Source organism: Sinohyriopsis cumingii, chromosome 15, assembly GCF_028554795.1.
Source record: "Sinohyriopsis cumingii isolate HCF-2022 chromosome 15, ASM2855479v2, whole genome shotgun sequence".
NCBI classification, from domain to species: Eukaryota; Metazoa; Mollusca; class Bivalvia; order Unionida; family Unionidae; genus Sinohyriopsis; species Sinohyriopsis cumingii.
In genome coordinates, this window is record NC_142975.1 from 79,439,201 (window position 1) to 79,583,379 (window position 144,179).

Genomic DNA, 144,179 nt, shown 5'->3' on the forward strand with positions numbered 1-144,179 from the left:
TATATATATATATATATATATATATATATATATATATATATATATATATATATATATATATATATATATATATATATATATGTATATATATATATGTATATATATATATGTATATATATATATATGTATATATATATATATATATATATATATATATATATATATATATATATATGTATATATATATATGTATATATATATATATATATATATATATATATATATATATATATATATATATATATATATATATATATGTATATATATATATATGTATATATATATATATGTATATATATATATATATATATATATATATATATATATATATATATATATATATATATATATATATATATATATATATATATATACACACACACACAGTCGGCTCCACTTAAATGCACATCTCTTAACTGCATCGATCGCTTAAGTGCATAGCGAATATATGGTCCCGTTTTTCTTCATTAATATGCAATAATAATCAATATCGGATAAATGTGTATCTGTTAAATGCATATATTGTGTAATTGCATACAATGTTCTGGTCTCAACCATTGACGCCACTTAATTGCATAAACATGGTCCAGATATCTAAAGTGGAGGCCAAGGCTGTATACATCTAAACTGCTATCCCAAACATCGTAGAAAATTGTAGACTGGTGGCCCAGCCAACTTCTGCGCTCATCAGCTAATGCGTTATTAATGCCGGTCACTGGCTTTTGAGCTAGAAATTATTGCCAGCTGCCAGCGACCAGATGACCACCTGATGAGTCATTAGTCACAATAATCTCATTGGTTAGCACAAATTCCTAGGTGGCTGGCGGCCTAGACGTACCCCCGCATCGGATCAACTTTCTTGTACACCTCCTGAAGAAAGCAATGTAAATTCAAACCATTGACCAAACTAAAAGGTTAAGCGCACATGTAAGACGGATCGTGTGGAAGTGATAAAGAAGTTAGATAATAAATTCGTCGATTGCACAGGTGTTTGGTGTTAATCAAAGTGCGATATCGAGAATTCATAACGATAAGGAAAAGATTCTTGAAGAGTGACATAGTAACAGCAGTCCTAACAGAAAGTGTCAAAGGGCAGGAAAAGCGGAAGATGTCGAGGAAGCCCTGTTGCGATGGTTCACCCAGGCGAGGAGTCGACAGGTGCCTATCAGCGGCCCACTGTTGCTAGAAAAAGCCGATGGACTAGTACAGGGCTTAGGCATTGCGGATTTTAAGGCAAAAAATGGCTGGCTAGAGAGATGGAAAGATCGCAATTCTATAAAGTTCAAGCATGGGGAGAAGCAAGAAGCTGATGATTTCGCTGCTGAACGATGGATAACTGACTTTCTGCCCGACTTGATCAAAGATTATGAACCAGCTGACATTTTTAATGCTGATGAGACTGGGCTTTATTGGAAAGCTATCCCAGATGGAACACTTTCATTTGAAGGTGCTGATGTATCCGGGGATAAAGTTGCGAAATATTGGGTGGCTCTGCTGCTTGCAGCTAACATGCATGGGAGCGAAAAACTAGAGCCACTAGTGATCGGCAAAAGTAAAAGTTCGCGTTCTTTTAAGAACATTAAGACATTGCCGGTGAGATACGACAGGGGGCATATGACAAGATTGGCTTAAGAAAATCGATAAACAGATGCGAAACTATTATTTATACCTTCTAACGCTACATCATTGATTGAACAGATGGAGCAAGGCATCATTGCTAACTTCAAGAAGCAATGCCAATGACTAGTGCTGCGTCAAGTTGTTTACATCATCGATAATGGAAGTGAAGGGCGTGCTGCAGAACTGCCGAAAAAAATGAGTTTAGTGGATGCCTGGCATCTAGCGAGAGGCGTGAAACCGAATTTCAGGAGGAACCATCACCAACTTTTATCGACGTACAAGTTTTGTTACAAACACAAGGTCCATTGAAGCTGTTACCGATGACGACAACACTGAGGTTTTCATCCCACCCACTATGGTATTTGATGATTACAATCGCCATTTTGCGATGGATGAACACCTGCATACTTAGGAAGAAAAAACAGATGCAGATATATGTTCAAACGTCAAGCAAGAAGAAAAGGATTCATTTCACGAGGTTGTGGATGAGTCCACCAACGATTTGCCTGTCCCGCCGCCAAACTTTGCTACTGTCATTAATAGTCTGGAGACCATTATAGCGTTTCTGGAAGCCAATGGGTGCGAATCGTATAACAGATTTCATAACTTGTAGACTATTGTAGACCAGATTGGCCTCCAATTCTGTGTGAAAAAAAAATCAATTACGGACGTTTTTACCAAGTAACTTGCAAACATTTGGCCGCGACTTTAATGTCTTTCTTTTTGCCTAGACATTACTTTACAGTGACAACTACAGAAAGAGCAAGACAATACATTATGATCACCATTTTGTTAACATATTCAGTAAGTTAAGTCCAAAATATGCTACTTTCTCATGATGTAAACAGTTCTCACATTGAGGTACAAAACACAGTTACCTCCCTCTCCAAAAAGCAATACATACAACACAAAGTGATATATGGAAAAAGGAAGGAAATATAATGAAGTACTACATAAAAACTATTTAAATATCCACGAAGAAACAGAAAAGTATAATAGATGTGGCTGACTTCACCAACATTTTTTAGACTGTATTCCTTAACGGGGCAGGGACCAGTTTTTATATACAAAGTTAATGCAGGAATCAGCAAACTAGTATAAAAAATGATTAAAATGAATACATTAGTGAGTTAGAAAAAGTCCATATTTTTGGATACCCATATTAAATCAAAGCATAAAAAATAATATCCACTTGACCAAAGAAGTCAATTGCAGTTCCAACCAGAAGACGTTTATGCACCCAAAGTACCAAAATCCTACCTGCAATTTTCATGTTCGATGGTCATGTTTGACAGCATGTGATGTTCAAAGTGCAAACACAAGCCCTTTTCCTAGATGACAAGTCTGCAAAACAGTGTGTACTAAAAGGACTGATGCAACTGAAAATAGTTGTCATCCAATCCGTTTATGAGATATTCCGCTTGCTCCAAACCCATGTGTTTACTGCTATGGGAGGCTAGCTATTCTTACTAGAGGACTATTGGTATTTCACTATCAACATACTGCAGAGCAACCATGTAAGATGTTCATACCTAACATCAAGGTCAAGAACAACACACAAGCCCGATATACCTAGTTCACAAATATAGTCAAAGCTTTAAACAGTAAACAATAATAGCTGAGAAAGACACAACATAGCCTTAAGTTTAAAAAATTGCCAGGGGACAATTTACGAAACTGGACCCTGCCACCTTAAGAATTTGGCTGAAAATGGTTTATGTCAAACGTTATGTACATATCACAAATTTAGACATTATCTAGTAAATTGGCATAAAGGTAACCATTTTGTGCGCAAAACTAAAAATGGTATTACGCTTTTAACAAAAAAAGACTAATTTGCGGCAAAAAGCACTGCACTATTTACATTGTGAGTTATGACTTATTGCATTGCTTGAAAGATTGCAAATTATTTACAACCTACAATGCTTTTGGTCTTTGTTTACCACCATAGCATCAGGACAGAATCAAAATTCCTTTACAATGTTTCATCAATGTGAAGAAGAGATTTGGAAGTTATAAATTTAAAGTGGGAATGACAGAAATGTTATGTTAGGTGTCAGTGACAGAAGTGAAAAGTTTCTACAAACTCTTCTTGCATACTTAAATAAATCACACATTTATGTAAATAATGTGCTTTAGAAGTACTTTTAGACTGATATGAAACAAGCAGTTCCTAACCTTTCAGTATTATTCTGGAGAAGCTAATAGCATCAATCATGTTGTGTGGGTGGATGTTTTGGGGGGTGGGTAATCACAACAATCGATCTAGCTAATCTGGAGAGATCAAAGCTTAACCAATTAACATTAGACCATGCTGTAATATTGATATACTGATGTGTGGGACCCTGTTAACCTTAGCAAGTGATATATCAAATAAATTTATTGATACATAGCCACATAAATTGACCACACATACAATTACTCAATACAATGTAACAGAGAAATTTCCTCTCAGACACCAATTCACTTACAACTGACTTTAATGATTTCTGGATTTTACAAAATCATAGTGAATAATAAGATAAGGTAAATAACAAAAATTTACAGCGAAAATGTTAATTAAGGTAAAAAGCATTTTATCTTCTACACGTTAATAAGCACGTACCATAAAACAACTCCTGCGGAAGATATATCTATCCGTCAATGTCACTCTCTTGTGCACTTAGGTCAGAATGAGTATCTGGATGAGATTCAAGCTATTGTTCCTTTCAGAATGACTAACTGATTTATCCTGATCTTTCACCATTACAACTGAGACCTGGAAAAAGAAAATAAACAAGTGACATTGATGTACTTTTAATATTCAGTGTCAACATAAGAATTGTAGAGGAGAAACTGTATGTGGATTGTCAAATGCATGAAACTGACACTTAATTGTAAGCTTTTCCCCCTTTGTTAACTGAACCTAGAAATTTCAAGATCTATACATAACGTTCAAAAATTTCCTATCATCACCCAAGTGTGAGATTTGAATCTCTTATGTCAACTTCACAGTGGGGTCATGAAGCTAGCAATTATGTCGGTGTGCTAAAACTTTCATTCTTCTCACGAAAATATAGCCAGCAATATGCCATATGTATCACTATTTTTAAGACAGTTCCACTGGTGACATTCAACATTCACAACAGTATATTTATGTATGATTCCTTTGAAGTCTATTTGCTCCTACGGAGTTAAATTGCTTTTAAGAATGCACGTTGACATGTTATGCAATTGGTTCTGTGTGTCTGTATTGAAATGTTAACAATGTTCATACAAATAGGGATGAAAACGTTGACAGCTACCGAAAGAGCAAGACAATACATTATGGTCACCATTTTGTTCCCATATTTAGTAAGTTAAGTCCAAAATATGCTACTTTGTCATGATGTAAACAGTTCTCACATTTAGATATATTTAAAAAGGAAGGAAATATAATGAAGCTAATGCATTCAAATTTCAAAATATACACGAAGAAAGAGAAAAGTATAATAGATGTGGCTGACTGTCCCAAACTATTTAACAGTTTTTCTTAAAGGGCGCATGGTCCAGATTGGATGCATAAATTTAATGCCGCAGTCAGCAACCTAGTATAAAAGTCATATCAAATCAAAAACACAAGTGATGTGAAAAAGGTACATATTTTTGGATACCTATATTAAAACAAAGCATAAGAATAGTATCCACTTGACCAAAGGAGTCAATGGCAGGCCAAAGCAGAAGAGGTTGATGCACCCGAACCCCAAATTTCTACCAGCAATTTTCATGTCCGAAGGTCATTTTGTACACCATGTGATGCTGCACAGTAAAAATATAGGAGGACCGAAAATACGTTTGGTATATGCTAATAATTGTTTGGATCAGCGGTAAGTGTTGGATTGCTTTGCGTATTGTAAATTAATGAAGCTTAGCCGTTGCCTAAATGATACCTTTCAGAAAGTAGCGATGTGGTTATTTCCACATCAAAAGAGCCAAAAGTCAAGGATAACACCTAACCTCTTACCAATGACAGCCGAAACTAGCCGATGAAGGCACATTTTTTTCCAAACGTACGTTATTATGGGCTCGGGTTACTACCCCCTCCCCCACGGAATATACCCAATCTTTCTACAAACATAGCATTTGCAAGGTACAATGTTATATACAGATTTGAATTACAATATTGAAAGATAAGTATATTTTATTTTTGCACACTTACGTAGCCGACGATATTATTAAGGATCAAAGCGAGTACTGGTTTATTGGTAAATAAGCAATTAGACAATGTTTTTTCTTTGTATGCTGGCATGCCGACCGTGATTCTACCTCCGCAATTGTCGCGATAGCTTGGAATAAGGATACCAAGTGGTATGATAAAAGCGGCTGTGATACCATTACCCACTTACGAAGCATAGAAGTTTGCAACTGTGACTCAGCTCAAGCTATCCGCGTGAGAACGTGGAAGTACCATATGTCATTTCATCGGACTTTGAATATTTGAACGATCCTGTTGAAGCCGCGGATCTTTCAAATGCAGCAGAACTTGCTGAACAACTGTCATGCGGATTTTGCTACACTAATATGATCATGACCCGCGATGATATAAGCGAGGTTTCCGTAGAAACTCATTGCTGCATCTGTGAAAGCTCTTTTCCGTCCACCAATGAAAAAGTTCGAGATCACTGTCACATCACTGGCGCGTACAAATGAGCCGAACACAGCACATGCAACATACAGCTGCGAATGTACCAAACAAGAATAAGAATTATAGTTGTGCTACATAGAACATGCACTGGTACCATGGACACTTAATCATGCAACGAATTTCATCAGCGTTGATTGTACAAAATAAGTGTCATTTTCAGCAACATGGAGAAATACAGGACGTTCCGGCTGGGCATTTGAAATTAACTTATTAGCTCAAGTTTCTGAAATCCAGAAGTGACATCTTGGCAACAATCTTGGAAGAGACAATAATTGTACAATGACTCGTCCAAGTTTTCTGAACCTCATTTGCCACCGACTGAGGCCCTTAGTTCATCATTGTCACTAGAATCTATTTGGTTGTGAAAATCTTGGCGACTATCAGAATCTGTATCTTTTCTGTAATGTGTTGCAGCTCGCGGATGTTTGTGAGACTCATCGCGATACAGCCCCGATGTGATAAGCTCGACCCTGCACATTGCTGTTGATAACCGGAGGAGACATGGAATGTACTTTTATTAAAAACCAAGATTGAATTAAACTGTTCATTGGCACCAATCAACATATCAAAATCCGAGAAGGGATTTCTACGTTACGTTCGCATTAACAACATATGTGTGAACTGTTACGTTTCCTTCAAAAATAGTTATATCACTTAAATGGAAGTAAAAAATATGTATCCATCGACGATGCTGAAACCAATTCACATAGGTAAATTTTACGATGCACATGACTGCCAATGACGTGTAAGCTGCAATATGAAGAGATCGCTTGTGAATGATTTTGACACCAGAGAGTATACGAACGACCATCTGCTGTTCAGAAACAACGTCAAGAAAGTCATGGGGAAATTTGGGGAGGAATACGGGGGCGAACCCGTGGAGGAATGCGTAGTACTGATACCTAAAATATACTTGATTGTTGTTCGATCGCAGAGCGGAATCGCCGGCAAAATATTGAGAAGGCAAAAGGAGTTACCATGATCGTAGTTGCAAAATATCCCAATCATAACATGTATGCAGAGTATCTTCTGCAAGGATATAAATTCGCACACGTGGCAAATCTTATTTAGATGAAAGAGACATTCCATGCTTGGAGGGCAGTTAAATCTTGTGGAAGCTTGTTCGAGTCGACCTGTTCGGTCCCGAGGAGAAAGAAGATAAACTGTGACTCTTGATAGCAGATCCGGCCTTCCAGTCCCGCAAAATCTTTGAGTATAGCCGTGTTATGATCTACTTAGCCAACAAAACAAACTCAAGCTCATCCAGCCCATTTACCAAGACCAGACTGTTCTAGACATCTTAAACATTTGATATACAATTTCTATTGCAACCAGGTGAAGGTGGAATACTGGACCAACATTGTGGGCCTGTACAGCGATAATCTGCTGTTATAGGTGAAAGCAGAGGAAATCTATCGCGACACTGCAGCTGAAGCCTATCTATGAGCAATTACTCATAGGACCATCCTCTTTGAACCGACGCTAAACAAGAACATTGACGGCAAGTTCGAAGACGAACACAGCGGTATCCCGATCACTGAGTTCGTTTGCCTACCAGCTATATTCATGAAAAGAAAGAGTTCCGTCAAACAAGGACATTTGTACTCAGCATGAGTCACGAACTCAGCATGAGTCACGAAACCGTGGTACACCATCCGATAAAAACCATCGTAGTAATAATTCCATGCATTAACGTCGCTGTACTTTTGCGCCTGCCTCGGATGGGCCACACTTGTAATATACGTCACAGCTATATAATCTGCAGGGACATCACTATCCTGCAGTGATCGTATCTCTACAATTTGTTCGCTAGATAAATATTTACTCACAAAAGACATGGCACATATCCAAACTAGAGACCTCCTGTACTCAACGAACTTCTCGCATGGTGACGATTCGTCTGGGCGGGTACAGAGGTATCTTCAGGAGGTATAAGATTAAGTTGGCCATGGATTGCCTATATGTACTTAGTAACCTTATCGGTACTCGCCATTTAGTGTGTGGGAGAATACAGATATTGAACTCAGGTCATCAGAAATATAAAAGGATTTTTTTTACGCTAGTCTGGGTTGAAGTTATGGATAGTTCCTAATCGCTGTTAGATGCGCCCTTACCCATCAGTCGCAATTTCGGCTCTTAGACCTGATATTGTTTCATTGATATTTCGGATAAAGAATATACGCTGTGTACACAAAAATTCTAAATTCACAAGGAATATGAAATTTACGATTGGTTAGCTAGATACTAATTACAATATGTGGTTTACACACAGCTGATATTAGGGAATAGCCCGATTTAGATAACTGGACAGAATGTGATCAATAGGGTTCTCCAGCTGGCCTTCTCCTCCTTTTCTGTCAGGGTCATGCATAAGAAACGTCGAGTGGTAACGCTGTCTCTCAGCTGACGAACAAAAACATCCCAATGGTACGTGCTTGCACACAGCTTGGGTATTGTTAGGTGATGTATTTCTATTTTCCAACCAGCTTCCAATTACGAAGTATACTGAGCATACATTGAAGCGTACATGAGTTTGTTTATTTTCCCTTCTGATGATAAAATGAGAAATGTGCGATACAGACATTAAACAGTCGTAAAACGCAAATACACAAGAATTTAGTGATTGACTGACTGATTGTTTGAATCATGCCACACATCGTCAGCAACTTCCATGCCACCCTTTACTAGCATATGAGTAAGCGATACCATAGATGAGTATTCATTGAGTAAGACAGTACAAAATCCAAAGGATAACGGAGAGAAAGACTAGCATCGCCTTGAAAATGGCACAAATCTGGTACAAGAAGTTCAGTAAGAGGATATTATTAGGGAAAAGGAAGAATGGAAGCAGAAGAAGAGAGACGAAGAGGAGGATAAAGAGTGACAAAGAGGAGAATAAACGATACCAAAATATCTTCGATGGAAATAGCAACAGCACCCACAACAACAAAAAGGTAAAGAGACAGTGTGTGATATGGAAACAGAGAATCTATATTTTGCTTCACAAGTGAGGCGTCAGTGTGTCATAGTCAGTTATATTGCACGATGCGGTCGCATTAGAATTAGACAATAATCTCTTATGACCACCAACAAAACAAAGCGGTGTTTTTCAAAGCCACCAAATGTATTGAAAAGATAAACCATTCAATCATTACAAATGTTGCATATTTATTTATGTCTTTATTTTCCCCGAAAAACTGAAATTTAAAAGAGCCTTTCCCCATGAAATGTGTGTTCAAGGGTATAGAGTGTTTGTGGACATTGTGTGTATGTATTAACAATCACCCTTGTCTAATGTTAAACCAAGTGGCATAAAAATCGGAGAATGGCTACTTTTTTTGTCCGCGTGATTTCTGTTCAATCTGTCTTCTGTGTTTGTGATATATTATGTGTAGGTATGGTATAATTCACGTCCGTGTTTAAAGCTTTGCTTACATTCATCCTGTGTAGAAAAAGAATTCAAGAATATTGTGATGTGGGAAAGTTAATAGAAACCATATGTTTATTGGAGAGAGCTGAGCACCTCCAGGATCCAGTGAAAAATTGGAGTGCTACCCCCACCAACAATACTGAAAGCCAAAGACGATCTCGTTCAGAATCTCAAACGAGTTTTTGAGAAAGGTAATTGAAAAGTGTTGGAGAGTGACAATTCCAGGGCCTATAACGTTAGGAAGATCCAGGAAAAACCTCAGAAAATTGGGAAATAAAGGCTGCATCCCAGATTAGGAAGAGAAGGACTGGTTGAAGAAGGCCATCTAGCCTAGTTTTAGGCTAGTGGTTTTCACCAAGACTAGAGGGCTGCAAAGATGCAGTATGTAGTGCCCGACTCAGAAGGGGTCACTAATAGAGTGGCAGCAAAACCCAACTATTCTTTTATAGGCCACCCATGTCTCTTTAAAAGAGCAAAACTAATAAATTGCCAAACACTTACGTGTTTCTATGTCAGTGTATGTTTTGTATATGTCTTTATTTACGACTGAAACGTAAAATCACTTAGTCCTTCTCTCTTATGCGTAAGAGTATGTATGTGTGAGGGTATGTATAGGTAGCTCATGTCATTAACAGTACTACCCTTACGTGATAGTTTAGCATGTTTGTTGAAGAATGTTTGCATATTTCATCCCTCTTCGTTTACATATTATCTCGCTGGTGTGTATATTATGTTTGTGTGTTTGTAAGCAAAACTTGTGTGTAATCACGCATACAGTTTTCGTTGATAGTAGGGTTGCGCATCTGCATAGTAATCAAAACGCGGTTGCTGTACTTTATATGGTGTATTAGATGTTGTCTACAACATTTAACATTGCCATTCCTGTTTGTCCCTATAAACTTTCAGCCCTTTGTCCCTATCAAACTTCGACTGTTCCTTTTCCCTTATTAATGTTCTGTTGGTACTCATAAACGCTTCTGCCCATAATATCATCCCAATGCTAAACCTATGGACAACAAATGTTACAATGCACCCCAAATGTTACACGTATGGACAATTTTAACAAATGATTTCTCGTTTGTCCCGCGAAAGGCATGTCTATGTAAATCTGTTGTGTAATGTTAATTCATACATGTTCCCCAGTATCCATATGTAACTGCTCAAACATTATATGTTTTAAATATAAAAGCTAGCACATGATTCATAACAAATATAATATATCACTTAAACCTCTAATAGCTTCCTTTCCATGACCGAATTTCTCCTTAGAACGTTTTTGTAGGTTGTATACTTTTCTAATTTGTACCTATATGATGTTTCTTTCTTAAATGTTTCCAAGTTTAGTACATTATTACGAAGATGTAATTTTAATATGTAGTTCGTTCCAATATGTAAAACTGATGTTAATATTTCATTAGATTTTTTTTGTTTAGTCCTAATAATTAGTTCAAGCGAAGATATTGTACTCAGCTCCAATAGGTTTAAAAATTGAAAGTGATTGCAGATAGGTATTTGAATGTTAAATGTTCCATTGAATGTTAAATGTTCCATCACTTCATGAGAATGCTAGCAATCTTTCTTGGATGATACGTTTGATTCTATCAACCTTTAGGAGAAATATGATTGGTAGCAATTTATGTCATTAAATATCTTAAATGGTTCAAAATGCTCGTTAGGGTAAACACCCTTTCTCAGCAACTTGTTATCACCGAGAACGTGTCATCACTGAGACCTTGTAATCACAAACATTATTAACCAGTTAATATAGACAATGCCTAAAAACTGTCGTCCAGCCTAATCGTCTCTTTTCCACCCTTTTATCAGATAGCGACAACATAATCCTTATGTTAAGATATATATTTTTCTTAAAATGTCGGTATTATCGATACATTCTTAGCGTGATTATTATTCATTAGAGATTTTCATTAATATATGTGAATTGTAGCATTTAATATTTCGTTAATATTCCACTTCTAGACAATATTTATCCTCTCTTTTCCAACTCTAGGTCATTTCTAGTATTTTGACACTGTGACATTATTCGATTTGAAGTTGATATGTACTGAAGGTTAATTTTGTTTTTGCTATGTGTGGAACATCAAGCTAATATAAACTAGTGAATCAAAATGCAGCTAACATCATAGCTATATTGGGTTTACAAATTCGAGAAAGGACACCCCTACCCGCCTGCAATCAGTTTGTCTGGCCATCGTACCATTGGGTCTCTGGGATGGAATCAAATGTAAAATGTATATAAATGTCTATTACATTTTAAAATATTTCGCTACCAAATTCATACATGTGATCGCAGCAGGTGGATGCATAAAAAATGAAGCCGACATAGTCTTTTGCATATTTAATTTTGCAGATTTGTAAATGTGTACGTCATTCACTTTTGTCAAGACAAATTTAATATATATTTTATTTGAAGAAATATATGGTTAATGACTTTAGGTACAAATGTCAAAAACAATATTCATTTTTAAAATTTGTTTATCCATATTGCTGGCAGAATGTGTGCTCAGTTAAGTTGGGCAGCGTGTCTACATTGTTTAAGTGAAAAACAGAGAAAAGCCACCGAATTTATATCAGTTTATCCTATTATCCTAGTGTATCTCACGGTCGTGCAAACGTTATTTTTTAAATAAATGTTCAACACTGATTTAGAAATGTTTTAGGTATGTCCTGATCGGTCAGCAATTTGTTTCAACTATGAAGATGGCTGACGACTGCTGTGATGTGAGGAGCGAAATACATTTTGGTTCGCCAATTGCTGACCATGGCCGAAAACAGATGTCTTTGAGTACTAGACTTCTTGATTCATAGAATTTTACTATCGTTCTTTGATAAATGGAATCCAATATTATTGCTGTTATATTCTAATCCTCAATGTATTCTGTAACCAGAGAGTAATCGCTAGGGACTGAAAATAAATATTTGTTCCATCATGATTAGAAAAGCACGTGACAAAGCGTTTTCTTTTGCTTTTTCCAGCCACTGGATCACGAAGATTTCGGGAGAAACGTAGACCTTCCGGTTCGTCATGGGATAAATGCCAGCCATGGAGAGGTATATAATTGTGATGTTAGATGGGTGTCATATATTCCTCTGAGGTTCGAGTAACTAAAGCATTTGTCCACTTGTGTCTATTTTACTTTTGATAATGAATATATTTCCTGTGAATGGTGTATATAGTGTGTAAGTAAAATAGATAATAGTTTTAGAGGAATAAGAAGTAGTGATTCCTAAATACGGTTTTGGGGCAATTTGTTCAATGGGACTCTAACACATATAAACAACCAGTAATTATTTATCACCTAATTTACAAATGATTTTTCCGAAGACTTGTTCGCATGTCTAAGCTTGGTGTTTGATGACACCTTTAATTGTGGACAATCTGGTCTAACTTCTCGTAGTATGTTTGATATACATACATACATACATATATGCATACATACATACATACATACATACATACATACATACATACATACATACATACATACATACATACATACATATATATGTTTAAGGATTGTACCTGTTGATGTGACATTAAGCAATTTATATGGAAACAAAACTTTATGACATTTCATTTTCAGGTACATGATATTGTTGAACCTGGGTCGTTGAATTTTGGTAAAACAGAACTCATAGTTGAGGGGACTTATTCCCATGTTGACATAACGCTGGGAATTAGATGCCCTTTTCAAAATTTTATTGGAAACACGGTCCCCATTCGTCTACCTGGCCGGCCTCATTTTCAGGAACATGGATTTGACGAATTAGAGTCGATGAATTTCGGAGGGACAGATCCCATTGCTGAGGGGGCTTGATACCATGGTTACGCTAGTCAGTTGTATATACAATCTTTTAATGGAAACGCAGTTCACATTCGACCCTCCAGAGAACCACTAAAGGCGGAACTACAATTGGCAGTGAAAAAATTGACAATAAGATTTTCACTATAACATAAACTATTTCTGCTACTACTAGTTAATTTTCATTCAAAAGTTTAACTAGTAAATTTATTTCCAATTTGCTAATGTTTCATGCAAAATTTGAATTTGGTCTCAAGTAAATGTCATTTTAAATGTTTTCTAAATGCTACAGACTCTTTTACTGAAACTAAATTCTGTCTTAGTGAGTCATACTGTCTTGACATATTGTTATGCATATCTATACTGTATGCTTAACTTCTGTCCATGGTTGTAAATTGTACTTAGAAATAATGGTCATAACATGGTGTTTACATATCTCACTTTGTCCATGATGGTAAGCTGAAAAAAAACATGTTGATATAATTTTATAGTTGATAACATTCTAGAAACAGACTTGTTCGCGTAACAAGAGTTCAAGGTCAGCGTTGTTTATAGTTAGACTAGGTTTTCTACTGGAAATCTTCACATTATATTACGTTTTAGGTCAATCAAAAATGTGTATACTTTGGAATTTGAAAAGCAGGTGCTTCCACCATTTTTGTACACCCATGTATTGTAGGAAGGCTGAATTCCATTCAATTGTTCACAATTATTTCATGTTGTATGTTTTCATCTTTGGATTTATCCAAGTCATTATTTTGGTATCACCTATCTTCCGAAGTCGAAAAATATTGTAAGAAATGTTGGCAATCCTGTTCAATGAGCTAGTTTTCTGGGAGTTGAAATGAATTGTATCGGTGATGGCTCTGTTTTCCTTGTGATTGAAAAGGGCTTAGTTTTAGATAGCTGACACCGTTTCAACTTGTCTTCCAGGTTTAACTCTGTGTGGCTCTTGCAGCGTTTGGGAAGTAACCTTAAGGAGTCTAAACTGAAGCTTATCCTGTGGCAAATCATTTTAATATAGACGAAGACGTTGACCAAAATTCAAACCTTTGAGATGTTTTTGAGATGCACTCATCAATTTAAAAGTAAACAATACATCATGTAGCGAAATAATATAGAGTGAGAGCTTATAATTGCAGTGAAAACATTATTCACAACACAATATGAAAGGGATTTGATAAGTTGTGCAAATGCTGTAGAATTTGACTAATCAAACATAAAATCTATTAGATCTGATGACAAAATACAGGGTGAAGAGTTATAAACAAGATTGGACCGGAAACATAATGAACATAATGAAAGTATATATATATATATATATATATATATATATATATATATATATATATATATATATATATATATATATATATACATATATATATATATCCGGTATATATTAAAGTGAATAAATTTAAACGCAGTTACGAGCTGCACACTGCACACATTAAGCATTTTTCTTTTTTCACCTAGATTCCATTGTTTTAGAACTTGTACATCCTGATTTACGTTATATTACTTTTACTTAGGAAATGTTTGGATGAACTTTTTTTTAATTCCTTACGTTTTGTGGCAAAACGAAACTGAAATACATTGTAACTCACTAAGGCTCTAATGCGTTGTATTGTTTCACATCGTTCACGTAAATGATCTCATTTCATTGTAATGCCCATCAATGCATCCTTAATATGTTTTAGTACATGTAGTATGATGTTTTCGGTTTTTCACAGTCTCCCATCGAATGTACGTAGTCGTTTCATCTTTATTATTTGATTTCGGTCCTCCGTTTGTATCTACGTCCACAGCCTAACGCCTATTATTTTGATAAACAAAAGTTATTAATCACAATTGTCCCTTCATTTGTAAACAAACTAAGCCTATATTTACATTAATGATCACATATTTGAATTAACATTTATGTAATTTCCATTACTTTTGATCCTGATAAAAATCTTGTAAACCTAGCTTGTACACTTTTTACCATATATCTGATCTTTTAAATTGTTAGCTAAAATTTGAATCAATTTCATTTTTTGAATGATATTTCTTTTGATTTTTCAACAATGTAATATATTTTCCTGATATGAAATTGTCTACATTGTAGTCGCCTTGGAACGATTTTTATCATTTTGTTCTTTCCTTGCAAAGATTTGGGACGAAGTTTCTTTTTCACCGTAGAATTGATAACTAAATCAAATTCACATATCTTCCATGATGAACTCTCTCAATGAACCTGTTTTTTTTGTTGTTTTTTTAAATTTGTCAAATTGTACAAAGTAGCTAACTGCACAAAAGTCAATGTTTTCCGTGTCTTAATACATCTATCTATTCTTTATGACCCGGATATTTATTCCGATGTCATAATGTCGCTGGTTAATTTACTGTTAATTGATTTATCATATCCATTCAGTTTCATTAGTTCCCAATGATTCTTCAATTTTATGAATATTTTAGATTGTCTATCGCTGGTAGTTAGGTATTTCAAAGGTATTCGTTGTCAGGTAACCAAAGCTGTGGACACGCAGGTAGATCAACATGTTGATATATTTTCCTATATTTTTGTACCAACCCTAGTCATGTCTATTGATCTTTTGATGAGTATTAATTATTTTATCAATTAACTTTGATAAAACGTCCATCCATTTTCTGACTTAATTTTAAGGTATCGCAAACTCTGTGTTTATTAACTTTAAGCTAATTCTGTGGCAGCCAGCCTTTATTGCATCATATGGTTGTCCCTAACAGGATATTTCATATGTTCTCTCTGATTTCTTCGTGAGATTTGCCGACATGTGAAGAATGTCACTTGCATTAAATAGAAAGCAGCATTTAAGACAAAGCAGAATGTTTATGGATTTTTTTTCTTCGCTTTTGTGGAGTGTCACAAAGCAAACAATGTGATCCATCCGGTTACTTGCACAAAATTCAGAGCGATTTGGTCCATATACAGTTAGTTTTGTACAAAATGCGATATAATCTGTTTCGGTTCTTTTTCTATTGTGTCTAAGCTTGATTAGATGATTTGCATTTGCCGAAAAATTGCCAGGATTTGATCTAAGTGGGAAAGCCCACGTCTTGTCACAAAAAAAAAAAAAAACTGGGGAAGGGGAGTAGAACAAGAAGGGGGTGAGGATGAAACGGCTATTGATCAGTACTTCCCTAACACTTCAATATCCATCTCTCTTACTGGACCACTCTGTTAGAACCCTATTTAAGTAAAATCCTTGGAACGATGTCGCCTATAGTTGTGTAAGTATTAATATGTTGATCGTTTGTGAACTTAAAATGTTCCTTACCTGAGTATGACTCTTTTTCTGTGCTGAGAAACCCGTTTCACTGTCTGCTCTCAGACAGGGGCATATAATAGCTAGCTAAGCCAGATGGAACAAGTTTGAAAAGTGTTCTTAATTGTTGTTATGTATTAGCAAACGTATTGTCTTTTGGGATACTTCTGCTCCAAAATAAGATGTTTTTTTCTAATAAAATCTTCGATTCTTTAAACTAGTGCTTCACTGACTACTATTCCAGATTTATTGTTCCATAATGGTCAATTACGATTTTAACGGAATAGCATACTTCTTCAGACAGAAATATTTGATGAAATAAATATCTTTACTTTTTAATGTCAGTTTAAGACTTTAATGACCAAATTTATCTTAACCATTATACTATGGCTATATTTGGTTTTGTAGCACAAAATCCTATAATGCAAAATAGTGACGAAAAGAGAAACGAAAATTACACTCTACTTTTAATTTGTCTTTATTTGTAATTCGGCTGATTAGTTTGCCTTTTCTACATTTAATTTCAAAACACCGCTGGAATTAGGGATTCACCGGCATGCCGTCTGGGATTTATTTGTGTGCCATTCCAGCATGTACATAGGACTCGTATTTAGCACAATTTTCGAATTCACAATCACTCGCTATTTCTCCATCAACACTTTCACAGCTCCTAAAATCTGACATGCTTCATAACCTTAAAAAAATAAATGACCGTCATCATTATCGTCGGTCAGTATTTACCGAACGATATCATCATCTAAAGATGAACCGCGTTGGGAAGCAACCATTTTGGGTTTTCTAGGTAGACCGTATTTTAAAGGCGCATTTGTAGAACTACCTTGATGCCAGGTTCAAATTAGAAAATAATACCTTTTTAAGAACCAACGATTCATGTCAAGCGAAAGAAATCAGAGGTGTAAATATTCACACAAAAAAGACGTCGCGACAAGCGCTAAGATACCTATACCTGTGTGACTTATGTCGCGAAGTGCACTTTAAGGGTGGACGGCTTAATAAAAGTTGAGTACTGCGCAGAGAACATTTTTATATGTGCGACTTTAAACTTATTTGTGGAACTTCTCACAACATTTTGCGCTATTCAAACAATCTCGCACCCTTGCAATATCTCTGCATTTGTAACTAATGTACGGAATGGCATCAAAATCAAGAAAAACGAGTTAGATGTATTAGGAATTTAAGTAGTGTTGTAATGTCGTTATTACTCTAAGTTCCCTGGTGTAAATAATGATATAACAAAGGTAATATGGTTTAAAAACAAGGTTGGAAGTACATATACTATGTTGGAATTAATATATTCACCGGCGAACAGTGAGTTTACATTAACGTTATATATGTGAAGCAAGTATATTATCCAAAATATGTGGAAATCTAGTAATATCATTAAATAAATGGCAAAAGTGAGTTATTAAAAACTGTGGTAAAATCACAGTTGTAAGAAGTTTATCAATATCAAGGATAAATCATTTACTTCATTCTATACAGTCGCTTTCACAAATAATCTAATTGAAATTAGTATATATTGTACAGAATATGAATATTTTTAAAAAATGTCTCTTAAAAACACAATGACCAAATATTCACAAATAATGTTTCAGATAAAGATTCCATTCGTCAATGTCACAACATTTGCAATTTTGTTTAAAAGTGGTCTAATTATATATTAATAAGTGTTCTTTATTTTGGAGAATTGCAGGAAATTATATGTCTTCGTTTTGAGGGAATGAGACATAGTTTAGAGGTTTGGACTAACTTTGTGCCTTTGATCGCTAATAATTGTACTAATAAACACAATCATCCCAATATATATAAAGAAATACGCTGTTGGGTAAATTCGCAAGTGCAAGTTTGGTAACTGGTTTGTAAATAGAAAAAACAAAACTTTTCTTTTATGAAATGGATGCCTCAAAAGTACCTGTTTCTGTGGATTGAGCTGATTGTAATGAAATGTTTAATTAGTATATCACGTGAAATTGTTTTGACGTTGTATTAGGAAATAATGTTTGTTCCCTTTCTCAACGAAAGATAATTTCTTCACAATATTTTTTCTTACTCTGCATACTGTTAAAATTGTATAATTAATTTATGAATTTAAATATAAAGATTGGACCGTTGCTTTCGATAAAGGAAAATCCATGTAATTGTTAAGTAAGTTTCATCCTTCATTGTGCAATGCATACTTTCTTCCTCTTTCTACCTATCCCTCTCGTTTGAAAGAAAATTCCTGAAAACTTAGTCCATGAAATGTCTTTTGTAACAAAGCGAAACGAAGGTATCAACTCTAGTATATATGTATGTGCTTAGGACAAGAGCAATTGAAACATAAAAACCAAAGGGCAGAAAAGAAACTTACATAGATTGATTTTCAATCACAGTCTATTTCATCATAGTTTGTATTAAAAAAATAGTTTTTTAGGGTCTTTATTTAGTTTGTCCAGGTAAGAAATGAAGTTAAGCATATAAATAATAAAGTCGTATTGATTGCATGGGTCATTTTATTTATCTTTTTATTCGTATATTGCATTACGTCTGTCATTCCTAACTTGAATTACCATTATCCTTTCGTACGTTTTACCACGTAAATAGGCTGGATTATTTATGAGTTCATACAGATATATTATTTTCAGTTCTACAGTCATCTATAAAAGAATCTAAATGTGCACAAACATAATCCGATAAGGTTGCTGTCCATTGTTATGATAATTGACATCTGATAATGGCAAAACCGCTCTATTGGGGATTATTCGATCACTGAACGCACACCTGTTCGACTAGAATATCGTCTGTACAAAGAGTTAAAATTATATATATATATATATATATATATATATATATATATATATATATATATATATATATATATATATATATATATATATACATGCATACACACATGCGTGTGTGTGTGTGTGCAATAAAAATGTTGACGTTATATGAGATATGAGATTCTGTCAGAATGAAAATGTTGGAAAATTGCAAAATTAAGATTGTGTTCTATGTAGAAATGTCAGAACTTTCGTTGAAAGATGGAAATATTTAGACGTATGGATAGATTGCAGAGTCTAGAAAAGCACCATCGCTACAAGTAATTTGATTACACGACTCCTTTATGAGTAGTTTAAGAAGCGAGCAGCATTTAGTCTTTGAGATGCTTTATTTATTGCAAAGGAAGGATATTTACTCGAGTTGCCAATAGGATGAAATCATCCCGAAGAACAGTAACGCATTATCCAAGGATTAAAGCGCTTTTAATCACAGGAGTTTGATGTTTCGTCAACAAAAGCTACAAGAATGTGAGAAAACATGAAACAGTCGTATGTATTTTATTTGTTTTCTGATGGTGTCATGAGGGTTATTTAATATGTTACCTAGTGAAAGTTTATGTTCTCTCTCTCTCTCTTTCTCTCTCTCTCTGTCTCACACACACACACACACACATACATACATACACACACAGACACACACACACACGGTCACAATCCCTAAATTAAATTTATATCCCCAAGATATATCCCCAAGATTGCAACTATTTGTATCTTCCAATTATCTATCCTGTTACTTTTGTTTCCTTTGTTTCCCTTTTTCATGAATTGAAATGCGATATACCTCATGTTTTAAACACAATTTTTCAGCTTATCTAGTTTTTAAACCAAATTATTTGCATTGGCCTAGACACATAAAGAGTTTCAAGGGTCGGGGACATTGAATCACCTTTTTACAATATTTGGAAAAAAATATTTATATGGAAGTAAATAAACAAAAGAGTTATAAGGTTATATGTCGTTTTGATTTCTTCAGGAGAGAGAAAGAGAGCGAGAGAGAGAGAGATAGAGAGAGAAAGAGAGAGAGAGAGAGAGAGAGAAAGAGAGAGAGAGAGAGAGAAAGAGAAAGAGAGATATGCTCTTTGGTTCATTTTGAAAATATGTTCGTATTATTTTTTAGAGAACAAAATTGGTCCAAGCTTTCAATATGAAAGAAAGTGTGCCAGAAAGATTAGATTACCTTCATGCACAAGTTCATAACGGTTGTATATGATATCTCTACAGACAACTTGATCTCCTTTAACATATTTATATATGTAATCCAATTCTTCAGAACGATTTAGCCTTTATAAAGGTTAAGTGAGCTATTTAACGAAATAACCGCTGCAAAATATATGCTTAAGATATATTTGGAAATGGGGATCATAATAGCTCCACTTATAAATGTAATTCTTTGCATTCTTTAAGACAAAATTTGTACGTCAGTATTCGTTTGCCTATTATATATAGTACACAGTACCTCCGCTTTAGATAAATTATTATGTTGTACGTGAGCACATTTTTTAGTAATCAAAGAGACATAGTCTACCCCAAAACGTCTAAACTATTTTTGATTTCCTAAACAAATGGCATATGGATTCAAAAACTACCCATAAAATGAGATCGTATTACTGTCTATTATAACAATTTTAAATAAAAATATATTTGCAGCGATAATTCCTTGTAAAATATATATATATATATATATATATATATATATATATATATATATATATATATATATATATATGAATGAAACTGTTAAGGAATATTTTGTTATTCTGTATACAAGTATGAACATTTTTTGTCAATCATGTAATTTATTGGACTAAATCGGTCTTCTACTTCTAACTTGAAGGAACAATATCCATATTGTTTAACTTTGCTAAGATTCTAATGCTTCTTGACAAGCTATTGGAAGTTTGAAAAATAGTTTCTGTAAGTTATCTAAATTTCGAATTTTAACATGTCAGTTTCAATTTATAGAATATATTTATCTTTCTGTATTTACACAAATGCTCATACTTTTCATGTGAAAGTTCATTTTGAACTGATGTTTGTGGCACATTATCCTTTGTTAACAACATAGGCGTCATTTTGCTAATATAAATTCTTCTTTCATATATGTATAAATCATTTGCAAACTTTCCTCATTTATCAGCCAATTACGCAATTTAACGGATCATAATTGTTTTTCTCCTGTATTCCATCAACTCTTCATTTTTTCTGTTTAATGCATTGAATTAACTAATGTAAAATTGTTGTCTTTTAATATGCTCTGTTTCAAAAATGTGTCATAATAAATAGCTTTAAACCTTATTTCTAATAATAATTTATAATTTATAAATCTAGAATTAATCATTAGTCACTAGTGGTATATTGAGCATTCATCATGTGAATCTCAAGTAGGTTTTCAGCATGTCGCTCTAAAAGATCATGATCTATTTGTTTGATTAAGATTCAAGAATGTCTTTTTCTTCTTTGTCATTTTGGAGTTCCAATTTAATAATCACCATATTGTGATCTGTTATGTACCCAGAGTCCTAAAGAACCGCTATTACATGTTTTGATATAAAAGTTTAACATTGTTTGTTTAAATGGGCTGCTTTTCTCCATGCATGCACGTGGGCTTCCTTATTTAATTTCGTCAAACATATCAAATGTATGACATAGATCCAGAACTTTCACTCTTGCCTTGGATTATTAATATTAAAAGAATTATAAATGCATTTATAGTGGAATTCTTGATAAGATCAAAATGATATCTCCATTGTGTGGATTAGTGTAATCGTCAATTAAGTCTGCTTAATCGTTGTTTGGGTTATATTTATTATCAGAAAGCTTGCGCGATCCAAATGTCTAAAATTATCTTTCTTGCCCTATTATGACCATTATATATATATATATATATATATATATATATATATATATATATATATATATATATATATATATATATATATATATATATATATATATATATGAATTCGTACTTATTATTTCGCAAATTAGTGATATCTCTAACGCTTGTTGTATACGAACTTAACATTAACATTCATATATATATATATGTTTATATATATGCATACATACATACATGCACACACACACACACACACACATACATACATACATATATATATATATATATATATATATATATATAATATATATATATATATATATATATATATATATATATATATATACATTTGCGTGCAGGTATGTATGTATGTATGTATGTATGCACAGGAATATACTTGTACGTAGGTGCTATATGGAGTATTTCCCTTATTCCATGTAACTTGAAAATTGAAAGGATGTGTATGACTTTTAGCTATTTCTTCTTTTTCATTAGATTTATGCTTTGTATTTTTAGGGGTTTAAATATGGAGGATTACAGGTATGAATAGAGACAAGATGGCCCATTTAAACAAGAAAGGATAAATTTGTATAGCGAAACATATATTAGCGGCTGTAAAGGGTCCTTGCTATAGAACAGATCACACTATGGCATTTATTACATCTGATGATTCGTATTTAAGTTTGTATAGAAGGCCACTTTTGAAACTTTCCTATTATCTAGTACTACTCTACATCTTTCCCTTAGCTTTTGAAACACAACACCTGCACATGTTAGACCAGGCTTTTGTCATGTAGTTTCATCCGCAGTGATGACCCCTTGAATTAGCAGCCCGGGAGGTCTATGTACATTTTCCAAGACACATATTTGATTTGGAATTTGGAAAAATATATTACGTCTACATAGGGATATGAATGTTAATGTTAAGTTCGTATACAACAAGCGTTAGAGAGAGAGAGATAGAGAGAGAAAGAGAGAGAGAGAGAGAGAGAGAAAGAGAGAGAGAGAGAGAGAAAGAGAAAGAGAGATAGAGATTATATGCTCTTTGGTTCATTTTGAAAATATGTTCGTATTATTTTTTAGAGAACAAAATTGGTCCAAGCTTTCAACATGAAAGAAAGTGTGCCAGAAAGATTAGATTACCTTCATGCACAAGTTCATAACGGTTGTATATGATATCTCTACAGACAACTTGATCTCCTTTAACATATGAATCTAACGTCAAATCCTTAATAATACTGCTTATGATGCTGATGTAGTTCCTCTTTCTTATTTATTCATTATTACAATGATTTTTCTCTCCAAGTTTGAAGAATAGGTGTATTTTCTCCTTTTTCGAAGATAAGGGACATTTCCTTTTTCGTGATTATTATTTTCAATCATGGCCTATTGACCGGGTTTCTTAAAATATGTGTTTCTGTCACCAAATCGTCCAAGATTTTTCATCATATTCAGCACTGCTTCCTTTCCAAAAATAGTTGATTATGATATGTTTAGGTACTTGTTGTTTTTTTACACACGTTTATAAGTGTTGCATAGCGTGTCGTTACACATGTTTTATATCGTTTTAGACAAACTCCAGAGAAATCAGAAACAAACATATTGATATGAACAACTTGCTTTCTACCTCAAAGACCCAAGTGTCAAGTTGTCATCAGAGATTTATATATCACAACTAAGCCCTAACGATAAATTTATCAATGTTATGCATCTATTTTATAACAAAAAACGGAGAGTATGTCGAACAGAATGGATATGCAAACTGTATATTATGAGGTAAATATTCTTTTGGGTGTAGGGCATATATATGTTTTTTACCTATCGATAGCCCAACAGTCCTTTTAAATGCATTTTCATATAATGTTTTGCTACCTTGCGTTTTGGGGTTGTATAGCAGTTTTTTGTACCCAGAATTGGATCTCCTCATAACGGTGTAACTAGAATGTAAAATGTCGAGAGAGCGTATTATTTGTCCTATCAGTATGCCGATTATCACAACAAACCGGAGTCACTGGGATTTTGGCAACTTGATATGAAGGCATATGCCTTGTCTTTTATGGACTTTAACAACCGTTAAACTGTTTCACGTTCATGGGGTTTAAACATTCTGTCACTGGGATTTTGGCAACTTGATATGAAGGCATATGTCTTGTCTTTTATAGATTTTAACAACGTTAAACTGTTTCATGTTCATGGGGTTTAAACATTTGATTAGTTCAGAACGTTTGCTGGAGTTAAAAATACAGTTGTTTCTTTTTGAAATTGTCATATGTTCAATGACTTTGAAAAGTGCAGAATTATCACATGTTTATTTTCTTTTGGAATGGTAAAATAGCAGGATTAATTAATCAGCCATACTGATAGAAACACCAGTTTGAACCTGAAACATATACTCATTTGGATGTATGTTTTGGTATATACTTTATAGCAGCCAATCAGTTCAAATACCTCTAATCGTGAACTGAATTTACTGTTAATATGTGTCATGTAGCTTATCACACAATTTTACAATCATTTTGTAAACTCCAACAATCATTAAAGTTAGCAGTAAATGGGAGTCAGAGAAAAACGTTATCTGTTAAAATGTATATATATATATATATATATATATATATATATATATATATATATATATATATATATATATATATGTATGTGCGTGTGTGCGTGCATGCATGTATGTATGAATAATTAATTTCAGTAGCCACTTATCATTGGATTTATTTGATGTCTTAGTCTGTTAACTTGATAGTGTCCCACACAGCTGTATATAAATGTTTCGAAAGGGACAAAAATTTTGTTGAATGAATATTGATCTTTCACAAAAAACTAGACTGTAATGTTTTAACCTCCTTTGATGTTGTTACTAGTACAACCAGAACAAAAAATAAAGGTTAGAAACTATTGTGGGTTTTGTTTGTTTCTATCAAATCACATCTAAAGCACATTGCATTTTTCTAACTTTGTGGGTCACATTTTATTAATTGAACGAGTACACTTTGACAACTCTTTGTTACCAACAATTGGTCACGGCATGGAAATGCTTTCTCATAGGAAACTAATGTAGTATCTTACATTCCCCCACAATTTCTATCTCCAAAATCTTTTTGACATCTATGCAGCTTTTTATAATATCTTGACACTATATTTGTAAAAAGAAGCATTAGAAGCATTTGAGGTTACACGCAGTTTAAAATCCTGAACAATTGCAGACAGGAGTAATTCATAATGTTCAAAGTGCAATGCTGTTTTGCCCTAAAGTTGTTTTCTTCTTCATAAAAAGTAATATCTTTTTAGTTTCGCATACAATACATTTTCTTTCTACCACTATAATAGATAATGTCTAAATATTTTATATGTACTGAATTGCTGATAGAAACGAGTTTTGAAGAAATTGGTTATGGTGGCAGCGGTAAGTTTCGTAAATTGACCCCTGTCAAATTGCTCCACTTAGGGTTATGCTCTGAGTTTTTCAGTTGGTATTGTTTAATAATTAAACTATTCATAGAAATGTTCTTGAAATTTGTGAGCAATGTAGCCTCCCATAGTTACGTCACAGTATCTAGAGCGTAAACTTCCAATACTAGACTAGGAAGCAGAGCTAGCCACCCATAATATTAGTCAAGTGCATTCAAGGCTAGTAGGAAATCTAAAAAATAACGGCCTGGATATAAACAATATTAAACATTAACAAGCTGTTTAGCACGCTATGTTCTTGTCTCAAACGTACCACATGGGGAAAATGTTAGACTTTACACTTTGAGGAAACGTTTGTGTCAAAAATGACATTTGGACATGACAAAATTATTTGTAGATTTAGATCTGGACTGCATAAACGTTTTTGCTATAAGCTTCCACTAACTTCTTATTAGATACTCTTATGTTTTGTTTTATTATAACTATCCCAAAACATTTCGATTGCTGACTTCACTGTTGAATTTTATAAGCAAGTGGATACATCATCATATTTTTGCATATACTCTGTTCCTTGAGTCCTTAAAATGTAATTATATCATGACTCCCAGAGCATAACTGCATCGGTGACATTGTTTAGAAAAGTGTGGGAAATTATAAGCTGTCGTTACTGATATGCAGGGACGGCTCATGGTTATAAGATTTGCTGCAGATTTCAAAAACTTAAATCAGAATGATCTACATCTTTCTTTTTTATACCAAAGATTTAAGATTTTCTATCTAATCATAGATAAACATCCGTTAAGGGAATCTTGATATTGAACATATTTTTGACCTGTTTAATTTTTATTGATTTGTTGACAATGATAAGAATAATAATACATTGATGACATAACTTTCATCTGTAACTTTAATTATTGTATACTTGGTTATTTTGCATTTTAATGGAATGAGTCATCAACGATTCAAAACAGAATCGAAGTTACATAAACATTGCAATCATTGATTTTATTTTTTTCATATCCGTATTAGTAATCATTTAAAAGAAAACACAGGTCAGAAGGAAAATCTATTTTGTTACAATAAAATATATTTTGTTACAAGTACCAAATTGTATTATAATATTATATTGTGTCCAATTTTATTATTTTAACATTTGATACATGCTCTCCCAAATCCAAAAATATGACTTATATAATGAAAACTTAATGAATGCAATTTTTTTTAACGCAATGTTTCCTATAAACATGCCATTCCTATGGCTATTACTGTTGCTCTATAATATTTAGTTTTACCGGAGTATATGTACAACGGTGTCACCGGAATAAGTAGCCAATGTGTACTCATTCTAAACAAGTGAAGTACTACATATAAGGGCCGTCTGGTTGTAAAAACACGTATGAAGAGTATGAGTCAGTATACCATAGATATTTGCTACAATAACTAATATATTAAATGAAACGAGATATATTAATGCAAACAAACTAGTTTTTAAAAAAGAGAAAGCAATGCTTATGTTCTTCAATACATACGACTCCAGTATACATTTCTTTCACCACATAATTGAAACTTAGGATTATAACTCACATATTTACATATCCCTTCCTTAATAAAAATCTAACTCACATGTTTATTACCATTAACAAACCCATGCACAACATTATTGCAACGCATAAAGTATATACATTACATAATTAAGGATATCATTATCGTCCATCGTGACCTATATTCATTATATTATGTAAATATTCAGTTTGTCAATAATTTCATCTCCTTATGGAGACAATATTGATCAAGTTTAAGTAAGTACGTTGCTTCAATATTGATGCAATTAAATACTCATGAAATAATCGTAACCAATTATCACTTAAATTTATAATTACCAAGTCAGTTTCGGTCATGATCGAAACGTTGATCAGTCTTGATATAAAAAGAAATAAAAACTTAATACCAAAGAAGTAACTTTATCAATATAGCTTATGCGAGCAAAATGTCTGATATTTGCAATTACTTAAATTACTTTGAAAATATTTGCTAAATTGTTTTCTAGGTGCTATCTAAAGGTTATGCTGTTCAACTTTAGGGTTATATATTTAGTATAAATTATTGATTTTCAGACCTATACAGATTATCTGGTATTCCTAAGTCTACTTAAAGGTTATAAATCATACATTTAAAAGAGGCCGAATTATGTATATAATTCCTCCCAATATAAATCCAGTTTGAGAATACTCGACAAGCTTTAAGTAGCCAAAACATCCACCATAAACTTGAAAGTAAAATAAAGATGTTTGTAAGGTATTATTTCGGACCAATATTAATAAATTCTAAATGTGTTACGTATAGAAACAAAATGGAGGTATAGGCCTTTATGCCAACTAAAAGTTATCGGTATGGGACCGACAGCCAAGTAAATTAAATGCAAATACTTCCGTTAAGAAATTGTAAATGCAGCCGCAATACAAACATCATATCTAAAGTACCTGTAATCGACAGAAACATGTAGAAAGTGAAACTCTTTACGTGCAGACAGTGATTACAAATCTCTCTCTCTCCCTTCACCCACTCTTTCTCTTTCTGTTGAGCTCTTCGAGTTTCCGTAGTCTTTTCTGAAGTTGACCATTTCTTCTGAGATTTAAGCTTCTTCTCGTTCAGTTTGTTTTATTAATGTTAGACGAATGTCGATGACAATATATAATAAAACTCGTAATTTTATTTTGTCGTCAGACTTATTCGTTTTTGACCCGATGAACAGGTCCATATGGAAAGATGGCTTGTATATTTTTTTCATATTTTTGCGACTAGTTGTAACAAAAATTAAAAATCTATGTAAACCACCACTGATGTCTTAGTGACGTTTGCAACATTACACACACAAACACATACCACGAGAGAGAGGAAACCTTTTGCATCACAAGCTAAAAGACATAAATATTAACTTTAGATCATGACCTTTGTTTGTGTTTAAATAATTGGCACTATGGATATGCAGAAAATTCCTAAAACGTAGGTCTAATTAAGAGAAACGTGTAGAGGATACCGATCATTTTATGAGATATATTGCAAAAGCATGTGTTTGATGTATGTCTGGAACGGTTATTATGACAAAGAGCCATCTATGATCATCAGTAAAGACAGCCCACATGACATTTTATAATGTACCACATTATTTTAAACAGTGTCACGTATGCAACGAGTCATGTAAAATCACATGTTAAAGGCACAAGGGACAGATTTTATGCTCAGTTTGATGCAGCATCAACCATATATTATTTAAAAAAAAACATAAAACACATCAGTGATTTAAAAGGGTAAATATTTTTGGTCAGCTACTATAAAACAAAACAAAAGAATATCATTCACTTAACATGAAAAGTCGATGGAAGCAAAAGCACTTTAACCACACTAGACCCAAACGCTTTTTTTTCAGGCCAAGTAGGTCATTTTTGTTAGGAAGTGCAAAGTCAAGCACCTTTCGTATGTGATAATTTGGGAAAGCAGCTTGATACAATTCAATTTGGTTGCCATCCATGCTGTTTTTGATATGTTCTACTTGCCTTGAATGCCATTGTTATGTGTGACTGGCTCTGCTTTCTAGGCTCCTATTGGTGTTTAACTGTCCAGATACTGTACATTAACTATGGGAGTCTGAATTACAAACAAACACAAATTTAAAGAACAGGTCTATGCATATCTGTAACAATTAAAAAACGCTAATTGATAAACTTCCAGCATAGCCTTAAGTCAAGAAATTTGACAGGGGACAATCTACTAAAAGCTGCAATGCCATCATAATCAATTTCGTCAAACATAGCTTCCGCCAACAATTGTGTTCATATCACATATTTAAACTTTATCTAGTAGAATATTATAAGGAATATTAATTGTATGAAAAACTATTAATTGTTATTACTCTTTGAGAAATTAACAGTTTTATAGCAAAAAGTATTGCGTTGTTTATATTAAGAATTGTGACTGCCTGCAACTGTTCAAAGATTTTAAACTGCCTCTAGTCCTTTCTATCTATTATAGTGTCACAACATTACTAAAATTCCTTTTCGATGCTGCATGAAAGCCAAGTAGGGATTTTGGAGTAAAACACTGTGAGGGAATGTGTGATGCTATGTTAGTTGTCTATCATAAAACTGTTCCATGCTGGGGCCAATAATTGGTAACAAAAATGTGTTGACAGTGTACTCGTTAGATTAATAAAACGCCACTCCAATGTTTGGTAAATAATGAGCTTTAGATATAATTTGATATAGAGACTAAACGAAAAAAAACAAAAAAACAAAAGTTCGTATCTTTTATTTACTGTGCTGGTGGTGCTAGTAGCAACAGCAGAGAAGTTAATCACCACAGTCTTACCCTGACTTGAGAGAGATCTATCTTTGTTCAACAAACATTGGGCGCGTTTTGGAACAGTGATGCTGTATTGAACCCTGCTTAGCTTTTTAGAGTAGCACATCAGATAAATCCAATGATATACGGTTGTTGAAACTGACCACATATATACATTTTATCCCCATTTACTTACAACTTGACTTTAATGAATGCTGGCTTTACAATATGGCTTTAAATAGTCCGATGGATTAGAGGACAAAAAATAACACTGGGAAGTTCAGTTCAAGGCAGGTAACATTTGAATGCTTGGCTGCTGATAAGTGCGTAACACAACAGTGTAAAAGTTAATTCAAGATTGGAAACATTGTAATTTTTTTTCATTCATAATATGCGCCATTCATAACAATATGATTATTCAAAATATCTCTGAACTGTGGAGTTAAATTACATTAAGTAACATATGACAAGTTATGATGTTTTGTTTATGTGTGTGTACTGAAATATTAATTATATAAATGCGAGTGCAGGGCTTGCCCATAGTGATAAAGGAAGACAACACATTATTATCTTCATTATTTTCACATATTCTGTAAATATATATGAATTTCTTATACTTTGTATGAAAAGGTAATAATGTTATTTTCTTTAAGAAACGTGACTACTGTACAGCAAAAAAAAATGTTCTGTATGTTTAGAGTTATGACCGCCTACATTTCTTCAAAGATTTAAAAATGTGAGGAACCTCAGATGCTTATTTTCTTTTGTCACCATCTTACGTATCGGGACATTAGCCTAATTCATTTACAGTGCTGCATGAATGTGAAGAGGATATGTGAGATATTATGTTAATTTTTATTGATGAAATATATCCGTTCAATAAAAATAATTTTGTAGGAAAACTTGTCTAATGTGTAATAAGTTAACAATAGATTAACACACATTTATGCTACTAAATGTTCTCTAGAAGTAATATCAGCGTGACACAACAAATACAGTTCCTCGCCTTACATTATTTTTATGATGATGCTAGTACCAGTATCGAATTTGTTGTCTGGTGGTTGGGTGGTGGTTTAATAACCACAGTCCAGCTTATTTAAAGAGAGCAAAGTTACATCGACAAACATGGCAACATACAGTGCCGTTTGCCCGCAAACGTGGGATCGAGTCGCTGTGTGTACGAATTAAAAAAATTCTCTAACCTATATGATATTATTATTTTATTAAATATTAATTCTGCCTACTATCATCAAGCATTCGCCTATAGAAATCAGGGTTAGCACATTCCGTTTTGTCTGGTGTATATTTATAATTCTCTCTCTCTCTCTCTCTCTCTCTCTCTCTCTCTCTCTATATATATATATATATATATATATATATATATATATATATGTTGAAGTTTACAAAATGACAGTAAATAGTGAAGGGAGCATAAAAGACAAATATTAACCATGGAATGATCAAATCAAGAAAAGAGACATTTCAAGGGATGGTTTCTGATAAGTGCATACCATAAAACACTACCGTTGCAGAATTAAATTGAGACCTGTAGATATCAAAAAAAAAAAAATAAAAATAAAAAAGTGATAATGCTACACAATTAATACTCAGTTAAATCATTGCTATTTCAGACGAAGCACTGTATTGGTAATTCCGTGATACTTTCTGAACTAATTAGAGTGTTTGAACCCCACGAATGTGAAGGTGTATTTCCAATAGGAAATAAGGATGAACGCTTTGGACAACTTACACTATCTCAAGAATTTTGATACAAAACTTTAATGAAATAAATCTTTTGTTACCAAGAAAACTAGTCGAAAGAAGCAATATCACAGGACATTATATGCAAGTGCATTTACAGAACTACTCAACCATAAACAAGCAATTAATATTGACCTAAAATGACATATTTGGATCAAACATTATGTTCAACATATTCTTTATTTACTTTACAGCTTGTTGTTTGATAATTGATCCGAGAAGTTGTAAATCATTGCATAAGACTGATATATTTCTTCTTATGACCCAGTTGTAACATATAAATATCTGATGTCTACCTTCAAGTGTGGTCATACAGGTAGAAAGTAAATCTGCATACTAAGGCTTTTGATTTGTTATGCCCATTAGTTGCAAGACTATGTCATTCATAACCATTCATAGCAGTATGTTTATTTAGAATTTTCTAAAATGTATTTGAACCCGTGGAGATGAATTTTTTTTCTCAAGGAAGAGTTACGGCATGTTGTGTAAATGTATGTGTTTCTATTATGATATATGAAAAATGTTCATTAAGGTAGAAGTACCGAGCTTGACACAGATAGAAAACGCAATGAAATAGATTATTATTCACTATGTTAGTTTGTTATGATGCAAATAGTTCTACCTTACATGTGCACTAAGCGTTTACCTCCCCTGCATCCAAACTTCCGCAATGAATCACCACTCTAGCATTGTAAACAACCAATATGGCAACTATTAAACAATTCGATACATTTAGAAGCTAAACGCTAATATATATGTGTGTTTCTGCCCCGAAATTCTGCAATTTTAGCGAAATTCTACAATTCAGGTATTGAATGAGAGAATTATTTGATTTCGTAAAGTATATGTATACAATATTTTCAACCGTATTTAAAGATATGTTAGAATTATCTTTATACACGCTGCTGAAAACCTGTGCTCCTTTTCATGGCGTACAACTATTAGTAATGCTGAAATGCCAGAAATGATTTCAAGAGGACGAAATGATAACCAGATCAATAACATCGCGAACAAAACGTGCTCTAGGAAGCAGATTGAGATAATATCTATTGATAATTGTATACTTATGCATACCTTGCATGTATGCTTGCAAAATAAGTACATATGCACTTAGGTAGGTAGGTAGACATTGAAAAAATGGAAGGGATTGTTGTAAAACTGCGAAACGATAACAATTTGAAAATTTTAAATCTAAATTTGATGGATAACTATGCAGATTGTTGGATTTATAGATATATAGATGTTCTGAAATGGAGGTATATAATTAGGTATTTGTATAGGTTCCGTGATAGATTGTGAAGTAGATAAATTATTTGGTAACAGTTGTTCGACACAGAATGTTATTAAAAGTTGGTTATCAACTTTTGCTCTTAAATTGAGGAAGTCACTCATTGGAAGAGAATTACAGTTGAATTGTAGAGACAATTCTGCTGTGCCATATGGGAAATTCAAATTTTCTTTGATGACCACCGAAATCTAACATCAAATCCTTATTAATACTGCTTATTCTGCAGTAGATACGGCTTATTCTGCAGTAGATACTGCTTATTCTGCTACTGCATTTGCTTTTTGTATTTCGTCTTGACACTTATGACAGTTTAAGTTCCCTGATTATTATTTTCAACAGTGATACACTTGTAGAATTTCTTAATATAGATGCCCATGTTACCAGATCGCCCCTAGGTTTTTCATGAAAGGAGGAAAATCTGTAGTCTATCAAAGACCTTTCTCCAGATTGTTAGCCATTTTTAACACAACTTCCCTGTCTCAAAATGGGAAGCTTTTACCATCATTAGTATGGGTCATTGTTTGTAGCTGTATTGTGTAAATAATATAAGTTGTAAACATATTCTGCTTCTAAATGCACCGATTTAACAGGAAAGATATTACTACCCAGCTTGTACACCATAAAACAAAAGATTTATCTGCCTGGTAGGCGATTAAAACTTCAGCAGTCTTTCTTTGTGGTTTTTCTATCTCCTCTGAAGTCAATGCTTAATCTGACTTTACTTATCATTATCAAACATAGCCAAATGTACAAGTAAACTAGACAACATAAATTGTTAAGTTTGCTTTTGTCATCAAACATATTTGTTGTTTTGAACAAATAAAGAGGTCTTTCTGGAAAACTCGCTTCACATTATTTTTAATTTTTCTTTATCTCCTAATTCAAACATAGATGTTTGAATCATTGTTTTTTTAATTGAAGAACCAGATTTTGCTGTGAAACACCATTGATATTTGAATGGCAAGTGTCACATTTGAGAGAGAGAGAGAGAGAGAGAGAGAGAGAGTGAGAGGGAAGCAATAGGTGTCCGTGTGTTGATAGTTTGACTTTATTATATTTCTAACAAATATAATTATTTTTGATGTGATACCAGTATTTAAAATTTGGTAATAAAGCCTTTGCCTCTTCATTTAGTTGGCTGCTCGCGCTATAGTTAGCATTACTTTCTTATACATTTTTTAAATATTTTTCAGATAGTCGACGTTTTGTTGACCGTGATATATATAATATAGTGCAACGCAAGCATGGCTGAAGATCATCAGGTAATTATCCGTTAGGTTACGACAAATTGAAGTTATTTCATGATTAGGTTTACTTCGCCAATATTCAAGATAATTACTTAACAAACTGGCCCAAATATTTCCTACCTAAGAGGACAGTATCATTCAAACCAAATAGTTACATATTATAATGAATATAGGTAATGATGGCCGCAAAAATGTTATCCCTCTTTATATATATATATATATATATATATATATATATATATATATATATATATATATATATATATATATATATATATATATAATGTTATGCCATTTTTACAGGTTATAATGAGTTAGTGTATAGAGTTTTTCGATTTGCAGTAAATCTGTGTATTTAAATTTTGTTAAATAGGGGAGTTTTGTACATATTTTAAAGTCCATAATTTCAGTATAGTAGTGAAAGAGAGGAAATCATGGAGTCCTTGATAATGAGATACTTAGGCATTTACTTTCACCAGTTCAAATACATAGTACAGAGAAACATGAATAGTCCATAGAAAATACCCGTTTATAGGAACCATTACATAAATAAACTTAATTAAGCATTTCTTAAGCTTGCCTTTTATTTGTCATAAAGTTTTGTCTTGGGAAAGATTGCATTGAATGCCTAATGAACAAAATTGGAAAATTCATGATGATATTGTAACAAAATTATTTACGTGTAAGATAAAATAAATATTAAATTATCGTATGACCTGGCTTGTTTTAAAAATTAATGAATGCACTATTTTGGAATCTGTCTTGCATTATTCGTAACGTATTATCTGCAAGTGCCAATAATCAAGGCCAAAGGAGTTAAAGTTATAGGCGAAGGTATTATATTCAACTCATTATAAGTCTTACCATTAGATATAAGTCAACAAAAATAGATGGAAAAAACATAGACTCTCTTAAGAACGGTCACGATAAATGCCACACTCTTAAGTAAAGTATTTGCTTTAGAAGCAATTTATGTCTGATATTAAGCCAAAAGTAACAGTTCCTAAACTTTTTATTATTGTTCTGATGGTACATATAACAGAAACAAAGCGTGAGAAGTCATGTTGATTTCGATGCATGGTTAGTCACCACAATCTAGCTAACTGACAGGGATCAAAGTTTAATAAACTAAGAAAATGATTTGTTGGGACATTGATATACTGATGTGTGGGACCATGCTAAGCTAATAGTGACGTATCAAAGAAATCCAATAATAAAGGACCATTGAAAATGACAATACATATGTACATACTCCAAACAATTTAACAGAGAACTCTTCTCAGACTTCCATTCACTTACAGCTGATTTTAGTGGTTGTTTATAGTTACAATCTTGTTGTAAATAGTCTGATAAACCGCAGTACACATTATTAACAGTGGGTAATTTAGTTCAAGACGTAACACTTCAACTGTTTGGCTTCTTTCAACAACTTACCCTCTATCTAGTTAGAGGGTTATTGATATACTCTCTAGAGAAAATCAATTTATGGGTTATAGGAAACACTGATAAATCAGTTAAAGGAACCAACCTTACAGGAAACTATATTCAAGTTCACTTTACATTACTTCTGAACTCTGAATAAGCAATAATAATAATAATAATAATAATAATAATGATAATAAACAATGTCTTAAACCCATTGAATGCATTTGACTCAGCCATTATTTCCAACATATTCTACACTTAATTCTGGGTCTTTCCCCTTTGTTAACTGACCCAAAAATGTTAGATAGACTGAACATTGATACATTTTTTATTATATCATAGGCATGATATATCAGTCTCTGATGGTAGTTTTCTAGTGGATTTATAAATGTAGAAAGTAAGACGCTGTGCTAACACGTTTATTATTCTCCCTGAATTATGGCCCGTAAAATGCTATATGCATTACTATTTGAAAGTCTGTTCTATTGATGGCATTAACCATTCATAAAGCATGTTTATTTGTGATATTTCTGAAGTACACATGTTCTTGTAGATTTAAATTATTTTAAAGATTGTGTGACGCTGTGATTTGTTTTTGTATGTCTATATTGAATTGGGAATAATATACCTTCCAACTGGAGTGCAGATCGTACAAGTTGCAGAGAAGCAAGAAAATTGTTACGAATCAATGGTCTTAAACAAAGTAACAGAAAAGAGTGAAAAGCGACAAGCTTTGTAAAATTCAACAAAATAACTTATTTCTCTAGAACACAGAGTGGAAACGAAAATAATGCACTTACGATATTGATAAATAAATCCCAGATCAATCCTAAAATTACGGCACATGTTTGTACTAATTTAAAGTTCTAAATTAAGTTTAGTTGATATCCATATTAAGTCCAACGCTGAATGTATTGATGTACCTGTGATGACCTGTATAATGTTGATGTGCCAATATTCCTTTGTTGAAACACAGAAATATTATTCCAGGTTTGAATTCACAATAAATCCCAGTGAATATCTTATTCCTAGAATATCTTTTTTAATGAGCACCATCTATTTCCAGAGAAAATAGTCAATAAATTAAAATATGTGAAGAAATAAATTCCAACCCAAATGAATTTCTGGATACAACAAAATACCAATTTGATTCTGGTAGATCTGGGAGCACGAATGAATAATCTTTCAGTAACAAGATTAGATAGCCCTCCAATTGACCTCAGGTCACAATTAACATTTTCTATCTAAAAATCACATTATCTAATGGAAAAATGCCTTCCAGAAAATCACAAAATAAACTGTTAGTTGTTATTAGAATGTCTGTTACTAAAATTATAATATATAACCTGGACAATGTCATGTACGCTAGGTATAATGTAGGGAAATTCCAATGACCCACACCCAGACCGAAATAAACATCTTTACTTCTATTAACAATGATCCTGATATTGAAGCCATACACGCAGAGAATATTTTGGCTATATAGTATTTGTTTGCAGAATAAAATAAACAATCAATAATTCAGGTCAGGTAGAAAATAAACTTGATTTTGGATAAGATGAAATTCAACATACAATGTTAAATTTCACAAGCATATAATGCATTAAAAACAAATCAAATTAAATATATAAAACAAAATAAAATAGAATCCTCACTATTTACCCATATCTGGTAAGCTAACCCCACAATATTCTACTTTTCCCTGATGCAAATAGTTCTAACTTAGAAGTGGAAGATGCGGTTACCTCCCCTGCACCGAATTTTCATGTGAGGTTGAGGCATACTGAATCATTACGTGTATCAAAATTGACAAACAGTAACAACAGATGTCCTTGCTTGCACCAATAAATATATTGCAACTTTTTTAAAAAAAAATAATGAATTCAAAATATGTGAATGCATACGTATACATTATTTAGTAAATTGCTATACAGGGAAATGTAATATTTGCAAAACTAATAATCGTCTTACTCATTGAGAAAAGTGATTACTTTGAAGAAAGGCACATTGTATTGTGTATGTTTTAGTTATGAGTTGCCGAATTTGTTCAAATATTTAAACTTGCGTGATTTCTCAGATGCCTTTCACCTTTTGTATCATATTAGTTTCAGGATGTTACTTTTTGATTCAACCTTTTAACGCTACCTCACAAGACATTGGACTTTCTGAAGATATTTACGTAGATTTGAAAATTAAAATTCATATTATTTAAAGGTTCATTTAACTTGATATAAACTACGTTTCTGTATTTACGCAAATGCTCATGTGCTCCATAGGCTCTTGTCAAACTTCATTTTGAGCTGATGTTCTTTATTAACATATATAAATTCTTTTTTCCTGAGTACACATTTTTTTGCAACCTTTTCTTCTTGATTAACCAGTTTAGCTTTTAAATGGACCATGACCCTATTGACTCTTTCCTCATTTGTTCCATCAACCGATCTTTTTTCCTTCTCAGTTCTAAAGAAGTATGTACACTTTTAAAAACATATTGTCTTGTTATGTGCTATTTATTCTTCTTATATGTGGCATACAAATAGTTTTACCTCTTATTTATAATAATAATAATAATAATAATAATTTGTTTCAATAAATAATTGATAATTTATCACAAATGGTACTCAACATTCGTCACATAAATGTTCATATGGGTTTTCAGAATATTGTTCTACAACATCAGATACAGCTTGTTTGAACTTATCATATTCTTTATATATTTCCTAAGAATTATTAAACTTCGTGAAAACTTTTCCTCCTGGTAGTTTATTTAATTCAGTCAATAATCTACCAAAAATCACATTTTAGGGTCGCGTGGTCCCTGACAGTTTCTTGTACAGATGTTATTATCTGATATGTACTTACATCAAGACGGCCCTAATTGTGTATTAAGTACGTAACACATGCCAGGTCTAATATGCGCATGCTTTTTGTCAGGCAAGATAAGGAATTTCCGTAACTCATTACAACTAAAAGAGAGAGAGAGAGAGAGAGAGAGAGAGAGAGAGAGCAGTGAAGAGTTTTACTTCTTACAAGCTTCTATTGAATATAATTAGGCGAACATCAGTATAATTCGGCCAACCTAGGCCCTTATGTGTTGTAAAACATAATTGATATACCTGTTTGAAGATAAAGAACACGTACACAAACATGGTGGGGTTACGCCTTCAATTGTGTACACAGCTTCAATGAAGTTTAATAAACGTTCTTTTTGCATTAGAAATATTGGTTTGGTCTAAATTTACAATGAAACCTAGATTGCTATTATAATGATTTACCTACCTTAATCATTTATTTGAAGACATCTACTTGACAATAATATTCCAATCTTTGCTTTCTTGAAAGTATTAATTAGGTAATTAAATAATAATAATAATAATAATAATAATAATAGCAGGCGTATAATTTTCTAAATAGATTCTGAATTTCTGTCTGGTTTGTCAGTAAATAGAGAATATATTTGGGTTCCCTTGGTTGTTGGTTAAAACACTAGTGTTTCAACCTACGACCTATTATACAATCACGTCTGACTAAGTACTGTAAGAGTTATTTCCCTTCAATTCGATCACTGGCGTATCCAAACGAAAGTTTAAATATGCACTGCGATAAGTTCTTGATTAAGCATTCTGGGACAGTCTCATTACTGTAATAATAATAATAATAATAATAATAATAATAATAATAATAATGATGATAATAATAATAATAATACTAAACAATGGTCACAGGGCTATTTAAATGCAAAAAGTTAATACTTTAGCATAAATTTTGAATTAAAGTATATTACAGCGAACGACATCTTTCTCTGACTTGTTTCAATTTATCGAGGTAAAGAGCTAACTTTAATAATTTCAAAATAAATCAAAATAATAAAAATAAATAAAATAAAAAATAAAAAAAATAATACAAATAATATAAATAAATTTTTAATTTTTAACTTATGTCTCAACTGCACTACACAAAACAAAATAAAGCAAACACAACACGTAACCCAGGAAAAATAGATATACAAAAGGGTGCCACATCTGTGTCCTGCCTAGCTAAAATAGCTAGGATCGGAACCAGGTTTGTGCCAACACTCGATAAGAAGAAAGTAAATATTATAAATTCGTTACATGTAGTTTAAAAATGTTCGTATTGAGATTGTCAGTATATGATGTACGCCCATTAATAATGATACTACTACTATAATACTACAACTACTAATAATAATACTAATAATTATAATATTAATAAGAAGAAAAAAAAGAAAAACGAAGAGTACATAAGAAAATCAATAATAATATAGTGTTGAAAAACTTTAAATTGACTTTAAACAGCTTGACAAAATAGCTTTCCAGTTAACAGTTTGGCAAGATAGCTTTCCAGTTAGCTGATTTAACAAGTATATCACTTCGAGTATAATATAGCTGTGTGATACTGCTCCAACGAATGACTACCCATATAAGGGATTTAATAGATACTGACAAAAACAACAACAAGAATAAAACGACAACGACAAAATAAAAAGTTAAAAAAAAACAAACAAAAAAAAACAAAAAAAAAAACAAACAATAGACGAGTTAGGAAATAAAGAATTACTGAATATGTGCAATGTTTTGTTTCAATATGCAACAAAGTATTCAAACCATCACATCGTGAAGAAATTCTCCCACAAATATGGAATCACTTCGCTTCATCTGGGTAAAGATTTACAGAAAAAGAAGCAGAGTGATCGATCTGTTTGACTTTCCATATCTTGACAATAATGTATACTAAAAACAAGGACATTTTTTTTTTTTTTACAAAATTGGAGAAGTGGTGAGGTACAAAACTGAAACGTATTTTAAAAAATTTGGCGAAGGACACTATTGATACAATTTCAAACACTTCAACACTTTCTATGAAGAAAAATACGAATGTTGATATGACGGTGAGAGAATTGAAGAAGCGTACAATTAGGTATAGATTATCTTCCAATCTGTGAAAGTAGTTTTCTGTATAAGCGACTTTTAAGAATCTAGGAACAATAGGCTAAAATACCTTCAGTGACACATCATGGATCCAGTAAAAGTACTTCATCCAAAATTTGGTTAGTAATATCGGAGGAGCGAGAAGAAGTGTGATATATACAAGCTATTGTTTGGATAAATGCCAGGTTCCGTTTCATTTATTATATACTATATATAGAAGTAATTGTATGGAAAAGCGCCAAGTCCGAGTGATTTCTTTATTATAAAATCCTGGCTGGAATTCGATAGAAAATGTTCAACTGCAACCATATAAAATAAGTATATTGTGTATTTTGTACACTTAGTTACCAATAAAAACTTCATGTTCCTTCAAAACACTCGTGTCTATTAAGAACACGTCGCCGTTAATCCCGTGCCTTTGGTTTTAAATCATATTTGGGATATAAGATAATTTTTAAATAAGTCTCGGTAAACAATTTTATAAATTTTCTTTGGTTGTGTGAAACAGAAACGACAGTCTTATTCTTTAAAGATGAAATTTTCTTGGTATTACCTATATTACCCTCATATCCTAAAAAAACTTTATTCAACATGCATAAATTGGGCCCCAAAAATTAAATCTAATAAACTGATTATTGTATGAGAAATACCATATAATATTCAAATTACAACTGTACAGATGTTTATAGGAAATGCTATGATAAACAAATTTTTCTTTGGTATTATATAATGTTCAGCTTTCAATAAACTACATTCCATTCTTGTTCGTTTTGCAGACTAGTAGGATCATAGTGGACGCGTTTGATCAGGATACTCTATCACGACTCCACATACCAGAATCCCTTCTAGTTCCCCATAATGTTTTCCAGTTAGGATTTTTATATACTCGTGCGTCTGCGTGGAAACAGCGCCAGGGGCTCACTATTTGGAGAGCCGTGTTAGATAAGAGTGGTTACATATTCACCTATTATGCTCCTACTCACTGAAATATCAACATATAAGTGATTTACTGCAGTTGACAATTATATAACTCGGGTAAAACCCATATAGTTTGGCCATACAGTATTATTAAAGAATTTGAGTCTGTATCACGGAGCTGTAAATATTCAATCGCTGAGCAGATTAAGTTACTCGTCTCGACTTCTGTCAAACGTATCCGCAGAAAATTGAAAAGATAACAGGGTTTGTGGTCGTGTTGGAGCAAGAACGATGGAAACTTGGAAAGTAAAATAACAAAAACAGTGAAAGTCATTGCATTATGTCGTGCTGCAAATATATTGTAACATCAGTCGAAAACGGCGATACAGCAAAGACAAAGAGAACAGTGTAGATGACCACAAATGGCAAATCAATTATAAAAATGCCTTCAGCATATAATATTTCAATGGCATCCACATACAGTTTCCATGAGGTGTACGAAGTGATATAAAACACCGCAGAAACAGAGAACCGCAGACAGTGGAAGAAATTCTCTGAAGCCATTTACAAGTCCAATGGAGCAAAAACCACAGTTGAGATATATAAGCACTCCAGGATATTTACAATTGTTGGATTCAAGTGTGTAAAGTCTACGTGGTGTAATACTCGGTGATGGATTATTTGAACTAATTTGAGCTCGGCCATGTCTAAATTTAAGTATTTCAGTCAAATCCCGTAATCAATCTTGCCGACAATGAGCATCTGTTGCCGCATGCTTTTGCAAGCGGTTGCAACGAGTTGCCGATATTCTTGTCACGGTAAACGCACCCCTCACGAAGAAAGTACACAATGTTGTCAAGGATCAAATTAAATTGTTTCACATAAAGTTAATTTGCGAATAAGCAATAAGGCAATCTTTTTCCCTTATATACGGACATGTCGACTGTTAAAAAACTCAAGAAAGGATACCAAGTCGTACGAGAAAGGCTGATATACTCATTTTAATTGCTCGCAGATAAGAATTGGCTGGCTTTGAGAGAACTTCAGCCAGATGAACCACAGCAGGTTACAAAAGCAGATTTACCTGCACTATTATAACTCGCTCCAAAAGATCCGCGTCCTACTGTGAGGCAGCTCCGTGAAACAGCAGAATTGCTACATATCAAGATTCATCCACGAGCAAGGTAGACGCAATCTCACGTGTGCTTCTTGATTAGGAAAACACCGCCGCCGTGTCACACCTATTATTGCCACTGAGTCAGCAGCGTAAGATCGACCGTACAAGTTCCAGAATGTGCGTTACACGTGCGCAGTAATAACTAATAAGTTTTTCAGGTCTATTATTCCTATCGAATACGAGCCAAGCAGCCACGCAGTGAAGTTTCCTTTACGTATTCATCTGCGAATGCTATCAATATTACATGACGCGGACACCTCCTGGGTAAAGATGAACATTGTTATTGGTGCGGACCTTGTTATGCAGCTTAACCTTACAGAAAGTCTTGAATTACCGGACAATGATTTGTTGAAAATCCACAGCGCTTGGGGTTGGAGTTATGTCGTTATAGTGGAGACGATGAGGCTACCAATGATGAAATTGACAAAGAGTTTGCAAGGAATCTCGAGAGGGTTTGAAATAAGCCAGCTAAGGTTCAGGATGGACTCTAGCCAGATGGGCTATAGTTCATCTTCATAATTCTCCATGTAGGACCTTTTGCTGTTCGACTTATATTCCACTGCCAGCGCGTATTCTACTGCAAGTAGAATAAATGTGAAAAACTATAACAGCCTATAAAATAGAAATAGCATATGGGCTAACTCAAATTGGTAGCACTGAACTTCCTGCGCAGGTTGCTGGCGAACAAACTTTATTGGTCTACTGCTGTTAAGATGCATGGATAACGCGGACGAAAGCAATGTCTCAGTGACCCGGTATCAGTATGTGTGATACAAACTATACCACGAAACACTGTAGAAGATAGGTTCAGTGTCTACGCTGCAAGTATGTATTCAGCACTCAAAAGCTGCTTGACGGCAACGAATTTTACCGTGATAGAGTCAGTGAGATATTCACGAATTTTTCCGCGGAGACTAATTCCTGGATATTTGAAGGAACTTTGGCATCCTCTAATGAAAACTTTCCATCACTATAACTATCGTATCACTTGAGAGTAACAACGCAGGCAATGTACAGATTCAAATTCAAATAAGGAATAAAGTTTCCAATTGTTCTTCAAAACCTGTGTTGATGAGATGATCAATTAATCATGCAAGCAATCGCAGTGAGTGGCATTTTTAACAATATCGACAAATACGTCACTCTCTGACTATGGTAGTGGAATTTCGTTATTTCTCAATTACTTAAACGACAAACCTGTCAACAACCTTGCGGCAAGAAGCGACACACATTTTGGAATGACTCGTTGAAGCGCCGGTGCTGACACGTTGTACCTGGAAGGTTAGACTTGCTTAAGCGCAAAGAAAGAAGATTTTTGAAATTTAGTTGCCACAGACTGAGGTCTTTTATTCTTCAGTGATTCGAGACGGTATTTGTAACGGCGACTAAACGCGCGCGAACACTGTTTGGTTGCTTTTGAAGCCTTTTCGTGATGAGTGTTATTAAGCTCGACCCTGCAAGTTACATTTCATAATAGTTTCATAGTTTTAGATGCACTGCTATCGAAAGACAAGACTGACATGTGTTCGTTCACTGAGATCAATTAAAATTTGTTTATCGAACGTGGAATCAGACTAGGAATGTGAATGGCAAGGCACCACTATTCTCGCGCTAACAACAGATGCGTGAACGGATACGATCCTTCCCTCACAAAGAGTTACCTCATGTATCTCGAAGACAACAATTAATATTCATAGGCGATGATGCATCCAATGTCTGCAGGTGATTTTCAGTTGATCAGTCCCACGATACAAAAGCACATAGTAAGTATGATGAAACCAGCATCCGTGGTTGATGTGTTGAAGTTGATTTTGAATACGCGGACGAACTTCACATGTCACACAGTGAGTATTTACTATTCGTAATGAAAGCCGATGCTTAGAAGATGATTTCACAATACTTTTTTAGGCGATGATTCCGGGAGTACTTTCAGCAAATGCATCAAGCTTGTCTAAAACCTGCGTCGCAAGCTCATCGTCCTGATACGAAACGGGCGAATATATATATATATATATATATATATATATATATATATATATATATATATATATATATATATATATATATATATATATATATTGCGATCTTACCAAAGTGTAATAATACGTGGATCAATAATGCCTTGTTAGAGGGAAAATTGTGGAAAATATACAAAAATGTATCACAGTAGTCCTAGCAGTGACAGTGAAGAGTCTTTTACGTTGGTGCGTCGGTCTTGACTTTGTCACTGTTGCTGATGTGCGGGTTCTACTGCGACTCGATCATGCTGTGGTGGTTGATAACATCAAGATTATATACAGGTATACTGACAAGTTTCTAATGCCAGTCACTACCAATGTCATCGATGCAGACATGGGGGAGACATCGATTATGAACGGGTTTGACAACAGAAGGTACCTTAAGGACCATCTGTTGTTACAAAACACCAACTAGAAAGTTGTGAAAGAATACATGGACAACTGGGCTGACGAGCTCATTGAGGAATATATAGGAATAAAACCCACAATGTACTAGATTTTAGCTAGACCGCATAACGGTATCAAAGGAAACATTATTAACAATTTAAAATGAGTCGCTAAAAATCTCAATCACAATATGAGTGTAAGTTATTTTGGGCAAGGACATGAGTTTTTACATGCAACTGATCTTATTCGGTCAAAGAAAGATCACATTGGTATGTATTTCTGCAACGAAGTCAGTTTTTACCGCTATATACCAATCGATGGTCTTCCCCTGATGGAATCAATACCTACGTATACGGATACTCGCAGATAATAAATTAAATCTTAGTGTAATTGTGAACTTGTGGAAACTATTTGTAATATTTCTGGCACATATGTCTTACTTGTTTGTGACAGGGAACTTGTCCAGTATTGTTTGCTCCGGAATATCGACGTTTCCTGCCTCGTAACTTTGACAGGGCATACAAATACAGAATCAAGCTATTTCCGAATGAGTTTAACATTGGTGTATGTAAAACCGCTTTGGGTTGGATTTCACAGCTTCCTGCTGAATCGCGTCAGCGAGTTTTAACCCAATCATACTTGTGGTTTCATTATTCATCCTGGATATTAAGTCGCGTCACCATTCTCAGGAGCGTGCTTTACGACTTATCAACAATGCTTGCGTCTATTGCTGCCGAGGAAATCGTACCGCAAGTGTACAGTTGAATCGTTGCACAGTGGATTGATGTCAATTTATGTTGACCTGTCCACGACGAGCTGGTAGCATCAACCACACAGCAACGCTCCTAGAAATTCTTTGCTCGAGTCGACGTGTAGAAGCCACTGACATGTTAGCGGTCCACGTGCTCGAACCCGTCTGCGACACTTGTTCAATGTTTGTACGTCAAAGGCTTGACTTCCTTGCAATTGCTGAATAGTGCGTAATTGTAAGTTCGTTTTTGTATCCTAACATATTTAAGAAAGCAAAAACTCTCTTGGTGAACGCCACCAAGTTGTTTTAATTTAGATGGCCCGTGGTGAGAAGCTCTGTTTTCAGCCGCGAATGTAAACTTACTTGTCCAATACTGCGAAGGCGTTCCAATGAGTCAGGATCTACCATTACGCATTGGAAACCAAGTTGGACATGTGGCACGAGTTTTTTTGTGGCATTACAAACAATATGAAGCTACGATGATAAATTATGCAACTACTGATATCCAACAAACTATCATGAAAAAGGAAATGCTCAGATTTTGCCATTTTTGAATTATCTTTTTCAGAGAAGACTTGACTACCTAAGAACGGTTACGTTACAACTGGATCTGAGACACCCAACTGCTCATGAATCTGATGATGTGATAGTTAATATGGGACAGGTTGGTCTTGTTGAATCATCCGCGAACGATCAACTGCCGGATAACGTATTCAACTATTTCACGAGTGTTTGACATCTACCAATGAATACTTTTTTAATCTCAATGAAACCCCTCTGAATGAAGACCTTAACCCAGAATAGTATAACCTTATTATGTATGATGATAAAATGCTTTACCGGCACGATATTTTAGAAAGAATATGTTCCTGGCGCAGGCACAAATGCGCAAATGTGATAAGTGTGACACAGCTATACTCATACGTGCCCAAGGTGATCTGGGACAACTGCAAAATACTGAAACTAATAAGTGGGTTGATAATCATAGTCTAGCAAATATTCATTGGACCTTGTGTGTTTCTGATCACTCATGGATGCGTTTCGAAATATGTTCACGGATGTTACCCTTGACCCACATAGATTCCTCACGACTGACTCAACGGATGGACCTTGCAAGTATTGTAAACGTTTGAACATGATATATGTAACTTCTACAATAACTGTAAAGAACGTAAAAAGCAGAGTTAACCAAAAGATATGCCATAGCAGAGTATGGTGGCTGATGCCGAAAACTGCCGAGGGTGAAATGGAACTTCTTTGGACGTACATAGGTGTCTGAGAACGTGTCAAAAACAGGCTAATGTCGCAACATGCCGCAGAGGAAGATCTCGCAGTAGGTTACGAACAAAAGTTTGCACAGCTTATCAAACTTACGTGCGACACATCGGAGGAAGTGATGAAAGTTGATAGGAACAGCCTAGAGACATGGTTAATTTTTTTTCAGATAGCCATTTCTATTGAATAATTGTCAAAGCAGACTGTGAGAGCCAAACAACGCTTTGAAAAAAAGCAATAGAGCATCCCTCAGAACCTACCAGGTGCAAGTAAAGAAAACAGCAGTACAAAATATATTTACCCAAAACGGAAGCCAAAAGTTCAAGAAAGAGAGGGGATATCATAGATTTCGCCGCATTCTTTAAATAAAATTGGAAAGATCGCATAACAGAACCTTACCAGAAAAGTTTCTTAGATGACAGCTTTTGAGTTTTGGGATAAGTGGGTTTTTAGGGAGACGATTGAGTAGATTTCGGCAACATGTTACAAGTGGCATGAATTTAACTGTGAAGAAACAATGAATTAGAAATGGCGTTAACACAGTTATTGCAAAACGTCATTGAGAGATTGCATCTAGAAGAAGTTGCTGTCGAAGGTATCAACAAAGCGCAACGTTCGCCCATCAACAGTTTCATTAGTAGGGTCAGTTAGCTCTAACTGGAAGTCATTAATGAGTCAACGTCCATTTGTCAGAGGATGCTTTCCGGCAATATGATGGACGCAGATACGTTTCGAGTGTTAATGTATGATATATTTAAAGATAGCGTTGATGTATATAACAACGATGATGACTTCTGGGGCGATCCTTTGCTTATCGTTGCAAATACAAGCCCGATAACCACCTCGGCGATCGCGATATCGTCCACAAAACCGGAATTTCTAATGTTTATATCGACGATGATCACTGCGGAATACCGCTCACTAGCGTTTTTCGATCGGCACTGTTCCGGGGTGGTGATACGAATAACTAGCTTGCGCTCGTGGAGAAGGGTGGCGCCACTTGGAACGTTGTTGGACTTCCCACATTCTCTTGCGAAATCGAATCGATCAATGATGATATTTGACCGTAGATCACATTAGTGATCTGTAAAGACCCTCACCTCAATATATACGTGCACAAGCCCACATTCAGCTCTGCTGTTTCGACCGAGGTCCCATAATACGCTATTCCAAGTCTTCAATGACCTGAACATATTAGTGATATTTTTGCGTGCAGGACCCGTTATTACTGTTTACAATATCGCGCCATATATTTTCAGGATCACGTCGACGAATCATGTTCATTTAACCTATGATACTATCAGTGACAGTTACAGTAAATCTGCGCCATTCGTATCTTCTCAGGGTTACGTCTTGTTCGGAGCCTCCCTGAATATACCTCTAGGCGATCTGCTCTCAACGTCTCAGACGGCACCTTTGAATCTTACAATCATCAGTCGCAATTAATGAACTGTCATCAGAACCCACGCAAGATATTTTAATCTACTTTCAAGTCTATACTACCAGACACTACCCAAGATATTTCAACCGATATTCAAAACAATACTTTCGCGAGATGAAAACGTTGCTGATTCCCCAAAAGACATTATTAATTTGCACCAAATTTATCGTTTTTTCTCGGGCATACATACTTGGTGGATAAGTGGATGCAACAAAATCCGCAAATGTATTATCGGCCCTACCTTCGTCATTACCAGTATATTAATCAGAATAGCCGATGAATGAAAGGTTGGCATAAAAAAAGGCCGGCTGGCTCCATCTTCTGGTATGTAAGTATTTAATTGATTTGAAACTTTTTTAAGGATGCGCGAGTCTGGATTGAATTTATTCATTTTATTCGGATTTAGAGGTGAGTGGGATACATTGACAATGTTGGCAAATGATCGCCGGCGTATTATTACAATATAAATTCCTGCCATCATCAGAGACGCCTGAGTTCGAGAGATTTACACACAGGCATCATAGATATATTGCTTCGCCAGAGATGACATTTCAGTTCAAAGGACTCACTATCCGGACAGGTAATTAGCGATCTTTGGCGTCTGTGTTTACGATCTATCATTGTGTATACGTGACTGATTCTAAACAGCCAAACGATCACGGTGTTATAGAATTTTCCGATGGGGTGTTGGATAAGCTGAGAGAGGATACTAATATCCATGTTGATTTTGTTCCACTTGCTGGTGAATAAATGCGAGAGTGTGGTGTTAAACAAGCCTTATAGACATCGAAATATAATCCCTCAAAATGCCAGATAGAACTGTACAGTTGAGACAGTTCTGGTGTACCATACTAAACCGATGCCAGCTTGGAATCCTAGCATTTGCATGCAAAACACAGGGTCGCAGAACACCACGGGATTAAATTCTCTGTCGATTATGTTAACAAAAAACAATGCGTTAACTAAGAAGAGAAAGATACGGACTTGAACGCGTACCAGTTCTTTGACAAAATAAAGAATGATCGTTAAAACCTCCAATCTTGAGCGTATTCAATGTAGTTCAATTGAACGTGGCTTTGTAAAGGATGACAATTGTACGATTTAATCACAGCCGTAATAGTGAATAAGGTAATTGGTTAGGGGATCGCTTGTGTGCACCCGAACAATGCCTGTCTGTAAAGCAATTATAATTATTAAACATTATGAATAGAAAAGCTATGATGGACGAGAAAAAAATAATCGAGTGGAAAAACACATCACGAAACTCTGATTTCAAACTGCGTGGTTTGTCTTGTTTTATCTTTGGATGAGTCATGAATAAGCATTTCAAAGCCTAAGCACCCCATGTCATGCAATACAACACATATACAAAATTTGCTCACAAAGTACAACCCTGTGCGTTTTGACTAGAATGCTTCTTGTGAGATGTAGACCTTGGTGTAGTGAGTGTAACATCATAACGGGTGGGATTTCGGATTTACAAACGAACACTTTTGATGGTGATGCAAATACAATGTTTAATAACGAACGACTTGAATGAGCAATTAATTATGATTAATATATCCATGTATATCATCAAAATATTGTAATAATAAACATAAAACGCATGACCGTGAAAGAAAAATACAAATAAATGACCTTACACAGTACAAGGACAAGGATGACTGATTGACAGCGATTTCACAAGGAAACTATTGATGTGTTTTACTCAAGTAGTTAAACAAATGTCGTATTTTACTCACTAGTAAAATGTATTCACTCAAATAGTGCAATTATGTAAACAAATGGGACAGATATACAAATTATTTTTACAGTCAAAAAATCACACTGGGATTTACAAACATCAAAAATTAGCCCACGGATAAAAGATTATATGTATGGAGTTACACACTCCGCCACCAGCACACTCTGCTACCAGTCACACTGGCCAATCAAGTCGTTTGTATTCCAGGTTGGTCAAACAACCAGTCAACGCCCGACACCTGCTACTCGACCAGCAACACTATTTATTTAGCTCTACGGCTGCTATGGTTCAGTTTCACTGCGACTATGGTCGACTTCTGTGGTTAGCTATGCAGCTGGATCCACGTCGACTTCGATCACTCCGATAACTCGGATTGCTCGGGTCACTCGGGTCACTCCGGTCACTCGGGTCAGTCCGACCACTCCAACCACTCCGATCACTTTGGTCATTCTGTCATCACCCGGGCCAGTCCGAGTCTCCGACCACTCCGATCACTCGTCAGCTCTACAGATGAAGATGTGCAAGTCCTTAATGTAGACCACTCACTGACAAGACGTTCAGAAATGCGAAGATTTAATCTTTCGGTGAGGCATTTATACACAGACGAAGTCGTCATACATTGTCTGTGCTCTGGAAGCATTTGGTTTTTCCCATTTAAAGCACTTCGCACGTGCGGCATAGGATGAACCGAACTCATTATTTCTAAATATTGTACAATATTCATAAATAACCCTCGGGTATCGTTGTACACAAAAAACGGAACACAAGTACATTAATTTAATAAATAAAAGGATTTATGCAATTCCGTCACTGCGAGATCTGCGACTACAGCAATTATCAACCGCACACCATTTTGAATTGTGATCTGAACTATATAAATATAACCCGGTTTGACTGGCTGCACTGGAAAAAGTTAATTTATTACATATACATGGGCGAAAACGTGCCTATTCATAAATTCTCGCTGACGACCGAAGGAGTCTCATCACAGCTGCCAAGTTGGACTCGGTTGCCATCTAAGATAAGACTAAGCTTCCACTTGGATGCGTGTGTGAACAAATTACAAATAGGGAGGTGGTATTGGGAATTCGGATGTGCTCTGGATAGATAAGTTTGGTCTCACAGGGATATTATGATACTTATTGCTAGTGGCATGTCATATCATAGCCAGTATAGACTGGATAGTCATTAGTGTCATCGTACAGTATTGCGTGCTTTATGTAATCGTATAAAGTCTAAAAGATGACGACGAATCAATGTGTATATGTTACCAACAGCTTTCGTAAATCACGAATACGGATTTCAGTTCCTGAAAATAGAATTAGTACAGTAGCAGTTTGTAGATAACTCATCCCGAACACATTGCAACAGCCATACATCGGTTTAATAAGTTGAATCTTTGTTTTTTTTATGGTGCCTAGTACCAATGCTAATACAAAATCGTTATAATAGAGACCGAAATATACGTACGTAATGTGATGAATATGGTATCGATCAAGTCTATTTTGAGCTGGATTCGTTTTCAAAATTATAAATATTGTTTCGCGAATGCAGAAATACTCGTCAGTTTAAGAACGACTTATTTAAAATCACTTGCTGATTTGTGTCTGACAATTGTATTCAGCGCAAGAAAAACCCTATTTTAACCATCATCGGTTTGCGGCTAAATATTACAGATGTTAGTTATCTTCACCTTCAAACCTACTGAAGACATAACTTTTCAACCCTTTTCATATATATCGACAACAAAATTATGTTCGTTATTGTTCGATATTATCAATACGTTCTCGTCCAGCTTATTCTGGTCACGGGTTTTTATGAACACGTGATAATCAAAACATTTAATATTCCGTTCAATTGTATGGCCTAATGTACACACTTGCTTCATCCAATAATTGCTTTTTCCCTCTCTTTCCATATCTGAATCACCTCATATCCTCTGACATCGTTGACAGTATCTTAATTGAAGTTGATTTATACCAGAAGCATTATTTTTGGCTGTGTCAACATAAGCACAAAACACCATGCATTCGTCGATTTTAATACATCATCTAAAAATATACACTTTTGAGAACATCAATCAAAAGAGAAATTTCGAGGTTTTAATATCCCCTTTTAACGAATATGCACTTGAGAAATACATTGTAGTTGACACCATAACTGCACTGAGATTCGAACAAACGACCCTCCTACGACTACTATCAATTTCAAGACGGATATAATCCTATATATTTCCTATTGGTTTCCGGTAATGTGATCAAATATAAACTGTATAAAATGTGAATTGGCATGTTAAATATATTGCGACCAAATTGATATTTGCTTTTGTGCCAGGTACTCTGATGACAAAATGTAAGAGTTTTCTTTTTTTTTAAAATTTACAACCCTAAACGTCAAAATCAAAACGGGTATTATGCAATTAAAGCATAGATATTTGCCATAACGATATATACAAACAGAAAAATTTACAATGTGGTTGAACCAATTCTGTTCTTCTGTATCTTATTTGAGTTCAATCTTCATTTTATTAAGACATATTACAATTTAAAAAAATCCAAACACCTGCATTGCACACGCCAATCAATTCCGTTATGATTAAATTGGAAATGTGCAGTGAAAACAACTGCTCCCATCATGAGTTAAATGGCTTGTGGATCATCAATGGATCATGTAGACTTTACAAATGTCTTTGCAATTAAAAATTGCTGATTCACAAAATGTTGTTTTTAAATTTGTTGGGTAATTTGCAAGAACAACATAATATTACTTTTATATTCTGCTACTCAATGTATTTGTTAACTAGAAAGTAATATCTAATGAACGAAAACATCCATCTGTTTCAGTCGGGACTAAAGCGTGTGTACAAGAAACTGTTTTATTTTGACACTGTTTCAGGTAAGAAATCTTGATCTTGATGGAGAAGAGATGACTTTAAATTCAGCAGCACTTCCAGTGGACAATGCGATTCATCACGGAGAGGCTAGTATCTTTAGTAGCTTTGCTTACATGTATACAAACAGGTATAATAATTCTCACTACCGAGAGAATAAAACAACTGCATAAGCCTGGCTTGAAGTCCAAATTTTCATTACTTCCAAGGACCTCAAGACAATTGAAGGGTTCTTAAACGCGTGAATACTACAAATAGTCTTTATGTAATCACCTAATGACCACACATCATGAAATTTTAATCTCATACTGGTTCGGGGTTTATTTATTTTAAAAGAAAACATGTATGGGTCTGTTAGAATATGTGATAGTTATCCTAACTCTACCCCATGCTTTACATTCCTTTTGCACATGAGTTTGAGTGTTGGTCAATAAGGTGAGTATTGACCACTATGGATAATTCACGGGCAGTAAAATTCTGCCTTGGTCAGTAAGACCGTGTGCTAGTAACGCCACATATTTCCTATCTTACATCATCCGTTTGTTTGTATAGGTGCATATCTTTAAACTGCCCATTTGTTTGCATGCATGTTTGTCTTTAAACCTTGGGTTATTAGCACTTAATTAGCCCCTATTTACCTTCATCTGTTTTCTGTCTTATTTATCCACCCCTATTGAAATTTCCATCAATGTCAATGCAAAGCACTAAGGTTTAAGTTAAATAAAGACTATTCCTTTCACCAATTTTAAAGTTCTATAGAAGGCTATACTAGGCTCCAGCGTGTTGGTCAGAATGAACACGTTTTAGACATGCACAATATTCACACTATCCATATTTTGTTCAGTTCAAAATAGATGTTAGTCAAGAGAGATTTATTCAGATTGATTTGGGTTATTTTAGTCGTAATATTTGATATGTCAGAATAGGGGTTGCTCAATCGAAATAGGCGTTGTTCAGGCAAACTCGTTGTTGACAAGTCATAACAGGTCCTTACAGGTCAGGATAGATATTAGTCAATTATGTTGTGTCCTTGCATATAACAAGATGTGTCCAACCACACCGTTCATTTTTCATATAAACCTTAAGCTGCTCCTTATCTTAAATTTCCATCAGCCCCATAATGTCACAGATAACGTTAAACTCCCATAGGTGGTCCATTGCGACATTTATAATGCTAAATAACACACCCAATTCATTTTGTGTTCAAACACCATAAACCATCAATGTTAAATTCCCCATAACAGCCTAGTATGTTTGTTTCTTGACGGGTTCTAAACTGATGTTATTAAATTTCTGTTGAGCCTCATATTGGCCCAGCAATGTAATAAAGTTTAATCTCAGACTGTACCAAACAACAATTTGAATTTAAATTCCGCATGATTTCATATCAGCACAGGAGACTTTCTCGGAGGACCTCATACATGTACAACACATTCATCCTAAATTTCCACACATCACCGTAGTTCGCCCAAAATTTTGAATTTCTTTATTGCTCTATAGCGGTAAATACTATGAATTACCCATACATCCTCACAGTGGCCAAAAATATTGATTTCACTAGATATCCGTATGGGTCCGGCATACTAAACTCATTTTTTTATATTGGAGTTTCTTAATTGTTATCTTTCATGGGGTCCTATTTCTGATTTCGAAAAATAGTGTAGTTTTGGTTAGAATTTCAACTACGCTTGCAGCTGGTATATGTTTTAAGAATGTCGTGGCAGAAATATAAAAACTGTCTTTCTGGTCAGAAAAAAAAGCAAAACAAGTATTGAATAAAACAGAACGTGGTATAAATGAACTAGACATCAAAATAATCTAGCAGTAACCAAAGATGGAAAATAAACTAAATATGGGAAAGAATGGAAAAATGATGACTGAATTTGATTAATGTGCATTTAAGGCTATAAATGATTATTAAAGGCAGATGGGTATATTATGAAAGTGATTGATAAAGGGACATTTATGTCCAACAGTTGTAAAGGAATCAAATACGCTTCACGTTTATACTGGCCTATTTTTTTGCAGTATAGACGTAGCTTTTTCCAACTTGCAGACTAATATTTTCTCATAATACGCCTGATCATTAAAATATTCAGTCCAATTAAACATGATATCACAATACAATACCGATAAGCAAATACATTTGGTCAAAATACATTCAGACGAATGAGCACACAAGTCCACTGGATTAGAATTTCTCTCTTTATTACTTATACATGTGTTAAGTAATTCATTCTTACAGAAAAATATTTATATTGAAAAAGATTGCAAAAGTCATCACCTGCGTCTTGTTAGGAACATAATTAGTATTTCCTTAAGATATATAGACATTCTTTCACCTTCACGTGTAATTGGAATCCTATGCGTCGCTGTAGGGAACTTTGTTAACATCATTCTATACTTTAATGTCAAAACTACAAAACAATATCACAGTAAAACTAAATTTGTTAATCTAATTTCTCAGATGTATTCAACAAGGCCCGAGGTTTACAAACTGAATTTATGTATTATATTTTCAGAAAGATCTACTTCATTGTTACTGTCACACGCTGACTGTAAATAACCAAGCTAGAAATATTTAATTCAGTCGTTTGCAGACGTTAAAGTTGCCTAATTTGTCAAATAATTCTCAAATCGAACTATGAGAGATCCACATAGGTATTTTATCAAATATATTGTAAATAGTTGAATATAAATTGATTTACTGTTTGTTCACAGTCTAGCTCCGTACAAAAATTTAAATTATTTTGCAGTCAATAGCACATGTTTAAATATCAATGCAACTTAATTATACCCTTATACAATAGTTTCAAAATTAATAAGTTAATTCATAGTTGCACTGATATGGTAAATAGTTAATATATGTGGGAAGGAAAACATGCTTATTGAATGTATACATCTTGTACGCATTTTGTAAGGAGAATGTCGCTAGTAGCATATGGCGGCACCTTTACCTCAATGGAAATCCCAGTCAGAAAGGTCGTGGGCAACTCTAACGTCAAGGGTTTTTCAAAGGTCGTGGGCAACTCTGACGTCAATGGGAATTTAACATGGAGAATATTGGGCTGTTTACAGACAAGGGAATGGATTGAGTTCGTATAGGGACAATAGGAATTGAATACAGGGATGTATAGTGAGAACGGGAATTTAACATTTGGTGGCGTCATGGGGTTTATAGGGTCAAAACTTTTTATAGCGTGAAATGTATCTGAAGGGACAAAGGGTTGATAGGGGCAAACTTAGGCATACAGAAACAAACAAAACGTCAATGGAAAACCCAGACAAAAAGGTAGTGGGCCACTACAGCGTCAAGGGTTATTTAAAGGGCGTAAGCCACTATAGCATCAAGGGGAACTGAACATGGGGAAATTGAATTTGCTACTTTGGCCTCAAAAGAAATTGAACATTGGGATGTAAAGTAACTATGGATTGGGACTGTCTAGCGACAATAGGAATTTAACATGGGGAATACAGGACCGGCACTTTGGGGACAATGGGACTTTAACATGGGAATATTGGGCCTGTATAGAGAAAAAAATACTGGCTTTGGATAGGGACAATATGAATGATGACGTCACAGTACTGGACTTTGGCAACAATGACCGCCAGGCGTTATATAAAGTTATATGTCCCGCTCCGCCCAAAGAAAGACTCACAGGCAGAGTAGAGAATCCAAAATTAAAAGTCTATTCAATGGGTACAAAACATGTATTCAAATATATACATGGGTTCTATGGCCTGTAATTTGGTCTAAGCACTATCCATTCAATACATAAAAGTTCGAACATGGAACAAACCTATTCACAAGTTATCTATTTTTTGGTTCTTAAAAACTACTTTTAAAAAGTTAAAGTTCATGCCTTCAAAAAACCCGTATACAATGTATATGCATTTAAAAAAAGACAAGAAACAAACGATCAAATACGACAAACTCCGTGCTTTTCTTTTTTTCAGTAACACACGTTGTTTAAATCTGGTCAGCTACCTTTTGTGTCCCAGCTAGATATTTCCCATCACGTACTCCCTTTCATCTGTAGATATGTTGGCATATCCATCATGCTAGGTGCATTTATCCATAAGCAGATTAATGTCGGTTTTTGTCTTTTCCTCATGGAGGTACAACGTATGATATATGAATGGTCACTTTTCCATCGGAGGTGTCAAAGTTTTCTCTCATCATCTGCAAGTCTTCAATAGCCCTCAATAGCTTGCAAGAAGGTAATTATGCATGTGTACTAAACCCGAGACATAAAGAAGAGTTTAAACTGTCGTGATACATAGATAGGCTCAAAAGACATCAATCTTTGACTTGACACTGACGTCTGAGTTTCTGTAACAATCAATCAAATCAGCCCGCGATAAAACATGCTGCTTCCTCGGCCGGAACGTCTGAAGCAAAGTCTTTAAATTTCACAGGGTAGATGCACGTTTTCGTCTAAATTTTCTCGAAGGCACTATCTGAGTCGTTTGGATGCTAAAATACTCATTTTAGGTCTACTAAATATTTTCGTTCTTGGACACACTTTGCTGTGATGGGATGGTGGTGAATGAGGTTAATTATATTTGCTCCTTCCTTTTTTCATCTTCGTAGAGTTGTTCATCTTTCTCGACGTTTGTCTTTGCAATGAAGTGTCGTTCTTGTTAGTCGTCCCTATTTATACTAGGTGATATTAGCGTTTCCATAAGGTAAAGTCTTGTAGTCTGGAAGTCCCACGGGTTGCACATAGTTTTCCATGACGTTAGTAAATAAACCACCAAGAGTTAGTAATGCATTGGTAATATGATCGTGAGGCACAGCATCGCACTCGGGTTTTCTGTCGCTTGATACTTACTGTGTGAAAGAATTCGTCTTTCTCGCTTGGTATAGGTAGTTTCAAAGGAGTATCAGTCTTGGAAGATTTTCCTTTTATATGCTGGTCAGTATAGGCATGTCCGTACGGTAAAGTAAAGTGGTTGGGAAGCCGTACTCGCTTCTGATACACGATTTTATACAGTTTTTCCAAGGGCCGACTGACCATTTAGTGTGAGTCAATGTACAATCTTGAGCGATTCGCAGGAGGTCACTTTAAAATCTCGATTGTCTCCAGATTCGTACCCTTCTTTCAGCATACAAAATTTCACCACTCGAAAGATGCTATGACTGAGAGTCAATCCTTTCACTTGACACTCAGTGTACGATTCTTTTTGTGGGTCCCGGTATTCGTAGCCGTAATTTTTAGGACCGCCACTAGAAAAACTTCAAATATTGTCGTCCGGGTGCTTGACCATCCAGACTCATAGAATGTCTCGTTCGATGTCAGCGTGCCCGTGACCCAGACGATATATGTAGATACAACTGCCCGTGTCAAAATACAGCACACGATGTCCTAATTGGTGCAATGCTTTATACAATTTAAAGCGAGCATGGGCTGTCACGTTAGCCGCAATGAAGACATTTCCAAATTTGTTAGCTTGTTCAAATTCCAGTTCTTCCTCGTAAGTTCAAGTCCTCACGAAGAACATCCAAGTGTTTCATGTGTTTGATTTTGTCGTGAATCATCTGGAAGTAATGGGAAGCTTCGGACAAATACTCCGTCTTTGGTAAATACGGTCGTTGTGCCATTTTACACCATTTAACATCAGTTTGGCAAAGGATCGCCTTCCTTCGTATTTCTCCACTTGGTCGAAAGCGTTGCCTATCTGTTCCCAGTATTTCGCTTTGAATTTATTATGGTCTTTGTGGGTGTGGCACCAGGAAGGATAGCCGCTGGATTCTTGTTTCATTTTTAAAAATGCATACACGTAGACTGCGAAAATGCCTCTCTGTGTCTCGGCGCCCATGTGGTACAGTTCTGTCTTGGGAAAGGGGTAAATTCCATACCCTTCTAACAGCTGGTATCCCATTTCCAGAGCTTTGAAAAATTCCACACTGACAGATGTTCTCGTCAATGCGCGTTCATCCTGGGTGTGCTGACCAGGTCGGTCTTGGCTGCACGTTTCGGCACAAGTACAGCACAAGGGAAACACCATCAGTCTTCCGAGGCAATGGTGAGGTCAAACGTGATGATACTTTATATTTAATCAGTCCTTTGTATTGTTGAATGCTGTCCAGGTCGAAGCATTCCGTCAGCTATTGCGGGTGCCCTGCGGTAAAGCGACACTATTTGCATACGTATGGATACAGCAAACACACGTCCAAGTATTTGATTTCTTCTTCTTTCTCCTCGTCGGCGTAGTTTCGGATACACTTGGCACACGTCCGTCCTGTTCCACGGCTTCAGAGGGTCCACCAACCATCCACCGAATACCTTCCGATGGTTTTTTTGCCTCCTCCGTTGTTAGCATGTTGGATCAAATTTTCTTCCTTGCCGCACAAGTAATGTAGCCAGCGTAGGGCTTTGACCGAGTATTGAATTTGACAAAGTTTTTCTTTTGAGCGCTGATGACAGCCAGTGTAGTCTTTATATATATATATATATATATATATATATATATATATATATATATATATATATATATATATATATATATATATATATATATATATATATATATTCATTCAATCAATTATGCCTAATGGAATATTTCATTTTCTCGACTTTGAACATTCGAACGTATATCCAAAAAATTAAATTATATTTCCCCCAGCAGATTTTCCTTGTAATAATTTTATTTTCTTAAATATTTACAGGCATCTTAATTCTATCACTTCTTATTTCTCCATTTTTTTACTAATACCGAAGGTTCGCAGTTCTGAAAGAGCTATATATACATTAACGTCAGAATATAGAATGAGATGGAAGAGTCTAAATACCTAAACACCTATTTCAGTATTTTAATTATTCCTTTAAAAGTAAATATACTGTAATCTTTTGAATTATAATTTATAATTATGGTCGTAGCAGGCAGACGTATAACAAATGTATGAGTATTTTACTCAAAACCCCTTTGTCAAAGTCACGGGATGGGTAAGGAAGGAACGACGATCCCCGTTACGATCAATTAAGTTTAAATAATATTCAAGCACATAATCTTCTACAAAAAATGTTTATTCTACAATTCATAATTGATTATGATGTTTACCTATGCATGCTACTGATACAAGATTATCTAAAAAAACACAATGCAGGAACAAAACTATATAAAATTATCAAACGTTAGACAATGAAGGATTACTGTAGATGTGTGCATTTATGCAAGCTGATAGGATATCAACAGCAGCCTAACGCATATCGATTACCACACCAGCATGTGAACGTGACCTTCTCATTCAAATAGGCATAAAAGGTTTATTCAGTATAATTGCGGGTTTGCAGAGTTATTGACAGATTAAATTAATTTTGAAGTTATACAATCTATTTCATTTGTATTGAGAAATTGTGAAACAATTTCGAATAGGTTCTATTGTTGGAGTGTTTCATATATAAAAAACATCTGCCTTGCGTGCTCTCTAACCTAATCCAAGTTTTTTGTTTTGGATTCGCTCTGGCAATTTGTTATATGATCGAGTTTTAATTGGAGTTCATGTTTTTATGTAAAGTGAAGTATTCATTTGCTACGACAACTGAAAGAATGTCTTCTATAATTTTGCTTACCTATGTATGGATGCAACTGCTGCTACAAGACTGGTTCCTTGATGTTTACTTTTGTCGTTTTTTTAATGTAGTGGCTAAGTCCCATAGTCTCAATCTATACATGCTTTGTTTGCTAATTACATTCTAACAATTTCAGATCCTAATCTTCTCCCTACGACTTTTATGAACATGATTAATCTGATTAGATAATCTTAAGAGTGATGAGTGGCCATCATTCTAATATATATATATATATATATATATATATATATATATATATATATATATATATATATATATATATATATATATATATATATTCATTAAATCAATTATGCCTAATGAAATATTTCATTTTCTCGACTTGGATCATTCAAACGTATATCCTAAGAATTAAATTATGTTTCATCCAGCAGATTTCCCTTGTAATAATTTTATTTTATTAAATATTTACAGGCATCTCAATTCTATCACTTCTGATTTCTCCATTTTCTACAAAAGATGTGTATTCTACAATTCATAATTGAGTATAATGTTTACCTATGCATTCTACTGATACAAGTATTACCTTAAATCAATACTATCTACAGTAAATGCATCTATCCTGACTAGTTTTTCTGCATTTAATGTTTTAAAAAATTTCCAAAGACACCTTAGGTATTGAGGTGAAGACCGTTATACAGAAAATAAAAGTGTTTGTGAAATGTAAACTGTGATACAGCATACATTAATTAAACGGTAATACATCAGAACTTGCGTAAACTCAGTTCAAAAAATTCACAGAAAATGGAATGTCGACAATGCATGACACATATTTAGTTGCACAGACATTATTTCGACTGCTACCTTTAGTTTTCAACTGTTCAAAGATTATTCTATTTTGCTGAGTTTTAAATGTGTTTGTCTTACAATCATGCCAACCGAAATTTAATTAAAATTTTATCGAAAGAAATGAATGCAATCTTTCCGCAAAATGTTAGTTTCCAGAGTTTCTTGATTAATCCATGTTGGTGGGAATGTTTTTATTCAATTAATATTGTGAGCGTGTCATGCAAAATGTATGAAGCGTATGAAACAATAACAACATGACTTGGTATATGTCATTATATTAAAACGGTCAGTTCGTATTACCGAACAAACTTCCTTGTTCATATTTAAAAGAATGATTATGCATTGATTCAAATATAGCCAGATAGGTCATCTGTGTCGTTTTCGTTATTTATTTATGATTATTAATATGCAGTTACGGATGGCAGCTGGTGTCAAGAGAGAATAGCTTGTGGTTTATCGATTAATAACCCATGCTTATACAATGTCTATAAGATTGAAATCTTTTTTACCCAAGACACTTTACAGTTATAGCTGTTTGATAAGTTGAGAGAAATAAGTGTTGCAGTTAAAATCTACTACTCAAGTTATTCTTGGACTGGAGAATAGAGCCTGAAAACATATATTTGTTCCTCAGTTGACGTAGAGATATTTAGTAAAAAGGTTTTGTAATTGTTGCAATTAAGGGATGTTGATTTTGGGGAGACAAACGCTGACCCTCCAGCTCATTCCCTGGGCAATGATATTCAGTATCGAGCGGTTTGTATGTTCGTCAGGAATGATTAAGAGACGCAACTAACTTAAGCCAATAGCCCTAGACCCGATTTTTACAAGCCTAAAAACTTCAGACTTTAAATGATTCCTTGTAATGGCCAATCAGGAAGCAAAGACCAAGCAAACAACAATAAGCGTTGAAACTATACAATTTTATCTAACTGTTTTAAATGGAATTCAATTTTGGAAAAGTTTAATATTTCACGTAGTTGTAACGAACTATTCGATTTTGACCTACAGAGAGAAGAGTAATATTGGTATCTTCTTTTATCTTTCGTCCAATGCATCACGCATGCTCACAACCCAAAATGGTGTGCCCAAACCAGGAAATAAAAGGAATCTTACACTAAAACGGATTTAATCCAAGAAGGCACCAAAAGAACAACAGTAAGCATCATCTGATTACAGCCACCACTTCTTTAATTAAATAACTCCCTAAATGTGTACACAACTACTTCACTCGTCCATTACTACTGCGTGTTGTAGATCAATACCAAATTCTGTATGTAAACATATGTAATTGCAGAGTTTGTTTGAGTGTATTGCTTGTCTATTTTATGTTTTGTTGTTGCCGTTGACAATGGCTCAGTAAGAGCTTAAATAGCTTTGGCTTTTTAAAAACACTAGTCTTGCTCTGTTATATATATCCCCTGGGCGTAAGAAATTCAATTAATCAGATAAACATTAGTGCTTGCTACCAACCGTAGCCTGTTTGAATAGTAGAGACTACAATATTCTTTGAGAATAAAGTATATTTGTTGTGTATACTGCATACAGTTGTTTATGAGAAATTAAATGAGGCTCGACATAAAAACGTATCAGTTTGACTCAAAACAGATTATATGCCTATATATGCAACTAATATTACCATTTTCTGATTCAGTTGGTTCTTCTTCTTCTTCTTCACATAGTAGTTGTCCCTTCAAGAGGTACAACAATTTAACGTTAGCTGGAATGTAACGCAAATATTGTTTGGGTCACTGTATGGCCCTATGAAAGTTAACCGCTATGATTCACTATGGTTGTGGAATATTAAAACTTTTTCCTGGATTGTAATTATATGTGTTAGTTGCCATCATACTTTACTTTCCTCAACTTTTGTTTGTTTATGTGTATAGGTGTTCATGCTTAAGATGTGGATGTCTGTTGGAATAACTGTTAGTCCTCGATACTATACGTCGCACTTTACATCGCACTTACACATGAATTTGCATGTGTGAGCCTTGGTCAACAAGGTTCAGTGTTACCCAATTTCGATATGTAAGATTCATGCTTCCATTATACTTTAGCTTGTATGCGTTGGGCTTAGAATGTAAAAGTCATTGTCTGTAGTATGCGATCATGTCTTTCCTCGAGACTCCATTTTATCTGTCCAATTAACGTTCAAGCTACATAAAGCTATTCCGTCCGTCTATGCTCCAAAGTCAGATGAAGTCTATAAAATGTATCCGTATGATCAGTTTCCATACGCCCTATCGTGAACCTAATGCTGCATTCAAAATAGGTTTTGATCTGTAAGAAGTGTTGTTTGTCAGTTAGAATAGTTTGGCACAACAGGCATTCTCCAGTAAGAATAGGTAATGTATTTTGTTTTGTTCGGTCACAGTAGGTGTTTATCAGCTAAAAGAGGTTTTGGTTAGTCATAAACGGTATTGGAAAGTCAGAATATGTGGTAGTCAGTCATATCAATATCTAGCCAGTCAAAATAGACGTTAGTGAGTCTTAATATGTGTTGGAACACTCACCTTAAGTGTTGTTGAATACATATTTGCGTTGGTGAATCAGAATAGGTAGCTGCAAGTCAGGAAGAGGATTAGTCAGCCAGAGTGAACCATTTCTATGTCATTAGGTGTCTGACCCACTCAATTAAATTTTCATAAACCATGAGAATTCCTCATTATCTTAAATTTCCATCAGTTCCATCGTGTAAAAGTAATGTGGAACTCTCGCTTTATTGGATAAGTTATAACGCAACGTTCCAGTCATGTTCATGTCCCATAGAGCGCCATATACCGTTAATGTTACACTAGCATAGGAGAAGGCAGTAGCCCAGTAACGTTAATTCTTGAATGGTCTCTGCCAATCCCAAGCCGCTGATGGTAAATTACTGGCCTAAATAATCATTAAATTTCATTTAAGCATTGAACATTCGGTCACCAAATCGCTAATGGCAAATTTTCCTGGTAGATCCCCAAGTATTTAAATTTCCACATAACCATACACTAGCCAATGATATTAAATTTCTATACATCGTCAATGCTACATATGTGTTTTATTCCGATCAGGTGGAAAGAACAAACATGATACGGGTTAAGAATGTCAAGTGTGTCAGGCCGAGACAATGTTCCCACGCCGTATCGAACGAGTTCTTTCCACAGACTCAGAATAAAACATGTATGTGGTTTAGTATTTACTACATGTCCCCTTTTTATTCACACATTCCTTTAAAAATGTTTAAGATAAGCATTTTGCATTTTATGAAAGATAAATATAAAAATATACATTTAACTGTGGCTAAACATATATAAACTGTGCAGTTGCATCATCATTTCAAAAACTGCCACACTGCAGACATCGTAGCGATATGACTGAATTTTTTTTAAAGCAACATTAAAATTCAAAACAGACACACACACACACACACACACACACACACTAAACTAATTTGATTCATCGATATTTTGTAATAGACAAATTGTAGGTCCTTCCACTTAGACTTGCTCACCAAACAATATAATTCAAAGACTATAGTTCTGAAATTCGGAAGCGTAACTGGAGTTTTGTTATGTTTGGTATTTTAGATCAATTACATTTTAGAATATCTCGTTAGGTTTAACAATGCGTAAAGATTTGTTCAAACTTGGACCAAGCCTCGAATCTTGTAAAATTTCAATACAAGATTTTAGCGGCAAAGTACTATTTATATTTCAATACAAGATTTCAGTGGCAATGTACTCTCTTTCTGTCGGTCTCTTTTCTCTCTCTCTCTCTCTCTTTCTCTCTCCCTCATGCATAATGCCAATTTAAACACTAGCTTCCTCCGAGAACTCATTGTTAAACATTATGTTCAAGATAGCGTTGACCACCTCAATAACTCGAATTTCTCGGCCTAAACACCGTGAGAGCACCTAAATTGCCTGATTCTGCTTAATACTCTCCCATTATCTCCAGCGCATAATCAGCTATTTTCACCAAATGTAATTGCATTTCTTAAACATACAAACGCTATTGACAATTTTGAATAATGTAAAGTGCATAATAATAAATCATTTCCGATAAGCTATAAGTACACTACTGTATTATTTAATATTTCAACATAGTACAAGTTGATCAAGGTTTGGTGTGCGGTACGGACATTTTAGATGTGAGAAACGGAATTACAGGTTGAGAAAGCTTATCACCTTGCTAAAAATATTGATTTATTAATGCTAGTGGTTTGACTATTTGAAAGAGAATGTTAACAACCTGGAAAACGATTTAATATGCAGATTGTATGCACAAAAGATATGAAATGCATCATATGCTAGAAAATAAAACAATTACGATATATTAATTTGACTGTATACTTATGCAAGTTGCATGGATACAAACAACTGTCTTGTTTATAAACGATTGCCACGTCAAACCCAACGCATATGTTCAACAAATTCCAGGTTGGAAAAATATCAAAAAACGGAATGCCAAGCATAAGCTAACAATTTTCAACCCTACCTCTAGTGCCAACTACCACAATATATCTAAGTGACCACCATATTATTGTGTTTAAATTTGATGAAAGCCCAGTAAGTCATGTTGATTGAGATAATTACCTATAATTACCTATTTTCAACATGAGCATTTTAATATCAATCTATTTAAAGATATAGGTATGAGCCTTTGAGACTCAATTCATTTTCATGACCTTATACATTCATTTTCTACATTTAGAGATGTTGCGTTTTCATCTCTTTAAGGCGTGCATATCTGAGTGATTTTCGATCGTATGACACTTAATTTATTCTACAAGAATGTATTTGTGTTCTCTGAGTGTAGCATCAGCGTAAAGACGCATTTAGATATTTCAATAACACCTTTAAAATTGTAGACCCATAAATTGTAGTTGACATCATAGTACAGTGATTTTCAAAATTCGAAAAGGGACAACCTCTCCCGGTCAATTACTTTTCTAAAGAATGGTTATATGGAAAGCTTTATAAGATTTAAACTGTTATTTCAAAAGTCACAACTGAGCTTCAAGTTCATTCTACTGACGCATCAACACATTATTTTAATATCAATATGTATTGCATTGTACGCACCATTTATGATGACTCAAGATTATAAAAGTGGTTTCTTAGTTTTAAAATTTTTGATTCATAATATGTTGCTATAATAGCTGTTTAATAATTTGTAACATAAACATATTATTGTAATTATATTATTTAAAGGAAAAGGGTAGTCTTTATGTAGAACGTAATAAGCAGAGTATGAAAAATTGTCTTACGTGTTAAAGCAAATATGTAACAAAATATATTGTTTTGTCATTATTGTAGGCAATGGAGGCTGATTCTGAAAATGTGGCAACAAACCAACAGGTTCCAGATCGACCTGGGGGGAATGACCTTTATGACGAGGTATATATATATATATATATATATATATATATATATATATATATATATATATATATATATATATATACATGGGTGTGTGTGAGACAGACAGACATACAACGTGGATCTTTGACCAGAGTAGTGCTAACTGCATTATGTATAAACACAGGCTTTAGAATCATGACCAACACCTTCGTAACTAGACACCGCATACCAGGTTGCTTGCATGGGATGTGTAGGAGAATTTAAAGATAATGAGATATAGAGATAAGCTGAATAAACGTCCAATAACATGCACATCGGATAAAATTACTCTATCCATAAAAGGAAACTAAATCACAAGAACACAAAAATCCTATCTTAAGTTTTTTGGTCTTTCCGTGCCGTTGGTTAATAAACTAAGTTTAAAATATTTGCCATATACATTCTTCGTACGTTGTTATGTGACTTTCCGATCGGTACCACGTAATACGAGGCAGTCTATCACGATCTATAAATAGTGCATTTGCTAAATGCATTTTATTCAATTTAGATTATAATCATCCCGTTTCGTAATTTTGTTTGATGTCCTTTAGAAAGATAAGCGAACCTCAGTCGTATCTAACAGCGAATGCATACTGATGTAAATTAAGTATAAAGAATATTCCATTATCTGACTTTGGTGTATGTAATATATGTGCAAAACGTTGCATTCAATGTCCGCCAAATGTTTTGTCTTAAAATCATTCTCGTACATATTTACTGATATCTAATTTCTAATGTCTGCATATATTCTCGGATCTCATTCGCTACTAACGATTCCAATGCTTGCTGCAATTTTGTATTTAAATTATGTCTGCCTCTATGTAACTGTTTATGATGACCATGCTCAGTTGAGTACTGGTTTTTATAAAGTAGATAATAATTTCTAAGAAATAAGAAAAAGTGCCTTCTTGACACTTAAGTGTTGGACAAAATCTTGTCAGCATGACTCAAACATAGATATGATAGACATTGGTGCAACCTGTTACATGTTGTTCTGATTTTGTTGCTTCTTGTGTTTCTTCTTCGTGCATTAATATTATGTGTATGAGGTACAACGTACTTATTAATCAACATACGCAAGCAGTATTTGTTCTGTAAACTTTATTTAATGTATACGTTCAATATTTGATATGACATACATCCTGATAGACAATATCCTCTAACTACTCGCATACTGCTTAACAAATAAACGTCGTCTTGTGAATACGATCTGAGTAATTTTCAGAAGAATAATCCAGTCCTTTCTAAACTGAAATGGCAGGATGGGTTGCTGGAACTGAAAGGTGATTTATAGGGGATTGATTTTGCAAATAGTCTCTTCGGAATGATGAACATCGATTTCTTAATTCTTATAAACAATGAACAACTAATGAATTTCCATCTCATGTGGAGTTTAATTGTTGCTTCCATCTAGGTAAAATATAAAGTAAAAAGTAGGACAGTATCGATGCTGATTTTACTTTAAAATGTATTTTTAGTAACCCTATGATTCAGTTAGTAACGTCATATATTATGTGTGGTTCGTCATTGATAGTATCTACATCATCGACAGGGATAACTGCCCTAATACGTTTGTATGAAGGAATTAGTGATTGCATTTAATGAAGACTTTTGGAATACGTTCTCTGAGATTACTTCTAATACTAATGAGATTTGCTGTTACCAGCTTGTATTTTGCTAACCATTAAGGTTATTATAATGATAACCATTTAATTAATCTTTCAAGTTGTATTTCCATTTCTCTGTGGCAGAATATTAATACACATCCGGGGCATGTATTAGTCAGAAAAAGATGGGGGTCCCGGATATCTATAATTGGTTAAAACTGTTTGCTTCATCATAAATATTTGTTTCAGGTTGAAAGTTGTTTACGCCTTAAATTATCTTACAGCGTCAGTCCGTACTCTCTGACGTATAAAAAGAAATCAAATATAGAAAGGATAAACTTCAATATGTTTAGCGAATGGCAGTTCATACAATATGCAAAATATGGGACATTACGGAATTAAAAGATCCTTTTTACAAAAAATTTATTCTGAATCGATTATAAAAGTATCACACTGTATCAATTAGTTTATCCGCTTCACTTGAAAAGCAGATATATATTCAAACATATGCTTGGTACAAAATCCCAAAGGAAGGTGTAACAACTTAAACACTCTTTAAAGAAGTATGTCGCCAGGTCACGTGATTTGCGCAGACCTCAAATGTACAGATAGTACGCTAAATAATCAGCAAGATCGAGTAAAGAGATACGATTAACAAATAGAGGGCATTCAACATCAACCATAGCAAATAGACTTTACACCTTTGATTATAAACACATCTGAAAAATCCGTTTTAATGCATCATTATACTCACAATTAAATTAGATAAAATAATTTGTATTAAATTATTGCTTGGTTACCATAAACCCTTACAGCGTTCAAATTATTTTGGATATTACTAAAAATTCCTATGTTGCTGCATCCCAAGGTTAAGAAATCTAGAGCACAAAGGTTTTCCATTTCCAACAGTTATGACACTTCATCAGCATCAAACTGACGACCAAATGTCTTGTGAATACTTTAACATTGGTAACATTGTTTGTTTGTATTATCTTTCAGTCTTAACCATATCTGAGTACACCCAACGCTCGCTTCTGAATACTTCAAATTAATTCAGCCGTGTTCCCGCTTTTCTAAGTTAGAAGGTTTTGTTTCGTCCTTGACTTATGCTTTTACAGACAGGAATTTTGTTGAGAAACCTGTCTCATATTACCACATGACTTGTACGGATGAAAAGCGTATCACATCAAACCAAATATTATCGTTTCAGTTGCGCTTCCTGTTTGAATTAGCAAAGTGACGCAGGCAAAGTACTGAAACTCGAAGTCAGGATGACATGTAAAACGGGTACTGGCTATTGAGCTATCGAAACAGGATGTCTCCTTATGGAGCATGATACTTGTATACATCCCCTATTCTGCATTTATATTATGATATTATGTCCATGCAGTAACGAAGTGGTCCTACGTCTCCGTGTATATTACAAATAGATGACAACAAATACATTAAACCAAGTCCTTCAATTAAAACTAAGCTATTTAAACTCCCTTATTAACCGAACAGGAAAAGAAACACAAGGACTTTGCAGTAGAGTCTGCAGCATTCAGTCATCTGTACTAGTTTTGTCAATATTTCGTGCGTTTTGTTGTGTGCGAAATAATATATGTGTGAATGTATGTGTTAGTTTTCTTGAGTCACAAAACCTTATTAAAACCAATTAGGTCGTGTTGTATGATGGTATTGGTGAGAGTACCAATGAAGCAATAGGTCTACACTTTGCAGGTGCACTGAGAAAGATGAGGTTATCGGTTACATTTTTGCAGCTGATGCATTTCATAATTGCTTGTATGATTTACCGTAAGCCAGATTTCTAGCGTTTAAACATTCTAGACCCTTTCATTAGATTCCCTTTCTTCTAATTTGTTATTATTTTTCATCTCTTTCCCTTTATCATTTCTTATTTTTCCAAACATACATGCATAATCCATTGAATTTCTTTCATTTTGACATAAAAATCGTTTTTGAATGCTTGAAATATTAGTAATTTCGTTTTTTTTATATTCCATATTTCATCCATTATCATCTCTTTTATTTCATTCTGTCAATTGAAGCACAACTAATTTATTAGTTGCTTCATGATACCCCCCCCCACAAAAAAATTAAATGTGTAAGGTGACGGATCTGCAACAGATGCACACTAAACTTGACAAAAGCCATAAGATGGCTCATTTTCGTTCAAGAAACGTATCCCATTAACCGACCTAGGCATTAACCGACCTAGGCCTTTCAAACAACCGAAATGGATGCCAACGGATGTTGAAAACGGCTGGTGAAAACGATTTACAACACCGCGATTCGGGGCTACGCGGCCAATAGCAGCGTCGGCCCACTAACGTTCTCGGTACGTGGCGAACTCGAACTAACCAAACTGACCCATTACGTACTAGGTATTCAAGGTAATCAATAATTCATTATCATTATGTGAGTGAAAATAAATAATACACATATATCCAAATGTAGATGAAACATTATTTATAACTCTTTTTTAAAGATTATAGCCTTTGATTACCCTTATTGACATAAACATACATTATTAGTTATGTAAATCCAATACATTGACACCCTTGTGTTTAAATTCTATATATTGATCATCCATACTAAGAGATCCATATAACAACCACCTTTTCTATAACTTTCAAAAGTTGATTCGTGTTTGATTACTCGTTTAAGTGGGATGTTCTGATTAGTTCCAGTCAGTAACGATATCATGTCCGTATAGAATTAGTTTAACGCGGTGTTCGTCATTCTGTTAAATCTGTTAAATACAGTTTGTTGTGGCAGTAAGATGTTAACCCATCCCTGTCATAAATATCACGGTCTACATCTTACATCGCATGACTGGCAGGATCAGTGTTCTTCCTCTCCTCTGTAATTGATGTATGTCAAACGAATTTTCACCAAGTATTGTACAGAATCTGAGAGAGAGAGAGAGAGAGAGAGAGAGAGAGAGAGAGAACAAAGATGTTTTGTGGCCGGTACAAGTCATTGGGTCGCAGAGAAAATATATGTTTGGTATCTCAGAAAAATTTCTGAGTGTTCTTATATCTAAATAATTCTTGTGATTCTTATTCAGATGAATGTTAATTGGAATCAAGCGTCATCTCGCTTTTATGACCTAATATACGTTTGTTTTTTACTTAAATGTGCTCAGTTGAGAAGATATACCTTATATAATGTTATTTTTATAATTTTTTAAAAGAATTTTACAATTTATCTTCATGTTATAGTTTATGGATATTTCTTAAAAGAATTTGACATCTTTACCTTTTGTATTGTAATTTGTAGTAGAACATGTTTATGTTTGTTTGGGATAATTTATCATACAAAAGATTTGAAAGATTTTACCAATTTTACTTTGACATTTCAGAACGTATTTTTAAGTGGCACTATGTAAATGGGGTTGTGCTTGCGTGCTATGCATGCATGCATGTATACATACATACATACATACATACATACACACACATACACATACATACATACATACATACATACATACATACATACACACACACACATACACATACAAACATACATACATACATACACACACATACGCATACAAACATACATACATACATACATACATACATACACACACATACACATACAAACATACATACATACATATATACATACATACATACATACACACACATACACATACATACATACATACCTACCTAACCTATCTACCTACATACATACATACATACATACATACATACATACATACATACCTGACTGGTGTCTTTTTCAGTCACATCGACATGAAGAACGTAGACCAATGATTGTCGAAGAAATAGAGCCGACCGATGAGAGGACAAGCTGTGGCATAAGGCTGGGAAATACACACCCCAGTCCACCTTCTTGCAATGTTTTTGACATCGAATACAAATTTCATTCTATTTTGGATCGAAAATAAAGTTCTGTGTACAGGACATATTGCTTCATATCTGACTTTGATGTTTATCTTTTAGAGCAACCAGGGTCAACCCCAATGATAGATATCATTTTCTTATAAACAGTTTAGTGAGTAATCACAATGCAGAGTTGGTGGAGATTTGTTTGGGGATTTCTGTTAATTACAAATTATTGTTCTATGGTTAGGTGTCTATTGTTAAAATATTAAAAGATGGTTATATGTCCCTGAAACTCTGATTGAACGAATTAGACACACACTCACACATACACACACACACATATATATATATATAGCCATACAAACAGACGTCACACAAGGAAATATCATAAACCCTAAACCACCGAAGAGGGAAGAAAAATCAATGCATACAACTAAAGTAAATACCCAGTTATTAAATAAACCTTTAGAAGGAAACAACAGCTACAATATGACATATACACTAAAGGACATCATTAGGTCACTCAAGGACAGTCTAACCCACTTAGAACAGTGGGCACCTACTTTCTCTTCAAAGTTTAACAGCAACCATGGATAATACAACTATTGTTGACACATCTTAGCCCCATCCCAGCACATAGAGCTGGTTAGAATTTAGAAGTGACACCCTGATTATATCTAAAAGTGTATTTAGTGTGGGTTGACCCTGTCCTCCCATAATGCATCTGTATATGTTCATTGTATAAAACAATAATGTCAGTTATAAATTTTTTATCATTCATATTTGTAAGCTTTTTAAATGCCATTAAGCCAAAATCATATGTACTTTCCGACCTCCATTAGGACTTTTAGAGGTCCGAGTTCCATAAGTTTGGACTTCCGATTTCGGGTCGTACTATTATCCCAACGACATGTTAATGTCATGGGCCAATTTCCTCCCCCTTGTTTCCTTTTTTATGTTTTTTATTTAGTTGACTTTGCCAGAGTCATTTAGTCCCATTTATTATTATTTTATTATCTTGTTCTCCTTTCTCCTTTTTTTATTAAATTTTTTTTCTTTTCTTTTTTCCACGTATGTATTTTTTATATTGGTTTATCTATATCAAATGGTTCCAGTCTTTTCTTAAGTAAGTATATAAGAATAATAAGTGTGTATATATATATTTGTATGTTTGTATGTGGTGTAGGGGTTTTTATAGTATGCCATAGCATACTGTATATTATTGAATTTTTTAAAGGGTGAGGATTTTTTATTGTTCAAAACATTGGAACATTTTAGTGGGTATATCTTAATTTGGGGTAATTCTCAAACAGGGAGTTGAGATGTATTAAGTTTTGATTGATGTACCGTAGTACTTTGTACTTCTAATCGTTATGTATACGTTATGTAGAATTACATATTCATTAGATTCCTATTTCGGTTGAGTCAAATTGTTTATGTTCGTAGAACATATATACATGTGATAGGTCTTAGTATGTTAAATGCATTCAAATGTGTATTACTTTCCTCACGAACGGATTTCAGTGTATACAACTGGGAACATTTTGCTTCGGACCCATCTTCATGGAATGACCCGTGGGCAAAATTGCCGCATGGCGCGACAGATCAATTTAGAGCTGAATCGAGAGTTTTCTGCCAACAAACAGCGGGATTCTCTGTAATGGAATAATTGGTTCTCGAATCTATGTCCAGATGGAAAAAGTCCGTCTGAGGCCGTCTGGACGTCGCTGGTATTACATCAGGCTTCTTCATTTATATGGAGACGTTTCAGTGAGTTGAATTTGGAATAAGATGGTTATACAACTGTGGCAGAGATCCCATCATCAGAAACTTTAATAAACGTGAGATGAACTCTTTGTCACATTCATTGTTCATCTATTTTAATTACTTTCCAAATTTGAAAGTTCTATTAAACTGTGATATCTCATTATCAAGTATTAATTTTAAGGTTAAATAATACAACTAAAGGCTAACTAACCATCTGGCAATGGAATAATAGAGGATTATTAAAAAAACCTCCCCAAATTACAACAAAAAATCAACCAGGCAACCAATAAACCAGATATAATATGCATCCAGAAAACACACCTTACCAATAAACAAACAAAATTAAGCCAAAATAATAGGAAACTATCCTGGAATTTTTAAACACCGCAACAATGGACAAAACGGAGAAGGTCTAGCAATCTTTACTATCGACACAATAACATATGTTGAAACATTACCATCTCCAATTATCACAAACGATATAAACAGCATAGAACATCAAACAATAATGGTTAGCACAGGTAACACCGATATCCAAACTATTAATCTATATGACCCAGGGGGCAATAAACACACAATTAGCCCAAACATCTACCATCATATTACCAAAGCTAAAATCAACAGCTTAATCATCTGTGGGGACTTTAATGCCCACAATGAATTATGGGGAGAGAATAAGAATGATATAAGGGGAAAAAACATCGAAGAGTGGATAACCAATCACGATCTAGCCATCCGTAACGATGGATCCAAAACTATACTAAATCCTGAAGATGGGTCCCTCTCGGCCATATATCTTACCATAAGCACCCACAAATTAGTGCAAATCACTACTGAGGTGTAGATCAATAAGATTCACTAGGAAGCGATCACTTCCCAATCATTGTCACTATTCAAATAAAACCCCAACACATACCCATTTAAACCACACCCAGATGAAAATATAGTCAAGCTAACTGGGATCAATTTTAAATCCTGCTAGATCAAATAAATGTTGACAACCTATACCATCCAAATATTGACAATCATCATGACACCATAATAACTACCATTTTAAAAGCATCTAATCAGAGTATCAAAAAAGTAACAAACAACTAACAAAAGCCAAAAGTACCATGGTGGAATGAACTATGCACAACAGCGCTCTAAATAAGTTCGAGAAAACTACAACCTTATTAGAGTATCTTAACTCTAAAGAGAAAGAACAATTACTAAAGAACACAATCAAAACAGTAAAAGATAACACATGGCAAGCCTTCTGCTCTTAACTTAACCTAAATATTAAGTCAAAGCAAGTCTGTGACAAAATTAAAGCAATTAGGGTAAAAACAACATATACAACCCCCAAACTTAAAGGCACTGCTACCAATAAAGACAAAGCAACCATACTAGCAAAACATGTCTCAGATATCAGGATCAATATCAACTATTCCAAAAATTTCGAAGACCATAGGCAAGAGATAGAGCTAATACACACTCATATTTTCCAAGACCTAGGAAATCCCGATTCGGACTTAAACTGTGAGATAGCACTGAATGAATGGAACAATGCACTTCCAAAAAAGAAACATCCACAAGCAAGGATCAAATAGGTTATATAATATATAAAAATTTACCCAATAATATTACTTAAGCAATCCTTAAATTACTAAACAGAATCTGGGACACAGGAGAACTACCACGAAGTTGGAAGCAAGCCATAGTAATACCCATCCCCGAAACCATGCAAAGACCCCAATGATAAAAAACTCATACAGACCAATTTCCGTCACAAACAATGTCCGTAAATTAATGGAAACCATAATATCAAACAGACTGAAACACCACCTCGAAAGCAACTCCTTACTATCTGAAAATCGATATGGCTTTCGAAACAAACGCTCCACCATTGACCAATTATTCCGACTTCACCCTCAAGAGAGTGTACTCAGCCCAATACTCTTCAACTTAATGATAAACGACCTACACTATTACCTGGCCTCCAACAAAGTCAATCTATCTCAATTTGCCAACGATAGCCGCATCTGGAGAGCCGGAAACCCCGCTAGTAAACCAGTTATAAAAGAATTACAAATTAGTCTAGACAACATAGGAAAATGGGCAGACAATTGGGGTTCAAAATCTCACAGGAAAAAACTGTAGCAATAATCTTCTCCCCAAAACGCAACTATAAACTAATACATCCAAACGTATATATCCAGGGAAAAGTAATTAAATATGTTGAAGTGGCTAAATTCCAAGGCATGTATTTTGATATTCACCTAACTTGGAAACAACACATATAATACATAATTAAAAACTGTAATAATGATCTAAACTTAGTACGAAGCCTAAAAGGAACATATTGGGGAACAAACCAGGACACTCTACTCACGATATACAAGTCATTAATTAGATCAAAACTTCACTATGGCTGCCAAGCCTATAACTCTGCTAAACTAACATGGTTACAAACGCTGGACGCAATACAACGTAGAGCACTACTTGTGTGCACCGGAACACTCCCGTCAACTTCCCTTGACAAGCTCCAGATCCTAACCGGGGAATTACCATTATATATGAGAAGGCAAGACATGATACTCAGATATACAATTAGGATAAATAACCACCCAGGCACTCATCCCACCAAAATCGCAATTAATAAATGTAACATCACATTAAAATCAAACTAGTACCAATTATCCCAGGCGGCAAACTCGCCCTGGAACTCGGGGAGAAAATACCTATTTTTGAGCAACAAGACGAATACGTAAAACCACCCAACCTAACCCCTTGGATGCAAAGTACCACGAGGGTCAACACCAAGGTCACTGAATATGGGAACAAACATGAACAAGAAAACAAACTTAAAACAATAATAGCAAATGACATCCAATTGTCATATGAAGGATTCACTAAAGTCTATACAGACGGATCCAAAAAACAGCTGAACCACCAAGAACGGCGGCAGCAATAGTTATCCCAGAATACAACATTCAAGTGGGATACCGACTGCCAGATCATTGCTCAATCTTCACCACAGAATTCTGGGCAATCATTGAAGCTCTCAAATGGATAAAAGATAATAATATACCAAACAGGTCGTAATAAGCGGTTCTCTTACTGTAATCACATCTATCAAAAATCGCCACACTAGGACCAGAGATCATTTCCTTGACAGGGCCTTCTGTATGCTCAAAGAACTATCCACAATAAATCAGATAGTTGACTTCATGTGGATACCATCGCATATAGAAATCCATGGAAACGAACAAGCCGACAAAATCGCCAAAACCAAATTAGGAGACCCCAACCATATTCCATTAAAATACAGCACAACCGAACCACAGAACTTCGCTGTTAGCTATATAAACCAAAAATGGCAGGAGCATTGGAATATCCCCACCAAAAGAAGGAAACTATACATTTTCCTACCAGAAGTAGACCGATCCAATAAACCACCTAAGGGCTCTAGTGTAGACCAAAAACTCATTAACATATATATATATATATATATATATATATATATATATATATATATATATATATATATATATATATATATACATATATATATATATATATATATATATATATATATATATATATATATATATATATATATATATATATATATATATATATATATATATATATCAGGAAAAACTAGGTTAGCAGGAAGCTTTGGAAGATTTACTGGACCCAAACCAGCTAACATAAACTGTCATTACTGTCACACTGTTGAAATCCTAAACCTTATTTTCAATGATTGTACAAAATTCAGAAAAGCCAGAAATAATTTTCAAATACTTCAAAAGCAAATTAAATCACCTTATCGATACCCAGACTTCTTATCTAACCAAAGCATTCCTTCCCCATACACACCACAGCAAGGACAAGACAGAAAGAGACGTCGACAGCCTTCCACAGCTCATAAACACGATGACACCCTTCCACAGCTCGTAAACACGTTGCGAGAGAGACTAAGAAAAGAACAGTTAGATAATGATGGATAGTAGCCAGTTGTCTTTCCAACAGGTAGAGTAACAGAAAAACCCTGTCCCGCTATTTGGTTATACTCAGAGTTTATCGTTAGCCAGAACAACCTATGGTCGATCAATTGAGCGAAAAATAATTGTCATAGCTACAATAATACATGCGTCAAGGACAATAAAGCTGTCCATTTCATTTCTTTTGTGTTTCAACAAATGTAATATAGTAGCACTATAAGACAACTAAACTTGCAATTTATCTTCTTTCTCATTTTAATTAAAATATAACATCTTAATAATTTTTGCCTTCTTATGTTCAAAACCTTAGCACCTATCTTTTATATATCAAAATCTTAATGTTATTACCTTCTTTTTTACCTGCTGATGGGTATCGTTTTATGAAAATCTTAAAATCTTATTTTTGGTGTTTCTAAGTGAAAACATGTCGATTTGTGTGGCGTAACAGAATTGTTTTAAAAATAGTTACAATTGGCATGCTGCAATGTAAAGTTAAGTACACGGAGGAAGGAACTAATTAAATACAAAATGTACAGCTTATTGTCTTATTAATTGTATTTACTCATTATAAGACAACTCAATATATGCAAAACAACTGTGAGAAAAGTGTCGTATTTAAACCTTAAATAGAAAGATAATAATTGTCTTTATCTGGCGAACAAATGCAAAATGTGTGGTCGCAAAGATGTAGATAGGTTAGGTACACACTTATAACAATTATCTATATTAGCAGAGACCGTCGTATAAATAATGGATTAAAAATACAATGAAAAAACAATGAGCACATGTGTGTGTGTGTGATTGTTTGTTTGTGTCTGTTATAATCAGAAACAATTCCCTTTTAAAATATTACACCATATATTCTATTGCGAAAAACTCCAATGTTCTGTTCTAATCTAAATATTATTGAAAACTGTCGTTGCAAAATTGAAAACACACCAAGCACCTCATTTTGTTCCTTCCAAGAATACCTTTAGCTATAGGATGTCTGAATAAAATAAAAATATTCAATTTCACTTCTAGCAAATCTGACATATATCAATGCACACACACACAACCGCACACACAATTCTCTCTCAGTCATGTATGGGCTTAATATCAGATTAGACCCACACACACACACACTCTCGCACATCCTCACCCTCGCCTCCCCACACACCTGTACATCTCGTGTCATGTATGGGCTTAATATCAGATCAAACCCATTTTAAATAAGAATCGAAGTCCTCATAATAAAGATAATAATACTCTGTCGGTTTGAAGCGAAAATTATTTTCTGGAGGAGAACAGTAACATAGCAACCGTTTCCCAATTACATGCCTTATAAGTCTACTTGTCTAGTGTTACATCTTTGAAAAACGTATCAAAATTGGCCTCTTATCAGAAAACAAGAACATTTGCTATATATATAGCTTCTATTAAATTACATCAACTAGCTATCTAAGAATTATTCTGAACAAATCGCTGAAATGTCCATGAATTATATAATTTTAGTGTTATGAATCAGTTGAAAAATAATTTCGGGAAAGAATCACAAACTGATTTGTGTGAAAAAGACGAGTATTTCATTTCTACGCAAATATGAGAAAATTAGTTTTCCGTTTGCTACAACAATATCGCCAAGTATGCCTAATATTTACTGACCAATTGATTAACTGCTTCCTTCGCCCAGATAACTTAGCTCCTCGTCTTTTGAACTCCTCTGACCGATGATATCATCCATGATCCGTACGATTGAGACATTTTGTAAAGCAAGATGAAGATACTCTCTTATCTTGCTTGTTTCTTAAGCGGGAAGTATACCAGAAGAAATTGTGCACAGCCTTGTTGTTTTGCTGCCACCTAGCGGTTTAAAGGGAAGATAACTGACTATAATCCTTTATTAGACGAATTTGATTAGTAAAACAAAATGATGCACCGAGAGTCTGACGAAAGTACCAAGTCAGAACTGGATCTGTTTGCGATGCCACCGACCATGATGACGATGCAAGATTCACAATGAGTAGAATATCATCACCGTCTCGTCTTTGACTGCTCTAGCCCCATGGAAATTGGGATTAAAGGACAAACCGAGGATTACATCGATAAAGTTTGGACATTTTGTGATGCCATTACTGCGATATAAAGTTCCTAGTCTTGTATCTTTGTTTCAGACAAATAGTAGTTTTCCTCTTAATGCATATGCTAAAACATTTTAGAAACACTTCAAAATGACTAGTAGACCTAGAGTTAGGCTAAGCCTATTGAAGTAAAACGTTAACAGGTGTGTACAATTACGATGCATTCTTAGTAAGATCAATTTGGGCTCAGTTAAAGGAGTGACTATAAGTCTTTAGTATCTGTTACAAATGTGGATGACCTTACTGACTCACCATTATATCATTAATATCTGGCTTTGTAGATTGCATGTGTATCATTTTACAGTCTCATTCAGTCCCTTTAGCTGCCACATGCTCTAAGTTACAACGGGTGACTGGCTATATGTCAATAGGAAGGTTATACGATATTTTATACATCGATAAGGTTTGGTTCTTCTTTTTTCTTTCTTCCCCTTCTTGTTGAATTCATTGTACATTTCAATATTAGGAATGGAGGACTGCAGCAAGTATGAAGTGATGCTTTTTGAATATGTAGCAAATATGTGTGAAATTGATTTAAACAAGAATATTTAGATTACTAGAAGAAACACTCAGTACACGGGTGAATGCTATCATTTTGCACGGAATGTCTGTACATTTCTAACAGAAAATGTATGACTTTTCATTTAAACAAGTACATTTGTTTAAATCAGAGGTACTCAATTAGAGATACTCTATATCGAAAAATGAGAGTGATAATAGAGAGAAATCTTTTTTTTGTCTCATTATTATGTACGACACATATTCCTGAAAAAATGATTGGTGAATCACTATTGCAAAACACTATAAGAATAAATATATTGATCAAAATATTTATTTTTCATTTGAAATTATTATTTTAAAATATCTTTATTTTTGTCTTACAAAATTTGTTTAGCAAAGTATATCTTACGGTGATTGTTGAACATGAAGTGAGCATTTGCGACAGAATAGTATCTGCAGCAGGAACAATTACTTTTACCTAGACTTTCCATGAAAAAAGCCATAAGACACCTCAAATTATTTTCTGCAGATACAATTATTTTTTAAAATAAACAGAAATTACAAATTTAATCTTAAATACCCAAAACTTGTAAGTTCAAAATCCATTAAATCCATTCGACCCCGGAGTTTTTTGTCGTTTTCGCCTGAAATGCGCGTAGGAAAAGACATTTTGGGGGCTATTTCTGAATACATCGTAATACATCGGCTTTCAACAGATTTTCCATGAGATTAATGCATAGTTGTATTAGAAACATCGTTTTATATTGGTCATTGTGCTTGCGCATGAGCAGAAGTGTAAAAGTTGGAGTTCTGTTTTTTCTTTTTGCTTTGCTTAATGGACCCATCATTTTTCGTATGGCGACCACTCTTTATTCCAAATGCCCACCTTATCCTACTTTTTGCAAAAATTACCTGTCTGTGTGCAGTTCAGACCGGTCCGACCACGTGACAATTTTGGGTAACCCCAAAAAATCGGTCCAAAAATTAGGTTTTTCCCTCTATATTTTTTAGTACGACTAAAACTTCCAGATTATTTGGTATCATTGTAGAGTTATTTCTGTCTGTTTATTTGTGACACCCCCACTTTGGTGTATCTTAAATGACCTTGATGCTGCAGAGCTCGTAAATAGGGTACAGCCTTATCACGCCTACAGGCGAGATTGGGGCCAAATGAGTTAAGCTGAGTATCTAGTCCTGCACGATGACACGAAAGAGATGTCGATCAAGCATCTGCTTGAAAGTATTGACTAAGCGCATAAGTCCCATTCTACACTCCAAATTTGTTGTTCTATACAATCAGGAAGTAAGTTTTCAGCAGCTGCTTATAAAAAAACTAAAGGTTACAAAAGGCTGATCATTCTAAAACCTTATAAATATGCAACATTCAAATATTAAATTCATAAGGAAGGAGAAACAGAAATCTATAAACTATATTATAAAACAATATATATTGTTATCGAACACTTCATTATTATTTCAATAATTGTGAAATAAAGCTTTCGGCTAAGTTTATTTCTATGTGATTTGAGGTAGAGTTATTTCTTTATATTTCTAATAATTTTTGCCGGGCTGTTATTAAGACTAGCAGATTTCTTTCCCATGAGGATTACCGACAAGGGGAAAAAATCTACCTATCTTACTCGATCATTTAACAATAAAGGATTTTACTAAATTTCTGGGCAAAAGCAAACATAATAAGTTTTCGTGTTTTATTAAATTATGCACATTTATCCTAGGTAGCTTAGAATGTTTTGAGACCGTTCTGGGGATTTTGGAGTCTTCAGACTGACCGTCTTTAGCAGAATCAAAATTGATAACCTCTATTTTCACTTTTCGGTTTGAAATTATTTTCTTTGTACGATTGTCAGATATATATCATAGGTGGCCAAGAAGGTGGGATATTCCTAAAGTAAAATTTAATATTTTCGGTATTCATCACAAAAGGATCTCTCAAACTCAATCATTCGATATGCTAACTACTGTGGACCAGATTGTGAGTTAGTACGCCTGTAGGTTTTTGCACTAAAACATGTAACGGGATATTAAAAACAATATCAAAATTAAAAACTTCTGGCACAGTTATAAATATATTCGATAACTTCTATTTTGTTGAAACTAACAATGTAATGAGGAGGGTCAGGGCCTGCATGTTGCTAAGATCAAATCGCTGCCGCAAAAGATGTAACATTGTTCACAAGGTCACAAGGTAAAGAAACCATGGAAAAAAACACTACTATAAAATTAAAAGTATACTGAAGCTACAAAAAAGATTATGCTCTGTTTTCTATTATGCCAAATATTAAAACAAAGGTTTTTCTTAGCAAAGAATGTGACGAAAACTTTAGTCATTGTAACTGGGTTTCAAATGTATTTTAAGATCCTGATGGTTCAACGGGAGATAGCAATGTAACTATTTTTAAAGATAATTTTCTCTTGTTATTCACCCAGACGCTTTGATACGACTGTTAGCCAATTTAAAATTATCATTCAAGTTCTACTATTATGTTTAGCACGTGCCAAATTTAGCGATCAAACATCCTAACTTGATCGTTTCTCAAAGATTCTGTGATTTTTATTCTGCTTCAGTGATTACCTCACACACATGAAACTTTTGTTGCATTCGTTTTGGAACTGCAGTTACAGTTAACATACATAAAATAAACGCTGACCGGCCAGCCGGATTTAGCCATGGAACACTATAGAGCCGGAAAGGGCATTGGTTTTGTACTTCGTTAATGATGTCTTCCTCTCGTGGAGCTTGACATATATGCAGAATGATGCTATTATCTCATGGGTTGAAGAAAACATTAAATGCACGGTTTTATCATTGACACCATCGATTAACTTAACCTGTAATATAGCCTTATAAACAGTCAGCTATAACTGTGTACTATTCCTGGCAGGTCAATTGGAAGACCACCGGACACGTAATTCAATGATCGTTGAATCAATACTCGCATATAACATCCAGGATAAGCTGCCTCGGTGTGTCTTTGTATTTTGATCCTATTTACCCTGCATCTTATAACCAAACATAAATTCAACGTGGCATTAAAATCCAGCAAACACAATTAATCGTTTGTGCATTTAAAGAGGATATTTGCTTTAACCTTATACAGTCACCATACATAGAGTATGTGAAACCTTTCCTATATGGTGACTTTTTAATAATGTTCATATATATTTGATAAATGATTAAAACACCACTTAGCTCTATCATTATGTTCTGGTTAACAATCAATACGAAAGTATATTATGTACTCCAAAGACTTATATAAATTTGATGTGTGGTATAATTTCAGAAAATCAATTTAAAGAAAGCATTAACGTTACTAGAATTGATGTGATATGTTCTAATAACAAACCGAAACATATTTTTAATGCTCTATTACATGAATAACTTCCAACGGGGATAACATATTAGGCAATATAATAAAAACTGGCAGCTGACCTATGCCATCGCTGGGTAGGTATGAGTGTTATGAACTCACAACAAGACCGAATGTGTCCAGGGCTGCTCGGAGAACTTACAGGTTGTCACTATAAAACATATACAATTTTAAATTAACATAATGTCCAAATGTTTCTTCTATTTTATGTGTATTTGCCGGGCTAACCTGTCATGTCAATGTATTTTTGATGAAAATGTGTTTCTCTAAATTGATATGCTCATGAGAGATGGAGCTGAATCTACTGATTTTTTTTGTGTCTATGAACTGAAGTGGCATGAAATATCCTTTCCTGGTTTAATGTGATGGGAAAGGTATTCAACACAACATAACATTAATATAACAAAAACACAAGAAATAGTTTGTATGATCCCAATATTGTATAAATGGTTCAACAGGTCTGTGCACACGATTTTGTTCTAACATCTGCATCTTTAACATCATACTCTGTACATGCTTATACTTATAATATGCCACGAAGGCTGAAACTAGTTTTATATGTAAAACTACCCCACAGAAATCAAGCACAACATTATCATTTATATCGCCGAAAGATATCAATATTAGAGATTCTCCGATGAACCGTTTTCTCATTTCCCACAACGTAGAGTGACATATTCAGTTACTTTCTGTTTCTATATATTTCAATTGTTTGCATGTAGATAGATAATCCAACAGACAGACAGACATATCAATGTGAATTAAAACCTTTGCATCAACCCTGAAAACAACTTAGATCGTCATCAAAATATTCCTCGCAATAATTTTTACTTCATTGCAAAAATAATGCTATACCAACTTCTGAAAATTATTAAAAAGAATGATGTGATATTCTAAATACAGGTTTATTAAGTTAAAAAAGAATAATACATAGACTGTTGTAATTGAACTGTAGCTCAGTACGTTTGTAAAGGTTCATAATGATATATACATGTCTTGGGCAGAGAAAAATTAACCCACTTTATTATCAACACGACTAACCTCTATGTGACCAGTAAATATTAAAAATAGTTCACAATGTGCTTATTATATTCTTATATTTCATGATGCAAGTGTGATTCAATCTTAAAAATTGTATGAAGAATAACACTAAGGTACTAGCATAGTCATATTATGGAAGTACTGCATGTACCCCAAGTGAGTGAAGCGTTATGTGTGGTCTAAAGTGCTATACTACTGAAGAAAGCACATTATGCCAAAAACTTGTGGATACGAGCTAATTGTAGACACTTAATGTAAGACAGTAACATGTGAAATAAAGGTTGCAGTGACCTTTTCCGTATAAGTGTAGTACTAAGGAAAATGAATAAGGTCATTTAATTGCATGATTCAAGAAAAGTGTACCAAAGGTGGAAAAAATGAAATAAGGGTCACAGTGATTTACTTTTAAGACGAGCGTGTAGTCATCAAGATGCATCCTTTCAGTAAGTATCGTTATTCCAGGTATGGCAGTATTACACATTCGTTAGTGAAATCATTATTAAAAAGTCCCTATTTTGATGACATTTTAAAAATAAAAACTCAAAATAGGCTGGTGAAATAAGAGTTAAAATGTAAGGATGCCATACAGTACCTATTTTGATGATGATAACATAAACAGTGCTTGCGGTTAAACCCAACTCAGGGAAAGGTGAAATATTGGTAACATTTATCTGCTTTGGTGATAAGGGTGCAGTATGCATCAATTTGTATCCCCTCACCAAGTGTCATGACTCCTGGTATAACAACGTGTATAATGGGTGCACAAATAATAGTGTACAAAATAACTGAGCTAAGTGGAAAAAATTAACCAAGAATGAACAACATGTAAAACGTCAGCTTTCCATCCCCTCCCCACAGTGTAGGTCTTATGAGGCCCACTCCTAACTGTTATATAGGATCTTAGTAAGAATAATAGTTGAAATTCAGTGATGGTGTGCATATGTATATGGTTTCATATCTGCGAACACCATGTCAGTATTGACACTGTGCAAAGGATAATATTATTGCTGTCCTTTTCAACCTATCAGAGCTAACTAGGAGTTTAACGTTGTTTTTTTCTAAGTTTATCGTAGTATACACTGTCAGTTGCCGACTCACACAGCAAATAACACCCGAAGGGCGTTATGTAAGCTGTGAGTCTGCAACTGACAGTTTAAACCACGATAAGCTCAGAAAAAACAACCTTAAACTCTTATAATTGAAATTTCAATTATTCGTTATGTTATATTGCTTGCATCATTAAAAATCAGAACTCGTAACTGAGCATAGTAATACATGTTTGGGTTTGCTGTTACGTAGCTATTTATAGCACTTGGGATTGTCCTGCTGGATCGTAATATATTTTTCACAAATTTCTACAAAGAAAGAATTATTTTATCATTCAAAGATGAGAAAATATCGATTGCTTTAGTCTTTAAGAATACATTTATTCAATTATTTGTTAAAAAAATATTGCAAGAATCTTCTCTTCCTTTAATGCTTACTTCATGCTTGATTTCACTGGCAGTGTTTATGTTATTCTATGCACGTGACTCTATATATAGAAGTGTGTATTATTAGAAAAGTAGTTCTCCTTACGGTTCATACAAAAATAAACGCAATTCACTTAATCACGTGGTAACATTCTGACCAATGGAAATGTTACTTTCCTTTACCAGCTACTGGCATTGCAATTATGAGTTAATGAATATAGCAGTTCTATTCGGGATCAATATGTAATTGATATTGTTTAAAGAGAAAAGCAAATTCATGGGATTTCTATACATGAACATAAACAATCACCCATTCAAAACAAAGAAACACGACATATTGTGTTGGCGTGGTAAGTTACGTATGTCATTTCCAGCTAAACCATCATACAGTTTAGCTATGGTGAAAGGGTGTTTAGGAAGAGTAGGGTTATTCTTATTATTGCAGCCATTGATCTAGACCAATCTTATAAATAAAATGGTCATGAGAACTCATCTCCATTGGTTACAAATTATGTAGTATAATGGGTGCTTACACCAATCAGGCTGAAACTTATATAGGATAATAGACACACAATTATCATGGAGAATGTATATTAGAATAGATAGCAGGCACTGACATAAATCATAGTAATATTTATGTGTGATAAAAGGAAATCACGCAAATCGGGGTGGCATTTATGTCGGATAATGCACGCTCTCACCGATCAGGTTGAGCGTCAAGCAGAATTTGGCACTCACACTTATCAGGCTTAAATTTGTGTAGGATAATGGGTACTCACAACTATCACGGTGAAAATTATGTAGGATAACGGCCGATCACGCATATCAGAGTGAAAATTAAAAAGGAAAATACGAACTCACCTATTATGGTGAAACTTACTGAGGATAATGTACGCCAACACCCATCAGGGTGAACATTATGCTATATAATGGATACACACATCCATCAGAGAGTATATTTTATAGCATAATGTCCACTCGCACTCTTTCAGGGCGAAATTGATGTAGGGTAATGAACACTAACATCCATCCGGGTGAAAAATATGTCGGATAATAGGCACTCACGCCGATCAGGGTGATATTTATGGCACAGACAATATTGGATAATAACTATCATCATGGACAATATATATATATATATATATATATATATATATATATATATATATATATATATATATATATATATATATATATATATATATAATAGCCCATCAGGGTGAAATTAATGTACAGTAATCAGTACACATAAACATAACAGGGTGACAAATATGTACATGATACAAATTAGACATGGTTAATGAAAACACTGCATAACATTTGTTTGTTTATACTCAAGGGCAGTGCCATAGGTAATAGGCAGGTAATATATGTGGCCGTTTGGGCTTCTTTTCGTGAAGTTTTTGATATTTGTTCCAAGTTAAGAGCCCCAAGGGCAACGTTCACCTCTGGTACCATTTTGTCCAGCGCAAACTTGCGGCGGCCACGCTCATGGGACATACTTTATACGATCATTTCATTCTAAAATTTATACTGAACTCATATTTTTAGTTGATCTTCATAATGTTTCTTGCAAAGCTTAAAATAATATTTCCAAAAGGAGAGCTATCAAACTAGCTCCAATCTGTAAAAATTAAGTAACATTTTAAGGAAATGAAGCATATATATATATATATATATATATATATATATATATATATATATATATATATATATATATATATATATATGTGTGTGTGTGTGTGAGTGTGTGTGTGTGTGTTTGCGTGTGTGTGTGTGTGTGTGTGTGTGTTACACTTAACTGCAACCCCTTCGATTTACTGAAAATAAAAAATAATGATTGCAATAATAAAAATCTATTTACATATTCTTCTATATGCAAATCTAAATATCGGCTTGCGAAACAATATCACGGAATGAGACGCTGCGCTTAAACATTCAAGTCTAAGCAAAATGCTTTGACAAGGACAATGTGGAAACATACAAAATGTTATAATTAACACTGAGTTTTAAGTAACACAAAAATCAAGGCACATCATACCTCTCTCTATATATTCCTGCTAGGCAAATACACATTTCAAAAAAGGGGTATCTATCAGTTACATGATGCAATTGGTCGTGACAAATGGAGATGTGGATATCTGATATATTTACATCTGGAAAAAAGGCTATCTGCTACTGATATTTTTGAAGGTACTAATTTGGTCAACTAGATCAAAGTTACATGCTTACTTATTAGCAACTTTAAAAGCTGTACCCGATGGATTTCATTAACAGCTATGTGTTTAGACTAAAGTAATAAGAATAACCATAATACACGAAACGTAGGTCACAGTGAACTAATTTTGCATGCTTGCATAGCATTTTAATATCTGGATCCATTAGTCAAATTGGATGAGTAAATGCAGGCATTTTCTTCCAGGACTCAACGAGCTGGATTTAATTAAAAATGCCACAGATTGTGTGAACAAAATACGTGGTAGTTCATAGGGACCCTGCGGTTTTGGTGTGGTATACCTTACCCTCAGATGTATAACTCTTAAAGACATTGACTGAGGCATATAGCTGTAATATACTCTTGGGGTAGAATAAGATTATAAAGGAGAGAACCTGTGATCTTTGGATTAAGAGCTCGGCTGTCTGCTAACTACCACGGGTCCCACCTCGGACTTAGATTCTCAAGCATGCTATTGCCTGCTACTTTTCATTCTCGTTTTTAAGCCGTAGAAATTAAGAGTATCGAATATATTAACCATAAGCCCGAGCTCTTAGTTTTTATTAGATTCGAAGGGTATATCTCTCTCTAATCACACACACACACACACACACACACGCGCAGAGACACACACACATTGGCCGAATTAAAATTATATTACCTAGATATCATCTGCTTAATTTTTCCAGTCTCATTTGTCTATGTGATTCCTTGGTTCACTTCTCGGGCTCTGAAACAAGGTTCCCCTCATTTAAAAATGAAATCAGCTTTGTTTGATATCGAACCAAAGTATCAATTTAATTGGCCAAGTATAGAGGTGCACGGATTTGATTGGGTAAATGCAATTGCCAGTTTACAAACTTTGCAATTAAGTGCTAGATCATATTGACATATTAACAATGATCAATTCTTCATAATGCATAGCCAGTTAAATTACAGCGTAACTATAAAAAGACATATATGGAATAAGGGAAACAACTCCATATAGAATACACGTAAAACTAAATTAATATGTGATGTTAAAAAATTGTAAGGTCCCTAACTCAGGGATTGACAAACTACAGACTGCGACCTGGTTTCATCACGGGTCGTGATTTTAAAGGTCACTTGTCCGACCCACGCCCTAAATGAACTTGCCCAGGTCTGCTTTGAATGGTTCTTTAAAAATGATGCATTCTTTACAGAACAAACAAGAAACTTCGGCATCTCACAGTAGTTTGCAATATGTCTGTTCGGATGTATATAGACGTGCATACTGAAAAAAGTATGACAAATGTTATGTTTCAGGTTTATTTCTTCAAGTATTAATCCTGTTGTTAGTATAAATAATATAACATTTAACACTTTCCATATTAATGGGACCAATACCCCGTTTAATATCGATATTGCTAAGCATTTTAATGTCGATAACCATGGACACGATGATAGGAAGCTAGAGCTCTAGGGAAGATCTATTTTGGCGAATAGTTGATTTCTTTTCTCTTATGAAGACCCACGCCACGTCTTTGACGTATATCAAAGTGGTTTTATGAACTAATTCTCGTTTCTTTTTCTGGGTACATTGGACATGTGCTAATGAGGCCTTGGTATCACCGGACTGCTGTAAAACATCCAGGTTAATCCAACTCGTTCACCTTGTTCCAAATACCAGACAAGACCTAAACAGAGTTAACATATCCGGGAAGGTTTTTCAGATAGCGCAGGTCAGTTCGATATAGGTAAATAAAATGAAATGACATGGATATGTCCAAGTGAAATTAAATATACAAGCACGGGAATAAACTTCAAACTTGTCATAGCGACACTAATAAAAGTGAAGCAATGGACGTGGACTAAAGTGACTATTTATTCCCTACAATATATGATATATCCAGACGTATATTTGTCTGAGTATGGTGAACGATTTACGAGTAATTAACTAAGACTGTACACTAGTTATCAAAAAGTTTTAGGCAATCTAGAGAGGGTGAAGTCTAATCTAGTACATAATAGTACGCAGAGGTGCTGAATGGCACAGTAATAAATTAAAGATATTACTATAAATAATGAAATTTATGATGGAAGTAAAATGTTTTGAATATTTAAAGTGAAAGGAGACAGCTATGTGTCTGATATATCAACTAGAGATAACTACAGTCCTGTATTATCAACTAAATGAAATGTGGGTCCCCCAGATTGTTCTGTTTTACTTACAAGAGAATGTGATATCAGATAATGTTTCAAAGCTGCGCTCTGACAATTACTGTTTCAACCAAAATAAACAATAGAAAGGAATTGACTTGGTGATACATTTTTCTTCATTTAGTCGTACATTCAAATTCATAGGACTTCGGGAAGGTACATTTTGTCCCTCTAGCCTATATTTTATTTTTACAGTTTTCATTATCAGCCAGTACTATTTGACCATTTTATTATGATTGGTTCAGGAACATTGTTGCATGGTATAGGCTAAACCCTGCAAAGCTGTTTTGTACGGGATTTCGCCAGATCAAGAGAGAGAGAGAGAGAGAGAGAGAGAGAGTGTGAACCTGATTTGGATCAAATGTGATAAAACTAAAGGTTACCAATCCAGACGAAAAAGACTGTTTGTTTGATATTACTTACGGGTATTTTCTGATCTTTTTAAAATTTATTTGATGTAGTAAAAGAGGACTACGGTATTTATTAAGTGATAAAGAAAGGTGCTCTATGTAATACCAGGAAGGTGTATCAAGCAAACAGAGTAGTGTGCTTGACAATTTTGGACCATCCTTCGCACAATGAAGCAAGACATTTATTTTATGATAGAAAATTATCATAACCCTTTCTCACAAAATAAAAAGAAGGAACGTAGTGTGAACGGGAAAAATATATTATCAGCAATGATATCATGACCTCTTTCCGATTTCTGCGTACGCATTGGGGTTGTGGTGTAGGTGTGAAAGTTGAAGTCAGCAGTTTTAAAGTAGAGTGCATGCCCTCAAAGGAAATTAGCAATAATTTTGATTTTGTTTGTTCCTGCACAACAGTATTTATAAAGACATGGATTTATATATATATATATATATATATATATATATATATATATATATATATATATATATATAAATACACCGGGCACATCATAGAGTCGGCTCAAAATACATTCGTGCAAACTCTCATTATTGATGTTAGCAGCTACAGTTGGGGCGATACTCTAATGACCATTGTTTTATAAATTTACTTAAATTTGACTTCAATTGTTGTTTTTATGTCAGATTGAAAATGTTTAACAATCGCGAAATTAAGATTGTCTTCGATGTAGAAAAGTTAAAATTGAAAGAAGGAAAAGTGTCTTCGTATGTATTGATTTCAAAGTCTAAAAATACACCATGCATGACTACCAGTAATTTGGATATATGACTTCTCTATGTGTAGTTTAAGACGAGAACATCATATTATTCTCGAGATGCTTTCATGCAAATATTTGTTTTATTTAAAAAAGTATTTACTGCAGCTTCCAATTGTACGCCATCCACCTATTAAACAGTATTGAATATTCCAAGAATTAAATCGGTATCATCACAAGATTTTGACATTTGGTCGATACAAAGTTACGCAATGTTACAAGAACACGAATCACCCATATGTATTATATTTGTTGTGTAATGGGATCAGAGGGGTTATTTAATATCTTACCGAGCGAATATTTTTGCTACAATTCTCACACGCTCTCTCTCAATCTCTCTCTCAAGAACACACACACACACACATGCGCGCACAATGCCCAACTTAAAGTTATATTACCATGATTGCAATTATTTATTTTTTTCAATTATATATCCCGGTATCCTTCCTTCCTTGGCTTACATTTTATACAGATAAAACAAGATATGTCTCATTTTTGTTTTAAAAACAATCTTTCATTTTAGCTTCTTGTTGAACCATGCTATTTTTACTGGAAGGTTTTATGTCGTTTTCTTCCCATTTTTAACAGAGAGAGAGAGAGAGAGAGAGACAGACAGACAGACAGACAGACACAGACAGACAGACTAAGATTTTACCAACTGAATTTCTCTGCAAGGATTTGTAAAATACACTGATCCTTTCAATTAGATTTCCCTTGATAGCTAGGATGGCGATGAAAGTGAATGGTGTAATTTAGAAAATGCTGTACTTTTTAAAACTGTGATTCTAAAAACTGGCACGAGAGATTTTTCCGACTACTGATTTGATGATTTTCTTACCTAAATTTCATTTTATAACTTAATTTGATATTTTTTCAAGGTTATATTAAAATTGTACATTTAAGAACATAAACTCAGACTGCCTGTGCTAAAATATGAGCGATATAATTAGAAAAATAGAGCACGACAAATGTAGAACACTTTTTTCCATATTAGTTTCAACTATTCTGTAATTGGTAATTGGAAATTATATGGCATAACAATTTATTATTTTATTAGGTTTTGGAATAGTCACTACTTTGCAGCAAGAAACATTGCATAGTGTATTTTGTGAGTTATTAACCCCACATCTGTTGAAAAATCTAAATTTGTGTGCAATCTCAGATTCATCTTGTCTTTTTTCGTTATTTAACGTGTCGGAACATTAGCAACATTCATTTACAATGCTGGATGAATGCCAAGAAGGGATTTGCGAGTGAGATATGAGGGAACGTAAGGTACTACGTTCGTTTTCAATGATGACATTTACCATTTTATTACCAATTCCATGGAGAAAGAGGTCGCCTAGTGTGTAATGAGTTAAAAAAGGTCCCCACAAAGTTAAATCAACAAACACTAAACCATATTGGAATAATGATATATCCCAATGTGGGATCCTGTTAAGCTTACAGAGGGTTGATGAAATAAATCAAATGATAAATACCCACTAACATCTAACACATAATTATTTATCTTTATACATGCCAAATATATTTTAACAGAAAAAAATTCTTATCTGTCTGTAATTCAATTCTATCACAAATAGCTGTAATGATTGTTGTAGGCCACAATACAAATATTAACATAGGAATGTTCAGTTAACGGAGGAAAGCAATTATAGAGCATGTACTCATATGTATTAAAATTACAACCCTTGAGGAAGTTTCGTCCATCAAAGTCAATTTATTGTGTCAGGAGTATCATGGGAATTGTAATGACTGATCAATTAATCCTAATATTCAACAATGCAACCTGATATCTGCAGGGAACAAAAACCGGATACAGGCACTCTTGAAATAGTCAGTGAAAGCACGACAATTTCAGAGGTAACACTAAGTTGTTAACTCCATTAAACATTCTGCACTCAAAAGAGTTTGTCAGTCCCATGAATTTAAAGAAGTCTTTCATGTCGTGAAATTTCAAAAGACAGGACATCTGCTTTTTCCGCAGTTACTAAACAAAAGAAACTCTGATTTTGTGTAGGGTAATCGGTATACGATAGGAAAGAATGTTTAACTCTTTGCACAGCTTAGACGATCAACATAATTTGTTTGTAAACTTTTTTAAAGAAAACAATAGTTTGGTACGATGTTAACTGGCAAAACAGTCAAAATAAGCAAATTCACAGCACATTGTCTGCATGTTAATTTTACGGGACTGCTGAATGACAAGCAGGTAATGAGCAAACATGCGGTATACATTCACCAGCTTAAGGTTCATCTTAGCGTTACGTTTGATTTCACTGTTCTTGTCCAACATTTTGTTCACTTCATTTAAAGCTTTTTCTTTGTTCGTTGAGCACATAATGTTCAGGACAGCTACATAACAATGATCCATCTTTTAGTATGGCTTAGGTGTGATATTTAAATCTCTAATGTCAATTTTACAATGGGGCCATGAATGTCGAAAGTGAACTTGGTGTGCCAAATCTTCCTTCAAATATGGTTTTCTGAAATAAGATATCCATTATTATTTTCAATACTGTTCCATTGGTGGCATTAATCATAATGTGTATGCATGATCCTCTTGAAGTTGTACGCTTCTGTGGTGGTATATTACTTTGAGGAATTTGTGACGACACGTTATGTATTGTTGTGTGTCTCTGTACTGAAATAGGACCGACATAAGTACAGAGGTTCACACATATTGAGAAAACAAGACAGTACTTTATTATTCAAATTATTTTTTTGCATATTTATTAAATTATGCTGTTGTATCCATATGCAAATATACGTAGAGGTCTAGAATGCAGTTAGCTCCCTTGCACTGAGGCCTCCATATCCCAGAGAGGAGAATAAGGCTATGGAAGCTACTATAACGGGTCTAGTATATCATATATACCTACCTACCTACCTACCTACTTACCTACCTACCTACCAACCTACCTACCTACCTACCTATATACATACATACATACATACATATATACCTACAAACAAAGAAGCAGAAAAATGACAGAATGCGGTTGACTCCACCAATAAGAACATGTTTAATAAAAAATGACCTAATAGTCTAATTATATTTTTGTTTTTATTTTCTAGAAAGGTGACTATATGCCAAAAAGAAATTACATTAGGCATATTATGAGTTCTGACTGCCTGCATTTCTTGAGAGATTTTAATTGTGTGCACCTTCCGATTTTCCCATTTGTCTTTCTTTATCATCGTAAGATTCGTGACATTTCCAAAATTCATCTAAACTGCTGATTGAACGAAATGAAGGCAATTTTGAGTTATATATATATATATATATATATATATATATATATATATATATATATATATATATATATATATATATATATATATATATTCGCAGGGTCCAATTCCCTCAGAAAAGACTAATAGTTGTTGAAATTTAAAAAAAATTGCTAGTAACTGGGAAGACTGGTACAGGACAAAAATTAACAATGGAAAGTTCAGATCAAGAAAATTCAGTTCAAGAAAAGAACCATTACAAGATCTTGATTTCTAAAAGACACATACCACAAGATACAGCTCTTACAGAAGTTAAGTCTATTTATCAAAGTCAGTCTATTGTGCACTTTGATCACGTTGAGCATGACAGTGAAGTTAAAACTGGTGCTTCTATCGACTACTCCAAATTCTCTGCCATGTAAACTCAGATCCGCAACAAGAACAAGATAAAAGTGAAATCATAACGCTGATCCACCTTCAGCACTCAGAATAAACATGGCATTTACCAGGAAAAACTGTATTATTAATTTCATGTTGTTGAAAAACAAGCCTCTAGCTTTAGCTACAAAATGCAATGTACCTCTGAATTTGGGTAAGGGACATTAACTCTTATTTGGGCAAGGGCATTCCGGCATACCATTTGGAAAGAATGATCCACGCTTTTCACAACTTACTCGATCAAAATAATCTGCTGAATCCTGTATCTAGCATACCTTTCAAGAGAAGGAATGTAACATGACATTATATGCATATGCATTTAACCGTACTACTGAACCACGAAAAAACAATGAAATTTCAAACGATATAAACCCAAACGTTTAAATCTTTTTTAAAAGATATTTTCTCTTTTTCTTTTACAGCTTTTTCTATCGTAAATGATCTTATAGTTTTCAATATGGGTGCATAAATTTGATACATTTCTTAGTATGGCTTAGGTGTGATACAATAAATCTCTGATGTCAACTTTACAGTGCAGCCATGAAGGTAGAAATTAGGTCTCTGTACTAAAGCGTTTTGCGATTCTTCCCACTGTTTGTAACACTGTTCCATTGGTGACATTTTGCAATTCGTTACAGCATGTATATTGATTGTTTCTATGAAATATGTCTGAACTCGTGGAGCTAAATTACTTTGACGGATGAATGGCCACGTTTTGAAATATGTTCAGTCTATAACAAATTATGAATAATATTCGTTAAAATATGAGTGCATAGCTTGACACCGATAAAAACTCAAGCAAATGCATTATTATTGCATTTCTTTACGTCTTTAAGTCCAAAAGCAGCTACATTAGCTTGATTTAAGTATTTCTAATTGAGAGATTCATTCAAAAAGTTACTTCCCCTGTACTGTGATCCATGTTGCAAAGACGATTGAAACCGGAAGAAGTCGCAATCAATTAGGGGATTATTTACCCATAAAATACTGCGATAAATGTTAACTGTATTATATATTCGTTTATCCAGTAAAAGTCTGCATTTCAGGTATTAAATTAGAATAATATTTGATTTCGTTTTGTTTGTATGCAATATCTTCAAATGTGCTCAAGGTATGTTCAGATATTAGTACAAATAAATACCAGAAAGGATGACATGAGGAAGAAAACATTAAGGAATAATGATAACCAACTCCATAACACCGCGAACAAAACGTATACGCAGAGGTAGGTTGATAATAAGGTAATACCTCTGAGTATATGTTTAGATAGTTATGCATATCTTGCACGGAGCTTATGCATCATGCATCATTGCGAATAGGTACATATGCACTTAGGTAGGTAGGAAGATAGACATGGGGGAAAGGAGCAGCTTTTTGTAAAACTAATAAACTGTAATAATTGATCGATGGATATATATATATATATATATATATATATATATATATATATATATATATATATATATATATATATATATAGATAGATAGATAGATAGACAAATAAGTAGGTAGGTGGAGAAATTCCGTAGATAATAGTTGATAGATGGCAGGGTAATTTTTGTTGGACATCTAAGAGAATTAAAGGTTCGTAATATCCTTTTACTCCTAAACTGTTGCATACACTCATGTTTAATATTCGAAAAAAATAATGCTGCTGGGCAGAAATTATTCTTTTTTCAATATGGGAATTTCAAAATAGTATGTCAAAAACTTTTGAATCTAACATCAAATTTTTATTAATAATGCTTATTCAGATACTATATTTTTTCTTTGAAATTCATTCATAATTAAAAGTGATGCAGTTTACACCTGCCATGAAGTGTATTCTAAGATATGGGTCGTACCCATTTCTCTGATTATTATCTTCAGTCTTGACTAGCTGGCTCATTGTTTATAAAAGAGCATGCTTCAGCTTCCAAATAGTCCCTAGATTTCTCATGAAGGAAGTAAATCAGTAGTAACTCGAAGACCTTTTCTTAGATTGCTGGTCATGCGCAACACAGCTTCCCTGCCTCAGGATATGCACAAATTTACTAAGATTAGCTTGGGTTCCTCTTTATAGCTGGACAGCCTTATAGAAAATATAAATCGTGAACATCTTCTGACTCTAGATTTAATTTAGAAAGATTAAACAGAAGATTTATTTTTCTGTCAGTCGTTTGAAATTTCAACAGTATATTTGAAGATTTTTTATTACCTTTGATTCTAATGCTTCTTCTGATTTTATTTCTTATTTAAAAAAGATAATTGCAGATGAAATATATCAAAGTATCAATTTTACTTTGTCATGACAATTCTTCTACATATTTCCAATCAATGAACAGAGCGTTCTGCAAATATTGATTACATATTATCTTCAAATTTTTTATTTTCGATTTGTTAATAGATGATAGTTTAAACACTCGTGTCTTCTGAGTGAAGTGCCAAATATTGATGTGCAGCATCACTAATATTTGAATGACATAGGCTACATTGCGTGGGGGTGGGGTTGAGAGAGCAATCAATGTCCTCACATTGATAGTTAATAATATTTATATCGAATATAATTACTTCTGATGTGATATTGTGAAAAGGTATTTAATATTGTTTTGGGGAAGTCTTTGTATCTTCATTTAGTTGGTTGCTTGCCCCATAGTCATTTTAATTTGTTAATCATACTTTGTTTTATTTTGTATAGACCACCACGCTTTTGGTGACCACTGTCTATGAAATTTAGGGAGACGCGATCATGGCTGAGCAGGTAATAATTCTATAACTTACGATAAGCTGAACATATTTCAGGTATAACCTCAATGCACCTATACAATCATGATTTTGACAATTTTATTATATACATTTTTGGCACACTTTACCATAAAACAAAACATATTGCAAATATTATAAAGCCTTAGAGTGCTAAATTGAGTTTCTTTGCGAAATAATTCCTATAAACATACATTTTGTTTTTGAATCTGTAATATATTTTTGTATAGGTGAAATGAAAAAGACTATGTTATACGCAAGAACTCCACGACATTATCTCTTACCCCGAAGTAAAGAAATTAGTGATTGCAAAACATATATAAACATAAAATCCCCTATTTAAGAAGATTCAGATGCAACGACGTACCACAAAATCATAATCTCTACATTGCATCATTCTAACCTGTAAAATGGCATACATAATTTGATAATTAAGGATATCATTGTGGGACTTTCTTGATTACATTCATGATAATATGTAAAGATACTTTCTTATTTTAGGGATACACTATTTTTTCCAGCTTGTTAAGAAAGCAGTCATCATTCACAAAAGTATGCTAATTTATGATATATCTGAAGTCTATATGCTGCTGTAGAATTAATTTGCTTATAGGAGTGTGTGATGAATACGAAATTAACTGTTTTGCATATCTGTATGCATTAAAATAATAATGCACAGCTCACTACTTACTGAAAAGAGAGAAAAAACAATAATCCCTTTTATTTCCCCATGTATGGTAAGTTAAGCATACACTATGCTAATTTGTCATGATGCAGATAGTTCTAGCTCAGAAGTGCAAATAACGGGTACCTCGATTGCATCGATACATCATATTAGTCTCATGCATAATAATTAGTTATATACGGATTGCTTAAAGAAAAACAATCATAGCAAATGCTTTTGAATTACTTTTAGACTGATATGGAACAAACGGTTCCTAACCTTTCATTACATTATTATTCTGGAGATTCCAATAGCAGCAATCATGTTGTGTGGGCGGGTGTTTTGGGGGGTAATCACAACAGTAGGACTAGCTAATCTTGGGAGATCAAATTTTAATCAATTAACATAACACCATGCTGTAATATTTATATGCTGATGTGTGGGACCCTGTTAAACTTACAACGTAACTTACCAAATAAATTCAATGATACATAGCGATGAAACTGACCACACATATACAATTACTCAAAACAATTTAACAGAGAAATTTCCTCTCAGAAACCAGTTCACATACAACTGACTTTAATGATTTCTGGAGTTTACAAAATCATAGTGAATAATAACACTGGTCAACAGTGAAATCATTACTGACTTGAAAAGGCCCTAATCTGTAGTATTTTGGTGTGCCGAACACGAATATAACCGTGAAAAATTTGTATTGGCTCTCGTTTTGAAGATATTCATATACCTCATTTTCTATGTTTCACTGTGTAAATTTCTCCAGTAGGACTGCAGCAACATCCGGAATAATGATGTAACATTGCATAATACCATCATGCTCACATCATCCTCAGTTGATTGCATCATTTTCTGATGCAATGCAATACTAATGCCATGCGGCTGCTGAAGTAAGTTGACGTCAGCAGTGTACTATACATGTGTAGGCCTATTATACTAATGCCAGGCGGCTGCTGAAGCTGACGTAAGCAGTGTACTATATAAAGCCCAATCAGATAGGTTCAGCATTTAAAATATTTTAGACGTTGTGCGAGACAGTTCAAGCTACTGTTACATAAAACTTATTATTTTATCCATTTACGTACAATAAAGAACAGTAATGCCTCGAAAGTGTGTTAATACCGCGGACAATTTTTGCTATATTTGTGGGGAAGTGACATTTGCCAACCAGAAGAAAAGTATCAATTCTCAAGTGAAGAAGGCATATCATCTTTACTTCGGATGCAAGGTTGGTGACCAAGACAAGCCTTGGGCTCCGCATATATGCTGTGCTACATGTACAACACAGCTTTCACAGTGGTTGAATTGCAAAAGGTCATCAATGCCGTTTGCAGTCCCAATGGTGTGGAGAGAGCCAAGCAACCACCTAAATGACTGTTACTTCTGCTTGGTTCCTCCTCTTTCCGGCGGAATAACGAAGCGAAAGAAGTCGAGAATAGTCTACCCAAACATTCCGTCTGCATTGAGACCAGTTCCACATGGTGAGGGACTTCCTATTCCAGAACCTCCAGCAGAATATTCTCTTGATTCATCTGACGAAGACAAAGGTGAGTCGACCTGTTCTTCTCCTGGTCCATCAGCATGCAGTGATCCAGATTTTCACTGTGGTGCATCATCAACCCCACACAGAATAACACAGGAAGAACTAAATGACCTGATTCGTGATTTGGACTTATCAAAGAACAAGGCAGAATTGCTAGGATCAAGACTCCAACAATGGAATCTTCTAGAAGAAGATGTCACAATTACTGCATATCGAAAGCGCCACCAGCAATTGGAGCCTTTCTTCAGAAAGGAAAGTAATCTGATATTCTGTTCCGATATTGAGGGCCTCATCAATGCTTTAAAAATCACTCATGACCCACAAGAATGGAGACTATTTGTGGACTCTTCGAAACTGAGTCTCAAGGCTGTGCTTTTGCACAATGGAAACATTCTTCCATCTATTCCAGTAGCGTATGCTGTCCACATGAAAGAGACATACGATAACTTAAGGCAGCTACTGAATTCCATTGAGTATAACAAGTACAGCTGGCACCTCTGTGGTGATTTGAAGGTAGTTGCCCTTTTAATGGGACTGCAGCAAGGATATACAAAATACATGTGTTTCTTATGCGAGTGGGATAGCCGAGCAAGGGAAATGCACTACATGAGGAAGGAATGGACTCACAGGCAGAATGTAGCCATTGGAGAGAAGAATATCCAACACCCAGCTCTGGTTGAGGCTCAGAAAATCTTGCTACCACCCCTTCACATCAAACTAGGTTTGATGAAGAACTTCGTGAAAGCCATTGACCGGACTTTGCCAGCATTCCGATACCTGCATGAAAAATTCCCTCGACTCAGCGAAGCAAAGATTAAAGAGGGAGTTTTTGTGGGTCCTCAGATTCGAGAGCTTTTCAAAGATGACCGGTTCAACAACTTGCTGGAAGGTGACGCGAAACAAGCATGGAATGCTTTTCGCCTAGTTTCTACAAACTTCCTCGGAAATGTTAGGGCAGAAAACTATAAGGAACTAGTAGAAGACATGTTGATGAAGTATAAGAAACTTGGCTGCAATATGTCTCTAAAGATTCACTTCCTTCATTCCCATTTGGATTTCTTTCCTAGCAACTGTGGTATTGTTAGTGATGAACACGGCGAACGTTTTCATCAAGATATCGCAACAATGGAACAAAGATACCAGGGAAAATGGTCCACTACAATGCTGGCTGACTACTGCTGGACACTCCTCAGAGATGCTCCCGAACAGCTGTACAAGAGACAGGCGAAGAAATCTAAGATGTAGTCAATGACTTGATTTTTTATAGGTAGGCTATTACAGTTGACCTTTTACTATTGGAATGCATTTCGTTATGTAAACATTAATTTCTTGCAGATTACAAAAAAACTAGAGCCAATTTTGCAATTTGACTGTCATATTCGTGTTCAGCACATAAAAATTGATAAGAATTGACTAATTTTATTTCAGTAACATGACTTTTGTAAAAATTTGTTGTCCAGTGTAATATAAGGTATAAGACAAATATTTACAGTGGAAAATTCAGTTAAGGTACAAAGCATTTCATTTGTTTGGCGTTATTAAGCACTTACCATAAAACAACTCATGCGGAAGATAAATCTGTCCGTCAAAGTCACTCTCTTGTGCACTTAGATCAGAATGAGTATCTGGATGAGATTCAAGCTATTGTTCCTTTCAGAATGAGTAACTGATTAATCCTGATTTTTTACCATTCAAACTGAGACCTGCAAAAAGAAAGGAAACAAGTGACATTGATGTAATTATAACATTCAGTGAAAACATAAGAATTGCAGAGGAGAAACTGGATGTCAACTTCAGAGTGGGGTCATGAGGCTAGAAATTATGTCAATGTGCTAAACCCTTCATTATACACACCAAAATATAGCCGACAATATGCCATATGCTTCATTTTTAGACACAGTTCTACTGTTGTCTTTCAACATTCACAACATTATGTATATGTATGATTCCTTTGAAGTTGTATTTGCTCCTGTAGAGTTAAATTACTTTTAAGAGTGCATGTTGACATATTATGCAATTGTTTCTGTGTGTCTGTATTGAAATGTGAATACTATCCATAAAAATAGGAGTGAAAACCTTGACAACAACAAAAAGAGCTGGCCAATACGTGATGGTCATCATTTTGTTCCCATATTTAGTATGTTAAGTCCAAAATATGCAACTTTGTCATGATGTAAACTGTTCTCACATTGAAGTACATAACACAGTTTCCTCCCTCTCCAAAGAGCATTACATACAACACTAAGTGATATATGGAAAAAAAGAAAGAAATATAATGAAGCTAATGCATACAATTTATTTAAATATATACGAAGAAGCAGAAACGTATAATAGATGTGGCTGACTGCACCAACATTTTTTGTCAATTTTTCTTAAGGGCGCAGGGGCCAGTTTTTATGTAAACATTTAATGCCGCATCAGCGACCTAGTATAAAAAAATCATAAAAAAATACACAAGTGCTGTAAAAAAGTCCATATTTTTGGATACATCTATTACAACAATGCATACCAATATTATCCACTTCATCAAAGAAGACAATAGCAGTTCACCGCAACCCCAAATGTCTACCTTCAATTTTCATGTTCGAAGGTCATTTTTGACAGCATATGCAAATACAAGCCATTTTCCTAGACGCCAGTTCTGCAAAACAGTGTGTACAAAAAGACTAATGCAGCTAAAAATAATTGTCATCCAAGCCGTTTATGATATATTCTATTTACCCCAAACCCATGTGTTTACTGCTATGGAAGGCTAGCTATTCTTCCTAGCCGACTATTGGTATTTCACTATCAACATACTGCAGAGGTACTATGGAAGATGAATATAGCTAACATCAATGTCAAGAACAACACAAGCCAGAAAGACCTAGTTCACAAATATAGTCATAGCTTTAGACAGTAAACAATAACAGCTGAAAACGTCACACCATAGCCTTATGTTTTGCAAGCGGACAATTTACGAAACTGGACTCTGCCACCTTAAGAATTAGGCTGAAAACGGTTTATGTCAAACATTATGTACATATCACATACTTAGACCTTATCTAGTAAATTGGTACAAAGGAAAACTGTGCGCAAAACTAAAAATGGTATTACGCTTTTTGAAAAGTGACTACTATGCGGCAAAGCGCACTGCATTATTTACGTTGTGAGATATGAATGCCTTCATTTCTTGAAAGTCTGCAAATTATTTGCAACTTACAATGCTTTTGGTCTTTACAATGTTTTATGAATTTCAAGAAGAGATTTATGTTTGCTATTTCCGATTAATGTCATATGCTATAAAATATCATGTGTACAAATGTCAGAAGTCCTTTTACTCCTTGAAACATACGTCGTATGTAATATTATCATCAGTTCCAGTCATTTCACCTATCAATATTTATTTTCATAAATGTCCTAACAGGATAAATATTGTTCTTTAAAATAATTGCTCACAAATATCTGTGAAATAATGAAGAACATCAAAAACAAATTGGATATTCAACAGAGTACACAGTTCATGAATGAAGTGGAATGGAATAATTTCCTGTAATATCCATCGATATGTCCTACAACAAAATTCGCAGTTTGGCACTTTCTCTTTGGGTGTGTAGTAAATAGTTCCACCCGCTTTTATTTAAGCAACACCCAGCAACCAGTGATAAGCATTGGCGATATGCCAATTTGTCATGGATCCGGCTAAACATAAGCGATATTCCATTAACAGCATTATTCTACACCAACAGACACGTGTGTATGTGTGTGTCTGTGTGTCTTTGAGTTTGTGTCTAAGAGAGAGAGAGATTTGTATTTGTAACGTAGCTTTAACAATTTTCTGTGATATCGCTACAATGTCTGCATGGTAGCAGTGTATAGTGATATGTCGCACTGGGTCATCATGCCACAGATATGTAGCATCGTATCCCACCCAGTCTCATTATCCTGGCATCAGGCCAACCAGTCCTAACACTAACCTGAGGCAGCTGTTTGCTCGATATTTATGTCTTTGATACGACTCGGCCATTGTTTGAACCCGCGACCTCCCGCAGCCAAGGCGGACCCTCTAAGCTCAAGTTCAATGGAGCGGTCAACTAACATGCAACAATTAACATACGACAAAGTCAGTGTTAAAGTACGTGCATATATAACTTCCTATTTTACTTTCATTCTAATTTCACAGCAGTAGATCAATATTAAGAATAAATACACTAAAAAATATGACGTAATTTTAAATTGAATTGTATATGTAGAAAAGAACTTCATATTTAAATGACATTCGCAGTAAAGTTCCCAAATGGAAAATATTTGATAAATAATATCATATCTGTACAAATGAGAAATGGCAAAAATCTGTGACTGGAAAGAAATCGGTCGTAAATGGGATGCTTATGAAGGTATAATTGATCTATACATTTTCTTATGAATTATTTGCAACCTTTAATTTGTCAAACATAATATTGTTATTGTAATTTGAATTGTTTGTTCATGTTATTAATTCATGCAGTTTTCAAGACACAATCAATAGTTTGTTTGATTGGGCAGAGCCTGGTACAGACTTTTTGTTTGGTTTAAGAAGCCATCTGTACTTTGGCCATTGTACTGACAGCACACCTTGTATTGAAGCAATACAGTCAGACCTGACATTCTAAGTACCATGGTTATGGTAAAATCAACCACCAGAATGATAGAGGTATTCGGTATTCGCTCACAAAGCACATTGGCCATGCAGTATTTGGTGAACCAATGAAAGTAATTTCAAACAACTGAAGACGAAAGAAACATACACCCCCTGGTAACTTTATGCGGAAACGAAACCCGAACACATTTTTGTTCATATATAATGCATACACATTAATTCGCACAATTTCGACAATGATAAGCATGACAAAATAGTATTATTTATGGGTAATTGATCTGATTATCTTAACAAACATTTGTCAAGGGGGAAGCTTACATACATTAGTAATTAAGTAGTGCGCGTTGAATGTAACATGAGGCACCATAAGTACACGAGGGAATTAACAATGCGTCGTAGTTTTACATATGGCGACACTATAACGACAAGCTGAAATAGTAATGTTACAATTGCCCATATTTTAGTCCCATCTTACACCAATAGCTTTTAGAAAAGGGATGCTACTCAACGATTACCACAATCAAATAAAACTCAAATCCCTCCATGTTTATTCACAGAGTGTTACTGTAGTTTTCAATAGAGATATTTATATCTTTACGATTCAGTTGTATGTATTTTTATGTATCTAGCTGCCATTTATCCATACCATATATCCATTTTGTCATGCCAATTATGCATTTGAGACTATAACAAGATCGTCCGAGGACAATTGTAAATATATTGCAAAGAATCCCACATTATTTCTCTACGAGGAAAAGAGCCAAAATTGAAGAGATACTAATTATTATCAATTCTTTTTTCGTAATAATTTTTTTTGTATACTTCATGCCGAGTACTACTACTACTACTACTACTACTAATAATAATAATAATATTAATAGGTTGCTGCATTTGTATGGGAAAATATGAACGAGTTTTTGGATGGAACACTGCACGACCTTGGGATTGTGGTATATCCATCCGACAAAGCGAGTTTATATTTTCCCAAACAAATGTAGCAACCTTTTTATTATATGATCATTTTTTATTCTAACTAATGCGTTAATTATATAAACAAAATACATTACAAAAAACAACGTAAACGAAGTTATGCCGTATTCCAAACTAAATACACAAGCGCAGATTTATCATTACACAACATCATTATTAATACGTGCATAACTCCGCCCAGATAAATTTGAACTTTGTCGCGCACTAGACATAACTTCCGAAAGAAAATGGCGTGTCTAGTTAAAGTTGAAATTTGCAGTCATATTGTGAATGAATGCGCGTTGCAACAACTTTTCCATTTTATCTGGAATGAATAGATTTTGGTATTTTGTTTCGATTCGACGAAAGTTTGTGATTTTGGACTGGATTCATCTTTGCAAATGGTACATGAAATAAATCGGATTGAAGAGGCGCGGGAGAAGCGTGTTTACATCTGCAAGTGTGTTTGTTCTGTCATTGACTATTTGAAATCATTATGTGGGGAACATTTGAATTGTTTCAATTGCAGTTATCAAAAAGACGCTATTGAATTTAATGTTTATTTCATTTTGACTACAATAAGGAAGATGTAATTGCACTTGGAATATAGTCGAAATTACAGTACAATTTCAAAATGTGTAATCAGCTTGATTATCAAGCTTTAGAACTCATTACATGGCTCATGTAATTCGGATTTGCAGAACTAAGAAAGTACATTTTGAGGAAATTCTGGATGTAAAACTGTAAGAATATTTTTCTGCCATTCTTATTACCAGCTAAAGGAGACAGTTTATGCCTTTACAGCTTGCATGTTATTTGTAGGTACCAAGCAATTTTATGAAATTTGGTGTCTATCGCAAAACCTGAAACAATGTATCAAAAGGTTAACGTGGAATGTAGCAAAACAGTTGGTATGTTGCAGTCCACGAAACATCTGCTTTAGTTCATTCAGAAACAAATTTAATCAACTAGAACGTATTGCGTCTGCTATGCGAATGTACATGATTTGTTTACAAAGTAGTTCCTAATACACTATTAAGCACACGTGTCCAGCTCGTGGATGCAATATGAACGTGTGCAATATCGTAAAATATTGAACGATTCTGATAATGTAAAGTTAACGGAGAAAAAAATGAGCTTACAATAATTTCGAACTATCTCATTTCTACTCTTTCTTGCTTTATTTAATAATAATAATAATAATAATAATAATAATAATAATAATAATAACAATAATAATAATAATAATAATAATAATAGAAGAAGAAGAAGAAGAAGAAGAAGAAAAAGAAGAAAAAGGAAAAGAAGAAGATCAGCAATAATAATACTAGTAATAGCCGTAACAGCGTTTTAAAATCTATTATATACATTTTGATATATTTACTGGATAGCACACGTCTGATTAGTTTAAAAGCTATTTCAAAACTGAATACATTAATAATTATTGAATAGATAAAACTGTTTGTTCTAGTTTGCAACGAATTTATTCAAATAATCCTTTCAAATTAAAATTTGATGAAAATGAGAATTGTGAGATCAGTTGATCCCATCTTACACATAAATCACGGAAACAAAGTGATTGGTCCGTATGCCTCTTTTCATATGATAACTATAATATGTTAAAATTTACAAAGAATCCATCAGAAGGTAGGTGAAGAGATTTGTCACTGAAATATGTCGTAGACTGCATCAGTTGTAAGTCAGAAAGGTACAAACTATTGAAACCATTGATTGAACACAGTGATTTGTCAATATGACAATCCTTGCAAATGCAAACAGAACTTACCATTAAACCTACGAAACTTGTGGTGGTCCAGCGAATGCATCACATATATTATCCAGCTGTCAAGTCCAGAAGGGTTAAAATTCTAGCAATATGCGCACGTTTCTATGACGACCTTGTTTCGTAATAATCCATCAAAAACTGCTAGAAACTAGTTTGGTTCAAAAGATTATGTGACGGAGCGATGTACGGAAGGAGCAAGATTCAGACTAATGAGAAAACGCCAAAATATCCTCTCCTTTTAGGACATAATAATAATTAATTGAAATTATCAGAAAATCTGTTCTTATACCCGAGTCATAAGATGAACAATATTAATTGCACGAAATTTGTACTAATATAAGTATAGTCTTTCTTGTCTCCGAGTGATAGAGTAAAAATAATAAATACTAATCTCAACGAACATCATAATTATGTTTGATATTTCCGAGTAATGTCATATTCCATAAAATATAATGTGTACAAATAGCAGAAGTACTTTTACTTCCTGAAACATACGTCGTATGTAACATTATCATCAGTTACAGTCATTTCTCCTATACCGCTCGGGTGGTCTAGTGGTTAGAGCGTTCGCCTCGGATGCGGGAGGTTGTGGGTTCGATCCCCGGCCGAGTCATACCAGAGACTTTAAAAATGGTACTAACAGCTGCCTCGCTTGGCGTTCAGCATTAAGAGGTTAGTGTTAGGACTGGTCGGCCTGGTGTCAGGATAATGTGACTGGGTGACTACGGCATGATGCCCCAGTACTAGACATCACTATAAACTGCCACATTGCAGACATCGTTGCGATATGACTGAAAAATTGTTAAAGCTGCGTTAAAAATCAAAATCACACACGTCACATTTCTCCTATATATTGGTATTTTCATTAATGTCCTAAATTTATAAATATTATTATTTAAAATAATTGCTCACACTATCTATGAAATAATGAGGAATATCCAAAATGAAATTGGATATACAACAGAGTACACAGTGCATGAATGAAATGGAATGGAAAATTTCCTGTAATATCCATCAATATCTCCTGCAACTGTATTCGCAGTTTGGCACTTTCTCTTTGGGTGTGTTGTAGATACTTCCAGCAACTTTTATTTAAACAACACCCAGCAACCAGTGATAAACATTGGCGATATGCCAATTGCCATCGATCCGGCAAAACATAAGCGATATTCCAATAACAGCATTGATCTACACCAACAGACACATGTGTATATGTGCGTCTGTGTGTCTTTGGGTCTGTGTCTGTGAGAGAGAGATTTGGATTTGTAACGTAGCATTAATGTTCTTTGATATCGCTACGATGTCTGCAGTGTAGCAGTGTATAATGATGTCTAGCACTGTGGCATCATGCCGCAGATATGTAGCATCATGTCCCACCCTATCTCACTATCCTGGTACCAGACCAACCATTCCTAACTCTAACCTGAGGCAGATGTTAGTTCTATTTTTATGCCTTTGATATAACTCGGCAGGGGTTTGATCCGACGACCTCACGCAGCCAAGGCAGACCCTCTATGCTCAAGATCAACGGAGCGGTCAACTAACATGCAACAATTAACATACGACAAAGTCAGTGATAAAGTACTTGCATATATAACTTCCTATTTTACTTTCCCACTAATTTCACAGCAGTAGATCAATATTACGAATAAATACACCTAAAAATATGATGTAATTTTAAATTAAATTTTATATGCAGAAAAGAACCTCATATTTTAATACCATATTCACAATAAAGTTCCAAACTGGGAAACATTTGATATCATATATGTACAAATGAGAAATGACAAAAACTGTGATTGGAAGAAAATCAATCGTAAATGGGAAGCTTATGAAGGTATAATTGATCTATACATTTTCTTATGAATTATTTGCAAGCTTTAATTTGTCAAACATAAGTTTGTTATTGTAATGGGAATTGTTTGTTTAGGTTATTGATTCATGCAGTTTTCAAGACACAGTCAATAGTTTGTTTGATTGGGCAGAGCCTGGTACAGACTTTTTGTTTGGTTTAAGAAGCCATCTGTACTTTGGCCATTGTACTGACAGCACACCTTGTATTGAAGCAATACAGTCAGACCTGACCCTCTAAATACCCAGGTTATATTAAAATCAACCACCAGAGTGCTAGAGGTATTCTGTTTTCTCACAGCAAGTATATTGGCCGTGCAGTATTGGATGAACTGACGACAGTGATTTCAAACAACTGAAGACGAAAGAACCACACACCCCTTGGTAACTTCATGCCGAAACGAAACCGGAATACACTTTTGTTGATATATAATGTATACACATTAATTCGCACAAATTCGACAATGATAAGCATGACAAAATATTATTATTTATGGGTAATTGATTTTATTATATTAACAAACATTTGTCAAGGGAGAAGCTTACATACATTAGTAATTAAGTAGTGCGCGTTGCCTGTAACATGAATCACCATAGATACACGGGGGAATTAACAGTACGTTGTAGTTTTACATATGGCGACACTATAACGATAAACGGAAATAGTAATGTTACAACTGCCCATATTTTAGTCCCATCCTAAACCAATAGCTTTTAGAAAAGAGAGGCTACTCAACGATTACCACAATCAAATAAAACTCAAATTCCACCCTGTTTATTCACAGGGCTTTACTATAGTTTTCAATTGAGATATTTATAACTTTACGATTCATTTGCATGTATTTTATGTATCCAACTGCCATCTATCCATGCCAGATATGCATTTTATCATGCCAGTTATGCATTTGAGACTATATCAAGAACGTCAGACAGCAATTTTAATTATATCCCAAAGAATCCCACATTATTTCTCTGCGACGAAAAGAGCCAAATTAAAGAGATACTAATTATTATCAATTCTTTTGTCGTAATGATGTTTTTCGTATACTTCATGCCTAATACTACTACTACTAGTACTACTACTACTAGTTATAATAATAATAATAATAATAATAATAATAATAATAATAATGCATGCACTCTATTCTAGAAAATATAGTTGTTTGTGGCTTCGTAACATTAAATATAGCCCCAGCAGCACCGTCTTTTTAGATAAACGTCTAAACGCAAGAAACGGGGGTGGGGGTGGGGGAGTTCAGACTAAATTCACAATATCTGTTTGTGAAATAATGAGGAATATCTAAAATAAAATTGGATATTCAGCAGAGTACACAGTGCATGAATAAAGTGGAATGGAATAATTTCCTGTAGAATCCATCAGTATGTTCTACAACTCTATTCGCAGTTTTTACGTTCACTTTGGGCGTGTAGTTGATACTTCCACCTGCTTTTATTTATTAGCAACCATCGCTAAACATAGTCGATATGCTAATTTTCCATTGACCCGGCTATACATAAGCGATCTTCCAAAAACAGCACTATTCTACTCCAACACATACGCGCGCGTGTGTGTGTGTGTGTATGATTTTTTATTTTTACCGTAGCTTTTATAATTTTTTGTTATATCATAACGATGTTATCATTATGACAGTTTATAGTGATATCTACCATTGGGGAATCATGCCACAGACATGTAGCATCATGTTCCACACAGTCACATTATCCCACGCCGTCACATTATCCTGGGACCAGACAAACCACTCATAACACTAACCTGAGGCAGTTGTTAGTTCTATTTTGATATTTTCGATATTAAGTCTAGACTTCAACTGTAACCCCAGCGTCGCCACATTGCAATAAACGTTTTCCTCTGAATAAATTGGTTTGCTCAGAATAATTTCGCTCTGAAATTTCGCCTTCCACATTGGTCAATTTACGTACATTAATGGTCAATTTAATACACAAAAGATGATGTGAGTGACCATGCCGAACTCATAGGATATGTTCGCGTTTTAAGTCTTAAAGATACAGAAGAACAATCTTTGTTTTGCGGACCAGCATAACCGGTGAATGTATCTGAAAATAATAGATTCGTTTCTTAATGAAGGATGGAACTGGAAATAGTACTTCAGTGTGTGCATTGATGGTGTTGCAGCAAGTTTTACCACGTCATAGGTTTTGATGCAGATTGGACGAAGTCAATCGGCAGATGAAACTTTCTTACTGCCTCCTTCATTGGAAGAACCTTTCTTGCTAGAGACTGTCGCCGAATTTGGAGATCATTATGGAAGAGGTTATTCAGATTATAAATTTCATCGAAGCAAGGTCGCTAAATAGCAGAATGTTTAATAAGGTGTGATCTATTTAGGCTCGCAGTATATATTTTTCTTTACTGTACCATTCTTGGGTCTGGTGGCGGTCGTGAGGTACAGTTATGGCATTATGCAATGAGAAAGAAATAACTTTCTTATCTACGAATAAAGGTTTTCAGATCGAAGTGGATGTGCAAATTAGCCTCTCTGTCGGATAAATCAAAGATCAAAAATTTTTCAAAGCGAGGCAACGATCAGATGTTGCAGGGCTAACATAAAAGTTGACAGCTTTCAAAGGAAAGCTGAAGTTGTAAATGATGAAAATAATAGAAAGGAAGATTGCTTTTTTCACAACACTAAATTTACTTCTGAAATACGAAATGATCAATTCACCGAAGCATAAAACGTAATTGAGGAACATTTGACAAAACTAATATTAGAATTTTGCTTCTACGTTCCTGAGGATATGGCGAAATACAGCTTAGTGCGCAACCTGTTTGATGTTGACGTGGAGGATATGCCTGATGACACTTCAAGTATGCTAAACTCCATGACTAGTTTAGATCTGAGATATAAATTAACGAAACAATTTTAAAAATAAAACGATCGAAATCGCTGTGTGCTTTCTATATCAAGGTAAAAAAGGAGAAACTGATTGTGGAAAATGAAACTTTGCAAAGTGTCACGTTATAAGTAAGGAACAATAGCCAGATTGCAACATGTCTGTGCTAGACCCTGAGGCTAATTATTCACTTCATAAACGTTGCGAGTGGAAGCCGACATCATAAAGACGGTTGAAAGCCAGTTGTATATGACATGGCCATAGGAACTTGTTACTGACGCCTTATTCAGCGGCGTGCGAATCACAGGTAAGTGCATACATTGCCGGTTTTGGCTCAAAAAACATCAAGTGAGGGTCGTAAATCCACCCTTGACAGACTGGCGGGGAGGAGGCTATGTCTGCTAATTATGTAGACCATGGGTGAATCGACATCCACTCGGAACTGAGCAAGGCATGGCCACCATTGGAATCGCAAGTTTAAACCTAGTGTCTTGAAACTAAACGTCAGTAGTCGCTAAACCATCTTGCGGGAATTACATAAGGAACTTCTAAGCTAGTCCGACATCATTCGAAATTGGCGGGAAACATTGTTATTCTGGGAATTACAAAGGAGCTTCGGAAAGGTCAGTGACTTATTTGCTCGATTGTCGCAATCTATTACGGAAAGGTAAATGTACTTTATTTATGTGCTGCATGTATACTTCATTACTAGAATCGTTAGTACGTAGAATTACCATTTGTAGGATTTGATTAATTTGTAGTGTTTGATCGACATAAATATTTTGAGATATGAGCAATGTTTATGTAAACAATTAATATTGTAATTCCTATTTGGTTAATTCGTAGTAACCTCGTGCATTTATTCATGTGATATTCTAGGTTTGCAAATATTGAATTGAATTATAACTTTGTATAATGGCTGCAGTGTGCAACATTAGTTAATATGAGTATTTGACTATTTGTGTATACTTTGTAGGAGTATAATGTGTAAGGATATATCAGCGCATGGATATGTGGATATCTGTGTACACTTTGAAGAAGTGTAATATAATAAGATTGAGAATCTGTATATACCGATGTGATGAAATCTATTGATATATGCATGATAAGCAGTTGATACCGAGTATACTATACCAGAAAGTATGGGTATTTCGATGTGCACGAATGCGTGACCAAAGAAGGTAATGGCTATCTGATGATAGATTGTTGTTTAGTGTGAGGCTAGATAGCCAGTGGAATATACTAATGTCCTTGTGTGTGTTCGGACAGGACGCGTTTAGGGACCGGAGGAACTGTAGGAGACAGAGAAGGGAAATACCCTGGTACAGTTGGTCCCGAGTCTCTGGGAGACAAGAAAAGGAGAGAACGGAAGTGGAGGAAGTGAAGGGTGAAGGACGTGGTTGTTGGACTGAAGGTGTACTAGGTATCAGTCTACAGATCAAGAGATGAGTAGAAAAACAGGACAGGAGGAACATCTATCACACTAAGTGAAATGATGAAATAGGCCGTCACTTGGTCGAGTAAAAGACGAGTGATAGGGTTTTGAATATTGAAAATTTCAATTGAAGAAGGATTATCTGTAATTGAATGTCATTAAATTTGTTGTTTATTTGAGTTCCATCTTTTGTGTATTCAGTAATTTAACTGTCGGCATCGCTGACTGGGGGCTCGGAGCTATGCATCTCTATCCCTACTTCAATTTATAACAAAAACGAGCCAGGGTGGGTCTTCTGTAAAAATTAAAGATAATACTGGGGGCACCCCATCTGGGAGCACCCCACCCCACCCTAAGGTAGTCAACGACGAAAGCCCCTTTACACAAAGTATTACTGCCGTTTACTAATAGTTACATGCAACACATGTATTTTGGCACTTGTAATCACAAAGACTAAGTCTCAGAACCGACTATACCCAGAGCATGACTTAAGATGCATCCTTTCAAATACAAGATCATGGTTTGAAGAACTTTCAAAGCTTGCACAATGTCAAGTTTCATATGAATATTTGATTTATGATCTTGGGGTAGAAAATTTTGACGAATTGCTATTTTCATTGAATATTTTGAAGGTTTGTACTGATTCGTCTCTTTTACTTCACAATTGAACAGTGGATTGCGAGGTTAATAACAGAAACCTAATCTGGGTGGACGCCCACAATGGTTAAGAATCGATGTGGATACAGTATTAGTCGTGCAACTTACAATCAGAATTGGCATTCTTTTAATAGAAAAAGCTAATATTTATATCGGGCCTAAAACTGTGGAAATCTTATCAGTATATGCCATGTTCTAGCTCTTGTTAATAGCATTACTATTATCGTGGTCTGGAACATCGACGAACTAAGTCACAACGAAATAAGAACTTGGTAGCTCCCATCAACATGATGATCAAAGGTTTGCTAGACATTGATCTTCGATCCACTTCGTTCCACATCGACCGTAGGCACATGTAGCTAGCCTAATTAGTGTTGATAATAATGGCCCTATTGACCATGAAGAGCTAGTGAATGTAACGAGCAACATTGATTGAGTAATCATAGATAATGTTACTTGGATAATTAGATTCGCCCCCTCTATAAATATTATCTAGAAGAATATCGTCTCTGGCTCCCTCTTTTGGGGTCCAATGGGTGAAGTCCAATGTGAAATGTACAAAGTTTTAACTCCTACTTTTAATATTTTACAACCATAGTCATACATACGAGAATAGCAGATAGACTTATAACAAATGTAACAGATCTGTTAAGTGAGAACTCTCAAGTCAATGTTTCAGAATATGGGTGGGGAGGATTATATGCAACAACATGCTATTGCAAGCTATTTTAACAAGAAAAATATAAATTGATCGTTGATTATTCATTCTATTTTCGCACTGAAAAGCTATTTCAAAATGACTCACACAGCAAATAACGAAGGGCGTTATGTAAGCTGTGTGAGTCGGCAACTGACAATTTATACCACGATAAACTCAGAAAAAACAACGTTAAACTCTTATAATTGAAATTTCAATTATTCGTTATGTTATTTTGTTTGCATCATTAAAAAACAGAAATCTTAAATGAGCGTAGTAATACATGTTTTGGGTGTTCTGTTACGTAGCTATTTATAGCACTAGGGTTTGTCCTGCTTGATTGCAATAAGGTCATTATAATGCCAGCCATTCAACAAATGGAAGGCAATTTTTTTATTTTTTTAAAATTGTTAGAATGTTCTTTTCCTTTGATGCTTAATTCAAGCACACTTGACTCTATTTACAGAAGGGCGTATTCTTAGAAAGGTAGTTCCCTTACAGTTCATACAGAAGTAAACGCAATTCATTTTGATCACGTGGTAACATTCTGACTAATGGAAATGTTACTTTATTTTACCAGCTACTGGCATTGCAATTATATGATAATAAAACCCCATCTTATTTCTATAATACATCAAATGATGATAATTTGTTTGGTCTTTCGGTGCCGTTGGTGAATAAACTAATTATATAGCATTTGCCATATCCATTCTTCGTATAATGCCTTGTGACGTTCTGTTAATAAGAGTCGGTCTGTACCGGTCTATAAATAGGGATAATTGCCTCAATAAGTTTATATGAAGGAAGTAGTGATTGCATTTGGTAAGGAATTTTGTTGATAGGTACATTGATTTTACCTCTAATACTAATGATATTTACTGTTATTATTTTTGTGCTGCTAAACATTACCGTGTCGTACACACAAAACGTATGTGTGTGTGTGTGTGTGTGTGTGTGTGTGTGTGTGTGTGCTATGAGAGGAGTTTCTTAAAAAATGTGGTCTTTAGAACACATTAAAGAAATTTACATTTTATTTTCCGGTTATAGTTTATATACACCTTTTTAAAGAAAAAGAATTTCGACATATTTGCCTTTTGTATTGTAATTTTTAGGAGAATATGTTTATGTTTGCTTGGAATGGTTTGTCATACTAAAGATTTTGGAATAGTTCACCAGTTTTTACCTTCACATTTCTGAACTTAATTGTAAGTGGCACCATTGTGCTGGTGTCCTATCAAACCGTATACATACATACATTCATACGTACGTTCATACAAATCTGACTGCTGTCGTTTTCAGACACATCGATATGAAGGACCTGGCCCATTTCATTTCAAAGAAACAGAGAGGACTGTTGAGGGAACAAACTGGGATATCAGGCTGGGAAATACACTCCGCTATTCAAGTGTGATTGGGAATACAGACCCAAATCCACCCCCTAGAAATCTTTATGATATCGGATAAGAATTTCATTCGTTCTTGGAATGTACGTGGATTAAAACTCTGTTGACGGTGTTTTTGATTTTCTTGCAAATTTTTAATGCCATTATCCAGAGTTATGGAGTAGAGGTTTTATAATATTGATGAATAGAAAAATAGAGTGTTATTACACCTTTTAATACATTAGCAAACATTTGTACCAGTGGATTGAATGAAACATTCTGAAATAATCTGCCATGTATAAAACAAAACCCCAAAAACCAATATCTGTTACAGAAGAAAACGCTTAATATAGATTGCATTTTTATCCTCAAAGTAATTATTTTCAAGGTGTATAGTTCAGAGAAAACATCTATTTTGCATTCATTAATTATGAAAAAGCGACCAATAAAATCGATCACAATATTCTATGGCATACGTTAACTGGCTTAGTTATTGTAAAAGTCTTCACGTGCTATTTAAAATTAGTTTGAAATCTTATGTAAGATTCAATTAAAATGTTTCAGTGTATTTGTATTCACAATACGGCTTGAAATAAGGAGAATAACGTTGGCCTATCCTGTTTACATTTATTTTAATAAATGATTTTATTACAAGCATAGGGCATAATGTTCATATAGTTGGTGTTTCCTGTATAGTATTTATGTTTGTTATTATATGCAGATAATGCAGTACGTTCTGCAAAAAAAAAAACAAAAAAAAAAAAACAGAACTGGTTTTTTTCTTCAAATCATGTGTTATGGGTACACAAATTTTCTCGCGGGTAACAACAATTTATGTGATACTTAGACATTCGTTACATCAGGGTAAGCTTTAAATAAAGTATAATCGGGCGAAGACAGATTTGTGGATTTGGTGTTTTCCCGAGTTTTCACCTGACTCTATGCTCATGCTGTATACAGATATCATTTGGGTCTATTTAAAGCTGTTCACTCTTGAATGATTTTATCAAGGTTATAAAACTTTCACCGACCGTCAGTGGAACTTTCCCTAACAATTATGTTTTTTTCACCGTTGAATGGCTCGGCAGAAGTACTTATGTACTGTAACATTTTCTCATGGCATGAATGCTGCTCAGAGTCGTCGAAAATATGTGTTATGCATGTTATTGATAATTTTGTATTCGCTATCCGTTGAAGAGAATTGCTAAAGATCTCAAATATCTGGCAATTGTAACCACAACCCAGTGGTAAGCAATTGTCAAACTAGTACGTTTTCCACCATAGGAAGAACGTGGAAAACATTTGATATATCTGTTTTGGCCATAAAACACCCCTTACCCAGCTGTTGTATACATGTGATGACATTATCAATGCCTTCGTAATGTACTGCTGATTGTTGGGTTGGAATTCAGTCGTTAACCGACTCGCCCGGAAAAAGGAAAGGTGATGAATTAGTCTGAAAGACCCAGGAATTTTCTTATCGAATAGGCCAAACGGATAAATGTGTAAATTGGGAAACTGTTTTGTACTAAAAGGCCCTGGAAAGCGACCCGCTGCCAATTCTTTCTTTATCTTTTCTTCAGTAATTTGGGCATCAATTTAAGCCAATTTCAGATTCTTACATACCTGAGTTTGCAATGTCCAATTAAACCCCACATCAAAACCATTTTGAAAACCTATAAGCAGGTATTCCTTTGTGGTAGGATCAAAGTCGTGGAGAGAATATTGCCTTCGTTCAAATCTGACAGGGTTAGCGAACATTTATAGTACAATAGAATGGTCGAAATTCGAAACCACCATTTCTTTTTTTCTTTTTATGATTTTCTGAAATATGAGTTTCAAAAGTTTTATAATCATATTTGGTGGAGAAGGTGAGATATTCATACAGCAACAACTTAAAATTTATTGTTCATATTCCTCGAAAAGCTAATCCCAACACAACGCAAGAACCATCCCTTACAAAAGGGGAAGATACTTGTTCTTGTGAAAAATATTTCCATGCACCTCATAGTCAACCGCCTTCTCTGAACACAATGGTCAGTAGAGGGCACTTAGTAATTATTAAGTATTGATAACAAACCTGTCTACTTGTAACTAACAGTTATAGCCACGTAAACTCTCGTATACTCTTATGTTCATCTGTTTCTAGTTTGCTGATAATTGTTTATATATAATTAGTACAGTGAGTTCTATACTTTTATAAGACAAGATGTGCACTAGGTTCTCCATGGCTGTGCCTATTTTATGTAATATAATTAGATTTTATAACATTACCTGCATATTGGATCACTAATTAATATTTTCTTTCATGGAAATATGTAAAGTTTTGCTATTACTAGTGGCATGATATGCTACATGGAAATTTTCCTGTGGAAAAGCATGTGGATTGGTGAATGAACCACTTTGATTGGTATGTGCAGGAATTTTCATTTGTTTACAATTGTTGTATTCAAATGGCGCTGTTTGGGGGTGTGTGACAACGTCTGGAAAACACAGATCTGATACAACACATTTCTAGTTGTTACAGTCATTGCATTAGCTCTAGAGTTTGAATTTTTAATTTTCATAGTGATGTGTACGGTCTGTATGCTTGGAACAGTGCTTTGTGTCATATTTCTTTCCAAGCAGCATTGCGAGTTTTATCCCATCTGTAGCTCAGTAAATTTCCAGGTCAGCATCCTTAAAATGTAGCTAACAGTTATTTAATTCCTTTCACATGAAGCATGTAAAACTAATTAGGCACTTTTTGCTCCATTTAATGGCACTGGCCTAAACATTTACTGTGTCAGGCCTGTAGATGGGATAAAATTCACCTTACTGTGTCGAAAAAACTGTATATAGTTCATAGCATGATACCAAATAAATCGACTTAATGTGTGTGTGTGTGTGTGTGTGTGTGTGTGTGTCTCAAAATGTTATATATGGTGTGTTCTCAAAGTCGGAGAGACCGTAAGATGGTAGATGACAATTTTGTGTTATAAATATGTTGTTTGAGGTTATAGCAACACCATCAGGCACAATAGAAAACAACAAGGGTTTTTTCTCTTTAAAAGTAGTTCCTAGCGCGAGGACAGCATAACTGTAATGACCTGACTGAGACAACCAGACTTAGATAGAAAAGAGAGGTTCGCAAACAGCTAGATTTTCTCATGGGTGAGAAAACTGAGTACATGTCATGGCATATCAGCTGGTAGAAAGTTCATCTCGTAATCAGTGATCGGAAGTATAATATTCACCCACAGCATTATAGGTGAGGATCCTTGTATGTTTGGGATGGCTATTTAGTTTCGATTTCTTGGTTTCATATATCCAATAAAGTGTAAATGTGCCATAAAATTCTAAGACATAACATTTGTATTTATAGAGGTTGATTTACTTAACCTTATAATGTCACCTGTTAACTGAGTTATATGAAACCTTTTACATATTGTTACTTTTCAATAATGTTCCTATATAGTTAATAAATAATGCAAACACCAATTAGCTATACAAGCTGTTCCATACGTTCTGCTTAAAAGTCAAAATGATTTATGTACCCCAGCGACATGATAAAAATGTCATGTGGTATATTATCTGGGAAAAAGATTTATATAAATATTAATATTGGGAGAATTTTGAAGTGCTTCCTCACCCCCAATAAAGCATATTTATTATTATACTGTTCTGTGAAAAACTTGCAAAAGGAGGAAATAGGCTAGGCAAGACACTTTATTCCAGTAGATGGATTGGTTATCCGTGCTGTCATCTTTCAGTAAAGAGTGAACACATTGTAACTAACAATGGCAGCTGACCAATACTTTCGCTGGCTAGGTGCGAGTGCTATGTAACCCAGCACGTTTGTGGCCTTGCATGTCAGAGAAGCTCAAACATTTTCACGATTGTCACTATATAACATACAATTTCAAAATTAACATTACCAGTACTTGAAAATGTGTCATCCACTTTGCGTGTATTTTTGAGTATCTTCTGCAATTTCATTGTACATTTGATGGAAACGTATTTCTCTAAATTGATGTCCTAATGAAGAAATGGATTGGTCGTCTCTGTGGTCTATTGATACATTGACTGCCATGGCAAGAAATATGGTAATGTGATGTTAAAGGCAGCCAATCGAACATTCAACTAATGTAACAAAAACACCATAAATTGGTTGTATGATCCAAATGTTTTATAAATGGTTTAACAAGTCTGTCCACTTAATTTAGATGAACATCTGCATATTCAAAGTCGTGTAGATGCATATACTTGTAATATGCCACAAAGGTTGAAACAAGTTTTGGATGCAAAAAGTAAGAAAATCAAGCACAACATTGTAATTATTATAGCTTACAAATTTCACCTTTACAAACTCATTGCTGAACTGTTTTCTCATTTCCATTAACGAACATATATTCCAGTTTAATTTCTATACATTTCACTAGTATGCACATAGAAAGAGACACAGGCAGACAGGTCCACGTGACTTAAAAACTAGAATTAGAATTGCATCACACCCTACCACCCAAAATATATTTTATATTGTCAGCAAAATATTCCCTGCAATAATTTTTACTCCATTTGGAAAAATAAACACCATTACCAATTTTTGAAGAAAAACTGAAAACAATGATGTCTGGTTAAAAACACTGGTTTATTTAAAAATCAAATATCACTGTTGATCGATAGTAAATGACAGGAATAAAGCAAATGTAAAAAATCTGCAGTAAACTGACAATTGAAACTAATGTGAATTGACCTCTGATAAATCTGATATTGAAGAAGAAAGCTATAGCAATCAGAATGACATAGCTAAAATTATAAAATCCACAATTTAGCAAACAAATTAACTTTGGTAAAAAATATCATCCAGCAAGTACACTTGTCAAATAATACAGAGGTAGAGATCTAAAATAAATACCATGATTTTCCACCAGCTTCTTTTGTCCCAATGATCCTGTAAGTATTCCTGTAATCTGATTTTCTGCCATGATGATATTATTTATTGTACAATTTAAATGGATGAAAAACCAAGTTAAAGTACATACTCGCTTATAAGTCAAGCCAAACTGCAAATAACAAAGATCATGATCTCCGATAGCATTAATCACCTGCAGATTAGAGTCTATGTTGTTTCCCCTACTGATTATGTGATGGCAGATCTGGGTCTTTGCAGTCGGACACGTCTTATAAGCAAGAATACATGGTAGTACTATATGTTCTTACCAATAAAACTAACGCTATGCCTTATGAACATATGAAGAAGAAATCTGGATTATAAGATTCCAATTTATTTTTTAAAGTTAGAAAAGAATAATACAAGGATGTATGTAAATGAAAGGTAACTCATAATATCTGTAAAAATATACCTATTGGTACATGCATATCTTGAGCAAAATAAGATAAAAAACAGTATAATAAACATATTGCCTCGATGTGGCCAATCAAAAAATTAAATACAGGTCACAAAGAGCTTCATTTCTTGTAAAAGTGTGGCAGCAAAAGAGACATACATCTCCATAAATTTCACGATTCGAGTATGATTCTATCATAAGCATTGCGAGATAAATAACGCTCAGAAACAAAATTTAACCCAGTTAGTACATTATAAACAGTGGGCGATAGTGACATAATACAGAAATGTGTAATGTGACCCTATTCTGGGAGCATAAATTGTGTTCCATAATGACATAATATTAAAAAAGGGAAGTAGTGCTCATCATGGTATATTCCTCACCATGTTTCATGATAGTTGAGCTGATAGTTTGTATACATCATAAAAAGTACACGTGGACATGAGTAAATGAAAAAACTTAACCTAAGCCAACAAAATGTCATGGTGACCAGTAGGTCACCATGACATATTTGTAGTTCGAGTATAGTACTAAGAAAGAAGTAAACAATCATCAAGTTGCATAATTCAAGCAAATTGAACCAAAGGTGGTGAAGAGTGAAATATGGGACACAGTGATTTACTTGTAAGATGTGGATGTAAATATGGACCATAGTGATCTACTTTTATTATGTGGGTGAAGTGGTCAAAATGCATTATCTCACTAAGTTTCTTGATTCCAGGTAAAGTATCATTATATAAGAGAAAACAAAATAATTATAAAAAATAATCCCCATTATGGTTTCAAGTTAAACATAAAAACTAAAATATGTCAGAATGTACGAACAGGGAACACAACTTAGCCAAAGTCAGTAAAACATGAAATAATTAAGTGACTAACTTTTGTGATGGAATGTGTAGTACTCATCAAGATGCATCCACTCGCCAATTTCCAAGATTAAGGGAATGGGAGTATTTATGGAGTATCCAAAATACCTGAGCTAAATGCAAAGTCTTAACCAAGAATCTACAACAGATATACATGTAAAATTCAGCCCCCTCAATACCCTCCACTCCAAACTGATGCATTAAACATAAGAAGAAAGAATATTTGAGATTCAGTGATGGTGTGATGGGTATATGCTTTTATTTGTGCGAACACCATGTCAACAATGACAAGGTACAAAGGATAATATAACAGCTACCTTCTTCAACTTAGAGGTGAGCTAAAAGGTTAAACATAAATTCAACAGATCTTTTCTGGGTTTATACCAATGCAATATATTTGAAAACGAAAAATATTTTGTAGGCTTTATTTCATCGACATCAACTGCCCACATTTAAAAGCACAAAGACACAACATATTTCTAGGGGTGGTAAATCTGTTGTGGCCTTTCAAGACAAACCATCATAGTTTGTAACTAACTTTCAAAAGAATCTGTAGGAATGAAGGGTTTTCTTTTTCTTCTTCATGCCATTGTTTATCAAGACCAATCTTAGAGGTAAACTTGGTAATGGGTGTCTATACCCATCAGGTTGAAAACTATGTATGGTAATCAGTACTAACGTCCATAAGGGTGAACATTATATACAGTAATGGGCAATTGCACAATTCAGGGTAGAAATGTATGTACTGTAATTAGTACTTGCCCCCAATAGGGTGAAAATTATATATCAGTACTCTACTCAAATGGGTGACCCTTATATATAACAATGGGTAATCACACCTTATATGGTGAAAATTATGTATCAGTACTCTAACCCAACTGGGTGAGACTTATATACAACAATGCGTAATCACGCCTTATATGGTGAAAATTATGTATCAGTACTCTACCCAACTGGGTGAGACTTATATACAACAATGCGTAATCACACATTACAGGGTTAAAATTATGTACGGTTAATGTGACCATATATGCTATACAAATTCTGTTAATTTATACTCATCGGCACTGAATAAATATTATACTTAAACATTCAAGTAAAAAGCTAAAGGCAGGTAATGCGGGGGACAACCTGGTTTACCAGTTCATGAAGTTTGTGGCAACTTTTCCAACTTTAGGGGCACTGAAGGCAATGCTGGCCTGGAGCATCATTTCATCCAGTGTAATCTTGCGGTAGCACTGCTAAGGTTCATTTCATTACACCATCAGCTTCATTATAACATTTGTACTGTAATAATATTCTTGTATATATATATATATATATATATATATATATATATATATATATATATATATATATATATATATATATATATATATATATATGTATATATGACCTTTTGCAGCTATTAATATCTACTCAGCAGGAGGTGGGAAAATCTGATGGAAGGTAAAATTAAAATTATACTGCATAGAAATTCAACCCTTCCCATTCCATAATAATATTAATAAATAATAACACTTAAAGAGGTATTCACTTTCAAATTCAAGATAAAAATCTAAATGTAAGTTCTTTTTACATGAAAATCTGAACATCGGCTTCAGAAAAAAATAATAAATACAGCGACGACAAATTAAGGCAAAGCTACAATAATCCAACCATGCACAATCCCACCAAAATTCCGAATAAATGCTACATTTAAACATTGACGTAAAGGCTAAAGACTATGAAAATGACAACTATGGACATACAAAAATGCTATAATTGACATCAAGTTTCATGAAACTTGCACATCATACCTCTCTAAATTCCTGCTAGACCTATGTCACAACATTGGCATTTGTCCTTTAAGTAATGAAAAGTGGAGATGTAGGTATCTGATGCATGGATTTAAGATACAAAGTATATTTGCTATTGAGTTTTATAAAGGTAATAATTAAGTCAACGAGATCAAAGCGACACACTTTATCATTAAGAATTTAGAAAAGCTGCTACAGGTGAATTTTGTAGTAACAGCTGTATGGGCTGACTTAAGTCTGGCGTTTTAAGAATAACTTTAAAGCATGAGACATAGGTTACAGTGAATTAATTTTACAAGCTTCCATAGCCTTTTAAGACTTTGATCATTTGTCAAGTTGGACGAGTAAATGAAGACATTTTGCTTCCATAGTATTAGGAAATGAACAGAAACACGAGCAACAACTCTATTACTGGAAAATCAATGTAACCCAAATTTGGTTCAGCATTTAGGGGTTTTAAAGATGGATCAGCCTGCCTAGTTTGGTGGGTAAATATATTATATGAGAACACATAAAAACATGTATGACAACAATATTCCAAAGTAATATAAAATTACAAAAGCAAACAACAATGTAGGTTTGCTGGATTAGTTGGGTTCTATTTATCAAATGAAGGTTTATCTTATTAGCAAACTAAGATGGAGGGTTAAGAGCAGATACTAAGATATAGCACATGATGCAGAGGTAACTTGATGCAAGTTCTTGGGATGCCAAGGAAAACTGTAGAATATTATCGGGTCTATTAAAAAAATGCAATCTATAATGTGATTAAGTTTACGGGTCGGTCGGCCAATTCATAAGATTGAAAATGTGAACAGAATCTAGGAATTTTTAAGTGAATTGATTTCCAGGGCAGCCAAAGTTGGGATTGAAATCTCCAAGACTAAGAATAATCAGGTAGTCACCCATTTAATTTCCATACTACAGGAGGTCTGGAAACCACTCCAGAAAGAGATATTCAGCAAGCTTGTTCTTGCAACTAGGAGGAGGGCAGCAGAGACAGAAAACAAAAATGGGTTTGTACTAGTTCAAATGATGTGTTCAAAACTGAAAGTTGCAGTGTAGTACGATGGTGAATTATAGAATTATTTGTGATGACAGCAATTCTGCTTCTGCAGGAGTGGCACAGGAATGATTTGATGGAGAAACTAGAGGATGTTACATCACCCACTTTGGCTCATCGCCTGCCATTTACATTCAAGTAATGATGAATGCAGTTCCAGGTTGTTATGGCTAGTTCACAATGTAGTATTGTGAGGAAGGAGTTTTTAGTTAATGCAATTAATGATGGCCCATCAAAGCATAAACGGGTCAAATAGCAAGGATCAAGGATAAAATAATGAAATCATGTTCAAAACAAAAAACGGTTGTAGCACATTTGGGGCAAAAGCTATGGAAAAAAGTCAAACAGTTCCTCCTCCCTACCAAAAATACAAGCAAATGAAGATACATACTCCAACAGAACAGCCAATGTGTGACAAAGCCACTAATGTAAAAGAACACAGTCAACATATACACACGACATAAACAGCGGCACAAAAATCCCGTAGTAGCTGCCTGTTAAGTTATGGCAGCCATTTTAAGTTTTATATATATATATATATATATATATATATATATATATATATATATATATATATATATATATATATATATATATATGCACACACACACACACACACACACACACATTCAAACAAGAACAGCAGATAAGGAATTAAGGAGCCAACATACAATATGCAAACTGTACATAACTAAAATCATCAAAATGATGTAATGCTATTTCCCTCCAACTGCTGTTGGCAGTGGGATACAAAACATATTGTGCAGTATGTTTACAAGCAGCAAATTTTATCTATATTATACACACACTACATCAATAAGTGATGAGAAAGAACAGAATTAAGGTAGGAATTACACAGTATTGCATCTCGTGAGCATGACTGTTATTGCATTCACAATATTTGTATTTAAATGTTCTGAATTATACAACAGTACTGTGAGAATTCATGTTGTATTATGTAAAGGAAAATGAAAATGAATATCAAAGGCAAAGAAATAAAGTGAGGATTGAAAACACTTTGAATTAAAAATATACTAAATAAACATGGAATTCCAATAAATAAAAATAGATTCAATATAAGCATTTTTTAAACAAAGGCAAAAAACCTCTATAGAAATAGTTTGCACCATTTTTCCTTAAACCTGAACAATAATTAAAGTACAAAATGATAACTGTCTTCCATTCAAAAGAGCTGGCACACATGAAAGCATGGTTAATGTATAGCTTTGATCTCCATAATGCATGGCTTTTAAGAGTTATTCAGAGACAAGCAGGCCATATATATATATATATATATATATATATATATATATATAAAGAATATGTTGCCTCCAAAAAAGTAAACAACGTGAAAGCAATAGCTACAAGTCATTACAAATCTAAAAATACACTATCCCCAAAAATGGTTTTTAAAATTATTAGTACCCTATAAACAAAAAAAAAACATAAAACAAACAAGTAAACATCTCTTAACCAAACATTGAAAAACAAGAGATTTATGGGCCAAATTAAAGTATAATTTATTCCATGTGGGTCCCATCCGTGTTTAATATGTGCTGTAATATCAAGAGGGTATAGGGATGCAGAGGTAGAAATGCATGTAACTGGTACCATAACACAATCACTCAATAAATAGACCCATACTTAAAGATTTCTCAAATACCACATAATTATTTTATTTCGTAATCCACAACTTGATAGAAATCGTCCAGGAACACTTACTAAAACTAATCCCAAACCAAGATAATACCATATGCATTATATATATATATATATATATATATATATATATATATATATATATATATATATATATATATATATATATATATATATATATAGAGAGAGAGAGAGAGAGAGAGAGAGAGAGAGAGAGAGAGAGAGAGAGAGAGAGATATCCATCCTACCTCCCTTGCATTACCTGTATCACCTAGAACCTACTTCCGGCTTATGAGGTTAAATCTCCATTTACACTTTAAAAAATTGCTGAATCCAGCTTTTATAATTATCCACATATAGTCCGAAATGAACTGATATTGAACTTGAAGACAGCTTTCATATTTATACAGATAGAGAACATAAATGTCATTTAGAAAAAATCAGATTTGGAAATAAATTCAAATAAAGAGAAAGACAACAAGTTTCTGGACTGAAATATCTTGTTTATGCCCCCTCTTTAATTTCTGCTCAAATGAAGCGATTTTAAATAGAAACAAAGACACGTACATACATACATACATACATACATACATGCATGCATGCATGCATGCATGCATACATACATGCATACATACATACATACATACAAACATACATACATACATACATATATACACACACATACATACATACATACATACGTACATACATACATACATACATACATACATACAGACATACATACATACATGCATACATACATGCATGCATACATACATGTATATATATATATATATATATATATATATATATATATATATATATATATATATATATATATATATATATATATATATATATATATATATAATCATTACAAGCACTAATGGAAGTTTTCATATAATACTAATTTGTTTTCTCTGTACTATATTCTTATTATTGTTCCTTCCTTCATCATTTCAGTCAGTTTTCATAAGACTATGAAATACACTGACATAATATGATTGTTACTGGTTGAGCATTTAACATGTTTATAATGAAATGTTGCTCAGTTTACCTTGATCTTTTCTGTAAATTTGATTATCATTTTAGAAAAGGTATCAACATCTATCTTAGAGTCAACAATCAAAATTACAACTGGTCGTTCAGATCAATTTCATTTCATTGACATATTTCAAACCATAGCAAAAACGTAGTGTTCTTATTCTTCCAATCTCACCCTCTTTCGTTTCTTTTAGACTAGTGTATTTCTAGACCCAGAAAACCATCCGTTTGGCTTATAATACAGCGCAAGCCATAAATTTACTCTCTGTTTTATCTGAGAATTATGTACTTTCTCCTCTGGTCATCTTTCTTCCTTTATTCTTGTCATTCCAAGACAGGTAAGATTTTACCTTCTGGACCAAGACTTTGGATCTATCAAGGATGTTCATTATGGTATTTGTTAAGTACTGTTCAGTTTCTTCCATCATAATGCCACCATCTTCACCTCCATTGAGGATAACACTCTGTGGTGTAATTGACAGATTCATTGGGATGCTGTGAATTAGACAAACACCGACAATTTGTCCCAATTCAATACTGCCAAGCTTCAGCATATGACCCTCTGGGGACCCTAATGGCAAATTTTTATTTGCAGATACTTTGGGAATCGTCAAACGTCCTGATTCCTCCTTTTGATATAACTATTCTGAATCAAAATGATGAGATTTCAGACCTTTCTTGAGGTCATACACCCACCTGTAACCATCAATGCCATACCGGCTATGTTACCAAATTTCTGCTGGCCATCTGGAATCACATTACTCGTGAAAGTATTTTTGCTTTATTCTAAGTCAAACACTATGAGTTTCCTTTTCTGTTCCTCTGAATATTTCTCATGTCGTTTAATCTTTTGCACAGCTATTATCAATTTCTCACCATGTGCCACTGGCTGATTTGATTTTGGATGCATATCTGGGAGATCATATGCTAGAGATGCACTCTGTGTTTTGTATACTTTAACAGCAATGTCAGCATCATCTTCTCTTTTGATGAATTCTGTTGACAGTACAATGTATTTGTCCTTCTATGCAAAAAATGTCTCCGTGGTGCGGAACTTGCCAACATGAATTTCTCTTATGAAATCACAACGTGGTATAGAAAAAATATTGAGAGTTACTACTTTTGGTGATGTCATTTTCCACAATAATCAATACGTTCTTGCTGTCAAAACTTAAAACATAATGTTTGACATGTAACCCTGAGAGAGGAAGCTCAGATTCCATCGCACCAGACTCCATATTCCACATCTTAATACAATTTTCTTCATCATAATTTCTCAACACAGCATAATTCCCATCAGGAATTACTTTGCGCTCCATGACAGAATAAACAATGCATCGCACCTTTCCAGACGGCATATCAACAGAGATGAATTCATTCCCCAAGCTGTTACATGCAAAGGCAGATGTCCCTGACATGGCCACTAACACATGTTTGGCAGATCCATCCATACACAGGGGTCTGTAGGAGTCAGCCTCTTTGACCACACTGGACATATTCCATATCATGATATTATTATTCTTCTTAAACATGCAGATGATGATCTGACCATCTGGAAAAAGCAGGACCCTCTCCAATGGGATTTTCATTGGGTGCAATATCTGAAGAAGCTTGCCTGTACCTGCACTCCATATCAATATATATTACTCATATCTAACAACCAGATACTGAAGATCAGGAGTCAAAACTCCTTCAAAATTGTCTAATGTTAAAGCAAGTCGCATAAAAATCGGAGAATGGCTACTTTTTTGTCCGTCTGATTTCTGTTCAGTCTGTCTTCTGTGTTTGTAATATATTATGTGTAGGTATGGTATAATTCACGTCCGTGTTTAAAGTTTTGCTTACATTCATCCTGTGTAGAAAAAGAATTTACGAACATTACGATGTGGGAAAATTAATAGAAACCATATCTTGAGCACCTCCAGGATCCAGTGAAAAATTGGAGTGCTACCCCGACCAACAACACTTAAAGCAGAAGACGATTTCGTTCAGAATCTCAAACGAGTTTGTGAGAGGAGTAATGGAAAAGTGATGGAGAGTGACAATTCCAGGGCCTGAACTATAACGTATTGAAGATCCAAGAAAAACCTCAGAAACTTGGGACATAAAGGCTGTATCCTAGATTAGGAAGAGAAGGACTGGTTGAAGAAGACCATCTAGCCTAGTCTTACGCTCGTGGTTTCCACCAAGACTAGATGGCTGCAAAGATGCGGTATGTAGTGCCCGACTCAAAAGAGGTCACTAACGGAGTGGTAGCAAAACCCAATTACTCTTTCCTGGGCCACCCATATCTCTGTCAAAGAGCAATACTAATCAATTGCCAAAAATGTACGTGTTTATATGTCAGTGTATGTTTTGTGTATGTCTTTATTTACAACTGAAACGTAAAACCACTTGGTCCTTCTCTCTTATGCGTGAGAGTATGTATGTGTGAGGGTATGTATAGTTTGCTCATGTGATTAACATTACTACCCTTACGTGATAGTTTAGTATGTTTGTTGTAGAATGTGTGCATATTTCATCCCTCTTCGTTTACATTTTATCTCGCTGGTGTGTGTATTATGTTTGTGTATTTGCAAGTAAAACCTGTGTGTAATCACGCATACCGTTTTCGTTAATACTAGGGTAACGCAACTGCATAGTAATCAAAACGCGGTTGCTGTACTTTATATGGTGTATTAGATTTTGTCTACAACATTTAACATTGCCATTTTTGTTTGTCCCTATATACGTTCAGCCCTTTGCCCCTATAAAACTTCGACTGTTCCTTTTCCCTTATTAATGTTCTGTTGGTGCTCATAAACGCTTGTGCCCATAATATCATCCCATTGCTAAGCCTATGGACAACAAAAAAATATGCAGCATTTCCCGTTCTTTCTCATAAATTGAAGTCAACCAATTGCCTATAACAATGTTACAATGTACCCCACATGTCACACGTATGGACAATTTTAACAAATGATTTCTTGTTTGTCACCCAAAAGGCATTTCCATGTAAATCTGTTATGTAATGTCAATTCATACATGTTCCCCAGTATCCATTTGTAACTACTCAAACATTATATTTTTAAATATAAAAGCTAGTACGTGATTCATTAGAAATACAATATATCACTTAAACCTCTAATAGCTTCCTTTCTATGACTGAATTTCTCCTTAGAAGGTTTTTGTAGGTTGTATACTTTTCTAATTTTACCTATACGATGTTTCTTTCTCTAGTGTTTCCAAGTTTAGTACATAATTACGAATATGTAATTTTAATATGCAGATCATTCCCATAAGTAAAATTGAAGTTAATATTTCATTAGATTTTTTTGTTTAGTCCTAATAATCAGTTCAAGCGAAGAAATTGTATTGAAAGTGAATGCAGGTAGGTAGTTGAATGTTAAATGTTCGATCACTTCATGAGTATGCTAGCAATCGTTCGTGGATGATACGTTTGATTCTATCAGCGTTTAGGAGCAAGTTCATTGGTGGCAATTTACGTCATTAAATATCTTAACTGGTTCAAAATACTCGTTAGGATAAACATCCTTTCTCAGCAACTTGTTATCACCGAGACCGTGTCATCGCTGAGACCTTGTGATCACAAACGTTATTGACCAGTTAATATAGACAATGCCTGAAACTGTCGTCCAGCCTAATTGTCTCTCTTCCACCCTTTTAGCATATAGCGACAACATAATCCTTTTTTTAAGATATATATTCGTTTACAAATTGCGTTATTATCGATACATTCTTAACGTGATTATTATTCATGAGAGATTTTCACTAATATATGTAAATCGTAATATTTAATATTTCTTTAATACTCCACGTCTAGACACTATTTATCCTCTTTTTTCCAACTCTAGGTCATTTCTGGTATTTTGCCACCGTGACATTATTTGATTTTAAGATGATATCTACTGAAGGTTAATTTTGTTGTTGCTATGTGTGGAACATCAAGCTAATATAAACTGGTGAATCAAAATGTAACTAACATAGCTATATTGGGTTTACAAATTCGAGAAAGGATACCCCTACCCGTATGCAATCAGTTTGTCTGGCCATCGTGCCGTTGGGTTTCTGGGATGGAATCAAATGTAAAATGTATATAAATGTCTGTTACATTTTAAAATATTTCGCCACCAAATTCATACACGCGATCGCAGCAGGTGGATGCATAAAAAATGAAGCAAACACAGTATTTTTCATATTTAGTTTTGTTGATTTGTAAATGTGTATGTCATTCAGTTTTGTATAGAGAAATTAAATTTATATTTTTTTGAAGAAATGTATGGATAATTACTTTAGGTGCAAATGTCATGAACAATATTCATTTTTTAAATTTGTTTATCCATATTGCTGGCAGAATGTGTGCTCAGTTAAGTTGGCCAGCGTATCTACATTGTTTAATTGAAAAATGGTGAAAAGCTACTGAATTTATATCAATGTATCCTAGTGTATGTCATCGGTTGAAAAGTTGTTTGATTCTGATAGCTCACGGTCGTGTAAACGTTATTTGTTTTATAAAAATTCAACAGTAATTTAGAAAATGTTTTAGGTATGTCACAATCAGTCAGTAATTTGTTTCAATTATGATGATAACTGACGACTTCTGTGAAGTGATGAGCAAAAGACACTTTGGTTCGTCAGTTGGTGACCAAGGCCGAAAAGAGATGTCTTTGAGTACTTGAATTCTTGATTCACAGAATTTTACTATCGTTGTTTGATAAATGGAATAAAATATTATTGCTGTTATATTCTACTGCTCAATGTTTTCTGTAACCGGAGAGTAATCGCTAGGGACTGAAAACATACATTTGTACAATCATGATTAGAAAAGCACGTGACAAAGCATTTTCTTTTGCATTATTCCAGCCACTGGATCATGAAAATTTGGGGAGAAATGTAGACCTTCCAGCCTGTCGCGGGAGAAATGCCATTTATGGAGAGGTATGTAATTGTGATGTTAGATGGTGTCATATGTTATTCTGCGGTTCGTGTAGTAACTAAAGCATTTATCAACTTGTGTCTATTTTACTTTTGATGATGACTGTGAATGGTGTATATAGTGTGTAAGTAAAGTAGATAATAGTTTTAGAGGAATAAGAAGTAGTGATTCCTAAATACGGTTTTGTGGCAATTTGTTCAATGGGACTCTAACACATATAAACAACCAGTATTTATTTATCACCTAATTTACAAGTTATTTTTCCGAAGGCTTGTTTGCATGTCTAAGCTTGCTGTTTGATAAAACCTCTTGTATTGTGTTTGATATACATATACATATACACATACATACATACATACATACATACATACATACATACATACATACATACATATAGAGAGATAGTTTAGGTTTTTATAACAAATTGTGATTCTATTTTTTAAGGATTGTACCTGTTGATGTGATATTAAGCAATTTATATGGATACAAAAATGTATGACATTTCATTTACAGGCACATGATATTGTTGAACCTGGGTAGCTGAATTTTGGAAGAACAGAACCCATAGTTGAGGGGACTTGTTCCCAAGTTCACATCAAGCTGGGAATTAGATGCCCTTTTCAAAATTGTATTTGGAAACATGGTACCCATTCATCTACCTGACCGGCCTCATTTTCAGGAACATGGATTTGAAGAATTAGTGTCGATGAATTTCGGAGGGACAGATCCCATTGCTGAGGGGGCTTGATATCATGGTCACGGTAGTCAGTTATATATACAATCTTTTAATGGAAACACAGTCCACATTCGACCCTCCAGAAAACCACTAAAGGCGGAAAAACAATTGGCAGTGAAAAAATTGACAGTAACATTTTCATTATAACATAAACTATTTCTGCTACTACTAGTGAATTTTCATTCAAAAGTTTCACTTTTAAATGTATTTCCAATTTGCTAATGTTTCATGCAAAATTTGAATTTATTCTCAAGTAAATGTCATTTCAAATGTTTTTCTGAATGCCACAGACTCTTTTACTGAAGCGAAATTCTGTCTTAGTGAGTCATACTGTCTGGACATATTGTTCTGTATATCTATATTGTATGCTTGACTTATGTCCATGGTTGTAAATTGTACTCAAAAATAATCATTCTAACATGACGTTTATATATCTGACTTTTTCCATAATGGTAACTGAAAAAAAAACAAATTTAATAATGTCTAATGTTTCATGCAAACTTTCAATTTGTTCTCAGGTAAATGTCATTTCAAAAGTTTTCTGAATGCTACAGACTTTTCTAATGAAACTAATTTCTGTTTTAGTAAGTCATACTGTCTGGACATATTGTTATGTATATCTATATTGTATGCTTAACTTCTGTCCATTGTTGTAAATTGTACTATAAAATAATAAACATAACATGTTGTTTACATATCTGACTTTTTCCATGAAGGTATGCTGAAAAAAAACATGTTGACTTAATTTTATAGTTGATAACATTCTGGAAACAGACTTGTTCGTGTAACAAGAGTTCAAGTTCAGTGTTGTTTACAGTTAGACTTGGTTTTATTGTGGATGATCACAAAGCAAACAATGTGATTCAGTCGGTTACTTGCACAAAGTTCTGATTGATTTGGTCTAGATACAGCTGGTTTTGTACAAAATGCGAAATAATCTGTTTCGGTTCTTTGTGTCTTGTGTCTAGGCTGGTGACTAACGTAAACTTGATTAGATCATTTGCATTTGCCGAAAAATTGCCAGGATTTGATCTAAGTGGGAAAGCCCACGTCTTGTCCCAAAAACTAAATCTTGGGAAGGGGTGTAGAACAAGGAGGTGAGGAGGAAACGGCTATTGATCAATATTTACCTAACAATCTCTTTTCTTGGACCAATCTGTTAGAACACTATTTAACTAAACATCTTGAAACGATGTCGCCTATAGTTGTGTAAGTATTAATATCTTGATCGTTCTTGAACTTAAAATGTTTCTTACCTGAGTATGACTATTGTTCTGTACTGAGAACGACCTTTCACTGTCCGCTCTTCGATGGGGCATATATTAGCTAGCTAAGCCAGATGGAATAAATTTGAAATCTGTTTTAATTGTTGTTATGTATTATCAAAAATGTCGTCTTTTGGGATACTTCTACTCCAAAATAAGACATTTTTTACTAATATAATCTTCGATTCTTTAAACTAGTTCTTCACTGACTACTATTTCAGATTTATTGTTCCATAATGTTCAATTATGATTTTAAGTCCATTAACGGAATAGCCTACTTCTTCTTTACTTTTCAATGTCAGTTTATGACTTTAATGACCAAATTTATCTTAATCATTATACTATGGCTATATTTGGTTTTGTAGCACAAAATCTTACAGTGCTAAATTGTGACGAAAAGAGAAACGAAAATTACACTCTACTTTTAAATTATCTGTATTTGTAATTCGGCTTATTAGTCTGCCTTTTCTACATTTAATTTCAAAACACCGCTGGAATTAGGGATTCACTGGCATGCCGTCTGGGATTTTTCTGTGTGCCATTCCAGCATGTACATAGGACTCGTATTTAGCACAGTTTTCGAATTCACAATCACTCGCTATATCTCCATTAACACTTTCACAGCTCCTAAAATCTGATATGCTTCATAACCTTAAAAAATAAATGACCTTCATCATTATCGTCGGTCAGTATTTACCGAAAGATATCGTCATCTAAAGATGAACCGCGTTGGGAAGCAACTGTTTTGGGTTTTCTAGGTAGCCCGTATTTTAAAGGCGAATTTGTAAAACTACCTTGATGACAGGTTCAAACTAGAAAATAATTTTTTAACAACCAGCGATTCGTGTCAACAGAAAAAATCAGATGTGTAAATAGTCACACAGAAAAACGTCTCGACAAGCTCTAAGATACCTTACCTGCGTGACTTATGTCTCGACGTGCACTTTAAGGGTGGACGGCTTAATAAAAGTTGAGTACTGCGCAGATAACATTTTTATATGTGCGACTTTAAACTAATTTTTGGAAGTTCTTACAAAATTTTGCGCTATTCAAACAATCGCGCAGCCTTGCGGCATCTCTGCATTTATAACTAATGTACGGAATGGCATCAAAATCAAGAAAAACGAGTTAGATGTATTAGGAATTTAAGTAATGTAGTAATGTCATTATTACTCTACGTACCCTGGTGTAAATAATGATATAACAAAGGCAATCTGGTTTAAAAGCAAGGCTGGAAGTGCATAGACTATGTTGGAATTAATATATTCACCGGGAACAGTGAGTTTTCATTAAAGTTATATATGTGAAACAAATATATTATTCAACAAAATGTGGGAACCTAGTAATATCATTAAATAACTGGCAAAAGGGATCTCTTAAAACTTTGGTAAAATCACAGTTGTAACATGTTAGCAATATCAAGGATAAATCATTTACTTCATTCTCTACAGTCGCTTTCGCAAATAATCTAATTGAAATTAGTATATATTGTACAGAATATAAATATTTTTGAAAAAATATCTCTTAAAATCACAATAACCAAATATTCACAAATAATGTTTCAGATAAAGATTCCATCCGTCAATATCATAACATTTGCATTTTTGTTTAAAAGTGGTGCAATTATATATTAATAAGTGTTCTTCTTTTGGAGAATTGCAGGAAATTATATGTCTTCGTTTTAAAGGAATGAGACATAGTTCAAAGGTTTGGACTAACTATGTGCCTTTGATGGCTAATAAATGTACTAATGCGCACAGTTATTTCACTTTATATAAAGAAATATGCTGTTGGGTAAATTTGCAAATGCAAGTTTGGTAATTGGTTTTAAATGAAAGAAAAACCTTTCTTTTAAGTAATGGATACCTCAAAAGTATCTGTTTCTGTAGATTGAGCTGATTGTAATGAAAGTTTTAATTAGTATATCACGTGACATTGTTATGACATTGTACTAGGAAATAATGTTTGCTATCTTGCTCAGCTAAAGACAATTTTTTTCTTAATCTGCATAATGTTGAAACTGTATAATTAATATATGAATTTAAAGATAAAGATTTGACCGTTCCTTCAATAAAGAAAAATCCATGTAATTGTTAAGTCCCTGATTTCAATAAGTTTCATCCTTCATTGTGCAATACATACTTTCTTTCTCTTTCTATCTATCCCTCTCGTTTGAAAGAAACTTCCTTAAAACTTAGTCCATGAAATGTCTTCTGTAACGAAGGGAAACTAAGGCATCAACTCTAGCATATATGTATGTGCTTAGGACAATACCAATTGAAACATAAATAACAAAGAACAGAAAAGAAACTTACATAGGTTGATTTTCAATCACAGTCTATTTCAACTTAGTTTTTATTTTTTTTTAGTTTTTAGGGCCTTTTTTTAGTCTGTTCAGGTAAGAAATGAAGTTAAGCATATAAATAATAAAGTCGTATTGAATGCATGGGTCATTTTGTTTATCTTTTTATTCGTATATTGCTCTATGTCTGTCATTGCTTACCTGAATTACCATTACCCTTTGGTACGTTTTACCACGTAAATCGGCTGGATTATTTATGAGTTCATTCAGATATATTATTTTCAGTCCTACAGTCATCTATAAAAGCATTTAAAACGAGCACAAACATAATCCGATATGGTTGTTGTCCATTGTTATGATAATTGACATTTGATAATGGCAAATCTGTCTCATTCATGCAAAGCAAATATGGGAACAATCTATTGGGGATTATTTTGTCACTGTACGTAAAGCAGAACTACACACTTTTTACCAGTTTACAGATTCAACTTTTACTTACAGAATAATACCAGCAGACGGACCCGTATTGGATATATTTCGATTAGCTAAAACCAGTCTAATTTGCTAAAACTAAGGTACAATTGTATCTGAAAGCAGGGAGCGAGTAATCACCCCTGAATATCCAAGAAAAAGACCCAAGAGACCTCAAATTACGTTTAACAAAGAATGTTTTTTCTCAATTGCCAGAGATAATTGGATTTAATTTTAATTACCCCAAAATTTAAATTTTAAAATCCATGAAAAGTTTTAAAGCTGATTATAATAATCCCGTACAGTGGCAAAAGAGTTATCGATCGTGCATCTGATTCTAAATACTGAGTACGAGCGTTCTGTTACATGTGGAGTAACGAACACCCACTGAGCTCCAAAGTAATCGAATACTCACTTTTTTCATTGATTCGTCTGTATCTTAGCCACACCATGAGATAGCGTTCTTTCAATGACCATTTTTTCCTTTTATTCTTCTTATGTTTTTGTCTTTGTATATTTTCTAATTTCTTTTCTTCTTCCTTTGTTACACATATATGTTAAGTTTTGTTCTGGAATTTTCAACACACACACACACACACACACACACACACACACACACACACACATATATATATATATATATATATATATATATATATATATATATATATATATATATATATATATATATATATATATATCTATATCTATATCTATATATATGTATATATATATATATTCTTTCTTGTGCGTGTTGATATAATATAAGATGAATGTTATACACATTTACGATTTGATGTACCATTGCACTTTCTAAATCTATTGTTCAGAAAATCAAGAAGAAATGTATCAGCAGTTCTTAACAATGCTAAACGTTACAAAAGGGGCATAATTCTGGAATCTCGTAAAAATGCAATTTTAAAATTATAAGTTAAGAAGGAGAAAACAGATGAATTGTGGAATGTGTCTTAAGCTAAGAGAGAGAAATCTAGAAATAGTGTTAGAAACTAACATATAATTATACAGAACACTTCACAATCATTTCAATAATTGTGAAATGAAAACTTTCAGCTAATTTATTTCAATGTGATTTATGTAGAATGAGTTATTTCGTTAAGTGCTTATTCTTGTAGAAAACATTTTAATCCACCGTATAGAGAACCGCCTTTTCTGGACTAACCCAGTTAGTGCTGGGTATCGATAATAATTAATTTCCTATAATAATCCTAAGTTTTAGTAGCATTAGTTTTGGATCATTTTGGCCCCTTGGATATAGGCGCGGGGCCTCTTGTGAGCACGGCATTTGGAAATAAACTTTTAAACAAGTTTTATATGATATTGAACTTAAAATTTTCTTCCATCGTTTTAAAATTACTTTCTCTCTATAGACATATTTTTTAACATTACTAACGTGCGGGGCCTCTGAGAGTCAGACACTTCTCCAATGATATTCCCCGTCTCATGGAGCTTGGTACATCGGTGCCATTTTGTTGTATCTGATTGGTTGAAGAGAAGAGAGAGAGAGAGAGAGAGAGAGAGAGAGAGAGAGCATGTGTTTGATTTGGATTTTTAACGTAGCTTATTAACATTGTTTCAGTCATATCATTACGATGTCTGCAGTGTGGCATTTTATAGCGATCTCTAGAACTGGGGCACTGGGGTATCATGCCGCAGACATGTAGTACCATGTCTCACCCAGACACTTTATGCTAACACCAGGCCGACCAGTCCAGGCAAAAGCCTCTTAATGACTCGACCGGGGTTCGAAACCGCGACCTCCAACATCCGAGACGGACGCTCTAGATACATGACCACCCAAGCGGTGATTGGATGAAGAGAAACTTAAAACCACAATTTATTACCGACGTCATCGATGAATTTATCCTGTAATATATACTTCAGGAATGGTTTAAACAATCAGATATAATTGTGTACGAGTCATGGCAACTCAATTGGTAGAGCTTTGAAACCGTAATTCAATAATTGGTGGGTTCATTATATCCAGGGAAAGCTTTGTCGGTGGTCTTTTGGGAGTGGTATTTAGCTGCTATATTGTCTGGATCATATAACAATCTGTCCAACGTGCCATAAAAATCCAACAAACAAAATTAATCGTTTGTGTATTTAAAGAGATGATTATTTACTCTGCATACTGCTACCATGCACAGAGCATGATAAACACTTTATGCATTGTAATTGTTCACTAATGTTCGGTATAGGTAAAACATGATCCAAACACCATTAGCCAAACCATTGCCTTCTGCTTAACAGTCAAGATGAAAATATATCATGTATCCAATCGACATGTTATAAATTTGTCGTGTGGTATAATTTTAGAAAATCAATTTATAGAAATGATTACCATTGCCAAAATTGTTTTGATGTGTCCCAATAAACAACACATATTCTTTTCTGTACTGTTACATAAATAACTTGCAATTTGGGCAACATATTAGGCAAAACACTGACAATGGCAGCTGACCAATGCTATTACTGGCTAGGTGTGAGCGTTATGCAATCACAGCAAGGCTGAATGTCTGTCAGAGCTGCACGGAAACCTTCCTGATTGTCACGATATAATATATACAATTTCAGATTAACATAACATCGAGAGTTCTCATCCACATTAAGCGTATTGCTCGGTATGTACTGTAATTTCATTGAAATGTAGATGAAAATGTGTTCTCTAAATTGATATGTTCATGCAGAGATCGAGTTGTCTCCTTTGAGTGTTGATCAATCAACTGCCGTGGCATGAAATAACCTTAAAACTGATATAACAAAAACATCATAATAGCCTGTATAATCCAAATGTTGTATAAACGATTCAACATCTTCGTCCAATTAATTTGGATGAACCTCGGCATTCTTAAAATCGTACCATGTACATGCATATACTTGCAATACAACATCAAGGCTGAAGGTAGATTTTGATATATAGAGCGCAGAAATAAAGTATAACATTATTATTGTTACAGCTGAAAATTTCACCCTAAAAGATTCCTTGATGAACCGTTTTCTCATTTCCAATAATGCAGAGTGACTTTTTCAGTTACTGTCTTTTCTACATGTTTCACGTGTAGATAGATAAATAGATAGATAGATAGATAGATAGATAGATAGATAGATAGATAGATAGATAGATAGATAGATAGATAGACAGATAGATAGATAGATAGATAGGTCGGTAGGTAGGTAGGTAGATAGATAGATAGATAGATAGATAGATAAGATAGACAGATAAGATAGATAGATGGATATATGGTAGTCTGTCTATCTGGCTGGCTGTCTGGATAGATAGACATGTCAACGTGAATAAAACTATAGCATATATCGCTAAAACGTCGTATTAACTGTGCTCTTAAAACTCACTTATTTCAACTACAAGAGCCGACAAAGACTTAATAATGTTTACGTTTTTAATTATCGTCAGCAAATTTTCATTTTCTAATTTCATGGTGCTTCTTTTTATAATCTTATCGTTTTATGTTTTCTATTTGTTATCTAATATTGTAAAGTGCTTGGAGATTCTAATGATTAGGTAATGTTCTAGTCCACATTATTATTATTATTATTATTATTATTATTATCAAATAATAATACAGAGGTAGACACTTACAATAAATACAGTGATCCATTTATGTTTCACCACCCTATCTTGTCCCTATGATCCTATAGGAGTTACCGTACAATTTTAGTTTCTTCCACTCTCAGTTATCTGCCATTATTTTTCCGAAACGGAACAATTTAAATAAGTGGAAAAATACGTGAGTACTATATGTTCTCATCTTCGCTAGACAATGTTCCGATATGTTAACCCATTCTACATCTTGGCGGATCAAGCCGATATTACTGTGTTTTGGGTCTGTTGAATTTCATTGAATCCGACTGCAGGCCAACGCATTCAATCAAAATTAAGTTGTTAAAATTTGAACACTGTTCATACCTGATCGAGACAAGGGAGCATAAAACTTGAATGGACTAAACATAAGCCATTTTCCTCTGCCGGTCAGTGTTTGTACACATACCTTTCACTCAAATACTAGAGTATTGGCTTCTTTCTGATACGTAATCAAAATTTCGATGTTAAACCTTACAAAGTATCCTTTTAAAGTTGATTGCCTCCACCATTTTTGGCTGATGTACAACGAACCGCTATTGGTTAGTTGGCTTTTCATACTAAGAGAGGCAACTCATGAATTCCAATAGATGTTGCTAGGACAAAGCCCTAAAATATCTGCTCAATCCGCCAAGGTGTAGATAATGTTAACATAAGGAAACCATTACTAGCAAATATGTATATGTTCTTAGCAATGAAACAAACAATGTGCCTTTTGTAATATCAAGACAAAATCTGGACCATAAGGGTCAAGATTTAAAAAAAAAAAGTGAAAAAGAATAATACAAGGATTTATGTAAATAAACCTTAACTCATAACGTTTGTTAAGGTTTATAGGTACATATATATCTTTGGGAGAGTAACAAAACAACAGAGTCTTATCAATATGACTCACCTCTACGTGACCAGTAAAAAATTAAATATAGGTCACAATGAGCTTCGTGTGTTGCTAAGGTTTGGTAGCAAAAGAGATGGATCTCTTATATCAGTGTCACGATTCAACTTCGATTATATCATGAACGTGTGAGGAATAACGCTAAGTACAAAATTTAATCCAAGTCAGTGAAGCGTAAATGTTGGTCCATATAGACAAACTACAGAAGTTTTTAATGTAACCCATTTGATTGAAGTGTAAATTATTGTCCGTTGTGACATTTAAATTATTGTCCACTACTGAAATAAGGAAGTATCATCAACAGACTAATAGGTGGCACTCTTACTCATCAGTTTCATTGCTCATCAAGATGTCAAGTTTCAGGAATGTAGATATGATAGATTGTGAAGCGTAAATTGTGGTCCATATTGACAATTTACTGAAATGTTTAATGTAACCCAAGGCATTTAAGCGTAAATTATGGTCCGTACTGACATATTACTTAAAGAAGGAAGCAGTGCCCATCAAGAGGAATCCATTCAAGTTTCAGGGCTTTATATCCTATTATGTACACATCATGCCAAAATCACCTGGACACGAACTTAATGTAGACGCTTAATGTAAGCCAGTAAATGTGAACTGTAGTTTTCTGCAACATTTGTTTTGTGTGAGT

General features: G+C 34.2%; 1 protein-coding gene and 1 long non-coding RNA gene across 2 annotated transcripts; both read left to right on the forward strand.

Moving 5' to 3' along the window:
- The first annotated feature begins 32,723 nt into the window (after positions 1–32,723).
- Positions 32,724–73,481, forward strand: LOC149782144 (uncharacterized). Its single transcript, XM_089934828.1, has 5 exons — positions 32,724–32,827; positions 34,501–34,569; positions 53,535–53,618; positions 67,220–67,300; positions 72,671–73,481. The coding sequence occupies exons 2-5, from the start codon at positions 34,552–34,554 to the stop codon at positions 72,833–72,835; spliced, it is 348 nt and encodes a 115-aa protein (XP_089790954.1). The 5' UTR covers positions 32,724–32,827; positions 34,501–34,551; the 3' UTR covers positions 72,836–73,481.
- Positions 73,482–87,246: 13,765 nt separating this feature from the next.
- LOC149782145 (uncharacterized) lies at positions 87,247–117,760 on the forward strand. Its single transcript, XR_016414562.1, has 3 exons — positions 87,247–87,295; positions 98,984–99,046; positions 117,460–117,760. It is a non-coding gene; the product is annotated as an uncharacterized LOC149782145 (long non-coding RNA).
- The last annotated feature ends 26,419 nt before the right edge of the window (positions 117,761–144,179 follow it).

Excerpts from the sequence above, each read along its gene's own strand:
- LOC149782144 (XM_089934828.1), top strand. Across the intron at positions 53,619-67,219 it reads ATGCGATTCATCACGGAGAG|GCAATGGAGGCTGATTCTGA; the intron begins GCTAGTATCTTT and ends TCATTATTGTAG. Across the intron at positions 67,301-72,670 it reads GGAATGACCTTTATGACGAG|TCACATCGACATGAAGAACG; the intron begins GTATATATATAT and ends TGTCTTTTTCAG.